General features: G+C 42.7%; 1 protein-coding gene across 1 annotated transcript; it reads left to right on the top strand.

The window, feature by feature from the left end:
- Positions 1–667: 667 nt before the first annotated feature.
- On the top strand, positions 668–88,757 carry SPEF2 (sperm flagellar 2). The gene is made up of 33 exons (XM_064140864.1): positions 668–738; positions 1,493–1,595; positions 7,693–7,945; positions 9,516–9,686; positions 9,828–9,968; positions 11,078–11,157; positions 12,009–12,225; positions 19,756–19,944; positions 21,628–21,815; positions 29,252–29,420; positions 35,194–35,413; positions 35,884–36,014; positions 36,226–36,304; positions 39,939–40,012; positions 41,407–41,510; positions 42,313–42,560; positions 45,895–46,003; positions 47,184–47,341; positions 47,467–47,606; positions 52,378–52,505; positions 52,622–52,760; positions 53,621–53,758; positions 57,164–57,324; positions 58,330–58,513; positions 59,714–59,876; positions 61,107–61,229; positions 63,891–64,029; positions 65,669–65,898; positions 85,116–86,296; positions 86,399–86,616; positions 86,703–86,907; positions 86,965–87,113; positions 87,220–88,757. Exons 1-33 carry the CDS (start codon positions 681–683, stop codon positions 87,518–87,520), a joined length of 6,291 nt encoding a protein of 2,096 aa, XP_063996934.1. The 5' UTR covers positions 668–680; the 3' UTR covers positions 87,521–88,757.
- The last annotated feature ends 20,702 nt before the right edge of the window (positions 88,758–109,459 follow it).

Raw genomic sequence — 109,459 nt, 5'->3', positions numbered from 1 at the left:
CTTCTGCCCTGTCCTGCCCTGTGCCACCTGCGCTGGCACAACAGCAAATTCTGCAAGAAGCCCGCAAAGTCGGGGTGGAACGGTTAAGTAGTGATTTAAACACCTATTAGACAAGCAGCCAGACATGCGGCCACGCGGCCGGGAGAAGGCGCCTGGGGCCAGCAGGGAGCACGGCTGGAACGGCAGCTGCCCCGCACCGCCAACACACAGTGGCAGACCTCACGGAAGACGGCAGAAGGGCCACCGAAAGGCACGCTGAGCTACAGGCGACACCGATCACCTGCAACTAGAAGCACCCTGCAGCCTTCCCACAGCGACAAACTCCGCTCACCCTCCCCTGCCTCAGCCCACAGCCAGCCCCGTGCTCGCCCGCTCCACGCCTTGCGGCCCCGCCAAAGGAGAGCGCTCGGGCAGCACAAGGGCCCGGGGCGCAGCCCCGCCGGCGGCCGCGGCGGCAGGCACGCGCCCCTCCTCGCGGCGCGCTCACCTTCCTCCTGGTCTGCCCCGCCCCGGCCACACCCGCTGCCCCGTCCCGCCGCGGCGCATGCGCCCCAGGGCTGTGGCGGCCCCGGCCGGCGCTCCGCCGGCAGGGCCCTCCCGCCGCGCGCTCACCGCGTCCCGTCGTCGTGGCAACGGGGCGCGGCGCCCGGCGGTTGCGAGGGCCGCCGCCGCCGCCTGCCATGTCGGAGATTTTATGCGAGTGGCTGAACAAGGAGGTGAAGCTCTCCCGGACCGTAGGTGAGTGGGGATGTCACTCGGAGGCGGCAGGGAGTCGAGGTGAGACAGAAGTCCCTGTTTGTCTGGGGGACTGCCGCCGCACTGGGGGATAGAGGGAGTCCAGAGAGCTCAACTCCTGCTTTGCCCTATCGACCAACCCTCCCGCTTCTTCGCGTCCACATACCTCCTCAGGTACATTTTAAACCTTCTTGTTCAAACTGGTAATTTTCTAAGTGAAGTCGGCTACCCTCAAAGCGCAAAGGCTCTCAGGAGATACGAAGAGCTTAGGCTTCAACAACTAATAAGGACTCCAAAAGCAGTGCCTCGTTGTGAGTGGTAGGCGTTGTGCTGGTTTGGAAAAGCATTTATTTTCTGCGTGGAAGCAACTTTGTGTAGAGGAGAAGCACGTTACATTTAACTTTATTTTCTTTCACATTTTGAATAGAAGATGTAGCAATTCTTCCTCTATAGATATTGCCGTGATCTTCATGGCAATTATGGCAATATTTGCCTTTTAAATGAAAATTAAATCACAGTCTGAAGCTTATGTTGGCAAATAACTGCACAGAAAGGAGATTTATTTGTGACTTGAAAGTTAGTTACTGGAAGATATTTGTTATAAAATGATACAGAATTTTTAATAAAGTTTGAACTTGGTTTTGTTTAAAAAAATGAGTTCTATTAATGTTAATGTATGATTTTTTTTTCTTTCTTGAAAAAAACCAAACCAAACCAAAAAACCTCCAACCAACAACAACAAAAAACCCAAACTAAGTTCCAGGATCATTTTCAGAAGAATTTTCTACTGGCTACCTCTTAGGAGAACTTCTGCACAAGTATGGTCTTCAAGATGACTTTAATCAGTTTTCACAGAGCAGGTTAGTACATATGAATAACATATCTTTTACAGAAATCAGACTAAATATTTGCTTTTCAGTTAGGATTTGCTAATAAAGCGTGGGAAAGACATTAGGAATTTATCAAGATTTGATAAATCTGTAACTCAACAGCTACTTATGTCAACAGTGAAGAAAAACAGGAGGTTAAAAAATCTTGTGCAGATATATGCCAAGCCGTGTGAGGCGAGGCTGAGGAAACTGGGGTTGTTATCGTGGAGAATAAGAGGCTCAGGGATGACCTCACTGCTGTCTGCAACTACCTGAAGGGAGGCTGTAGCCAGGTGGGGTTGGTCTCTTCTGCCAGGCAACCAGCAACAGAACAAGGGGACACAGTCTCAAGTTGTGCCGTGGGAGGTATAGGTTGGATGTTAGAAGGAAGTTCGTCACAGACAGAGGAGGGATTTGCCATTGGAATGGGCTGCCCAGGGAGGTGGTGGAGTCGCCGTCCCTGGAGGTGTTCATGCAAAGCCTGGCTGAGGCACTTAGTGCCATCGTCTAGTTGACTGAATAGGTCTGGGTGCTAGGTTGGACTAGATGATGTTGGAGGTCTCTTCCAACCTTGTGGATGCTGTGATTCTGTGATGCAGTTCTAGATGCACATGTTTATCAAAAGTGCCAGGCTGTACCTCTTTTTCCTTTTTCTCCAGAACATCTTTTTTATGTTGTTGGGATTTCTTGGGGTTTGTTTTTTTGGTTTTTTTTTTGCACATCTCTGGACTTTTCTCTCCAAGTCTGAACAATTTGTAAGAGAGCAGCTGGAGGACAGCTAACAAAGGCAGCCAACAAGACGCAGCAGGTTTTTCACAGTAGTGTTTACTCTTTGCTTCTTGGACTTTGAGGTCTCTCAGGAATTTATTGTACTGCAGGAGAACCTCTGCTAAACCTTAGAAGAATGTTTGGGTGCCTCCTGATGTTGCAGGAAAAGGGTAGCTTCAGGAGGCTCTTACTTCTAACAAGCTCTAGCAAATTCTAACAAGTTCTGTCAACTCCTTAATGGAAGAAAGTTCTGAGCTTTTGTCTTTAGATGATTTCTAACTAGGGAAGATGCATTTCAAAAGGTGCAAGAAAAGGATAGGCACTCTACTGGGATACTATATGTGTGCTCATCAAAGGTGGTGATTCTTGAAAGGGCATCCCAGTATCCACTGGCGCAGCTACTCAATGTCAAAGGCCTCAACTCAGGTTGCTCTCTAAAGAAATGACACAATTCCCCGTGTCTTGGGCTGTGGGGAATGACCAGAGTCTTTTCTTAGCCAGGGACAGGAAGAGTTTTTGACTTTGCCTGCAGAAGTGTGTGCTTGTAGAGAATCTGTGTCACTAAGTCAAGCTGCTGCAGAAGGAGTCCAGTAGTCTGTTCAGTCACACAAATAATGAAAAGGAGATGGACTGAATCTTTTCAGAAACACTGCAGATACAAGATTTGCAACCCACAGCTATGCTGGTGGAGAAGCAGGCAGAGGTCTTGAAGATTATCAAGTCCAACCAGTCTAACTCTGCCAAATGTGGTGGCAGACCATGCCCCTTAGCACCATAGCTACCCACCTCTCTGAAGTGCTTGTATACTAATGTGTGCGTCATGGGGAAGGGACAGAGGAATTAGAGGCCTGTGTGCAGCTATGGTCCTATCACAGGGAGGTAGTGGGGTGTGTGACACAACTGGAGTGCTACAGTGGCTGTAGCATTTCTTAGCATGGTTAATCTGGGAAAGTGAGTAGAAGCTATTGCCTGTTATGTGAGAGAGGAAATGCGTGGTGCTCTGCCTCAGAGCGGATTATGACCAGTTAAGGTCTTATGGGTTAGGATTAGAGGGAAGACCATCCCAAGTGATCTTGCGGTGACTGTGGAACAGACTACTCGATCTGGAAGCAGTACAAAAGGTTTTCTTGAGACAACTGGAAGAACTCTCGTTTTCACAATGGTCAATCGGAACAGGAAACCTTAAGCAAGCTGATACACTTTGCAGGAGTGTAATGGGTTAACTGCCCGTTGTCCTTCAACACAGAAGTGAGAGAAAGTAACACTAAAAACACCACAAAACTCTGGGTTGAGATAAAGCGTTGAAATAGAGCTCTGATAAGAAAAAAGAGATAATACAATGCAAAATTACCTTAGCCTATTTGCAGAATAAGTGCAGCAAAATGCACAAAAGCAGTAGCAGAAGCTGGTGAGGTAACCCCCTACCCCTCCCCATCCTGCTGACATCCCAGTGGGAAAGAACAACATCCCAAATTGAGAAAACGAAAACCAAATGGAACAGGAAGCTTCTCATATTGCAATCTGAACTTTAAGGTCCAGCACTTCCAATTTTGAAGCTGGCGTAACATGAGCATGTCATGAATTGCAGCAAATTCAACTCAACCTATGACAAAGAGAAAGACCACCAGGCTGTTGTGGAGGGGGGTTTCTCTAAGTCTCCCTTATTAGGAGGAGGTGAGAAATTAATTTGAGGCAGTGTTAATTTTTTATATAATTATTTATTAAAATTAATATTTACAAATTTGCCTCCCCCAACCACTGTGTAATCAAGTTCTATTGCACATTTATGAAAACAGTTAGGATATGATATATTCACAGGGATTGGATTATTAATTATCAAATTATCAACTATAGACAGAGAGAAAGATTACCTTAGGCTTAATGCCTCTTAACAACTATACTGTTAGCCCAGCAAGGGCTGAAACTGTGTCTGCTCTAAGACAGAGGTACCTTATTTCACAAAGGAATTAAAGCTTATTTAAATGTGTTGGCCTTAAATATTAATAATCACCGCCCCGGGGTTGTGTCACAGCGTGCCCAGTGTGTCCAGGTCTTTGTGAAGGCGGAATCTTCCTGGCTTGCAGGGGAATAAGTGTTCCCAGTCTCTGGGGTAAACAGGATTTCTCTGACCTTCTCTCCTGGTGTGAAGTGGTCTCTGCCTCGATGCTGCTGCTTCTGGATGCTGCGTGTCTGGGGATGATCAGCTGGCAGGATTCCCAGGTGCAGGAGAAGGATTTGTCTGTGCAGCTTCTGGCGCAGTCTTCTCACAGCTAGCAGGCTGTGTTTGTGGGTTTGCAGACAATCAGGAAGGTCTGCTGACCTGATCCTCCATGCCAGAGCAGCAGGCATGCAGTGTGTGCCAGGCTGCAGGGAGACTTGAGCTCCGCAGATTAATTGAGATAGCAGGCTGGTATGCCCGGTTGGCTCTCAGCTTGGGGGCTATCGGCTCCCCATATATGTATCAAGTGCAGGCGTGAATGTGCTCTGCTTCCAAAGGGTTCGCAGACAGCTTCACTGCGCCTTGAGATCAAAGGAAGAGGACTGAGCCTCAGTGAGCATGCAAGTAAGTGAGGGCCCGATCCTGTGTCTAGGCCTTGCAAGCAGGTCAGGGCTGCTATGTGGATCAGAGAGCTGAGCTTGAACAGCTAAATCTGAACCTCTGAACACTCTGAGCACATGGTGCTCCTTTGCACCTCTCTTTATAGACTCTGAGCTGAGATTCATGGCTCATTTGGCCATCTAAAGTGACCAATCAGGTTGGCAGTAAGCCAAACCTTACCTTAATAGGCAGGAGCTGTTTGCCTGGACCCTCCCAATTAGGGGATCACCTGGTCGGACCCCAGGGGTACACGGACTGGGCGTGTGTATGTTACACAAGCTGTTTACTGCCATAGGTCCTGACAGAAAAACATGTCCAGGCATGTAGAGGCATAGGGAGGCCTCAGTTTTGGGGCTTCAGCCCCTTCACCACGATTCAGGTGGAAGCAAAAGCAATTCAGAAGATTACTGGTATGCATTGATGGTAACCTCATGAGAAACATGACTGAGGATCTGGAGAGGAGATGTTCTGCTAAAACTAGTATGTACAAAAAGAGGAAGACTGAATGCAGCATTGACTGCAGTAACCTTTAGATATTTGAGGTCATAACTGAGAAGCGAACAAGCTAAATGACAGCATCACAACCCTAGCCTTAAGGAGAAAGATTTTGGCTTATTCAGAGATGTGCTTGGAACAATCTTTTGTAAAATGATTGTGGAGAGAAGAGAAATTCAAGACAGCTTACTGTTTGTTTGTTTGTTTGTTTTAATTTCTTTATTTTCTTCAAGGCATCATTGCCTCCAAGAATAATGCGTCTCAGTGTGAATAAAATTGGGCAGAGATAGCAGGAGGCACGCCTGGAAGAATAAGGTGCTAGAGACAAAACTTAAACATAAAAAGGAAGAATGGAAAATGTGAAAGCGGAGTTAGGTGACCCAGATAGAGCACGGAGACAGTGTCTGAGTATGCAGAGAAGGCTTTAGGAAAACTAATACTCCTTAGGACCCGAAGCTAGTGAGGGGCACAGAAGTCAGCCAGAAGGGCTTTTACAAGTATCTCCACAGCAAAAGGAAGGCTAGAGAGAACAGGAGCCTACCACTAACTGGTGCGTAAGACCCAGTGGAAACAAGCTACTTGCATTGAAGAAAACACAAATTGTGCTTCTATATTTTTTTATAATTATTCTCATGGCTCTGGAATCTCTTTTACTCGATCTCAGAGTTTTCTTTGTGACATTGGGGAACCCCATGCATTTAGTACCATCTAGGGGCCGACCATCTCGAAAGGCGCATTTACAGAGAAATGCCTGGGGGGGCCTAGAAGAGAGCAGGTTGACCATGAGCCAGCAATGTACCTTTGTGGCAAAGAAGGCCAACAATATCCAGGACCACATTAAGAAGGTGTGGCTCCTGTGAGACCACATCTGGAGTGTCATTTCTAGTTTGGGACTCAGCAGTGCACAAAAGACAACGAAGTATTTGAGCAGGTCCAGTGAAAGGGACCTACCTGAAGGGACATTGTAGCCAGGTGGAGATTGGCCTCTTCTCCCAGGCAACCAGCAATAGAACAAGGGGACACAGCCTCAAGCTGTGCCAGGGAAAGTATAGGCTGGATGTGAGGAGGAAGTTCTTCCCAGAGTGATTGGCATTGGAATGGGCTGCCCAGGGAGGTGGTGGAGGCACTGTCCTTTGAGGTCTTCAAGAAAAGCCTGGATGAGGCACTTAGTGCCATGGTCTAGTTGATTGGCCAGGGCTGGGTGCTAGGTTGGACTGGCTGATCTTGGAGGTCTCTTCCAACCTGGTTGATTCTATGATTCTATGAAAGTCCCTGACACTTACTAAGTTCTGGAATCACCTAGTGTATGAGAGGGAGGAAGACTGTGTGTGGTGTTCCTTACTGTGGTATTCCATGACTTTGTAAAGATAATTTGATTATTTCCATTTTTTTTTCTTTCCTTGTATTTTTTTTGGCCAACTGTCAAGAATTGACACGTTTTCTCAATTCTAAGACATTTATCCTCTGTATTAAACGAATTAATACTGTGCAATAGTTATTGAATAATCCAGACATCCTGCAAGAACCTATACCTGCCTACTCTTACTTAATAGCTATAAAATAATACTTCGAATATTTTGTGTGTTCTATTAAGGAAAAGAAGTTTATGGGATTACAGATTTGTGGAATGAAATTGTGAAACAGTGGTAGTTTATTGTTACTGAGTTTTGGCCTGCATATCTATTTTGAATGTAAATTGGTTGTTGAGGACATAGTCTTTGGTTTCAACGCAACTCCAGCTCATATGCCCATTTCTTTTTATTGGAGAAGAAATATGACAAAGTGTTTTGAAGGTTAATAGATCACATAACCTTTTTCAAAAAATAATTTCCATGTCTTGGCTGGTTAGACCTCAAATGGATTGATACAGTTAGTACAGAATATTCATTCTAACTGTATTTTTTTGTGGATGGGATACAATTAGTTGCAACTAGGAGTAAGCTTTTGTTTTCAGATGGATTTTGTGTCTGCATGTATCAAGATTTATGTAACTTGGTGCTCCCTATTTTTTGCAAAAGCTATGCCTAGTAGACCAACACAGGTACAGATACTGCAGTGTAAAACCTAAGCCCAAATCTTTATTGCATTACTTTAAGGAAGTCCTCTGTGGCTTTTATTCCCTGTTATCCTGGTACAAGGTAAATGTCACAGCCATTCTTATTGCCGCTTATTGAAAATTAGTTTGTGTTGTAATTGTTGTTGGTTTTGTTGTTTTTAATCATATAGGGTTGCAAATGCAAAACTTAACAATTTTTCTCGCCTGGAGCCCACGCTTTACCTCCTTGGTGTGCAGTTTAATGAGAATGTGGCCCAAGACATCATGACAGGACAGCATGGGGCTGTAACAAAGCTTTTATATGAATTGTATGTTGCTTTAGAGAAAAAGAGAAAAGCCAAGAACACTGGAGGATCTGTGGAAGCAACAAGATCTGCAGCAACTGCAAAGGTTAAATCCATTGAAAGTGTTTTATATCAGGAGGTAACTGACTATGCCTGTTTTGTGTAAATATGTGGGAAAAAAGGTAGGATATTTCCATGTGCTTTGCAACCATATTGTATGCTTCCCCTCTCCACTTTTAAATCTATTATTCAACCCCCAGAGCATGGAAAAGAGGTAATCCTCAGTTATGTTATATATAGACTGTGGGATTAGTAAGTTTATCTGTGACACATAAGGATATTGATTGTCTGTGTTGTGTTAGATCATTCTGTGTTACGTGCTCTGCTTTTAAGCATTCTGCAGACTTAAAATACATATATCAGCAAAAGATAGTAGTTGTTCAGCAGCTGTTGTTTGGTCAGTAGATATTGCAGACTGCTTGCAGTCTAAGTAACAACTTACACTAATTTCCACTGCAGGAAACGTATTTATGAATGTTTTGAGCTTTGTGTCACAGTGGTTTGGATCCTTCTGTTGCACATCTCTCCATGTAGTTATATTACACTGTAGCCTGCAATTACTGCGTGCTAAGTAATACAAAGAGCAATTCACAGAGGAAAATGAGAGTATCCTAAGGAAGTCAATATTGATGCAGCAGTTTCTGTTAATGATGTTCTTATCTTCATCAGTACTGTTAAGCATGTGCAGCCAATAAGTTGTTGTCAGGATGAGCAATCTTTTAAGAAGCTTTACATCATGATATTTCTTGTCACACTCTGAATAATAGTTTACAAGCAGGAAGTTGTACCAACAAATGGAAGAACAGTACCAACAGCTGAGACATTCCTTCACCTATAGGCTTAAAGAAGATAAAGCAAGTTTCTCCTGTCAGTAGATGAGTTCAAAATGGCATTTGAATTGTAGAATAATATGGGTTGGAAGTGGTTTCTGGAGGTCACTTAATCTACCTGCTGTAAGCAATATCAGATAGAGCAGGTTGCTCAGGACTTTGTTCTAAGATGGAGATTTCAGCGTGTCTGGGCAAACTGCTAATTGCTGTTGCAGTTGGGCTTTTTCCTTATGTTTAAGTGGATTTTTTTGTGTTTAAGGTAGAACAGAATAGAATACTTTCAGTTCACAGGGATTTAAATTGACCATGTAATCCAGCTGTGTTCCCATTCAGGGCTGACCAAAACTTAAAGCATGTTATTAAGGGCATTTTCCAAATGCCTCTGAAACACTAACAGGCCGGGGGTGTTGACCACCTCTCTGGGAAGCCTGTTTCAGTGTTTCGCCACCCTCTCTATAAACAAATAATTCCTGATGGCTGGCCTAAGCTTCCTCTGGTGCAGTTTTGAACTGTTCCCATGTGTCCTGTCACTGGATCCCAAGGAGAAGAGATGAGCACCTCCTTCTCCTGTTCTTTTCCTCAGGAGACAGTAGACAGCAGTGAGGTTGCTTCCGAGTCTCCTCTCCAAATTAAACAAAGTTTGGTGTCATTCGGGTTCTGCACACTTCTTTTGGTGGAGCTTCTGAAAAATATTTGACCATAGTTAGGTGTTCTGTGTATGTTAACACAGGAAAACACAGCTTGAAATTACTATTGCAAAATGATAATATTTAAATATTCTTCTTAACTGTTTCTGACTCTTCCGTTGTTTAATTTTAGCATTTGAAAACTCTAATGTCATGTCACCATGATTTGCAACTGCAACAGATTTCAGAGCATTTAAAAATAAAACCTAAAGTGCTAGAAGATAAGATCGCTCGTAGGCAAATTGCAGAACAGCAGAAATTTCAGAAGCTCCAAGAGGAACAAAGAGCCCAATACAATGAAAAGGTGACTACTTACCTATTATAGACTGTATTCACTCCATGGCTTAATTGCATTTACTTCATAGATCTATGGGCAGTCTATTAGGGCCATGTGGTGTATTTTGTTTCAACTCAATTATCTGAATACAAAATGTTGAATATTCAGGATCACATAGGAAAAAGAAGACAAAATGAAATAATGGCCAGGATACAAGCAGCCGTTATACAGAGTCCAAAGCCACCACCAAGTCACACTACAAAAGCTGTGGAAGCCAAACAATCCTTAAAGAAGAAAAAAGAAGCAGAGGTAACTCTCATCTATATTCTTTCAATGTTAATGTAACGAATGTGCAAAGTACATGATTTCTGGAAACGTTCACATTTGCAAATATTGCACTTGATATACTACACACAGCTGTCAAAAATTGGGCTAAATATTTATGGTTATGATTCTGCATTTATTACTTAGCAAATTAATGTTTCAATGTAAAAAAAATAGTTGTTAAATTAAGTGCCATAAGCAGGTACTAAATTGCTGACAGCATTTTAACTTCTAGTCTACTGTGCAGAATATGTGAGATAAAAGCATTGTTTCATTTCTATTTTTTGCACGATGTTTTGCACTGTAATTCTGAACTCTTCTGTAACACACTATTAAAATATCTGCTCTATTGAAAATGTTAGTAATAGCTGAAATTGATGATAGTCCTCAATCAGACCACAAGATAATGACATTGGCAATAAAAAAAAAGATAAAAATTATTATTGCTTAATGATGAAGAGTACTAGGGTAGTACTCTTACAGTTCATGGGTTGTATTGTCATCAAGAGTGCAAATATACCAGTTTTTTACAATTGCACAATAATGATAGATGCATTTAAACCTTATTATCATAATCACAGAATACCAGTCTGGAAGACACCTCAAGGAGCATCTGGTCCAAACGTCGTTGTGAAAAGCAGGGTCTAGATAACGTTGCCCAGCACCCTGTAGAGTGTAGGGACACAGATGCTTGAGTAACTATCATGGTTAAATTCAACTACTAAATCTTAATTAGATAATCATTGAGAATATCTCATTTCAAATTCCTGAACAGTGGGAAATGTATAAACTGCTAGAGTCCTATGCAAAATCAGAATGATCTTGCAAAATGAACAGAAGAAAAACTTGAGGATTTTCTGGCTGATGGACATAGGCATAGCTAGGAAAAAGGAAGAGGGGAAGAAAATGAAAGGTAGAGAGAAATAATCTTGCCATTTTTATTCATCTAGCTGATGCTTCAAGTATTTTCAATGTCAACATTTCTGTTGTACTGATAGAACATAAAAGTAATTCCCTAATGCTTTATCTGCTGAAACTTCTTAAGGTGCTTTAGAAATACAAAAGAAGCATTAAATCTTGTGTTATTACTTCAGGACATGTACAAAGAGATAAAAAAATTTGAGAAGTCTATGGCAAGAAATGCCTTTGCAGTACATGGCCAAGTCACTGACAGGTAAGATTTGGGTATTAGATTGTTAAGATTAGGCAGTTTCTCAGCTCAGGTGCCATTTATTTGTACATGAGGATAATGTAATGGCTTATTTAGTCTAAACTATGTTTATCCTTGGAAAGCTTGTGGCACTAGCACTGCAAATATTCCAGCTCCAGAATTGTTACGCTGTTTTTACTTTAGCTTTAGTTATACTAGGGATGGCTTAGGCTTCTTTCCTTTTCTGCCATGTAGGCAGCAAGAAATGACACAAAGTGCATCTATTCTACTTTGTTTATGTCAGTCATTGATTCTGAAAGATCATTTTGACTTGCAGAGAGATGGAAGTAGTTGTGGATGTACATACAGAGTAACATATTTCAAAGAAAATATCAGGAAGTAATCTTTCCTCTTAGATTTATCTGTATGTTGATTTAATTGTGTATAAAGTAATAGTCATTTTTAGTGATAAGCCATTTGCTCATCTTTATGCTGTATGTTATGCATATGCTGTATGCAACACTTAGGTGGTACTCATCCATGCTGCTATGAGTACTTCTGTGTGCAACCAGCCTGTACTAAACTGCACTCAGTTTGTGGATATAGTGTAGAGTAGCCCGTCTTTCTTTGATATTCTGTAAGCCATTCTAAATTCCTGTTTATGTAGAATTTGGCTTCATATCAGCAAAGAAACTAATTGACTTTCTTGTTGGTAATTGTGGGGCACAAGAGCATTAAGAAGTAGCCATGGTGTCCACAAAGGGTGCTGTTGTATGTTCATCAGACTTTCATATAACTATACATGAATCTGTATGAGAACAGCACTAGGAATCATCATTCCTGTGAAGTCTGATCTTTTTAATCTTTTTAACCAGTGATACACAAGAATCATTGCAAACACAGAAGTTGCAAGCGACAACTCTAGAAAATACAGCACAGACAACAACTGATCTGTTGAGTATTTATTCAGATGATGGATATATAGGGAAAATTAAGAAACGTTTGGAGGAAGATACATTTTCCAGAGAGCGACGAGAAAAGAGACGTCGGAAAATGATAATGGAACAGATAAAGGCACATGAAGCTGAAGAGGTGAGACAGTAAGCTGAAGTTGTAACCTGTGCACAATTAGTAAACTAAAAATTCACTTACAGATATAAAACAGTAATCTTGGAGAGATTAACAAAATTTGGAGAAAATGTAACTTTTTTGTCAGCCTTTGCCCTTCCTTGAAAAATAGTATACAGTGTTAACCTCCTGGGGGAGTGGTCTTGAACCTGACCCCAGGTGGCCTTGACCCCTCCCCAGGGGTGGGTCTGAACACTTCCAGGTGTGGTGGTTTAGCCCACTCGCCCTTCCTGTCTAAGATCCATAGAAGCAGGGGGACTTCCTATTCTCTTTCTCTCTCTCTTCTGCCTTACTGCTCACCAGTGATCACCATTCCTGTTTCCTGATGCTCTTTGTTTTACAATGTGGCCATCACCCACCAGGCAGACAAAACCCATTGCCATCAAATCTGGTTGTATGTTTACATATTTTGTATCTTGTTTTCCCTTCCCTGTATTTTTGTAACTTCCCTACCTCGTATACCTTTTATTTATTGTTAAACTTTTAATCTTTTAACTTCCAAATCACAGTGAGATTATTTATTTGGGTGTGCTTACCTTTCTTCTCTCTCCATCCAATTCCTTTTCTTTGGGAAAGAAAGAGGAAAAGGGAAGGGCATCCTATAAATTGTTATTGGTTCTATCAACTATATTTGAGTCTCTGGGAAATTTAAATTAGGACCAAAACAAATAGGGAACACTGTCTATGCTTTCTTGCTGCCTTTATGTCATACTTCGTCCTTTTAAGTCATAAAGGATCAAATGAAGGCATCAGAGCTAAGGCTGAACTTTGAATTAGCAAATGTATACTGGTTCTGTATAAGATACTTATTAAGAAACTTGTGTTTACAAATATGTTATGTGAAGTCATTGATATGGAGTGGATTGGTTCTGAAGTTATGTTGCTAGTGTGAAGAAGTAAAACAGTTACTTTGCAGATCAAAGCTTTTACTTTTGATACCTGATGAAAATGGTGAATGCCAGGAGGATGGAGCCAGGCTTTTCTTGGTGATGTCCTGTAATAGGACAAGGATCAATGTCTGAAAGCTGAGGCATAGAAAGTTTCATTTAAACAGGATTTTTTTCCCTGTGAAGATGGCAAAACACTGGAACAGGCTGCCCGGGGAGGTTATGAGGAGAGGCTGAGGGAGCTGGGATTGTTTAGCCTGGAGAAGAGGAGGCTCAGGGGTGACCTTATTGCTGTCTGCAACTACCTGAGGAGTGGCTGTGGCCAGGAAGAGGTTGCTCTCTTCTCTCAGGTGGCCAGCGCCAGAATGATAGGACACAGCCTCAGGCTGCACCAGGGGAGATTTAGGCTGGAGGTGAGGAGAAAGTTCTTCACTGAGAGAGTCATTGGACACTGGAATGGGCTGCCCGGGGAGGTGGTGGAGTCGCCGTCCCTGGAGCTGTTCAAGGCAAGGTTGGACGTGGCACTTGGTGCCATGGTCTAGCCTTGAGCTCTGTGGTAAAGGGTTGGACTTGATGATCTGTGAGGTCTCTTCCAACCCTGATGATACTGTGATACTGTTGTGGAGTCTCCCTCCCTGGAGATACTCAGAATGTGCCTAGACACATTCCTGTGTGATCTGTTATAGGTGATCCTGCTCTGGCAGGGAGGTTTGACTGGATAAGCTTCTGAGGTCCCTTCCAGCCCCTGACAGTCTGTGATTCTGTGAAATGGAAGATGTGTCTTTAAAGAATGTCTGTGTTGTGTCTAAAAATATATGTTGCAGCTTGTTGCGGAGGCAGGGAATTAATGTGGCCGAGTCAGGATTTTTTATACAAAAATAGAGTTGTCTTATTTTCCCAAAAACCCTCCCCCAAAACTATATATACAGAAATTAATTTAGTTTAATTACCAGATTCAGCTTGTTTGAGAATATCTACAGGGATGCCATCGATAATCTGACTATTTTGGAAGTCAGAAGTTGGAAAAGGCTTTAGCTGTTAATGAATAGCGTTTCCCACTTAATAATAAAGCTGAGCCAAAATAACTCACGATCAGGCTGACTTTCTCGTGTGGCCCGTCCCTCTGTTCCCTTTCAGCAGCTGCAGGAGGGTCGTTAAGAGTTGTTAGGATTTCACAATTGACCTTAATGGCTGTAGCAGTCCTTTGAAGCGCTTTCTGTATCCAGGCCAGGTGAAAGGGGGGGGAGAACTCTGAGGCAGGCACGAACGTCCAGGCAGGAAGGAACTCCAAGGTGGGAACCCCAAAGGTGGGAAGCCCCCAATATTTATACCCTCTCTAGACAAAGAGCAGAGTTACCACTTCCTTAGGCGTGAAGGATACAGCCAATCCTAGCCCGATTCCAGTGCGGGCACTGCGTGGTGCTGGAAGGGTCCCTGCTCACCCCCTTCACACCTGCAGGGCAAGGCCGGGGCGGGGGGGCGGAAACAGGCGACTTTTCCTCTCCCATTCAAGCCACAGAGGGAGAGGAATTTAGGGGTACACAGGACTCCAGGACACAGCTTCTCCCCCTTTGAATCCTGTCTGCACAGTACAAGGCTTTTTAGATTTCTCCTCACCACTACTTATTCGAGAAGCAGCTCTTGGGTTACTGACTTCACAGATCTTGTCTTTCATAATGGTTGTGTCAAAACAGAACCCTTTAACTTACTGGAATTTTACAATTTCTAGTTATTTCTTACCTTAGTATTGCATTATGAGTCCTTAGGTGTGCTAGTTTGAAGCTAGACAGAATGTTTTGGTGAGGATTAGATCACAGGCTGTGAAACAGAAACAAAGGGTGATGTCTGCTTCACTCATAGGCTTGCTGAGATGTATAAGAATGAGAAGCCAAACATAGATAAGGGAGTTGCTCTCTGTCTGAGCTCTGGGTTGCATTTTTCTCTCTGACCTCACCCTCCGTGTCTCTGATTAATCCACTTGCTCCCTAATCCCCCTGGCCAACCCTCCCTTCTTCCTTGGGGCACAAGGCAACGTCTGGGGTAAGGTTGAGGGGTGGGAAAAGGTAGAAGGGTGGTTGGGAGCCCCTCCTGGGGACTCAGGTTTCTGGGAGGGGTTGTGTTTCTTTTAACTTGTGTATCTCTGTATATAACTGTATATACTGTAAATATCTGCTTGTATATTCTGCTAAGCTGTAAATAAAAGCTTCATTCAAATTTTCAGAGCTGGCTGAGTCTAGTCTGGGTGATTTCCAAAGAGTGTGTGTGTAGGGGAGGGGGGGCGTGTGGCAGGCAGCTAACACCCAAACCACCACATTAGCATAGATCATTTGTCTTAAGCCCAGTGTAGCTGAGCTTGTCTGCACTGCTGTTGCATAATAATAGCAGTTTGGATGTGTGGCATCTCTAAAAATCATAAGTATGCATTTATTTATTTGTTTCATTGTTTATGCATTGGTGTCTTAGTGTCTGGAGATGTTTTGTGGGTTGCTTAAATTAATTTTGGGGGAGTAAGTATTCAGAAATTAGATGAGTTCTCAATATCTGTCCCAGACCTGTATTCTATGGAAGATACCTGTAGTGGCTTATGTATGTACCTATGTCTATCCATGTATCCTGTCTTTGACATTTATGTCATGCATAGGTCATAAAGAAGTTTTGCAACCCAGCTGGCTGAAATCACTGAAGTCCTGAAACTTCCTCTTTACCTGCAAGCATTTGTGGCAGCCCTAGCACACCCCAGTACAACCTCTGGGCATTTGGTGGTTATTGCAGCTCTAAGCCAGCAAAGCAACAGTGCTGTTGAGGAGGTCAGACAGGGCTGTAGAATAAGCAAGGCAAAAGTAAAAACAATGTTCCTAACTTCTAGGAAGAAAAAAATAAAAAAAGCCCAGAAGTAGCAGACTGCAGGAATAGGTGAGGAGAAAGTTCTTCACTGAGAGAGTCATTGGACACTGGAATGGGCTGCCTGGGGAGGTGGTGGAGTCGCTGTCCCTGGAGCTTTTCAAGGCAGGATTGGACGTGGCACTTGGTGCCATGGTCTAGCCTTGATCTCTGTGGTAAAGGGTTGGACTTGATGACCTATGAGGTCTCTTCCAACCTTGGTGATACTGTGATACTATGATAAAACTTGGTCACATGATCATTTAGAGTCAAATGATTTTTATCCCAGAGTAGTTTATATCCATATGTATAGACTTCTATTACAAGAATACTGTTCAAATGTTTGAGTTTTGGTGCACTACATGTTAGATCCTGGGAAGAAAAATACTTTAGAATTACGTGACACTCTGCATGTAGTGCAGAGTGATGCCAGTTATTGTTTTCATAGGCAGGAGTGAAAAGTGTATGACAGTAAGACAGGTTCATCACAACCACATCTTTGATCTCCACCATTTCAACATAGTTCTTGTTCTAGGTGCTTGTTATTTTTAAATGCTCTGTTCAGATTTTTTCTCTCTGAGTGTAAAAATTTACCAGGAGGAAGGAGTTATCAGCAATAAATTGAGAAGATGAAAGCAAGAGGGAAATTAGTTGTTACTAAATTATTTCTTGTGAGGCTAAAATATTTTATGTTTGATGAACTGCAAGTTTTGGTCATAAATCTTATCACTACATAACAGCATAGAATTGTTTCGTTTCTATGTCCATTGAACAAGGAAACAGGAAAACAGAAAAATGTGATATAATAATTATAAGTACGTGAAACATAAACACATTAGTGGTTTGGCCACTGGATGCCACTGTTGTTTCAAGGAGGTAAACTGGAAAAAAAAAAAGCCATATATTATCCTTTCACACTAGAGGAGATGCTTTGATTTCTCCCTGGGCCAACTGTTTGCACCACATAGTTGGTGGTTGGAAATGACAAATGGCTGCTCTGCTAGGATAGTTTCCTTCAGTGCCCCATGAGTTAGGATTTGAAAATCCATTTTCTTCTGCTGGAATACTTAGAGCTGTACTAATTCATGATGGAGGATAAGCAGTTGCAACTAAAGAAACCAATGAAGGTTATGTACTTGTAATAAAGAGCAAAGTCTTTGCATCTTTACTCTTCTTTGAAATCAATGAAATACTAAGTCTGTGGATGGAAGAAAGGCTGCAAAGGGCATCTGTCACAGAAATCACAGAATTAGCCAGGTTAGAAAAGACCTCTAGGATCTTTGAGTCCATCCTATTGCCTAACACTTCTAATTAACTAAACCATGGCACTGAGTGCCTCATCCAGCCTTCTCTTAAACACCTCCAGGGATGGTGACTGCTATCTCCCCAGGCAGCCCATTGCAGTGCCAATCGCTCTTTCCACATAGAACTTCTTCCTAATGTCCAGTCTAAACCTGCCCTGGTACTGTTTGAGATTGTGTTCTCTTGTTCTATTACTGGATGCCTGGGAGAGGCAGGTAGTTGTAGAGAGCAATAAGGTCCCCCCTGAGCCCCCTTCTCAGACTATTTTATTGTTTTTTGTCCTTTTCTTGTTTTGACTTCATAAATGTAGATGACAAATGGACAAATTAACTGTTTATTAAATCAGTGCTATTGGAAAATTTTATCACAAAGTGTCTATACAGTTATTACTATGTTATATTCTGTTGTATGCATGGTGATAGTTCTATATAAAGAAAAATAATGTACAAACTGTAAAAAATCGAGTACAACCCAAAACACTTTCAAAAGATCCTCATTTTGTGGTAAGCTTTTTAGAGATAGAATATTGCGTGCACATGAAATACTGTGGGATTAAAGCCTGAGATGATGGCTTCTCTGCCATTAGAACTAGTGTGCAATTTCATGAGATTCAGTGCTAGGAATGGGGAGTGGCTAAAATGAGCAATATGTTGAGGGATTTTTATATTGGCTTAGTCTTTTCAAGTCACCAGTATTTAATTGGAATGTAGTTTATTCCCTGCAATTGTAAAGGGAAAGGAACTTAAAAATATGGGAACTTTGGTTTGAAAAATATTGACAGCTTCTAATATCAGCATTAAATATCCAGATTAGAAATGTGTTGTTCTTATTACTGTATTTAAAATGGCTATGTTTTGCAGCTTTGTGTTGGAAAACTGTTACAGATGTCCTGCTTGCATTGTGTAGTGCAGACTTAGGCCTTTTTGAAGACTTTGAAGAGTTCTAGATGTAGAGAAGTTTACTTTTTTCATTTATAACTGAAATTATGTTCAGTTATATAATATATTCAGAACAGAATGTGATCTGCCCTTTCTGTCACGGACAGTGACAGGCTAAAAGAAAATAGAAGTCATACTTTGTTTTTGGTCTGATTTTGATGTTCTTAGTGACTTCACATGTTCCTCTGTTCTTACAAAAATGAATTTGAAATCTTCAGATTAGTTCACAGTTTAGGTCCTTACACTTGAATACATTTTATAGCAGTTTAGCTGCATCTAGAAAAAGTGTCTAGCAAATCAGAAATTTCCTCTAAAATTCTGCTGTAGGAGTGATATTTGACAGTGAGACTTCCAAAGCAAGCCAGTGCTTTTGCTTAGAACTGAAGTAGCTCTGGACTGTGAAGGATATACCATTAAGTTTTGACAAGAACTTTGAAAAGTAACAGTGCATACCTTCAAAGTGTCTGTGCACATCGATCATGCTTTAAGCAATGGTTTAGAATTACTTTTGATAGTACTGAATAGAGGACTCTCTTCATGTCCTAATGAGAACACTAAAACTGTTACCTAGAGAATATGTCTCATGAGAAGTGGCTGAGGGAACTGTATTTGCTTAGTTTGGAGAAAAGGAGGCTGAGGTGAGAACCTTACTACTCTCTATAGTTACCTGGAAGGTGGTTGTAGTGAGGTGGGTGTTGGTCTCCTTTACCCTAGTAAGAAGTGGTCAAATGAGAGAAAGTGGCCTCAAGTTGCAGGGGATATTTAGGTTGGATATCAGAAGAAACTTCTTCACTGGAATAGCCTCCCCAGGCTGATGGTTGAACTGTCATCTTTCTGGAGGTGCTTAAATGACACACAGTTGTGGTATTAAGGGACATGGTTTATCACCAGTTTTGGAGAAGTTAGGTAATGGTTGGACTTAGTGATCTTAAAGATCCTTTCCAAATGAAATGATTCTATGGTTCTGTAATTCTAGAAGTCTTTTATTTTCCTGTTCTGAATGCTTCCTCATATTCCCAGTCTCATCAATCAAGGAATTCCAAGAAGGAGGAAACAAGTTCAAAACTGTAGAGGAATAGACTGGGCAAGGATCCAGCAGGGTATAGCTGAGAATGGGGACTGATGAAGAGCAGGGATAAGTTGATTTGAGGAAATGCTGTATCTTTACATACAGAAGCAACTACTTGAAATAGGCTGAAGTTTCTTTGCACACAGAAAATATCCAAGCTAAAACAGAGTTGAACTGAACAAATGTATTTGTGCTGAGCATTACATATTTAAAATTCACTTTTGCAGTTCTGCAGATCTTTTATACTTTAAAAAATAGTACTTGTAAATAGATTATGTGTACTGTTCCCGAGTTACGTGTTAAATGCACAAGTAAATGCTGTTGCATGACTCCATTTATATTTCTCATATGATACTGATGAGTTGTCTATGAAGTAGTTCATAAACTGTGCTTAACACTATTATTTTTTAACTTTTAGGAGGCATACAGGGAGGAGCAACTTATTTACAGGCTAATGAGACAATCTCAGCAGGAGCGGAGGATTGCTGTTCAGCTCATGCACGTTCGACATGAAAAGGAGGTGTTAAGGCAAAACAGAATTTTCAGAGAAAAACAATTTGAAGAAAGGAGGCTGAAGGAGTTCCAGGAAGCTCTTGACAGAGAATTGGTAAAAGAATATTTGCTCCTTGAAATGCTGCAGGACTGACACAATACCTTCCTTTTATAAAATAGAATTTAAGGTTTAAGACTTTTCTAGGGCAAGTGTGGTTTAATGACAAATAGATTCTATTATTGAGGCTCAGACTTATGATTATGTTAGTAAGGGATAAGCTGAGCATCTTAAAGTCTAACTTTGTGTGGTGGTTTGGCTGTTATCTGCCCCCCCCACATTTTAGAGGGTACCCCAGCTAACTCAGTCAGACTCTGGGAATATAAATGAAGCTATTTATTTACAGCTAGCACAATATACAAGCAGTTACTTACAGTATATACAGTTATAGACAGAAATATACAAAAATATGCAAGGTAAAAACAATACAGAAACACAACTCCCCTCCCAGAAACCTGAGTCCCCAGGAGGGGCTCTCAACCACCCCTGCACCTTCCCCCTTACCCTCTCAACCTTACCCCAGTTCCAAGGAAGAATAGAGGTTCAGCCAAGAGGTTAAGAAGCAAGGTTAGTGGCAGTGAGGTTAGGGAGATGTAGCTCAGTCCGCAGCCAGCCAGAAAGTGAAGACAAAATGGCAAAAGTGTTATCTAATGTTTACTTTCTTGTTCCCATACCTCTCAGCGAGACTGTGAGGGAAGGAGACATAACCATTGTTTTCCTTTCACAGCCAATTATCTACTTTCTCTCACCAAAACATTCTAGCCTGCTTCAAACTAGCACACTTTGATCTTCAAAATTAATTATAACTTTGCACAAAAACATCTCTCTATGCTGAATTTAAAAGACACAGTCTTACAGAGGCAAAGTAACAAAAGACAATGATGTAAGACCTTGTTTCCAGAGTCACAATTTCTATTTCCATTAGATATAATCTGTTAACATCCATTTCTGACAAATGCTGGAGGAGTTCCACTTGTAAGTGCTAATTTCTACCTTGGAATTGATTAATCAATTAAAGGGGCACATAATCCTGTGGCAAACTGCCAAGTGTTATGCTCCTAGGGGACCATAATGTGATGGTAGAAATCTTCTTTTGGTCCTACCAAAACCAATTAGCAACTCCCAATCCTCCAACACACCTACCGTACTATATAATCAGTAGCTTTAGCTGTTCATTACAGTATCTCTTTTAAATATGCTTTTTGCCAAACGGAACACAGCATCACATGGACTACTGGTGATTTTCTACAATGACTGGGAATCTTTCTCAAAGAAATAATATATATTATTGAATAATAATATGATATCAAATTATTTACAGATAAAAATCTTGTATGTTAATATACTTGTAAAATAATCCAAATAAGTGTTCCATGGAGGGTTTCATATGAACTAAGGCTTTGGCTATGCATCTGCAAAGTTCTTCCTTAGGAATAGTAAATAGAATGTCTTGCCCCCTAAGCACTTAATATGCTCTTAATGTTTTCATCATAAAAGGAATAATATATTCTTTCTCAATTTAAATTCTTTTAGCACTTAGAAAGCAAACAAAAAGTAATTTACAGAATGAATGAAAATGTTTAGGTTTGCCTGTATTAATCTACTTGCTGGCTGTCCAACTTTCCTGTTTCCCTCTCTTGACTTATGTGAGAAAATTAATTCTTGTTTCCAGGACAGTACACTTCTGCACTTTCATTTTCTCAACTATCTCACATTTACTCTCTAACAAAAAAATTCCAGGCTCTTGCAAAACAAGAAAAAATTGATTATGAAGAACAAATTATCAAAGAAAGAGAACATCATCAGAAAATTTGCATTGAAAGAGCTCAAGCACGTTATAAAAAGCATTACGCTATGTGTTGGGAGATCATCAGCCAAATTGTTGATTTATCAACTAAAGTAGGAGAGTATCGTGTACTGACCAACAAGTGAGTATGGTAGATATTAGGAACAAGTAACAGCTGTTAGGTATCTTTTACAGTCATTTTCAGACTGTTTTGAGCACGATAACACCTTAATGTAGATTCTTAGAGAACAGCTTGAAATAGTTTATAGGAGAAAATGGTGATACTGCTTTTGTATGAGGATTCACTGATGTGTAATATAGCATCAACTAATGCTAAAGCTTTGCAACAACCCCAAGCAACGCTATAGGCTGGGGACTGAGTGGCTGGAAAGCAGCCAGGAGGAAAGGGACCTGGGGTTACTGTTAGATAGTAGGCTGAAGATGAGCCAGCAATGTGCCCAGGTGGCCAAGAGAGCCAATGGCATCCTGGCCTGCATCAGGAACAGTGTGGCCAGGAGGACAAGGGAGGTTATTCTTGCCCTGTACTCAGCACTGGTCAGGCCACACCTTGAGTGCTGTGTCCAGTTCTGGGCTCCTCAATTCAAGAGAGATGTTGAGGTGCTGGAACATGTCCAGAGAAGGGCAACAAAGCTGGTGAGGGGCCTGGAACACAAACCCTATGAGGAGGGGCTGAGAGAGCTGGAGTTGTTCAGCCTGGTGAAGAGAAGGCTGAGGGATGACCTCATTGCTGTCTACAACTACCTGAAGGGAGGTTGTAGCCAGGTGGGGGTTGGTCTCTTCTCCCAGGCAACCACCAATAGAACAAGGGGACACAGTCTCAAGTTGTGCCAGGGGAAATATAGGCTGGATGTTAGGAGGGAGTTCTTTCCAGAGGGAGTGATTTTCCATTGGAATGGGCTGCCCAGGGAGGTGGTGGAGGCACCATCCCTGGAGGTGTTCAAGCAAAGCCTGGACAAGGCACTTAGTGCCACGGTCTAGTTGACTGGCTAGGGCTGGGTGCTAGGTTGGACTGGATGATGTTGGAGGTCTCTTCCAACCTGGTTGATTCTATGATTCTAACTTCTGAAAACACAAGTAAATTGAATCCTTAGGAGACTTGGATCCAGAAGTTCTACAGCTTGTAGAACTACTCATTTCCTTTATTTATTAACAAACTTCTTTGGTTTAAAACTAAGTGGTGCTGTTCTCATTGTAGATTGCTGTAATAGCTGAACTTCCTCATTATAGTCCAAAAAGAATTTCCTAAGATCAACCTGCCTGGGATATCCTAAGAGTAGCAACTCAATCTCAAAGTTTCCATGTTCTACATGTTGTGATTCCCTCTTCTAACATGGCTTACTTGCACAGGGTTTCTGAGAAAGTCTTAAAACTTGGTAACCTCCAATTGCCTGAGCTGTGGGAGTGTTTCTAAAACCACAGAGTGAAGCATGTTTCTGTTTTTCTGTTAGTATTCAGAGATAGGCTATGGACTGAGGCTCACAGCATTAGAAACTGTGTGTCAAAATCTTCATTGCCTTTTAGTGTAATTGTTATGTCCAACTAATAAAGCTGTAACCACATTAAATGTATATAGTTACATTTTGTAGATATCATTTAAATGTTACCCCAGTAAATACCTGATAAAACAGCAAATCTAGACACAATTTAGTGATGTTTTGTTTTCTTGGTCTGACACAGTCATGGTTCAAGTGTAAGCTAGTGTCACAGTTGCTTGCAATGGATGGTGCACTCATCTCAAATATCTGTACATAATGTTTCTGCAGTATGCATATCAAGGTTGTCTGTGTGTTTACTGACACAATAGGGGTGCTCTGTCTGTCATTGTGTGCACTTTATTGTGCAGGATGCAGATATTTCATTATTTTGGAATGGCACATGCAGAATTTATGATGGATTTACTCCATCATAATGATGGAGTAAATAATGAATTCATGGGACTCACCAAGAGATCTTTAACTAGGTTTGAAGGGGAGAAGAACAGGCTCACTAGGCTTGAGGACTGAAGGAAAGCTGGTGTCACTTCAGAAGGGACAAGAAGGAGGTCTCAGGAACCTGCAGGCCAGTCAATCTCACCTCTTTCTCCAGAAGGATGGTGAAACAGCTCATTCTGGCATCATCTCAAAGCATGTGGAGGAAATGAAGGTTATCAAAGTAGTCAGCTTGGATTCAGCAAAGAGAAGTCAGGTCTGACTAGTCTGATAAGCCTTCTACCATGGCATGACTGAGGGGAGAACAGTGGATGCCATCTACCTTGTCTTTGTCAAGGATTTTGGCGCTGGCTCTCACAGCATCTCTGTAGACAAATTTAGGAAGTGTGGGCTAGATTAATGGATGGTGGAGTGGATTGAAAACTTGCTGAAAGAGAGAGGTTGGAGGGTTGTGGTCAGTGGCACAGAGTGTAGTTGGAGGTCCATAACAAGTGGTGTTCTCTGGGTCCAGTGCTGTTCAATATGTACAACAATGACCTGGATGAATGGGTGGACTGTACTCTCAGGTAGTTTACTGATGGCATAAGATGAGAGTCAGTGACCTGGAGAGGCTGGAGACTTAGAGAGTTACCAGATGAATCATAGAATCAGAATCAACCAGGTTGGAAGAGACCTCCAAGATCAGCCAGTCCAACCTAGCACTCTGCCCTAACCAATCAACCAGACCATGGCACTAAGTGCCTCATCCAGGCTTTTCTTCAACACCTCCAGGGATGGTGCCTCCACCACCTCCCTGGGCAGCCCATTCCAATGGGAAATCACTCTCTCTGGGAAGAACTTCTTCCTAATATCCAGCCTATACCTACCCTGGCACAACTTGAGACTGTGTCCCCTTGTTCTATTGGTGGTTGCCTGGGAGAAGAGGCCACCCCCCACCTGGCTACAATGTCCCTTCAGGTAGTTGTAGACAGTAATAAGATCACCCCTGAGACTCCTCTTCTCCAGGCTAAACAGGCCCAGCTCCCTCAACCTCTCCTCATAGGATTTGTGTTCCAGGCCTCTACCAGCTTTGTTGCCCTTCTCTGGACATGTTCCAGCACCTCAACATCTTTCTTCAATTGAGGGGCCCAGAACTGGACACAGTACTCAAGGTGTGGCCTGACCAGTGCTGAGTACAGGGGAAGAATAACCTCCCTTGTCCTCCTGGCCACACTGTTCCTGATGCAGGCCAGGATGCCATTGGTTCTCTTGGCCACCTGGGCACACTGCTGGCTCATCTTCAGCTTACTATCTATCAGTACCCCCAGGTCCCTTTCCTCCTGGCTGCTCTCCAGCCACTCTGTCCCCAGCCTGTAATGTTGCTTGGGGTTGTTGTGGCCAAAGTGTAGAACCCTGCACTTGGCCTTGTTAAATCTCATCCCATTGGCCTCTGCCCACCCATCCAGCCTGTCCAGGTCCCTCTGCAGGGCTCTCCTACCTTCCAACAGATCAACACCTGCTCCTAGCTTGGTGTCATCTGCAAACTTACTGATGCTGGACTCAATCCCCTCATCCAGATCATCAATAAAGATATTGAACAGGACTGGGCCCAGCACTGATCCTTGGAGAACACCACTAGTGACAGCTGCCAACTGGATGTGGCACCATTCACCACCACTCTTTGAGCTCTGCCATCCAGCCAGTTCTTGATCCAGCACGGAATGAATCTGTCCAAACCATGAGCTGCCAGCTCGGCCAGGAGCTTCTTGTGGCAGACAGTGTCAAAGGCTTTGCTGAAGTCCAGGTAGACTACATCCACAGCCTTCCCCACATTCACCAGGCAGGGAACCTGATCATAAAAGGAGATCAGGTTGGTGAGACAGGACCTGCCCTTCCTAAACCCATGCTGGCTGGGCCTGTACAGCCTGATCCCTTGGCCATCCTGTAGGTGCTTTGTGATGGCACCCAAGGTGACCTGTTCCATACCCTTGCCTGGCACTGAGGTCAGGCTGACAGGTCTGTAGTTTTCTGGCTCCTCCTTACGACCCTTCTTGTGTATGGGAATCACATTGGCCAGCTTCCAGTCTTCAGGGACCTCTCCAGTGAGCCAGGACTGCTGATAAATGATGGAGAGTGGCTTGGCCAGCTCAGCTGCCAGCTCTCTCAGCACCCTAGGGTGGATCCCATCCGGTCCCATGGACTTGTGAGGATCCAAATGACGCAGCAGGTCCCTTACTGCTTCCTCATGGATTAGAGGGGGACTGTACTGGTCCCTGACTCCATCCACCACTTCAGGAGTCCAGCTGTCCTGGAGACAACCTGTCCCACTAGTGAAGATTGAGGCAAAGAAGGTGTTAAGCACCTCTGCCTTTTCCTCATCCTTTGTCACTATGTTCCCCTCTCTATCTAGTAAGGACTGGAGGTTGTCCTTGGCCCTTCTCTTGCCATTCATATATTTAATTCAACAAGGACACGTGAAGGGTACTGCATCTGTGGAGAAATAACCCCATGCACTAGTACAGGTTAGTGGCTGACTTGCAGAAAAATAGCTCTGTGGAAAAAGACCTGAGAGTCCTGGTGGACAACAGGGTGACCATAAGCCAGCAACGTGCCCTAGAGACCAAGAAGGTGAATAGCACCCTGGGGTGTCAAGAATGTGGCCAGTAGTTCAAGGGAGATTCTCCTCTCCCTGTACTCAACCCTAGTGAGGCCTATTCTGGAGTACTGTGTCCAGTTCCGGGCTCTGCAGTTCAAGGTCAAGGAACTGCTTGAGAAAGTATAACGAAGGGCTGCAAAGATGATTAGGAGACCATAATGTGTCTCTTATGAAGAAAGATTGAGGCACTTGGAGCTTTTTAGCCTAGAGAATAAAAGCCTTAAGAAATGTCTTATCAGTGCTTGTAAATACTTAAAGGGCAGGTGTCAAGAAGAGGACAGTCTTTTTTCCATGATGTCCAGCAACAGGACAAGGGGTGATGAGTGCAAACTTGTGTTGTGAAGGGGTTTGTCTGGGTTTTGGGGGAATGAAATATGAGGCCGAATTTTTAAAGGGTTTAAATAATGTAATATCATATACAGAAGGAATCCCCCCTTCCCCAAACTTATTTACAGCTACCCCACACAAGTTCTTTGTGTGTGGTTCTGAGATGTTATTACAGAATGTCTATATACAGCAAATTGGGAATTTAGCAGAGGTTTGAAAGGATTTAGGAAGAGAGTTTGTGGCGTGAAAGTGCCACTGGTAAAACTTGAAAGTTTATGCTGGTTTAGATCGAGTTTGCTCAGTTACTCTCTGGCTGGAGTCAGTTTCGATGGTCCCAAATATCGTGGGCTTGAATAGTTCAGCTCAGGGGTTATTGGGGCGCGCTGTCTGGAGCTTCCACGGGCACAGTCAAGCTGGGAGCAGCAGCTGGAGTGGCGGCTGGCCGGGAGCACTTTGGTCAGTTCCCTGGGCTGGTGCCATGGGCTGGAGTCATGCAGCAGTGATGGTCCCCAAAAGGGGCTGGAAGCGGCTTGGAGCAGCAGGTGGAGGAGGGTGGCAGGAGAGAGGAGCGAGGTGCGAGAAACACTGAATTGCCCCTTTTTATGAGGTCTGATCCCAATTGATGGCCCTTAGACACAGTTCTGTCCAATGAGGGCTTGGCAACAGGCCAGCAGTGTGCCCAGGTGGCCAAGAGAGCCAGTGGCATCCTGGCCTACATAAGGAATGGTGTGGTCAGCAGGAGCAGGGAGGTCATTCTGCCCCTGTACTCTGCACTGGTTAGACCACACCTTGAGTACTGTGTTCAGTTCTGGGCCCCCCAGTTTAGGAAGGACATTGAGATGCTTGAGCATGTCCAGAGAAGGGTGATGAGGCTGGTGAGAGGCCTTGAGCACAGCCCTACGAGGAGAGGCTGAGGGAGCTGGGATTGTTTAGCCTGGAGAAGAGGAGGCTCAGGGGTGACCTTATTGCTGTCTACAACTACCTGAGGGGTGGTTGTGGCCAGGAGGAGGTTGCTTTCTTCTCTCAGGTGGCCAGCACCAGAACAAGAGGACACAGCCTCAGGCTGCACCAGGGGAGATTTAGGCTGGAGGTGAGGAGAAAGTTCTTCACTGAGAGAGTCATTGGACACTGGAATGGGCTGCCCGGGGAGGTGGTGGAGTCGCCATCCCTGGAGCTGTTCAAGGCAGGATTGGACGTGGCACTTGGTGCCATGGTCTAGCCTTGAGCTCTGTGGTAAAGGGTTGGACTTGATGATCTATGAGGTCTCTTCCAATCCTAATAATACTGTGATACTGTGAAAACATACCAAATAAGGTGAAGTCCAGGGGTCCAGTACCCCAAATATGGAGAGGGCTCAGGTGGGTTCCCCACCCTAGGCGCGTGAGCTTACACAACGTGTTTACTTCAACCTCCAAGGCAGCAGGCAAGGCCAGACTGGAAGGCACCAGTTCTATTGTCTCCCTTTGTCCCCCTTAACTTGTTTTCCCCAAGCTTAGGCAGGGCAACACCTTTCAAGGGGACGACATGTCTGGGCATGAATAGATCTGTAAACACAGTCATCTGGGGCCTGTGCAACCCTCCACCACAACTTGGAACGTAGGAAGTCACACCAAAATATGAGGAGGAATGTCTTTACTTTGAGGGTTTATTGGCTGCCCAGAGAGGTGGTGGAATCTCCATCTCTGCAGTTGTTCAAAACTCCTTTTAGCGTGCTTCTGTGCAGTCTGCTCTAGTTGAGTCTGCTCTATCAGTGGGGTTGGAATAGATGATCCCTAGAGGTCCCTTCTAGCCTCTATGATTTTGTCATTTAAAGCTATAGCAATCAGCTATCTAAAATTAAAAAAAATCACATAATTGTAATTTTTAGCTTTCAGAGGAAACATTTTGTAATTTTCTGTGACAGGAGTCTCTACCCCACAGAATGGTTGAATGTTTTGGAGCAGTGAAAAATCACTGTAGCAAAAGTGTTACTACACAGATCTGCCAGCCAAATACTATCTAATGACACATGTGTGAAAATACTAAAGCCTGCAAGTGTTTATGACTAAGTGACAGGCACTACAGAAACCTGTAATTTTAGAAAGCATTATAGAAGTCATCGAATCAACCAGGTTGGAAGAGACCTCCAAGATCAGCTAGTCCAACCTGGCACCCAGCCCTAGCCAGTCAACTAAACCATGGCACTAAGTGCCTCAGCCAGACTTTGCTTGAACACCTCCAGGGACGACGACTCCACCACCTCCCTGGGCAGCCCATTCCAATGCCAATCACTCTCTCTGCCAACAACTTCCTCCTAACATCCAGCCTATACTTCCCCCAGCACAACTTGAGACTGTGTCCCCTTGTTCTATTGCTGCTTGCCTGGCAGAAGAGACCACCCCCCACCTGATTACAATGTCCCTGCAGGTAGTTGTAGACAGTAATGAGGTCAGCTCTGAGCCTTCTCTTCTCCAGGCCAAACAACCCCAGCTCCCTCAGCCTCTCCTCATAGGGTTTGTGTTCCAGGCCCCTCACCAGCTTTGTCACCCTTCTCTGGACACATTCCAGCACCTCAACATGTCATTTAGCATATATTTCTTCCACATTTTTGGTTCTTGTAAGTTCGACTGCACTATTCTTAAATATCTAATTTTTGTTTTGGAACTATTATTTTGTTTTCTTCTACAGCAAAATTCCAAGGAAATTAATGCTTGATTGGAAGGAGTTTTTTGTTAACGGCAAACCAATATATGAACAAGCCTCGATCCAGCCTTTGCCAGATGAACCAAGCCCAGAGCAACTCATAGAGCTGGATAAAATGAGTCTGTTAGATGAAAAAGATTATGATGAATACAAGGTACATCAAACTGATAAGACATAATAAAAGATAATGCAGCTTGTTGTTTTTTTTCTGATAATGAACACTTTGTTGTCATTTTTCTCTTCTACTGGTTTCTGACATCAGATTTTGACATACTTTTCTTGTCGTTGTAAGAGGTTCTATATGAAGTCACTATGGTTTGTAGTTAGTGGCACTGGATAACTAGTGTAATTTTAAAACACTGTTACAGTTTCATTCTTGTATATAACATTGATTATGTTTCTCTCTTGAGATCGTAGGAACATGTTAGTAGTAATTCAAATAATTTTTAGCTAATTGGAATTTGAAAGTGTAGTTTTTGCAACCGTGTTTGAAAATGCAACAGAAAGCAGCTAACAAACGCAAGTAAAATGAAATACTGAATCTGATACAAAACCTGATAGTCTTAATTTCAGCAGTTTCGAGACAGTGCTATACAAAAAGATTTATTGGTTTGAGTTACCTATTTTTTAAGGTGGTAACATTTGTGAAAATTATTAAGTGTGGCTGATATTTTTCTCTACCTTCTCTTGGAATACAAGTAAATATTTTTCTGGGTACTTTAAAGTTTCTCTTCAAGCTTATAATACATTAATTTAATTTCACAAATGCAAGATGAAAGAAGGATGTTTCCTTGTTAGAATATATTGTGCTGTATTTTTCCAAATTACATTAAGGATGCTTAAATTTGGAAACTAATTCCTACATCTATAGTCTTTTCAAATAATCTTATTGACTGGAATATGGTGAGTAGCTTGTCTTTGACTTGCTGAGGAATGATAGCTACAATACATATGTGCTTTTATCTACCCAGAACTGTCTGATCTGTTTTCTTTTGCAATAAATATAAATGTTTATTGTGAATTCCTGTGATTAGGTGTGGATCTGTTTGAGGGTAGGAGACCCTTGCAGAGGGACCTGGACAGGCTGGATGGGTGGGCAGAGGCCAATGGGATGAGATTTAACAAGGCTAAGTGCAGGATTCTGCACTTTGGCCACACCAACCCCAAGCAGCGCTATAGGCTGGGGGCTGAGTGGCTGGAGAGCAGCCAGGAGGAAAGGGACCTGGGGGTACTGGCAGATAGTAGCTGAAGATGAGCCAGCAGTGTGCCCAGGTGGCCAAGAGAGCCAATGACATCCTGGCCCGGATCAGGAAGAGTGTGACCAGTAGGACAAGGGAGGTTATTCCTCCCCTGTACTCAACACTGGTCAGGCCATACCTTGAGTAGTGTGTCCAGTTCTGGGCTCCTCAATTCAAGAGAGATGTTGAGATACTGGAAGGTGTCCAGAGAAGGGCAACAAAGCTGGTGAGGGGCCTGGAACACAAACCCTATGAGGAGAGGCTGAGGGAGCTGGGGTTGTTTTACCTAGAGAAGAGAAGGCTCAGGGTGACCTCATTGCTGTCTACAACTACCTGAAGGGGCATTGTAGCCAGGTGGAGGTTGTTCTCTTCTAGGCAACCAGCAATAGAACAAGGGAACACAGTCTCAAGTTGTGGTGGAGGAGATCTAGGCTGGACATTAGGAGGAATTTGTTGCCAGAGAGAGTGATTGGCATTGGAATGGGCTGCCCAGGGAGGTGGTGGAGTCGTCGTCCCTGGAGGTGTTCAAGCAAAGCCTGGCTGAGGCACTTAGTGCCATGGTCTAGTTGACTGGCTAGGGCTGGGTGCTAGGTTGGACTAGCTGATCTTGGAGGTCTCTTCCAAACTGTTTGATTCTATGATTCTATGAATTTATTTCAGACTCAATCTTAATGTATGTCTTTCTCATTTTTCTGTTTGTAAGGTACTTGTTCATATCCTGTCAACTTGTTGAATTAATTTCACAATCATTTTCTTTAAAAGGCATATAGACAAGACCAATGAGAATGATATAGAGGGCAGACAGGCAGGAAATCATTAATATAGAGTACTAATGAAACATTAATTTTTTAGAGTCATTGTTATTTATATTACAAATTCTCAATAGAGTTCTCTAGGTGTAAATGCACTGACATTCTCATACATTTAATGACACCTCTAAAGTCTCTTTCGTAGTCTGTTTCAAATGCACATTTATGTAAATATTTTTTCCAGATGTTATTATTCTTTTGCCTTTCACAATAAATATTCTTCAAAAGCTGGTATTATATGAATGTAAAATTGTTGGCATGCATTCACACTTAAGTTTTCTAAAAGCCTAAATGAACAGCTAATGTCCTCAAAGTTCTGCTTCTAGATAAGCCTATTGGTAAGGCATTTTTGTAAAGTTTCGGTTAATTTTCTTAACACTTGAGAAAAAAGCCCAACACAGGCAATTTGGCATTGCTCAATAATATTTTTTACATTAGCAATAATGACTAAATTGCCAAGTAAATGCAAGAACAAATTAGTGCTATCAGTCCATTGCACATTCCACATTAGATTGGGCATTAAAGTATTTAGAAACTATAACATCAGCAGTTTAGGCTAATCACTTAAGTTAATGGCAAAGCAAGCAGAACAGTAGGCATTGCTCAAAATGCCAAATAAATAATTTCCAGTTTAACTTCAGAATGTTCATCTGGAGTTAGATAACTCTCTCATTGATGCCTGAAAAGTTGTTTCTGGTGGTAAACTACTTTATCTCAAGACAGTTACAGTCTAGCAATCTTCTGCTTAAAGGGTAAGAAATCTCAAAAGTGAGTTCTTTGAGTGGGGAGTCCATCCATTTGAAATTGATTTTTAGTACAAGACTGATAGAACAATCTAATGAGGTTCAACAAGAATAAGTGCAGAGTCCTGCACCTGACAAAGAATAATGAACTTCACCAATACAGGTTAGGAGGTGATCTCCTAGAGTACAGCCCCATGGAGAAATACCTGGGAGAACTGGTGAATAAGTTCTCTATGGTACAGAAATGTGCCCTTGTGGCCAAGAGGGCCAATAGTATCCTGGGGTGCATTAAGAAGAGTACATCCAGCAGATTGAGGAAGGTTCTCCTTCCCTGTCATGAGGACCAACATGAATATTGAATCCAGTTCTGGGCTACCCAGAGGAAGAAAGTTTTTACTGTAAGGATCACAAAGTACTGGAACAGGCTTCCCAAAGAGGTTTTGGAGTCTGCTCTCATCTTGATACATAAATGTGTAACCTGCATTAGATGATATAGTGCTGCTCTGGCAGGGTGGTTGGACCTGCAGATCTCCAGAGGTCCCTTCCAACATCCTGTGATCCATCTCTGCTTGCAAGTTTAAGGAAGAATGGTTCAGATAGGATAAGGATTTAAGCATATGTTGTGAATTGCTCATTAAGAAGTATACTTCCTCAGATGTATTAGAAGGAGATATTGTGCCACTCCAAAATATTTTCTCCTTTGTTTTTACTGATTGGTAATGGTGGATATTTTAAGTTAGAGTCATAATAAGTTACATCATGTTATTCTATCTGTGTAGAAAGTGAACACTGATCCAGTTCTGTTATTAGAATGTATACTCTAGTGATTTGTCATCCACAATTGCAAGTTCAGGAAAACCTTGCATGTTATACCTGGAACAGGCAAACCATTATCTTTTAGCAGAACTTTGAAACTGATTGCTTCTATTGATAGTGATTCAATTTTTAATTTATAGCCTGCTAACAGTGTTTAGGTTCAAAGGAATGTGGGGATCATTTAGTTCAGCCTCTTTGCTCAAAGCTGGGACAACTTCCGAGTCAGGCAATATTCCTCATCTTCTTCTCTGGCCAGCTTTCAAGTATTTCCAAGAACAGAGATTCCACACATTCTGTTTGCAACCCATTCCTCTGCTTAATCAATCTCATTGTGAACATTTCTCCTTTGTTTTTTCTTTACCTATGCCTCTCAGCCTTTTATTTTCATCCCAAAAGGGGTGATAAGCCAGAATCTAATTGAGACTATTGTTAGCCTACATAACTTCCAAACACCTATCCAAATATTAACTAATGTGGGACTGATATTATCCTACATACTAAAATATTGTCTTTTAGCTTCTTTAAGCATAAATTGCACATCAATATTTTCCTGCTGTTAGAAAAGGTAGAGTATATATAGCAATCACCAAAGCATAATTATGGAGTCAGTTGTTTTGACTACATCTTTCCATTCTCATCTTTCTGTTGGAAGGTAGGAGAGCCCTGCAGAGGGACCTGGACAGGCTGGATGGGTGGGCAGAGGCCAATGGGATGAGACTGAACAAGGCCAAGTGCAGGGTTCTGCACTTTGGCTACAACAACCCCAAGCAGCGCTATAGGCTGGGGACTGAGTGGCTGGAGAGCAGCCAGGAGGAAAGGGACCTGGGGGTACTGATAGATAGTAGGCTGAAGATGAGCCAGCAGTGTGCTCAGGTGGCCAAGAGAGCCAATGGCATCCTGGCCTGCATCAGGAACAGTGTGGCCAGTAGGACAAGGGAGGTTATTCTTGCCCTGTACTCAGCACTGGTCAGGCCACACCTTGAGTGCTGTGTCCATTTCTGGGCTCCTCAATTCAAGAAAGATGTTGAGGTACTGGAATGTGTCCAGAGAAGGGTGAGAAGGCTGATGAGAGGCCTGGAACACAAAGCCTATGAGGAGAGGCTGAGGGAGCTGGGGTTGTTTAGCCTAGAGAAGATGAGGCTCAGGAGTGACCTCATTCCTGTCTACAACTACCTAAAGGGAGGCTGTAGCCAGGTGGTGTTGGTCTCTTCTCCCAGAGAAGCAGCAACAGAACAAGGGGACACAGTCTCAAGTTGTGCCAGGGGAAGTATAGGCTGGATGTTAAGAGGAAGTTGTTGGCAGAGAGAATGATTGGCATTGGAATGGGCTGCCCAGGGAGGTGGTGGAGGCACCGTCCCTGGAGGTGTTCAAGCAAAGTCTGGATGAGGCACTTAGTGCCATGGTCTAGTTGACTGGCTAGGGCTGGGTGCTAGGTTGGAGTGGATGATCTTGGAGGTCTCTTCCAACATGGTTGATTCTAAGATGTATGATCTTCTTCCACTGTGGTTGTTAGTGTTTGTACTAGCAGAACTTCATTAATCTGTAACAGTACTCCAAGTTATCACTGTTAAATTTATACTGGTCTCAAAGCAGTTAAACTGGAAGATTCTACTCAGTATTTTCTTACTTTAAAAACTTGTTGAAATTATATTGTGGTTTGCTTGTTTGAGCTGTTGGATTTTTGTTTAATTTTTCTCATTGAATGTCTGTTAAATATATATATATGTATATATATGTATATATATATATATACATTTAAAACTTTTTCCCATGACAATCTATGTGTCACACTGGTTAGTAACATTACCCAGTTTTATCAATGCTGAATACTAAAGTACTGGGGTTCTGTTTTAAAAATCTGCTGCTGTTTCATTCTATGGTATTGGTGAAATGATTTTTCATATTTATGGAACAAAAAGATTTTTTTTCTAGGAATCCATAGAAAACATCATAGTGTACTTATCTGTCAGGCAGGTGTTAGTGAACATCAATAAATCCTTAATGGTAATGACATAATTTTAGGTTTTAACAAATCCCCATTCTAAAAATACTTTCTTTAGTATTATTCAGATTTGGTTATTGAATCATAGAATCAACCAGTTTGGAAGAGACCTCCAAGATCATCCAGTCCAACCTAGCACCCAGCCCTATCCAATCAACTAGACCATGGCACTAAGTGCCTCATCCAGGCTTTTCTTGAACACCTCCAGAGATGGGAGGGGTTTGCCTGTGTTGCTTGTGTTTTGTTTGTGTATAAATGCACATCAGTGATTGACAAAGCATAATGACATATTATTATTGGGTAATTTTCCTTTATACAGAGTATGACAGGAGAATGGTGCCCAACTGAAGAGAACAGCGAAAACAAACCACCTCTTAATAATAACATACTGGGTCATGTGCTTCGTAGACTGATGGAGATTTTCTATCCTCCAAAACCCAAAGCTTCACCACCTGCATTTCCTGCATTTCCCATCAAGGGATGTATTTTGGGAAAACTTTTTAGTGGAAAAACTACCTGTATAAAGTCTATTGAAAAAGGTAGAATTTTTTATATTTTCCTTCCTAGAACTCTTGAAATGTTTGTTTGCATTGAAATCCCACTCTAATAATGAAAATCATTTGGGCAAATCCTTGCACTGCTAATCCTTGAACCTGAGATGGATCTGTGTTTTGCAAGGGCTGGTTGCAAGTCATTCGCTCGTTGTCTTCCAAAATAAGGTTAAAAAAATATTTGCACTTAAATGTAATGTTAATTAAGTATTGCTTCTTCATCGAGAATTTGGAAGTGACTTTGGCAAACTTCTCTGGGGATGTTTGTCCTAACAGAGGCTAACAAGACAGATACATGATTGTGGATTTATGCTGTGCAGTGGTTACAGTGCAGAGAGAGTTGAAAAAACTTATATCAAACCCCCAAACGAAATCATTGATTTAATTGCCAGGAATAGTCTTTTTGTGTGTATGTTTAAGTCAAACTGTAAATTTACCTAACTTTTTTCATATATTAGTTTGCAATATTCAGGTACTATCTGTTGATACTCTGGTTCAGGAGGCCATCCAAGCTTTTACTAAAAATGAAATGAAAAGAGAACAAAATATGATTCCAGAAGAAGCAGAGAGTTCTAAGGAACAGAATAAAGTAAGCATTTTCTAAGTTTTAAAGTGGAGTCTCTTGGGGAGACCAGAATGAAAGACATAAGGCAGAAAGCATGTTGTTTCCATTTTTTACTCAAAGTTAGTTTCAAGTTTTAACTTACATGACCTCAAGAGTCAATTTGAGTTGACAAGCTTGTTTTTCCAGTAATGTGTAGTTTCCTTTCTAATCCATTTCCTTTCATAATTGTTCCAAGGTCCAGAAGATCTTACCAAAGTCATCACCAAATGTTCTAAAGAAATTGCAAACAGAAATACCTAGAAATGGAACCAAAGGTGTGTATACTTAAAAAGAAGTTTAGTTTATCTAATCTATGTGTATATATTTATACAATTCAATTTTAGTTCTTACCTTATTAGACTTCAGTGTCAGTTCCCTTCTTTTTTACATCTGGAGTAATATTGATACCTGAGTTTTCACAGTAGTTTCCATTATTAATTTCCTCTTCCTACATATTCTGAGTGTCTGGGGTCAGCAAGTGCAGGCTGCTCCATAGAATCATAGAATCATAGAATCAACCAGATTGGAAGAGACCTCCAAGATCATCCAGTCCAATCTATCACCCTGCCCTATCCAATCAACCAGACCATGGCACTAAGTGTCTCATCTAGGCTTTTCTTGAACACCTCCAGGGATGGTGCCTCCACCACCTCCCTGGGCAGCCCATTCCAATGCCAATCACTCTCTCTGTGAAGAACTTCTTCCTAATATCCAGCCTATACCTACCCTGGCACAACTTGAGACTGTGTCCCCTTGTTCTATTGCTGGTTGCCTGGGAGAAGAGGCCACCCCCCACCTGGCTACAATGCCCCTTCAGGTAGTTGTAGACATTAATAAGATCACCTCTGAGCCTCCTCTTCTCCAGGCTAAACAGGCCCAGCTCCCTCAACCTCTCCTCATAGGGTTTGTGCTCCAGACCCCTCACCAGCTTTGTTGCCCTTCTCTGGACATGTTCCAGCACCTCAACATCTTTCTTGAATTGAGGGCCCCATGAAAGAATGTGAACTAGGTTATGAGGGCAAAAGCAGGAAGTGGTAATGTTCCACCAGCAAAGACTGAGGATATTGATTCAGCTGACAGTTGCCAGGGTCACTCTCAGGTCCAGAGACCTTGATCAATGTCAGCCTCAGTATGGTGATAGCCCAGCAATTCTGCTAATGCAGTAAGTGTACCACAGACGGGGTCCAGAATGAGAGCTTCAGCTTAAAAACAGCTCCCAAAGAAAGGAAGGACCAGCCCTCACCTCCTCATGTGTTACCTTTCTTTACATCAGATCTTACCAAGAAAGGAACTGACACTGGGCTCAGCCACCTAAGATCAGAATCACATAATGATTGAGTTTGGGAGGGGCTTCTGCAGATCATTTAGTCCAGGGATCTCTGCTGTAGGTCGTTCAGGACTATGTTCAGTTGGATGGTGTACATGTTCATGGATACACCACAATCTCACTGAGCAGTTTTCCAGTGTTCTGTAACCCTCACATATTTTTATGTTAAAATTGAATTTCCCATGTTCCAGTTTGTGTCTGGTATCTTTTCTAACTTTACTTGGCACAAGTAAGAAGCATCTGTCTCCGTTTTCTTCACTTGATTACCCACCCTAAATACTTCCACACATTGATAAAACTCCTGTGAGGCCTTCTCCAGGCTGAACAGCCCCAATTCTAAGCCTTCCCTTATATGTCAGATACTCCCAAATCATAGTAATAGTTGGGGACTTTCTCTGGGCCTACTGAAATACTCCATATTTTTTGTGCACTGGTGAGTTCCAAGCTAGTCACAGCACTACAGATGTGGTCTCTCAAGAGCTGAGAATGAAGAAGAGTGGTCTCAGATGCTGTTGGCCCTCTCTGCTGCAAGAGTACATTGCTGGTTCGTGGTCAACTTGTTTTCCACCAGGGCCCCCATGCTCCTTTCAAGATGATTATCCCCTTGCTGATACTGAAGGCATGGGATTTTCCTCACCAAGAGTATTTCAGTACACTGAACTTCATGAAATTGCTGTCAGCCCTTTTCTCCAGCCCATCAAGATCCCTCCTAAGGGCAGCACAGCCATCTGATGTATCAACCACTCCTTCCAGTTTTGTATTGTCTGCACAGGTGCTGAGGGTGCTCACTATCTTAATCATCCAGGTCACTCATGAAGATGTTAAATACTGTTGGTCTCAGAATCAGTGCTTGGGCCACATCACTGATCACTGATTGTCAGTGGCATTTCACACTGCTGGTCACAGCCACTTAAGACTGGCAATTTGGTCACTGTTGAGTCCACCACCACACTGTCCACTTACTTAGTCTCTCCTTCATCAGTTTGTCTATGAGAACTCTAAGGAAGATAGTATCAAAAGTCAGTGTGAACAGCATAGGCTGATCTCTAAGACACAGAGCCCACCATTCCATTATAGAAGGCAGTCAGGTTAGTTGGGCATGATTCCCCCTCATAAAGCCACACTGACAACTCCCACTTGTCTTTCTGTCTGTAATGTAGTTGAAAATTATTTCTGTGTTTATTTGTTCTGTCAGTTCTGAGCAACTGAGGTGAGGCCAACTGGCATGTACATCCCCAAATCCCCCTTCTTGCTTTCCTTGGGAAGAGGAGTGGCAGTCGCATTCTTCTAGGAATCTTTCCCAATCCCCAGGACCTTTGGAAAACTGTTAAGAGTGTCCTAGCAATGACATTGGCCAAGTCCCTCAGCATGGGTGCATCTATGCCATCAGGCCTCATGGACTTACATATTTCTGTTTTATTTAAACATTTCTTAAGCTGATCTTCCTTTACCAAGGTCATATCTTTCCTACTATGGTTGCCTGGTAGTGTCAACAGATAGTTTAATCTTCTGCATGTCTTTTTCAGTAGGCCCACATTTTCATTAGCTTTCCTTTTGCTGTGGAGATATCTGCAAATGCTTTTGTTGTTGCCTTTTGCAGACATAGAATCATAGAATCAGCCAGGTTGGAAGAGACCTCCAAGATCATCCAGTCGAACCTAGCATCCAGCCCTATCCAGTCAAATAGACCATGGCATTAAGTGCCTCATCCAGTCTTTTCTTGAACACCTGCAGGGATGGTGACTCCACCACCTCCCTGGGCAGTCCATTCCAATGCCAATCACTCTTGTGCTGGGGTAGGTATAGGCTGGATGTTACGAGGAAGTTCTTCACAGAGAGAGTGATTTGCCATTGGAAAGGGCTGCTCAGGGAGGTGGTGGAGGCACCGTCCCTGGAGGTGTTGAAGAAAAGACTGGATGAGGCACTTAGTGCCATGGTCTAGTTGATTGGATAGGGCTGGTTGCTAGGTTGGACTGGCTGATCTTGGAGGTCTCTTCCAACCTGGTTGATTCTATGAACATATGATTCTATGATCATCCAGTCTATACTTCCCCCGGCACAACTTGAGGCTGTGTCCCCTTGTTCTATTGCTGGTTACCTGGGAGAAGAGACCAACCCCCACCTGGCTACAACCTCCCTTCAGGTAGTTGTAGACAGCAATGAGGTCTGCCCTGAGCCTCCTCTTGTCCAGGCTAAACAACCCCAGCTCCCTCAAGCCTCTCCTTATAGGGTTTGTGTTCCAGGCCCCTCACCAGCCTTGTTGCCCTTCTCTGGACACATTCCAGCACCTCAACAACTCTCTGAAATTGAGGAACCCAGAACAACATAACCCAAAGACTTTCCCCTATGACAGCCACCAAACATTGAAATAAATTTCATGGAGAGAGTATAGTCACCATCCTCGAAGGTTAACGAGATCGCACTGAGTAAACAACCTTTTAACTGATGCCACTCGAAGCTGAACATTCAACATCTTCTGTATTGACTTAAAATTAATGAGGCATACACTCCTATTCTTTATTTATTGTGTAAATATGATAGTAACTGTAGAATTGCTAAATTTTATAATTTACCTATTTCAGGCAATTGTCCTGTCAAAAAGGATCCATCTGAGCAAGACTTAAAATCGGGTAACAGTCAGGATGACCTATCCAAGGTTCGTAATCCAATCTTAGCTTCTACTTTATGAAAATGCATTGTTTAAAATGGTTAAATTACTTGACTTGCAGTACTCTATTCTTTCTGCACAAAATATAAACCAGCTTATTATGAAAATCTGTTCCTCTGTAAACTGGTTAGAGTTGTACATATCATTCAGTTTTTTGTCTCACATTTACATAAGATGAGGTTCTTTCTATGTCATTTATTATTTAGCAGAAATGTATTCCTGCTCTTGCTGCTGCTGCTGCAAAGCAGGTTATTCATCCTGTGATAAGATTTTCTTCCTTTATGTTCAAAGATACTTAATTCTCCAACGATGTCTTTGATATTCTTGGCCACTGGAAAATACTTAGAGAGTCAAGACAGAAAATAACCCTGTAGATTATATTATGTTAAATGCTGCTGTAGGAACCCATCAGTGGATAGATCTAGTGAAAATCAGAATAACCTTAGAAGGGCACTTAGTTTTTTTATTTTTGGCTTTCATATCCTTTGTTTCTCAACCTTGTTTGTATCTGACATTTTCATGATGGAAATGATGCAAATCGTGTGATTTCAGTTAAGTTTTTATACCAGTTGAAACTAGTTAGGCTGGGGTCGGAGTGGCTGGAGAGCAGCCAAACAGAAAGGGATCTGGGGGTGCTGATCAATACCCGCCTGAACATGAGCCTGCAGTGTGCCCAGGTGGCCAAGAGAGCCAGTGGCATCCTGGCCTGCATCAGGCATGGTGTGGTCAGCAGGAGCAGGGAGGTCATTCTGCCCCTGTACTCTGCACTGGTTAGACCACACCTTGAGTACTGTGTTCAGTTCTGGGCCCCCCAGTTTAGGAGGGACATTGAGATGCCTTGCTCACAAGCCCTACGAGGAGAGGCTGAGGGAGCTGGGATTGTTTAGCCTGGAGAAGAGGAGGCTCAGGGGTGACCTTATTGCTGTCTACAACTACCTGAGGGGTGGTTGTAGCCAGAAGGAGGTTGCTGTCTTCTCTCAGGTGGCCAGCACCAGAACGAGAGGACACAGCCTCAAGCTACGCCAGGGGAGATTTAGGCTGGAGGTGAGGAGTAAGTTCTTCACTGAGAGAGTCATTGGACACTGGAATGGGCTGCCCGGGGAGGTGGTGGAGTCGCCGTCCCTGGAGCTGTTCAAGGCAAGGTTGGACGTGGCACTTGGTGCCATGGTCTAGCCTTGATCTCTGTGGTAAAGGGTTGGACTTGATGATCTGTGAGGTCTCTTCCAACCCTGATGATACTGTGATACTGTGATAATTCTTGTTAAATACATAGCAATAAATATTAAATAAAAGTAAATACAGTGATCAAGATTATGATATAATATATGATATGATGTAATGAAATACATAAAGGAGAACATCTTATGCTGCACTCTTCACAGCTATCCGTACGTGCCCAGCTTGGTGCCAGATCCCAGAAAATGCTGAAGAAAGGAAAAAGTATTCCTGATGAATTACTAGTTGACATCCTAGTGGAAGCCATTAAGTACGAAACTTTTTCCTCAGTTATTTAGAATGTAATTATACAACTTGTAGTCTAGATTCTGCCATTTTTCCTTATTAAGGTTTTTTTTTTTGAACATTAGAATCTTCTGCTTGGAACGTGGAGCAAATTAGTGAAGTCAGTTGTGCTAGCAGTGGAATGCTAGCCATAGAGTTTATCTCTAAATTATGCAGGCATTATTGTATGCTACTGAAAATAAGTAAAAATATATATGGTTATGGCACAGTAATTATGTATCATTAATATATCCATTTTGTTTATTAGTTAGAAACAAACGTATACTAGTTAGGGTTTTTTTTAGATTTTCTGAAATGCATAATCCAAGCAGTTAGCTGATTTATTTCTGCCTACTGTTGTTTGACAGGAAATTGATACCCTGATGTGCAGTTAACACTCAAGTTTCTCACATGAATAGAATTTAAGTTATATTGCTCCCACTAGAATATTTGAAAGCTACAAAACAGATTTTGCTGTTTGTTACTTCAGTGCAAAAGGTAGTAGTGAAACTAGTAAAATGAGAACTCAGATAGAGGATTCTGTGTAGGTAGAAGCAAAAATTGGTTTGGTTTTTACTTTTTTCACTTTTAGTTAGGCTTGATGTTATTTTCTGTATTTAAATTCCATTGCTTTATGGTTTAAGTTATGTCTGCCATACTCTGTATTCCTTAGGTTGTTTTAATATAGCGAATACAGAATGGTAGACCTACTAGGGCAACCTTTTATTTAGGTGTTACTACTATGCCACCAGTTCACTGTGTAATTCTGGGTCTTCATTTACTTATAGGCAAATACCACCAGACAAGGGGTGGATTGTGGATGGGTTTCCAATGACAATTAATCAAGCAAAGCTATTTGAAAAAGCCTATACAGGGACTGATCTGGAAGCAAAAGACATAGATTCTGAAAGGTTCTCACTTGTTATGGATCCCAGAGCCCCTAACAAGACTCCTGTTACTTCACATGCTTTTGATATTTCTGTGTTGTTGGACATTTCAGACACTGTGGTACTGAAACGTGTGGCTAACTTGAAGGGTAAGTTTCCAACTACTTTTAATAAAGTAAAATGACAGCCACATTCTGCTGGGTGGGAAATCTAAAGATTGTTGTGATACTGAAACTACTAAATTGTAATTGAAATGTAATAGCAAGTTATGTATTTTAATTAAAATACTAAGTTATAGAATCATAGAATCAACCAGGTTGGAAGAGACCTCCAAGATCATCCAGTCCAGCCTAGCACCCAGCCCTAGCCAGTCAACTAGACCATGGCACTAAGTGCCTCATCCAGTCTCTGTGTGAACACCTCCAGGGACGGTGCCTCCACCACCTCCCTGATCAGCCCTTTCCAATGGCACATCACTCCCTCTGTGAAGAACTTCTTCGTAACATCCAGCCTATACTTCCCCCGGCACAAGAGTGATTGGCATTGGAATGGACTGCCCAGGGAAGGTGGTGGAGTCACCGTCCCTGCTTTGCTTGAACACACCATATGAAATTAGAAATAGTTTCATTTTTTTGGCAGCATTCTTCGTAATTTATAAGGCAAACTCAAACTTTAGATGTCCACAATTAGGCATAAGTATCTAGATATGTTAGATAGCATAAGTAGCTAGATAACGAGGTACAAGTGATACCTTAATTCCAGAGACTGCTTACAGGATATAAATGTAGAATCAGTCAGGATTGGAAGGGACCACAAGGATCATCTAGTTCTAACCACCCTGCCATGGGCAGGGACACCCTACCCTAGATCAGGCTGGACAGAGCCTCATCCAGCCTGGCCTTAAGCACCTCCAGTCATGGGGCCTCAACCACCTCCCTGGGCAACCCATTCCAGGCTCTCACCACTCTCATGGTGAAGAACTTCCTCCTCATGTCCAGTCTGAATCTCTCCACCTCCAGCGTCACTTCATTCCCCCTAGTCCTGTCACTCCCTGATAGCCTAAAAACTCCCTCCCCAGCTTTTTTGTAGGCCCCTTTTAGATAGTGGAAGGCCACAAGAAGGTCACCTGGGAGCCTCCTCTTGTCCAGACTGAACAGCCCCAACTCTTTCAGTCTGTCCTCATAGCAGAGCTCTGCAGCCCTCTGATCATCCCAGTGGCCCTTCTCTGGACACACTCCAGCATGTCCACATCCTTCTTGTAAAGAGGGCTCCAGAATTGGACACAGTACTCCAGGTGGGGTCTCAGCAGAGCAGAGTAGAGGGGGAGGATCACCTCCCTTGACCTGCTGGCCACACTTCTATTGATGCAGCCCAGGCTCTGCTTGGCTTTCTGGGCTGCAAGTGCACACTGCTGGCTCCTGTTAAGCTTCTCATCCACCAGTACCCCCAAGTCCCTCTCCTCAGGGTTGCTGCTCTAGCCAGTCACTGCCCAGCCTGTATTTATGCTCTGGATGACATCCCTTCCCTCCAGCATGTCTGCTGCACCACACAGCTTGGCGTAACTATACTCATTGTAGTAAAAATAGCATTACTGCACAATTTCTCTATGTCTTGCAGCATCACTTTGAATAATTGTGCATTATTACCTTAAATGCTTCCAGATTAACTGAAACAAACACATGTATTTGAAATAAAAGCAGATGAGAAATGTACAAGTGCCTGTATACATGCTTCTCTTTGGTGGTACTGATTTCTCACTGGAGCTGAGATAGTACAGTGGCTGGTGTTTAGATATCACATAAAACAGCAGCTGGAATATGCCTCATTACAAATGAGCATATGTAAATAGTATTTTTCTTCAAGAGACACATTTGGAAGGGAATGAAAGAAATGATAAACCAAGAGATGTGCCAACATTCATTTCCTGTGTGCCAACGTTTATTCCCTATTGATTACTGTCTTCCTCTTCAGTGAATGATCAGATACTGTCAGTGATGTCTTTGTCATTGCTGGCCAAAAGAGACTTTTGAGGACTGTTTCCCTTCTAGATCACACTTTCAAAATAGCTCTTACTCATCTTGGTGAAATATGAGTTCTTCTCCTGTACTCAGCACTGGTCAGGCCACACCTTGAGTACTGTGTCCAGTTCTGGGCTCCTCAGTTCAGGAGTAATGTTGAGGTTCTGGAACGTGTCCAGAGAAGGGGGACAAAGCTGGTGAGGGGCCCGGAACACAAACTCTATGAGGAGAGGCTGAGAGAGCTGGGGTTGTTTAGCCTGGAGTAGTGGAGGCTCAGGGGTGATCTCATTGCTGTCTACAGCTACCTGAAGGGACATTGTAGCCAGGCGGGGGGTGGCCTCTTCTCCCAGGCAACCAGCAATAGAACAAGGGGACACAGTCTCAAGTTGTTCCAGGGAAAGTATTGCTGGATGTTAGGAGGAAGTTCTTCCCAGAGAGAGTGATTGGCATTGGAATGGGCTGCCCAGGGAGCTGGTGGAGTCACCATCCCTGGAGGTGTTCAAGAAGAGAGTGGATGAGGCAGTTAGTGCCATGGTCTAGTTGACTGGCTAGGTCTGGGTGCTAGGTTGGACTGGCTGATCTTGGAGGTCTCTTCCAACCTGGTTGGTTCTATGATTCTATGAATATATCCCATATTGTCCAAATTATATAATTATATATAATTTCTCTTTCACTCTCTCTCTATATATATATAAAAATACATATGTATGTATAATATATATATTATGTTTAATATACATATATATGGTCCATTCTCCTTCATTGTTTTCACAGTGGTGCTTATAGAACACGTGCCTTGAATTAAAGTATGATTTACCTTTAGTGTGGATGAGTCAGAATCCTTACAATTTCTGCTAACAATGCAATGAAGATAAGTGTATAGAGACTGGAAATTCTTATTGACAATAAGGACTTTGTATTGCCAAAACACTTTGAAAATGTCTTAGCCATGATATAATCTCAGATATCCAGACAGAATTTATTTCATATGATGTAATGTGGTGGTAGGAAGAGTCAAAAGAACAATTTAAAAAATATATAGGAAATGGCTTATTTGTAAGACATTTAGAGAAGACTCAGAGAGAACATTTTGCCTTCCTATGCTGTGGTGTATGTGCCCAAAAGGGGTAGTTACTTCAAGGAAGTTTCAGATTAGACTGGGAAAATAACCTTCTGGTAGAATAGATAAGCCTAAAATAGTCCACCTAGAGGAATGCTCCCTCTACAACTGAAAATTGCTATGGTTGCAAGGAACCCATGAGGAAATATTAGTGTTATCATTTGGTATGCATTTGAACAGAGGAAGAGGCAAGGCACAGTCTCTTTCCAGTTAATTTTCTACTTCTGTGTTTTTTTTTCTCACTTTTCCTTTGCTTTAGGAAGTTTGGTACCAAATCTTTAAATGCAGAATTATAGGGAACACAGAAATGTGTCTTTTGATAATGTATTGCTGTTTTCCACACAGAGAATAATTGGAAGTCATCTCAAACTGAACAGGAAAACAATGAGCAAACTTCAGAGGCAGAAATCCTAGAAGAGAAGATTGACATAGCAAGAGAGCAGGTGCTACACAGGTATGTTACGTGAAGTACAAAACATTGGTTTCAGCCAGATGTTTAGGCATTTAATTCATCTGACTCTTATATGTTATCCATGATAGTGCTGACATAACTAATCTTAAGAATTTACATATGTGTACATATGTATATCTGAGGTATATCATACATCACAGAATCAACCAGGTTGGAAGAGACCTCCAAGATCAGCCAGTCCAACCTAGCACCCAGCCATATCCAGTCAACTAGACCATAGCACTAAGTGCCTCATCCAGGCTTTTCTTGAAGACCTCCAGGCACAGTGCCTCCACCAGCTCCCTGGGCAGCCCATTCCAATGCCAATCACTCTCTCTGCCAACAACTTCCTCCTAACATCCAGCCTATACTTCCCCTGGCACAACTTGAGACTGTGTCCCTTTGTTCTATTGCTGGTTGCCTGGGAGAAGAGACCAACCCCACCTGGCTACAACCTCCCTTCAGGTAGTTGTAGACAGCAATGAGGTCACCCCTGAGCCTCCTCTTCTCCAAATAACAACCCCAGCTCACTGCTTCCTAACCCCCCCAGCCAATTCTCCAAACTCACCTCGAACATAATGCAAAGTCTGGGATAAAGGAGAGGGGTGGAAGAGAGGTGAAGGCTGTTTGGGAGCCCCTCCTAGGGACTCTGGTTTCAGAAAGAGGTGTTGTGTTTCTGTGTTACCTTTTTGACTTGTATATTTCTGTTGTATATATTGTAAATATCTGCTTGTATATTGTGCTAAACTGTGAATATAAAGCTCTATTCTTAGTTTCCAGCTCAGCTGAGTTTAGTCTGGGTGATAAGTGTGTGGGGGTGGGTAACACCTAAACCATCACATAATTAAAGTAGGGTTAGGGTTTTTTTTGATTGAAACATTAGATGTTTACAGAAAGAGCATGATCAGATTTTCTTTCTAAATATTTGAGATTATTAACTATTACATTGATTATTTTTATTTGTGATATGAAAAAGGCAGATTTAGCTTGTGACAAGACAGAGTAAGAAATCTATGACTTGTTATCAGTAAAACTGTGAAACTTTGATGGGGTTGATGTGGGTGGAGATGTGTTTTGCCTGTGTTTGGTTTAATATAAAATTAGATGGCCCTACCTTTTATTTTGTGTGTTAATTTGGGAAATTGTTTCATTTTAATTTTAGAGATTAATATCACTTTTGTAGAATTTCAGGCTTTCTGGACACATGGCCAAAATTAGAGAAGTGGTTTTCAGTCCATCAGAATATTCTGGTGAAAGTTAATGCGGAGGCAGAAGAAAGTCTTGTTTGTGAAACAGTGAAGGATGTTATAATGGAGGAAATTGCCAAAAACCAGAATAGAAGTAAGTTTTCCTGTTCTTATTTCTTAGAATTCAGTAACCTGTCAGCAGGATAGATGTCTAATTCTGCTAATGATACTTAAAATACATTTGAAGATACTAATGTTACACACACATATATATACAAGGGTCTGCTCAAGAAGTATCACCAGGAAAAAGGCTTTTACCAGTTGCTCATCAAGATCTGCCTCCTTCTCTTCCTGTGGCACCACCACCAGTTGAACCAGGATCAGAGGAATGGATTTACGTAGATGAACCACTTCCCAATGTATGTTCATTCACCAAAGTATATATTTTTCTCAGTAATGATATGCTTATTCTTCCTAAATGTTCTGTCTCATTGCATATTATTTCTTCAATGAAAGGTAGATCAGTAGTGTGTTATAAATATCTAAAAATACAAGTAACAATTGCTACTAAAATACACAGAAATAAAGAAACACATTTTTTTTTGTTTTTTTTTTTCCCCCTAAAATCTTCACATTGTACTGTGTCCAGTTCTGGGCCCCTCAATTCAAGAGAGATGTTGAGGTGCTGGAACGTGTCCAGAGAAGGGTGACAAAGCTGGTGAGGGGCCTGGAACACAAACCCTCTGAGGAGAGGCTGAGGGAGCTGGGGCTGTTTAGCCTGGAGAAGAGGAGGCTCAGGGGTGACCTCATTGCTGTGTACAACTACCTGAAGGGGCATTGTAGCCAGGCGGGTGGTGGCCTCTTCTCCCAGGCAAGCAGCAATAGAACAAGGGGACACAGTCTCAAGTTGTGCCAGGGTAGGTATAGGCTGGGTGTTAGGAAGAAGTTCTTCACAGAGAGAGTGATTGGCATTGGAATGGGCTGCCCAGGGAGGTGGTGGAGTCGCCATCCCTGGAGGTCTTCAAAAAAAGGCTGGATGAGGCACTTAGTGCCATGGTCTAGTTGACTGGCTAGGTCTGGGTGCTAGGTTGGACAGGCTGAACTTGGAGGTCTCTTCCAACCTGGTTGATTCTATGATTGATAATAAAGAACAGCACATAGATGCCAAAATATTAATACCTTTATTATTAAATAGTCCTTAGACTTACTAGGTCAGTTTCCTGTATCTGACAGGGGCCAGTTTAGGATCTTGTAGAAAGAACGTAAGAGTGGGGAAGTGTTCACCAGACTTCTCCTGAGGTGCTTTTTCTAACATGTTTTCCACCAAGACATCTTCCTAGCTTCCTATTGTCTGAAATTGTGGAGTTCCCTGAGGTGACTTTGTTTCTACGTGTTTGTGTTTAGTAGCTCTCAGTAGAATTTTCTTCCATCATTGTGTCTAGTTGCTTTGATTTTGAAGCAGGATTTTTTTTGTTATAGATTAGATAATTATACTCATCCTGGAAAAAAATAATTTCATCTCTTTTCTTGATGCTTTTTGTTTGCTTGAGTCATTTGACCCCTAGTTGTTATACTGTGAAATACAATGAATAATACCCATAATCACCTTCTAAAGGTATTTAGGATGTGACAGGCATCTATTGCATCTTTATTTTGCTCTTTACTTTGCTCCTCCACTCCAGTGAAAATCTATTTAACTCTCCTCATGTGGATCAGTTGCTGTGCTCAGTCATGATTCTTGCCCTTCTGTCTAGTTCTACTATAAGCTTTTCGAGATGAGGAGTACAAACTGAATGCAGTATTTGGAAATGTAAATTTGGAGGGGTGCATTGCATTTTATTCTTTAATTGCTGTCTCAAGATTTATCCACTTGCCATCATAGAATGGCTTGAGTTGGAAGGGATCTTGAAGATCATCTAGTTCTGACTGCCCTGCCATCAGCAGAGACACCTCCCACTAGAACAGGTTGCTCAAAGCCTCATCCAGCTTAGTCTTAAATATCCATTATGGATGAACAAGGTGCTCCTGGACTTACTTGAGTACAAAAAGAAACTTTATAGAGAGTGGAAGCTAGAGTGGACTAATTGGGAGGATTATAAAGAAGTTGTCCAAGCAGATGAGGATCAGGTTAGGAAATCTAAAGCACAGATAGAATTAAATCTGTCTAGAGACATAAAGGAGAAAAAGAAGAATTTGTTTAGGTATGTCAGGAAGGACGTAAAAGGAAGACTAGGAATGATGTGAGGCCTCTTCAGAAGAGAAATGGAGAGCTGCTGGTCACAAAGGATGTAGAGAAGGCTGAGGTACTCAATGACTTCTTTGCCTCAGTCTTTGTGAGAAAGGAGTTCTAGCCACACTGCCCAAGTTAGGGTACTTGGAGAGCAAGGGAAGAAAGAGGGAAGGGAAGGAAGATCCACCCACTATAAGTGAACATCTGGCTTATGACCATCTGAGGGTAGACAAGTGCATGGGACCTGGCAAGATCCATATGTGGGTCCTGAGGGAAATGGCAGATGAAATTTTCAAGCCACTATCCATCAAATATTAAAGGACATGTCAGTCTGGTGAAGTTCCTGCTGACTGGAAAAGGGGAAGCATAACTCCCATCTTAAAAAGGGAAGAAAGGAAGACCCCAGGAACTATAGGCCAGTCAGTCTCATCTCTGTGTCTGGCCAGATTATGGAGTAGATCCTTCTGAAGGCCTTGCTAAGGCATACAGAAAATGATCTTTAGAGTCCCTTCCAACATAAACCATTCTGGGCATCCTGTTCCAGTGCCTCCCCACCCTCATAATAAAGAATTTCTTCCTAACCTGCTGTAGTTTAAAAACATTGCCCTTTGTCCCATCACCACATGCTCTTATAAAAAGACCTACTTTGGCTTTTCTGTAGGCTTCCTTAAGATACACGAAGGCTGCTTTAATGTTTTCTTTCAGAGTCTTCTGTTCTTCAGGCTTGACAGAATTTGCACAGCCTGTCCTCATAGGAGAGGTGGTCCAGCTTTATGATCAGCTCTGTGGCCCTCTTCAGGGCCATCTCCAAAAGATCCATATCTTTCTGTTGGAGGCTCCATAGTTGGAAGCAGTACTCCAGGTTAGGTCTCAAACTAGCAGAGTAGAGGGGTCAAATCACCTCCCTTGACCTGCTAGCCACTCATCCTTTGGTTCACCCCAGGATACTGTTGGCATTTTGGGCTGCCAGTGCATATTGCTGGCTTGTGTCAAGCAAAAACCCCAACTCCTTCTCTGCAGGGTTGCTCTCAATCCACTCATCACCCAACCTGCATTTCTGTTTAGGATTGCCCTGACCCAGGTGCAGGACCTTGCACTTGGCTTTCTTGAACTTCATGATGTGGCATGGGCTCATCTCTGGATGGCATCTCTTTCCTCCAGCTTGTCAGCTAAACCATACAGCTTGGTGTTGTTGGCAAACTTACTGAGGACGCATTCTATTTCACAATCCCTATCACTGATAGAGGCTAAAAAGCACTCATCCCAGTACCAATCCCTGAGGGACTCAATCTGTCACAGATCTCCATTTGAACATTGAGGCATTGACTGCAGCTCCTTGAGAGTGGCCATCTAAACAATTCCTAGACAATAGAGTAGTTCAGCTTTATAATTCTTGTCCTTCCAATTCAGAGACTAGGAGGGAGGGACTTTTTAGGCTATCAGGGAGTGACAGGAGTAGGGTGATGGAGCAAAGCTGGAGATGGGTAGGTTCAGACTGGACATGAGGAGGAAGCTGTTGAGCATGAGAGTGGTGAGAGGCTGGAATGGGTTGCCCAGGGAGGTGGTTGAGGCCTCATCCCTGGAGGTGTTTAAGGCCAGGCTGGATGGGGCTCTGTCCAGCCTGCTCTAGGGTAGGGTGTCCCTGCCCTTGGCAGAGGGGTTGGAACAAGATGATCCTTGTGATCCCTTCCAACCCTGACTGGTTCTGTGATTCTGTGTTGTGTGGGACAGTGTTAAATTCTTTGCACAAGAACAAGATGATGTCAAATGCTCTTCCCTTATCCATCAGTGTTGTGACCCCATCATAAAAGGCCACAAAATTTGTCAAGCAGAGTTTGTCCTTAATGAAGCCACCAACTACCTTATCCTTTACCCTGTGTCCTAGTAGAGTCTTCAGGAGGACCTGATCTGTTTCCTTGCTGGACACAGAGGTGAGACTGACTGGCCTGTAGGTCTTCCTTACCTTCCTTTTTTGAAAATGGAGGTTATGTTTCCCCTTTTCCAGCCACTGGGAACTTCACCTGACCACCATGACTTTTGAAATATGATGGAAAGTGACTTTGCAACTTCATTTACTAGTTCCCACCCATGAATGGATCTGTCTACAACTACCTGAAGGGACATTGTAGCCAGGCGGGGGGTGGCCTCTTCTCCCAGACAACCAGCAATAGAACAAAGGAACACAGTCTCAAGTTGTGCCAGGGGAGGTCTAGGCTGGATGTTTGGAGGAAGTTCTTGCCAGAGAGAGTGAATAGCATTGGAATGGGCTGCCCAGGGAAGTGGTGGAGTCACCGTCCCTGGAGGTCCTCAAGCAAAGCCTGGCTGAGGCACTTAGTGCCATGATCTAGTTGACTGGCTAGGGCTGGGTGCTAGGTTGGACTGGCTGAACTTGGAGGTCTCTTCCAACCTGGTTGATTCTATGATTCTATGATCTTGTCAGGTCCCATGCACTTATGCATCTTTGGGGTCATTCAGCGGTCTTGAACCTGGTCTTCTCTTGCCTGCAATAAGCTTGTATATGCTGGGTTTCCTCTGTCCATGGGCTTTGTTCTGCATTTCATGGCAGTCAGTCAAGTGTCACTTTTGCAGCACTGGACAGTCAGCTTTGTGTTTTACCAGTTTGAACAGTTGTGTACTGCCAAATTTTGATAATTCAGTATACACTTCGTAAATACACACAGACTGTAAACAGATCCACACCCACAGGTACTGGAGTATTCTGTGGAGTATCCCATTCATTTTGAGTACTGCCACATTTTTCCATAGAGATCCACAGGATAAACTCTGCGTTGGTACAGTGCCTATAATCAGTTGTAAAGAGCTGTAAATCAAAAGAGGTATGTAGTTAAAAAAGAAATCAGTATTATGAAATAATCCTTCCTCTGCTTGCTACTGCTAGAGCTTAATGACTTACCAAGAAATGTGTTGATTAATTCTGACTTTTAAAAAAACATTCACAGGAGGTACCTGGATTTTTAGTACCTTACTGGGAAATGGTAGAAAATGCATATAAGAATACCATCAAAACTATCCTTAGATGTCTAAGGGATGAGCAGCACTCTGCGATTGCTTACTTGGCAGATATTAGGTGAGTAGAAATCGTAGCTTATTGCATTCATATTAGTATTTTGGTTTTGTTTTTGTTTTTCCTGTGTCATTCACTGTGTCTTTTAACAGCAAAAGTATTTTAACCATAATTCACAGGAAAAAATTCCAAGAATATTTGAAGCAGCCAGATCTTAAGCAGGAGTTTGTATCTCAGTGGCAGTCAGATTTTAATTCAATTGCTGATGACCTGCGAGAAGATGAGGAAACAAAAGCAGAGCTACACCAAAGAGTTACTGTAAGTCAGTGGCAGGAGTTACAATATACTCTATTTCAATGCATGCAAAGTCACTGTTAGATGAATGAATGTTTGTTTTTTACCTTTTCTTGGTGTGTTTTGGGTTTTTTTTTGCTAGTCCTCCTAAACTGTTTTGCTTCTCTGGTATATAAAATGGTCTTCATAACTCTTCCTCTGTTTTTCACCATATATTTCCTATTCATGGAATTATAGAATCATAGAATGGTTTAGGATGGAAGAGATCTCAAGGATCATCCAGTTCCAACACCTACCAGAGGCAGGGACACGTCCCATTAGAATAGGTTGCTCAAGGCCTCATCCAACCTGGCCTTCAACACATCCAGGGAGAGAGCATCCACAACTTCCCTGGGCAACCTATTAAATGTCTCACCACCTTTACTGAAAAGGACTTCTTCCTAACATCTAGTTTAAATCTTCCATCTGCCAGTTTAAATCCGTTACTCCTTGTCCTGTCATTACAAGACCTTGTCAATAGTCACTCCTCAGCCTTTCTGTAGGCCCCCTTCAGATACTAGAAGGCCACTCCAAGATCTCCTCAAAGCCTTCTCCAGGCTAAAGACCCTCAACTATCATAGCCTGTCCTCATAGCAGAGGTGCTTCAGCCCTCTGATGATCTTCATGGCCCTCCTCTGGACTTGCTCCAGCAAGTCCATTGTCATTTTTTTTAGGTTGTACTGTGATATTCTGACATAGCGTAAGAAAAGAAAATCTGCCTTTGTTTTCTTTGTGCTCTATGGTTTTACTCACAAGTTTGGATGTTTCTGCCACATGCTAGCAAATCTTGGCAGTTTTTTTTCTTAAAGGATATATGGTAATGCATATCTGCTTTTGTGTTTTAGGATCTAAGAGATCATCTCTGGGATATCTGTGATACCAGAAGGGAGGAAGCAGAGCAGGAGCGTAATGATGTCATGAATGATGGCTGGTTCCCAGATCGCAGGGGGATTGCAATGAACCATTTCTTTTCACTTATGCAGGTATGTTTCCACCATGTCTGCAACGAAAGAGGACAAATAATTACATTTGGAAGACAGTAAGCCTCAGAGGAATTTAATATGGCTGTCTCCAGATAAATGAGAGACTGAAAATTCATCAAGACCCAAATCCAAGGGCCTGCACCTGGGTTTGAGTAATCTCAAGCACGAGTATAGTCTAGGTGAGGAGTTACTCACAAGGTGGCAACTTATGCTTGCAGCCCAGAGGGCCAACCATATCATGGGCTGCATCAAAAGAAGTGCGACCAGCAGGATGAGGGATGTGATTCTTTCCCTCTATTCTGCTCTTGTGAGACTCCATCTGGAGCACTGCATCCAATTCTGGTGCTTTCAGCATAAGAGGGACATCAGGCTGTTGAAATGGGTCCAGAAGAGGGTGACAAAGATGATCAGAGGGCTGAAGCACATGCCCTAGAGGGAGAGGTTGCAAGAGTTAGGGCTGTTCAGCCTGGAGAAAAGGCAGCTCCAGGGAGATATTATGTCAGCCTTCCAGTACTTGGAGGGTGCCTATAAGAATGGCAGGAAAAGACTTTTTACAAGGGCTTGTAGTATACACAATGAGAGGATATGAACTGAAGCTTGAGGACTATAGATTCAGACTAGATATTAGGAAGACTTTCTTTACAGTCAGAGTGGTGAGATACTGGAACAAGCTGTCCATAGAGGTTGTGGATGCATTGTCACTTACAAAGTGTTCAAGGCCAAGTCAGACAAGATCTTGAGCAACCTGGTCTAGTGGAAGGTGTCTCTACCTATGGATTGGAAATGCATGATCTTTAAGTTCCTCACCAACTGAGATCATTCTATGATTCTATGGATCTATGAATTCAATAAGCATATGTTTATACCTCTTCTGAATTTACCTAGAAATCTGGGAGAAAGAAAGTAGATGGTGTTCCATATATTTAACTGGTTTTGAGGCAGAAGGATAAAGAAAATAAGTATTGCTGTTCTCCAACCCAACAAACTTTAGATAATGTATTGTATAGTGCTACTTACTGCAATTTAATTAGTTCAGTGCATCAGAGTCTTGTAACAAAATTTTAGAGCTTTTTATCCTTCTGTAATCTTATTCACCTCTGCACTTAATTAACAAATAACATAATTCACTGCTATTCTAGAACCAGTTGCTGTTAAGGTTGTTGGACATTTCCTGTATAACAAAATTCTATCAGTTGTAACTTCACCAGCATGGCTTGAATCTTTACCCACAAAAAAAAAAAAATCCCCCAAATGAAGCCTCTCCTCTCATTCAGCCTATTCACAAATTGCTTCATTTTCTGAAGTAAAGTAAGATTTCTCTGTTCCTGCTTTCCAAATGGCTTTGTGTTGGACTGGTTTGGAATAGGCTCAAACAGACTAGATAGGTTTTTCTGTAAAGCAAGTGACCATTCTGTGAAAGTGTTGGAAACTTTAAAGAAGACAGTGGAAATGAATCTTAAATATGTTAATTTGACTGAAATGTCAAGTCTAAGCATCTTAGTGTGGGCTTCCTTCTCTTTAATTCTCTGTGTTATTTTTATACATTTAATAAACAAGGAGACTGCTCTCATATCATGATTGTTGTGGTAATTTAAGTAAAATTGGTGAAGTAATCACTTTCTATGCTAACAAAATCATTAACTGTCTTCAAAGTGTCTAGTGCCCTAAATAGAGACTTCAAGACATTGACTAAAGAGAATGGTTGAAATACCAAATAACTGCTGAGTATTTAAGAAGTATATATCTTAGAATCATAGAAGTCGTAGAATCAACCAGGTTGGAAGAGACCTCCAACATCATCCACTCCAACTCATCACCTAGCCCTATCCAGTCAACTAGACCATGGCACCAAGTGCCTCATCCAGGCTTTTCTTAAACACCTCCAGGCACAGTGCCTCCACCACCTCCCTGGGCAGCCCATTCCAATGCCAATCACTCTCTCTGGGAAGAACTTCTTCCTAATATCCAGCCTAGACCTCCCCTGGCACAACTTAAGACTGTGTCCCCTTGTTCTGTTGCTGGTTGCCTGGGAGAGGAGGCCACCCCCCACCTGGCTACAATGTCCCTTCAGGTAGTTGTAGACAGCAATGAGGTCCCCCCTGAGCCTCCTCTTCTCCAGGCTAAACAACCCCAGCTCCCTCAGCCTCTCCTCATAGGGTTTATGTTCCAGGCCCCTCACCAACTTTGTTGAATTATATACATAGGGGAGGCAAATGAAAACACTATTGCTGAGCTTAAATCTTCTCTTTTTATATTCATATATGATTCTACAATCCTGTTTCTCTTCTAGCAGAATTCCATGGACATGTATGATGCAGTCCAGAGATTTGCTATGAATTTTTTGACCTGTTTTTTTTTTCATGTGATTATGCAGAATACCTGATTGAAGTTACTAATACTTATCTCAAGTATATGTCAGCTTTTGTTTTCTTAAAGGGAAATGGAAAGTAAAACCATTTTATGGTCTTTACTTAGATTATACTCTCCAAAATAAAAAAAAACCAACATAATTATTGGTGCTAAAACTGAAAATACACTGTTTTATGGCTTTGCCTAAGAAGCAGTCAAAAATAGGCTTTAGTCTTTAGCTTGCTGTCTATATTTTTTTGTGGGGGAGGTTATATATATTCCCCAGGTGGTTCTGTTACTGTATAAACACATTATGTAAATGCTGTTTATCATATTTCTTTCCAACTTTTCTGTGTGCACAGTTATAGCAGAAGATATTTTCTCCTTAGCTTATGGATAAGAGCTGGCTCACACCACAAAGGTTTTATCCTGTGTTTTGTGAATGTGGTTTTGTGCATGTTCCCATGAATATTTAGCACTGTTTTGTCAGTTAGGAACTAACACCATACTGTATCAATAAATCAAAACATGACAGGTGTTAAATGTTTTTTGAATCTTACTTGATTTCTGCCAAGATGATTTACACAAAAAGGTCTTTAAGACACTGGGATGAGTAAAGTCTGTTGAGTTCTTTGTTTCAGAAAAATCATACAGCTTTTAAAACTATCACTGTATTTTGTGTTATTAAATATATATTATTTCTTATGAATGAAAAGTTCCCTGTAATTTGCTAGCTAGTATTAGTATACTTGCTACTATATAAATACATACACATCAAAATATATTGTAATATATTATTTATTTATTTACTGTAGATAATTTTTTCCTATTCTGTCAAGTTAGATATTTTATTAATCTTTAGAAGTACCAGTCTGGAAGATATTATAGATAAAAGTAGAAGTACACACTATACATTTGCACACAGATATGGCTGTGATTATGCTCTCCCTCAAACACTTAGGATTTCAGATGGTTTATGACACCATGTATTTGAAAATGTAACAAACATTTGTTCTGTCCTGTTTTCAATTTACATTCTTTATGCCCTTTCCTGAGGTTGAAGTGGATCGTTTCCAAGATACAAAGAGACTTCTTCATGACTACTATGGGGCAATGGAAGGAAAAGTCCCAACAGATGATGGTCGAGATTTTGCTAGAATCCCGTTGTTAGATATTGTTGGTGTGGGGCAGGAAGAAGATCAAAACAAATCAAGAAGGTAGAAGTGCATTGTTAAACTCTACAAACGCGGTGCACTGAGATCTTTGTTCATGTATCTGGATATACATGTGTGTGTGTATGTATATCAAAGGATGATGGGGAAATATAATTTTTTAACTAGGAATTACACTCAAATGATGAATCTTGAATAATTTTGCATGTTTATTTTATCACTCATATTTTACTAATTTACCTATGTAATTTTTACTAATGCATCTTTAAATTAAAAAACCTTTTAAAAGCTGCCTTAGAAAGAACTCTGCATTAGAAATGTTTCCTTTCCCTTTGCATTGCTGGCAGTTTACAGCATAATCCTCATGTAACTAAGTTACATATAATTATGGAACTCTAGGGGATTAATTTCTCACCTGCAAACATAACTGATGGGTTATGTATTGACAAGCATAAATCAAAGCAGCCTTAGAAGGTGCACTGAACTGAATGCTGTATTAAAAGGTGAGATAGCTCATCCAATGGTTGTAGAATATCAAAAGTTCTGTAATGACAACTGTTTTTAAACAAACCATAGAGCCATAGAACCAACCAGGTTGGAAGAGACCTCCAAGATCATCCAGTCCAACCCATCACCCAGCCCTAGCCAGTCAACTAGACCATGGCACCAAGTGCCTCATCCAGGCTTTTCTTGAAGACCTCCAGGGATGGCGACTCCACCACCTCCCTGGGCAGCCCATTCCAATGGCAAATCACTCTGAATAAATTCCTCCTAACATTAGTGTAGTAACTGAGTAATGAGGCTGTTCCAGCCCATGTGGAGTATATAATCTGATCATGTAGTCATTGATGTAGTTTTGTCTGTCTATTATTATTCCTCAGCTTCAGTTACACTAGGCAGTTTCCTTGTCATCCATACATTCCAGCACTTTAGACTACGAGAAAATTCATCTCTTTTTTGTTGCTATGGCAAATTTTGAATGCAGTATTCTCTTAGTGTATGCTCTTTATAAAGTAGGGAGTGAACTATGCCTCGTATTTTATTGTTAAGGATTCCTCTAATTTCCTGGAAACTACCTTCACCAGAAATAAGTACTACCAAGTCAAAAAGCAAGGGAACTCTACAGAAGAGTGCTAACGATGATAATTGTGAAAATGGAGTGACCACTTCTGAGAAAGATGAAATTCTTATTGCTGATACATGGCAAACAGCAGTAACAGCAGTATCAAGTATGGTAAGGAATATATTATTTAAACATTTCTTGATCAAAGCCTCCCATTCAGTAGGCAGCCAAAACACACAGCCTTCACACTGTGTATTTGAATTTCATGCCTCTTACTCCACCACAGATATTTTCATTTAATATATTTGTGTTTCATTGGAATTTGTGTACTCCTCTGTATTTGTAACTGGGCTTTTAATTCTATTACTGATAGAAATACTTGGAGTATTGACTCTGTCTGTCTATGGTAAACTTTCCCTTATCTCTGAAAAGAAGAATGAGAAGAGGGACAGGGTTTATCCTGTAATGCAACATTTGCCCAAGATTTTCATAACTTCAAAAGCTATGGTTGCGTTATTTTCATATACAGACAGAATTAAATTAGGGGGTATTTTTTTCCTGTCAATTTCTGCACCTTTAAATTGTTACTGCAGTGTTGGTTTGCATACTGTTGACTCAACATTTCTCACTTTTTCTTAGAGTAGAGAGAATGGGTTACAAAACTTAAAACAGCTGTCTCTCTGTCTTACATTTCATAGGATCATAGGATCTCAGGATGTTAGGGGTTGGAAGGGACTCAAAGAGGTCACACAGTCCAACCCCTCTGCAGGAGCAGGACAATACTATCTAACACAGATCACAGAGAAACACATCCAGACAGGCCTTGAAAGTCTCCAGAGGAGGAGACTCCATTACCTTCCTGGGGAGCCTGTTCCAGTGCTCTGCAACCCTTACAGTAAAGCAGTTCTCCCTTGTGTTGAGGCTGAACCTCTTTTGCTGCAACTGCCACCCGTTGCTCCTTGTCCTATCACAGGGAGCAAGTGAGCAGAGTCTGTTCCCCTCTGCTCCTGGCAGCCCTCAGATACTTATAAACATTTATCAAATCCCCTCTAAGTCTTCTTTTCTCCAGTCTAAACAGCCCCAGGTCCCTCAGCCTCTCCTCATAAGCCATGCCCTCCTGTCCCCTAATCATCCTTGTAACTCTCTGCTGGACCCTCTCCAGCAGATCCCTGTCCCTCTTAAAACTGGGGAGCCCAAAACTGAACACAGTATTCAAGATGAGATGAACAATTAAAATGTGGTAAATATAATTAGTTTAAATATCTCCTTTGCTTTATTTATGTTTTACTAAGTACTTCTGGCAAGCATAGGCCTTTTAAAACAATAGTTACATGGTGTTAACATTATGTGCTGTGTGTGACTGGTGTCAAGGTAACAGCTGAAATACAGTCTGAAGAAATGGAGGAGGAAAAAGGTCAGCAGCCAGAACTGAAAGAATATCTGAAACCTTCACGGACACTGTCAGGCAAAGTTACTGGGAAAAATGCCAAAGATGCCAAAACATCTTCTTCCAAACCAGCTACTAAAAAGAAAGGTATTTCACATGCAGACTTTGTTTCACCAGTGCTTGAAATGACTGTAATGTAAACATGTAATACAGAAAACAGTAACCCCAGACATTTACTTTGGAACTATTTTATCTTTTGAAGTGTCAAATGTGACAAAGCAAGGGGAAAAGTCTCAAGTTGTGCCAGGGGAAGTATAGGCTGGGTGTTAGGAGGAAGCTCTTCAGAAAGAGAGTGATTGGCATTGGAATGGGCTGCCCAGGGAGGTGGTGGAGGCACTGTCCCTGGGGGTCTTCAAGAAAAGCCTGAATGAGGCACTCGGTGCCATGGTCTAGTTGACTGGCTAGGGCTGGGTGCTAGGTTGGACTGGATGATGTTGGAGGTCTCCTCCAACCTGGTTGATTCTATGAAAAGCTGGTAGTGATAGAAAAGTGCACTGTACTGAGTGCTCTCACTCTGGTTCTGCACATAGCACAGTCGACATGCATGGCCCTGAAAATACTTAGCCATGCTGTTATCTACTTTGTGATCCCCAGGGAGCCTTAGGTGTATGCTTAGCATCTCAGTCCTGTCAAGAGTAGCAGATTTTCAGATTCCTAGAAAAGCTTTGTAATGAGTAATCAGCAGTTATCACCTACTGTATGCTCAGTGGCCATGCTGGGATTTCTGGATTGCTTCTTGGAACTAAATTTTTGTTTAAACTTGGCACTACATGACTTACCTGAAACTAAAATGACAGAACTGCAGCTCAAATTCAGCTGTGTGCTCCTCGTGGTCAACTGATGGCATCTGTAACTGAGCTATCAGCTATGATTTAATGCTAAACACAGTGTTAAGGTAACTTCGTGTAACAGCAAAACTCCCAAGGGTCCAGCTGTAGCCTAGTATCTGAGTGATATAATTTATCAGATATAATTTTATTGTGTCTAGATCTGATCACTTGCTTTATGTTGACCCCATGTATCATACTGATGTAGCTATTTTTTTTCTGTAACAGCTCCATGTGCTCTTCCTCTAGGAGAAAGTTGCAAATACTTTAGTATTTATGAGTATTAGCCAAAGTGTTGAGTGGCTGTGACAGCAGAATTTCATGCAGTCTTTATAAATATGATAAAATACATTCATAATGTCTGTTCATAGATATGTAAGATAAAAGAATTTAGTTTAAAGTAAGAAATGTGCTGTCTTTTGAGTTCCTGTGTAGATACAGAAACTTATCACCAAGCTCCAAAGACTCTGAAAGGTCTATTTTCCCGCAGGACCACCATCTGCAGCATCCATGCTTGAAGTCGCTTCAGTTCCTTTAACCTCAGAAGAAATAAAGAAACAAGAACTGGCACTGAAAATAAAGCAAGAGTATTTCAGTGCTTTGAAACACGAAGGTATATTACTAAATGGTTGCTTATATTGAGGGCCAATTCTTATTGCTGATTTAAGAAATTTAATAGTCAAAACTGTCTGGAAACTCTACAGAAAATGGCTGGAAAAAGGAAGGAAAAGAAAGGAGTGTTTGGAGAAATTTGGAATATTTTAAGAGTGGGTTTAGTTTTTCTTTTTCTTCTGTTTCTTTTAACCTAGTTTCATTTTTCAGGACTAAGAAAGTATTCATCATGAAAGAATATGTTTCACTTAGGTTAGCTCCTTAATATTCAATTGATTTTAATTCAGTATGTGAAATGTTTTGATTGAGTAATTTGTTGGTAACTATATAGTTCACTGATGCTCCTCTCTAATTCCCTCTTCCTCAAGCTGCATGTGATTCAAGCAGCAAGACAAAGATTTTTATTCTTCTAAACTCCTTTCCAAACAGACCCCTCAAAAAACTGCATATTGCCCAAGTCAATAGATCAAGTTCACTCAAAAGTACATGTCTGAGAAACAGAAGTCCCAGACAGAAAATGGGTTGAAATTTTTTTGAAGTTGTGTTTAGACTGGATGAAAAATTTCTCTTTCTCACACACACATACAAAAAAAAGAAGATGATAGATGCTAGCTGTTAGAGACTACGTTTGGCTACAGTTGGCAAGCATTTAATCAGATGAGCTAATCACATCCTTGGTGGGCTAACTTTTCCATGGTATTTATTATGAACAATAGAAGGCAAACAACAGGTAATGAACAAACCACAAATCTATCAGGCTTCTTCAAGTCTACACCAGATGACATGCTTGTACAGCTACCACTTTCAACACAGTTCAATTCAAAAGCAGTTTTGGGATAAATACTCAATGATTTTGGGGTAACGAGGAGAGGAATGGTAGTAACTTTGAAGATCTTAATAGTATGAAGATCAGTTTTAGTGATTTATCAATGTGTTTTGTTTTCTGGAGTATTTTCATCTTGTATTTAACAAAATTATCAAGAACCTACTGAAGACTAAGCATGTTGGGCTGTATTTCATAATTGCACAGGCACATAGCTAGTACTTTGGAGACTCGTAATTACACTTGCTGCTGTGGTAACTGGATACTTGTGCTTTTGGTTATACAGATACACAGAGACTAGGATAAAGTTCATCACTGTGAATAGTTGCTAATTTATTTTTGTTGAATTCATGGTTTTAAGTTTCCAAGTTTATTATGTTGTTTGACATTGTTAACAGAGCACAAGTGCCATTGAACTATTCAATACCTACTTCTGAAAATAAGAAAGTGAGAAAAAAATGTGAGTGAGACAAAAATTGCCCAGCAGTTACCTTTGCAATATACTGATAGAAGCTACTGGGAAAAAAATGCAGACAAGTCACAAATAAGGCAGACTTAAGAAACTGTCTTGGCTAGACAGGTGTAAAACATTCTCTAAGATACCTTCAGTTGCTTAGAACTTTGACTTTTATGTCTTTGGCATCAAAGAAGAAAACCTGCTTTTAGGCACAAATCCCTACTGTGTTGAAAATTTTGAACATCAACTTTTTTGCCTAAACAGTGTGCAGAGTTGCATTTTATTGTGACTGAGAAATGGCATTAAAAGGATATACCTTAAATTTTTTAGAGTCCAACTTTCTATATTTGTTGTGTAAGAAATTTCAGCCTCAAACTTAAGTATTTTGAAACCTCAGTAGTACATAGAGTAAGGATTGTAATGGAAATTATTTTACAGTCTTCAACTTTGAAGTCACTTTACCAATTACTATATGATGTTAATTGTTTAGAAGATCCTGCAGTACAGAAAGTTAAATATAAAGGCAAATCAAATTGAATATGCAATTTACCTTTTGGATTTAAAGCAATCTCTAGTTACTGGTCCTCTTTTCTTATTCTTTAGTAAAGCTTTGAATGTCTTTCAGTGCCTGCTCCATATGTGTGTCAATGCATTACTTCAACTGTCTTGTCATCCAGTTGTCATCCTTTTCACTTTAGAAGTCGTTGACTTTTTCCCCATTTCCTGTCCTTTGAGCCTCTTAAGTGTTAGCCTTGCAGTGAGAGACTGTCTTTTGTCTCAATTCTTCCCATTCTCAAAACGAAAAACCATTACACTCTCAATGTTTTTAAAAGTTTCATACATATTCTTTGTGCACAATTTTGGTGGAGGTGAATTATTTTCTTAGTGCTCACTAATCAAACTGTTTTCTGATACCTTCTGAGTTTTAGGTTATAAAATAACCATATGTAGAAAGCCTGGAGCAAAACCAGTGAGGTTAATTTTAAAGGGCTGGGAGTTAGAAGCAGTGAAGCAAACTTTTACTGTGATTAATAAATACAATAATGTAGAAGTGTTTTCTGTAAAATTTAGCCATAACAATATACTTAACACTTGCATCATTAAGATAGTGTTAATTTAGTTCAGTGTCAATCTGCATAAACATCCACTGCATCTCTTCATTACTTGTATTAAGGTACTTGTTACCTAGTGAATTCTGATGCTTGTAAAAGCAGACTTTTGTAGAATACTTGGTGATTCTGAAAAATCATTTGTTCATGAATATAAGAAAGCAAATAAGTACAATACTTTCTAAAACAAATTAACATACTAAACTTCAGGTACTTAAGGCTGAGAATTCTCTTCAAATTATACAAATTATTATGACATTATTGTTTAAACAGAGGCAGCCACAAAATTTCGACTAGAACTTATAAAACAAAAAGCTTTAGCATTTGTTGAAGAGCTTACAATGAAAGCAGAAGAGACCTACAAAGACATGGAAAAGTGGCTTGGATCCAGGTTCTTGGCAGAAATGTCCAGGTAATAGATATTGAGTTATAAAAAAGAACCATGTTTTTATTTTAAGAACTAGACTATGCTGATAAAGATACAGAAGCAAATAATTATGGGGGGAAAAAACTAGAAAATATTAATTTCATTTCATGAACTGGAATTTAATTTTATCTTAAATGCTTGAATGGTAGTAAATGTTGTCTACAACCACCTGAGGGGTGGTTGTGGCCAGGGGGAGGTTGCTCTCTTCTCCCAGGTGGCCAGCACCAGAACAAGAGGACACAGCCTCAAGCTACGCCAGGGGAAATTTAGGCTGGAGGTGAGGAGAAAGTTCTTCACTGAGAGAGTCATTGGCATTGGAATGGGCTGCCCGGGGAGGTGGTGGAGTCACTGTCCCTGGAGCTGTTCAAGGCAGGATTGGACGTGGCACTTGGTGCCATGGTCTAGCCTTGAGAATTGTGGTAAAGGTTTGGGCTTGATGATCTGTGAGGTCTCCTCCAACCTTGTTGATACTGTGATACTGTAAATAATTTCTTGGATGATTAGAAGGTTCTTCTGACAGCACTAGAGGTAATAACTAGTTCTGCTGCTTTTCTAGAATACATGTTTAGCAGATTTATGAGCATCACCAGGCATCCAATTATTGTGGTTAAAAGCCTCTAGAAAATTTCAGTGACTTCTCTCACTTTGGATTGCGGGGTTGTTTTCTTTACTGTGCTTTACACATGCTGGAAAATTCCCCCTAGATTTATGTACTGCCATATAGAATATTTCCCAAAATTATGTCAAGATCCATTGAAAAGAAAGTTCTTAATGGGTTTTCTGTCCTAGTAAATAAAATGTGCTTGAGGCCACGCCATGACACATATACCATCTTTCATAGAATGGCCTGTGCCCATATCATTAAAGGATTTTACTCTCCCCCAAAAAAGGGCCACTTTGCCTTTTGGAGAAGTATTTCTGGTCTGTATTAACTTTTGAAGCATACCTGCAATGCTCCTACTTCATCCATGTCATGGAATGTCCAAGACTGGAGACAGGAATGCAGGACTTGAAGGCTCTAACAGGGAATAGCTTGAAGTGGCTGAGTCTTTGTCTTCCAGCCAGTTCCACATACTCTTCTGGCAGTAAGAACTACCAAAAATAGAAGAATTACTGAACATCATGTCTTTTGACCTGACACTCAAGGTCAGATCTACATCTAGTTAAATGTTATAGACAATCAATACTTTCCCTGCATAAAATGTGCTCATTACACTTGAAACAGGAGTTCAAGTGCCTCTCCACAATGGTAGTCTTGATATGGGGTGTAGGGGCAGAGCAGAAGACAAGGCATTGAAGCAGGTAAAAGGATGATTACAAATGAACATGTATGCATCACTCCTATAAAATGTAGGGAATAAACAAAATCTCACCCTTTTCATGGGTTTTCTATGAGATCTGTGCTGTATATAAAGGCTTAGGTCTACCTTTATATAGATTTCCTAGCATAGCCAAAATATTTATTGCTGCCAGAGGAGTATACCCCATAATAATGAGTACAGAAGTCAGAGGGGATTTGTAATTCTTACTTTAGGAAAACTCTTGAAATGTAAACACATTAAAATTTGAACTTAAGTCATTATCATTTTGTGTGAAATAATTTTCTGCATTTATACTTTAACAGTGTTGAAAAGCTGACTGAGGTTGCACGACATCACATTGAGAGTTCTAGCAAAATCAAATACGAAATTACTTTAGAAGAAACGGATTTCTTCATCAGCAGGGATGTGGAAGTTATTCCTGACCCTGCTCCTTCACCAAATGTTCCATGTATGGAGGCCTCTGGAAATGGTACTCTAACTATTTCACAAATTAATACACTTCACAAGCAATTTCTTCAGGTGGCACCCAAAGGTAAGACGTTTTCTTCCTTTTCATTCCTGGGGGACTGTTAGCTACCTACTTAAAAGGTAAAGTAACTGCTGAGGGCTACTAAACATTACTTACTTGTATCGTTAGAGATCATACTACAATTAAAGATCCTCCTAAATAGAAAAGTCTTAGTGTCAAATGTGGAAACTGTGAAACAGCAGACCACTTGAAAGTTTTTATTGTCTTTGCTATGAGCTTTACATCCTTAAGACCACAAATGTAGTATCTCTACAGCAAGAGCCTCTGTAATCTGTTTTTGAGAGTCGTATGTACCGTGCTTACTTACATTGTAGGTGCAAGTCTGTAACTTGTTCATGAATTCATAGCTCAGCGAGCACTGAAGCTGTATTATTTTAAAATCACTAGTTTAATGAAACTATTATATGGGATCTATTATGACTATTAATAATTATATTCTTTAAGTCAACGCATGGCAGTTGTTTGGGGTGATTTGCAAGTGCTAATCCAGACATGCTTGGGTTTTTTGCCATTGTACATGTATTTATTGTGTGCCTACCCTCTAATCTTGGGAAATTTAGGCTTAGGAGGCTTGAAAAGACTTTATTACAAAACTTCCTACTGCTCTATAAAAGTAACAAAATCATTTAGGCAAAGCAATTTTAAACTGAGATGGAAAGTAGCTAAGCATATTTGCAGAGGATTTAATTACTAATGGTGTTCATATTGCAGTAATAAACATAGTATGACTGCCACTGAGATCATGACATACAGTGTGTAAACATGCACTTACAATTTGGTATGCAACTCTTTCAAATGTAACATGATCTTGGAGGTCTCTTCCAACCTGGTTGATTCTATGATTCTAAGTACACAAAGGCACAATGAACTTGAGTTTAATTCTTTATTCATAAAGGCCATGTGTTTATTGAAACATTCCAAATAGCTTTTGAGCATGAACACATTTTAATAAGAAGGATGCTTACATTTTTCCTTTAGAGAGATTCATATCATCTTATCTATAGCATGGAGGTGTGGGTGTGTGTAAGCATTCCAAACTCTTCTACACAGAGTAATTTAGCAGACAGTATTGTATATGTCATGTGAAACTAAGAATCTTGTCACGGAGGAGCTTGTCTGGGTTTTGGGGGAATGAAATACAAGGCCGAATTTGAAAGAATTTAAAAGATTTAATATTATAAGCACTAGGAATCCCCTTCCCCAAACTTATTTACAACTACCCCACGCAAGTTCTTTGTAAGCGGTTTGCGAGATTATTATTACAGAATGTTTAAGTATGATAAATTGAGAATTTGTTAAAGATTTATTAAAGATTCAGTGCTGGGCCCCATCCTCTTTAACATCTTCATAGATGATCTGGATGAGGGCATCGAGTCAGTCATCAGCAAGTTTGCAGATGACACCAAGCTGGGGGCAGATGTGGCTGGGTTGGAGGGCAGAAGGGCTCTGCAGCGGGACCTTGACCGCCTGGACAGATGGGCAGAGGCCAATGGGATGGGGTTCAATAGCTCCAAGTGCAGGGTGCTGCACTTTGGCCACAACAACCCCATGCAGAGATACAGGCTGGGGTCAGAGTGGCTGGAGAGCAGCCAGACAGAGAGGGATCTGGGGGTGCTGATTGATACCCACCTGAACATGAGCCAGCAGTGTGCCCAGGTGGCCAAGAGAGCCAGTGGCATCCTGGCCTGCATCAGGAATGGTGTGGTCAGCAGGAGCAGGGAGGTCATTCTGCCCCTGTACTCTGCACTGGTTAGACCACACCTTGAGTCCTGTGTTCAGTTCTGGGCCCCCCAGTTTAGGAGGGACTTTGAGATGCTTGAGCGTGTCCAGAGAAGGGCGACCCCTTCTAGTTCCTCCTGTTTAGCCTGGAGAAGAGGAGGCTCAGGGGTGACCTTATTGCTGTCTACAACTACCTGAGGGGTGGTTGTGGCCAGGAGGAGGTTGCTCTCTTCTCTCAGGTGACCAGCACCAGAACGAGAGGACACAGCCTCAAGCTATGCCAGGGGAAATTTAAGCTTGAGATGAGGAGAAAGTTCTTCACTGAGAGAGTCATTGGACACTGGAATGGGCTGCCCGGGGAGGTGGTGGAGTCGCCGTCCCTGGGGCTGTTCAAGGCAGGATTGGACGTGGCACTTGGTGCCATGGTCTAGCCTTGAGCTCTGTGGTAAAGGGTTGGACTTGATGATCTGTGAGGTCTCTTCCAACCCCGATGATACTGTGATACTGTGATTTGAAAAGATTTAAGAAGAGAGTGTGTGGCATAAAAGAGTTCCACTGGAAGGCTTTGAGAGATTATTCTGGCTTTAGATCAAGTTTTCTCACTTACTCACCGTCCGAATTCAGTTCTGAAAGTCCTAAGTATCATGGATTGGAGCGCCGGAGCCTCCCCAGGTCCGAGCCCAGCTGGGTGCTGCCGTCCGTCCGGAGGTTGGCGCAGATCGAAGCTCTGACGAGTTGGTTCTGTAACCGTGCTGAGCTGTGCCGTGCGTGTGTGTGTGTGTGAGAGCGAGCGAGCGGTGCAAGCAAGGAAGGTATTTTATTAGGATAATGCAGCATCTTTTATAGTGTCCAGAAGAGGTGTATCTAACCAAACTGATGCTAGTACAAGTGGACAATACCGATTGGCTCAAAGTTACGTGTAATTCACAAATAGGTTATTTTCTTACCAAAACAACCTGTGGTACCACCCCAGGGCTGGCAAGGGTCAGCCCCCAGCAGGTGTGTGTAGGGTGCTCATAGTGCCTCTGAACCAAGGTCCCTTTCTCAAAATAATGTCTCATGTTTACATTTCATGCTCCTCTGTAGGAGAAATTCTCCCACAGGCTGTAACGGCTGTAGTCATGCAGGCAGATGGGAGCAGGGTTTTAACTCCTCGATTGATGGTCCTTTGAGCCACAATTTTGTATAAATGAGGGCTCTGCAAGAGGGCTTTGCAACCCTCCACTACAAATCTGTATATTGTAATCACAGTGCTACAAGAGTGAAACACAGATACCAGTTTAACTGGCTGATCCACTCAGAATCATAGAATCAGCCAGGTTGGAAGAGACCTCCAAGATCAGCCAGGCCAACCTATCACTCTATCCGATCAACAAGCTCTATCCAAGCTCTATCCAGTCAACTAGACCATGGCACTAAGTGCCTCATCCAGTGTTTTCTTGAACACTTCCAGGGACAGTGACTACACCACCTCCCTGGGCAGCCCATTCCAATGCCAATCACTCTCTCTGGCAACAGTTTCCTCCTAACATCCAGCCTAGACCTCCCCTGCCACAACTTGAGACTGTGTCCCCTTGTTCTGTTGCTGGTTGCCTGGCAGAAGAGACCAATTCCCACCTGGCTACAGCCTCCCTTCAGGTAGTTGTAGACAGCAACGAGATCACCCCTGAGCCTCCTATTCTCCAGGCTAAACACCCCCAGCCTTGCAGAGCTGTGTTCCAAGCTCCTCACCAGCTTTGTCACCCTTCTCTGAATGCATTCCAGTATTTCAACATCTCTCTTGAATTGAGGAGCCCAGAATTGGACACAGCACTCAAGGTGTGGCCTGGCCAGTGCTGAGTTGTTGTGGAGGGATTTCTCTATTCCTCCCCTGTTAGGGGGAGATGAGAAATTAATTTGAGGCGGTTTTGATTTTTTATAAAGTTATTTATTAAAATTAATATTTACAAATTTACACCACCCCCAACCACTATGAAATCAGGTTCATTTCAAGTTTATTAAAATAGCTTGGGATATATTTACAGGGATTGATTATTAAATGGAAAATATCTAATTATTAACAATTATTGACAGAGAGAAAGATTTCTTAGGCTTAATGCCTCTTAACAGCTCTAGTGTTTGCCCAGCAAGGGCTGTAACTGTGTGTGCTCTTTAGGTAGAGGTAATTTATATTACAAAGGTTTAAAGCTTATTAGGTGTGCTGCTCTTCAGTATTAATCATTTATCACCCTCCCGGGAATCTGTCTCAGTGGGTGCCCAGTATTGGGGTCTTGGTGAGCTGGAGTCTGTCCTGGCTTGCAAGGGATGATAAAGTTCCCAGTCTCTGGGGTAAATTGAGTTTCACTAACCTTCTCTCCTGGGGTGATCTCTGCCTCGGTGCTGCAGCTTCTGGATGCTGTGCATGTCCAGGGATGATCAGCTGGCAGGAATTTCCCAATGCAGGAGAAGGATTTGTCCCTGCAGCTTCTGACACTGTCTCACAGCTAGCAGGCTGTGTTTGCAGGTTTGCAGACCATCTGGAAAGGGGTCTGCTGGGCTCTGGCTCTTTCCAGAGTTACAGAATAACTGGCAAGTAGTATTTATGCCGGGCTAGCAGAGTCTATGCCGTGCTGCAGGGAGACAAGCTCCATAGATTAATCAAGATAGCTCTGGGCTTAGGCAGGGGGTTCTCGGCTCCCCATATATGTATGGTGCAGGCATGAATGTGCTCTGCTTCTCAAAGGATTCACAGGTAGCTTGACTGCTCCTTGAGATCAATGAATGAGGTCTGAGCCTCTGTAATGCTTGTGAATGAGTAAGGCCTGATCCTTTGTCTAGGCCAATGCAAGCAGGTCAGGGCAGCAGGATGCTGCTGTGGATCAGAGCTGAGTCTAAATGCTCTAAGCTTCTGAACTGGTAAACAGTCTGGACTGTCTGAACAGACTGACTGAACACGTGGTGCTGCTGAGCACCCCTCTTTAAAGGCTCTGGGGCCGAGATTCGTGGCTTGTTGGACATCTAACATGACCAATCAGGCTGGCCATAAGCCAAACCTTGCCCCAATAGGCAGTAGAGACATGCCTGGACCCTCCCAATAGGGGGTTACTTGTCCGGACCTCAGGGGTACACGGGCTGGGCCTGTGTGTGTTACACAATTTGTTTGCTGCCTCGTGGGTCCTGGCAGAAGAACGTCTGGGCATGCAGAGGCATAGAAAAGCCTCAGTTTTGTGGCTGCTGCCCCTTCATCACATGAGTGCAGTGGAAGAATAATCTCCCTTGTTCTGCTGGCCACACTGTCCCTTTCTGCCTGGCTCTTCTCCAGCCACTCTGTCCCCACTGCTTGGGGTTGAAAGGTTTTCTTTTGTTTGTAATTCATTCATTAAGATATTAAAAAACTGTCTCAATACTAGTACTCTGGGCATATTTAAGACAGAACAACAGTTTTCCTTGTACATTTGTAGTAACTAGGAAGAAGACAAAAAAAATCTTTATCTTTTTGTCATGGAGGGGTTTCTCTTATTCCTCCTCTGTTAGGGGGAGCTGAAAAATTAATTTGAGGCAGCATTAATTTTTTATTAAATTATTTATTAAAATTAATAATTACAAATTTGTGTCACCTCCAGCCACTATGTAATTAAGTTCGTTATGTGCAAGATTATGAAAACAGCTGGGATATATTTACAGGGATTGGATTATTAAATGGAAATATCAAATTATCAACAACTATAGACAGAGAGAAAGATTCCCTTAGGCTTGATGCCTCCTAACAACTATACTGTTTGCCCAGCAAGGGCTGAAACTGTGTCTGCTCTTCAGACAGAGGTAACTTATATTATAAAGGAATTAAAGCTTGCTTAGATGTGTTGCTCTTAAGTATTAATCATTAATCACCCTCCCGGGATTGTGTCACAGCGTGTGCACAGTATTCGGGTCTTGGTGAGGCTGGAGTCTGTCCCGGTTTGCAGGTGAATGAGAAGTGTTCCCAGTCTCTGGGGTAAACAGGATTTCTCTGACCTTCTCTCCTGGAGTGAAGTGGTCTCTGACTTGGTGCTGCTGCTGCTGGATGACGTGTCCAGGGATGATCATCAGCTGGCAGGATTTCCAGGTGCAGGATAAGGATTTATCCGTGCAGCTTCTAGCACAGTCGTCTCACAGCTAGCAGGCTGTGTTTGTAGGTTTGCAGACAGTCTGAAATGTCTGCTGGGCCTAGATTTTTCCAGGCTTACAGGGCAGCTGGCAAGCAGGGTCTATGCCAGGCTGCAGGGAGACTTGAGCTCCGTAGATAAATGCAGGATAGCAGCCAGTGTGTACAGCAGCTCTAGGCTTAGGCAGGGGGCTCTCGGCTCCCCATATATGTATGAAGTGCAGGCGTGCAGGCGCTCTGCTTCTCAAAAGGTTCGCAGACAGCTTCACTGCGCCTTGAGATCAGTGCAAGAGGGCTGAGCCTCAGTAATGTTTGCAAGAGAGTAAGTAAGGGCCTGATCCTGTGTCTAGGCCATGCAAGCAGGTTAGGGCATCAGGGTGCTGCTGTGTGGATCAGAGAGCTGAGTCTGAACAGCTGAATGCTCTGAACCTCTGACCACTCTGAGCACATGGTGCTCCTTTGAACCTCTCTTTACAGACTCTGAGCCGAGATTCATGGCTCATTTGGACATCTACAGTGACCAATCAGGCTGGCAGTAAGCCAAACCTTACCTTAATAGGCAGTAGGTGTTTGCCTGGACCCTCCCAATAGGGGATTACCTGGGCGGACCCCAGGGGTACAGGGACTGGGTGTGTGTGTGTTACACAACCTGTTTACTGCCATAGGTCCCTGGCAGAAAAACATGTCCAGGCATGTAGAGGCATAGAGAAGCCTCAGTTTTGGGGCTGTTGCCCCTCCACCACACTTTTTACAAAGCTTTTTGATTGTATTACAGTCATTAAAATGCAGCTTTTCCAAAAGGTAAGTATCTTGATTTGATAGTCACTAGACAGCAGAAGATTGCTGTTGCATATTCTCTGGGATAATGGTAAGGAATTATTGTTTAAGTGCCAAATAATATGCAACAACATTTATCTGCTGTCTTTAGGATAACTGAATTAGAATGAGAAGCACAAGATGTGCAAGTCATCTTTAAAATGCTTCCCCACATTCTCTTACTTTAAGATTATATAAGGTCTCTGCCATTATAGAAACTCTACAAGAAGAATTAAATCCTTTCTTTCCTAAAACACAAGGGGAAAAATAATTACATCATTCTATCTTCCCTTGTTCAATAAAATGCTCAACACAAAATAAATACCTCCCTGTTAGTTGTCTCTTACTGAACAGAAGAGCACCTGGAACACTGTCAGTGAAATTGTTGAGCAACAGCTTTAAAAAAAAAAAAAGTATCAAAAGGGAACAAACTAATCCCTATCTTGGAGAACTTCTGGACAGATCCAGATTTTCTGTCCAGCATCTTGTCTTCTAATTCTTACCTAATTATCTTCTGAGCAATCGTAATGGTAATCCACACAACTGAGCAAATGAGGCTGTGCTGGTTTAACACAGACATTTTTCCTACAATGGAGAAGTGAGGGAAAGTAAAAAAACAAACCCCTCTGGTCTGTGATAAAGAGTTAAGAGGAGTTTAATATAACTGAGTTAATATAATGTACAATTATTTCAGCCTATTGCAGAAAAAGAAGCCAACATAGCAACATGCAAAAAGCAGTAGCAGAAGTCAGGGAAGTAAACCCTAAGCCAGCAAATTACCCCTGCATGCCCCCTTGACCTGCCACCATACCAGTGGAAGAGACCAACAACCCCAAGCCTGGAAGTTAAAAGCAGCAACCAGAAGGGGAACCCTCTCATATTACACTCTGAACTTCAGGCCTCATAATACTTTGCTCCAGCCAGCACTTTCTGTTTGACACTGGCATGATGGCAGAATGGTTTTGAACAACAGCAGCCCGTGACAGGGGCATAGATTGTAGGGCAAGTCTAAAGAGAATAAATCCACCAATCTTCCATACTGTGTAAACAGCTACATTCCTAAGGTTGTTCTGAAAATGGAATATTAGGCTTGTTTTCTGTGGCATTACCAAGATTACATGAAGTGGAATTTTACTTAGAAATGCAAGCAAGGTAAGGAGTAACAAAGGAAAAGTTATTATGCTGGGAGAAACAAACATTCAAGGAGTTTTCTCATAATACATTTGGTGAATGTCAAAATGATGTCAAGATATGCTTAAGAAATTGCCAAAATGAAAAGGAATAATGGGAGTGTGAATATACTTTAATAAAATGGTTTGGTTTATACAAAAGAAATCTTACAAAAATTGTAAACAGTTCTGTGTTTCCTAGGAAATTGAAGTATTAAAGAACTGCCAATTCATCACAGAAAACTTTGTTCTCTCCTGCATACTTGGGTCTCCATGGAAGCGCATTACCCATCACTCTAAGCACCAATGGATGAAAAATGCAGCCTGTGCCGGACCTGGCTACACACTGAAACAGTCTTTCAGTTGATAATGAAATACTCAAACTGCTGTTTTTCTGTTATTCCAAGTGCCATTGACCAAACTCAAGGTGGATATGCAGCATTTGCTAATTTCACTAACTCCTTTGATCAATTTGTTAACAAAGTTGTTGTTTGTTTGTTTGTTTGTTTGTTTTTTATATTGCTTCCCTATCATTCTGCTTTTTTCTAGGAAAAACTGTGGCAGATCTTAAATGCAGCTACTAACATGTTTTTTTTTTTCCTTTTATCTTCTGCAGTCTCTTTGGATGTGCTCTGTTCCTATCTACAAAATTAAACCAATCATCCCCTTCGATTCCCACTAGCTCTATATTCTTTCTCTAACCACATCTACTCTCAGTTCAAGTAGCACACATGTGGAATGCCTCAGTATTTTTCTGAAGGTGCTTCAGAGACTGCAATTTTTGTAATGTTTTGCATTACCAAACAGATAAAAAATGACTCTATCCCAGGCTTTTGTTCTCCATCTCATGACTGCGCTACACAAAGGAATTTTACAGTTTACTGTTTTTTCACAGCGGTGTGGACTGTTCCAGGTTGAACTGCAGAACTATTCATCAGAAATATACTAAAAATAACCTCTCTATATATGCTTTTATATTCTCTATATTTTTTCAAGTTCATAAAACCATAAAATAGTCTGTTAAGATGTGAACCAGTAAAACACAGAGGGACAGCCTGGAACCAAATTGTATTGCTATTTCCTTTCGAATTGTAGACTTGTCAATCGAGTTTTACTGTGTTGCTAGATTTGGAACAGACAGACATATTAAAACGTGTATCCAGCTTGGCTGAATTGTTACCTTTGTAATAGAATCTTTTGTTGAGTGAAAGAGTGAGAGTTATATACTGACACTAAATAATATCTATAGACTGTGTACTCTCAGGTACTTTTGCGGAAACAGTTTCAGAGCTTACATCCTCATGGACTGGTTTTGACGTGAATAGAGTTGAAGTCCTTAGATGAGCACAGAAAAAAAAACAACACAACAACCCCATGCAGAGATACAGGCTGGGGTCAGAGTGGCTGGAGAGCAGCCAAACAGAGAGGGATCTGGGGGTACTGATTGATACCCGCCTGAACATGAGCCAGCAGTGTGCCCGGGTGGCCAAGAGAGCCAGTGGCATCCTGGCCTGCATCAGGAATGGTGGTGGTCAGCAGGAGCAGGGAGGTCATTCTGCCCCTGTACTCTGCACTGGTTAGACCACACCTTGAGTACTGTGTTCAGTTCTGGGCCCCCCAGTTTAGGAGGGACATTGAGATGCTTGAGCGTGTCCAGAGAAGGGCGACGAGGCTGGTGAGAGGCCTTGAGCACAGCCCTACGAGGAGAGGCTGAGGGAGCTGGGATTGTTTAGCCTGGAGAAGAGGAGGCTCAGGGGTGACCTTAATGCTGTCTACAACTACCTGAGGGGAGGTTGTGGCCAGGAGGAGGTTGCTCTCTTCTCTCAGGTGGCCAGCACCAGAACGAGAGGACACAGCCTCAGGCTGCGCCAGGGGAGATTTAGGCTGGAGGTGAGGAGAAAGTTCTTCCCTGAGAGAGTCATTGGACACTGGAATGGGCTGCCCGGGGAGGTGGTGGAGTCGCCGTCCCTGGAGCTGTTCAAGGCAAGATTGGACGTGGCACTTGGTGCCATGGTCTAGCCTTGAGAATTGTGGTAAAGGGTTGGACTTAATGGTCTGTAAGGTCTTTTCCAACCTTGTTGATACTGTAATACTGTGAAAATTTATCTTTTCTAAGTCTATATTTCACAGAATCATAGAATGGCTTAGGTTGGAAGGAACCAACCTAAGTAGTAGATGACTACTCCAAACTCCCCACCAGGGGCAGGGATGCTTCTCAACTAGGCTAGGCTGTTCAAGGCCTCATCCAGCCTGGCCTTAAACACCCCCTGGGAAGGCATCCATAGCCTCCATGGGCAGTCTATTCCACCCTCATGCAGAAGAACTTCTTCATGAGACCCAGTCTACACGTACTCTCCCTCAGCTTAAAGCAGTTTCTCCTTGTCCTGTTGCTTGACACCCTTATCAAAAGATTCAAAAGATTCATTGTGCTTCTTTAAAAAACCCTGGAAATTAGGAAAGGTTAAATTCATATGGAATTGGTAATAATTAGTGAATAAAGTAAGTATTTACAGTGAAATTCACCTGCAGGAGGTTAGGAGTATCTCAGTATCTTGGAGGGACTTAATCATATTTTCAAGACTCCTATCCTTTTCATCTAAGGACAGAAGTATCCTATATTACAAGCTTTTAGTCTCCTTAAGTTAGATTAATATAATCCACCCTTATTTCACTTGTTTATCCCTTATGGTATTGTTGAAGACTCTGGTGTGTAACTTGCACAAATCATCGTCCAGACTTCGAGTAAGAAACTGCTGGAGTGGAACAGGAATCTGTTTAAATGTTTTGGTAAAAAATTGAGAAAAAAAGAGAATAAAATGTTAATTCTCATCTATAAATTTACAATCTCTTCATACTTTATAATCTAGGTCCTTGCCACAGTACCTCAGTTTGGGGAAATATTTTCAAACACTGCCTGTATTGGTGTGTCATTAAAAAGTAGTCTCTCTTGTATATTTATGTACCATACCAAGCTGTGTGGTGCAGCAGACAGGCTGGAGGGAAGGGATGCCATCCAGAGGGACCTGGACAGGCTGGAGAGGTGGGCACAAGCCAATCTCATGAGGTTCAACAAGACCCAAGTGCAGTGTCCTGTATCTGGGTCGAGGCAATCCCAAGCACAAATCCAGGCTGGGCAGTGAGTGGCTGGAGAGCAACCCTGAGGAGAGGGACTTGGGGGTGCTGGTGGACGAGAAGATCAACATGAGCCAGCAGTGTGCACTTGCAGCCCAGAAAGCCAACCAGGTCCTGGGCTGCATCAGGAGAAGTGTGGCCAGCAGGTCAAGGAAGGTGATGCTCCTCCTCTACTCCACTCTGGTGAGACTCCACCTGGAGTACTGTGTCCAGTTCTGGAGCCCCCATTACAAGAAGGATGTGGATGTGCTGGAGTGTGTCCAGAGGAGGGCTACTGGAATGATCAGTGGCCTGGAGCAGCTCTGCTACTAGGACAGACAGAAAGAGTTGGGGCTGTTCACTCTTTGGAGGAGGTTTATTGTGACCTTCCAATATCTGAAAGGGGCCTACAAAAATGCTGGAGAATGACTTTTCAGGATATCAGGAGGTGACAGGACTAGGGGGAATGGAGCAAAGCTGGAGATGGGTAGGTTCAGACTGGATGTGAGGAGAAAGTTGTTCAGCATGAGAGTGGTGAGAGCCTGGAATGGGTTGCCCAGGGAGGTAATTGAGGCCCCATGCCTGGAGGTGTTTAAAGCCAGGCTGGATGATTCTCTGTCCAGCCTGCTCTAGGGTAGGGTGTCCCTGCCCATGGCAGGGGGGGTGGAATTAGATGATCTTAGTGGTCCCTTCCAACCCTGACTGATTCTATGATTTTGTATTTGTGCCTTCTAACTGAGGCATGGCAATTGCTCTTTATTTCTTACATACCTTGAAAATGTCACAGTCCTGGTTCACAAGGTGCACATCGAGTGTACACTGCTAATGCTCATGTTAAATGTCTACTTTCCTGTTTTCAACTTCACTTGTCATAATCTTAGTTTCTTCACTAATTATTTTTTTTTTAAACTTGTTTACGGTATTTCTGCACTGCTTATTGAAACTTCCATAAATGCTCATCAGTGGGGCTTGGTTTATCAGTGAATAACCATAACTTTTGAATGAAAAAAGCCCAAACCTGTCTTGCATAGCTTTTTCTACATCAGTTTTCATTTTGATTTTGTTGATGACAAATGTTTGTGAAAAAGGGCTGGTATCCTTTTGTACCCTGTGTTCGTTCCATAGTGTCACTGTGTTGCAGAGGGGGATTTCTCTACCTACGCCTATTTGGCAGAGGTGAGAAATTAATTTGAGGCTATATAATTTTATATAAAAACATAATGTATTAAAATTAATATTTATGAGCTCTTTCCACCCCCAACCACTGTGTATTAAAATTTAGTTTGGTGCAAAGTTATGAAAACAATTTAGGATAGAATATATACAGGGATTTGGTTAATAACTAGCAAAACATTCAAACTATGAACAGAGAGAGGAGTTTCCCTTCTGGCTTAGTGCCACTCGGGAACTTATGCTATTAGCCCAGCAGGGGCTGAAACTCTTTCTGCTCTAAGGCAGAGGTAACTTATATTACAGAGGAATTAAAGCTTTACTTATAAGTGTTGCTATTAATTATTAATCACCCTCCCAGGGTTGTGTCATAGCCTATGCCCAATGTCCAGACTTCAGGGGCTCTGCCTGTGGACTTGGAGGCTGGAATCTTCCTGCCTTGAGGGGAAATTATAAGTCTTCCCAGTCTCTGGGGTAAACAGGTTTCTCTAACCTTTGTTCTCCTGGCTATGGACGATCTCTGCCTTGATGCTGCTGTCTTCTTCTGGATGCCGTGTCCAGGGATGATCAGCTTGGCAGGATTACAGGAACAGGAGAAGAATGTCTGAGCTGGCTCTGGCATGGCTCTCTTCACATGGGTAGCAGGCCGTGTGTTTGTGTTAGAGAATCCAGAAGTCTGCTTCCTGGTTATCTCAGCTGCAATGGCTTTTTACCAGGCAATAAGCAGTGAGCATGCAAAGTGTGCTAGGCTGCTGGGAGTCTGGGCTCAGTAGATAAAGCAAGATCAAGATCAGGTCCTGATAGCAATACAGCTTGCTGATATGCACAGCTGGTTTAGGAGGCTATCGGCTCCTTATATATGTATGTGCAGGCTCAAATGAGCTCTGCATCTAAGGTATGCAGACAGGTTAGCTGTGATTGAGATCAATGCATGGGGTCTGTGCCTCTGAGCATCGGAGCAATGCAATGGCTTCTGAGCGTGTGAGTATGAGTGGCTGAGCGCTTCAGGTGAAGGTCAGAACTGTGTCTGATCCTTGCAGGTGGGTCAGAGAGCTGAGCTGAGCTGCAGGCAGGGTCAGAGAGCTGAGCACGTGGTGCACCTGTGCACCCCTCTTTATGGACTGTGGGCCGAGATTAATGGCCTCTTTGGCCACCAGAGTGACCAATCAGGTTGGCAGTTAGCCAAACCTTACCATACCAGGCAGGAGGCTCGTGCCTGGACTTTCCCAAATATGGGGATCACATGGATTAGCCCCAGGGAGACATAAGCTGTGTGTGTGTGTGTTACACAACCTGTTTACAACCAGGGGTCCTAGCAGAAAAACATGTCTAGGCATGTAGAGGCATAAAGAAGCCTCTGTTTGGGCCTACAGGCCCTCCACAACACACTGCAGCCCCACTTTTCCCCAAGCTTCCAGTTTTGTCACAGTAGTCCTGTTCCTATCCACATTCGTTAGTCTAGGAAAAACCAAAGCATCTTCTGTCTTTGTTTTATGCTACCTCACATACGTGTTTTGCTTGCACAACTATGGCCAAGATGCACAGGATGCTGTATGGTGTCTGGAGTTGAGTTTAGGCTGACTTCCAGCACGTGGTCACAAAGTGGATAAAAGCTGGTCTTCTGCCTGCTTTTTGCTTGGCAGGTGTGTGTTGTGGAGGCAGGGAATTAATGTGGCTGAGTCAGGAATTTATAGAAAAATAGAGTTATTTTATTTTCCTGAAAACCTGCCCCCAAATCTATATACAGAAATTAATTGAGTTTTAATTAGCAGATTCGGTTTGTTTGAGAAGATCCACAAGGATACCATAGGTAATTTGACTATTTTGGAAGTCAAAAGTTGGAAAAGGCTTGAGCTATTAATGAATAGCGTTCCCCACTTAATAATAAAGCTGAGCCAGAGCTACTCACAGGTGAGCCAGGCTGGCTGAAGAAGGGCAGTCCAGCTGCTTATCCCCTAGGGTTCTCTTTCAGAAGCCGTAGGAGGGTCGTTAAGGACTATTGAGCCCGCATAAAGGATGCTAATGGTGGGAATCCATCCTTCGGAGCAGAGCGCCAGGGGCTCCTTCTGCAGAGTCTATCCAGGCGGGGCAGAACTCTAAGGCGGAAACCCCAAGGTGGGCAGTCCCCCAGTATTTATACCCTTCCCATTCAAACCACAGAGGGAGAGGAATTTAGGAGTATACAGGACTCCAGGACAGTGTGTTACAAGGATCTTTCTCCCTTACCTTAGAACAAATCTGTCAGAAATGTATAGGACCTGCATAATTCTACCCTACTGTCTTGGGTTCTAATGCAAGTTCCCAGAGACTCTAATAAATTTAATAGACCCAATAACAATTTATAGAATTTATAGAGTGCCCTCCCCTCTTCCCCCTCCTTTTCCCAAAGATAGGGGGAGAGAGAGAGAGAGGGGTAAGCACACCCAAATAAATCAATCTCACTCGATTTGGAAGTTAAAAGGAAAAGTGTAACAATAACTTAGAAGAGGTATTGGAGGTAGGGAAGTTTGCAAAGGATAAGGAAGGGAAAACAGCAAAATACAAAAAAGGGATGGATACAACCTGAGCAATGTGATGGTGTCTCTGCCTCGTGGCTGCCACGTGGTGTGCTGGTATGCAGTGTGTGTGTGTGTGAGAGGGAGCGAAGAAAAAAGAGCAAGCAAGGAAGCCCCTCTGTCTTTTATAGGACAGGAAGTGGGGGCAGTGGGCTAACCATCACCTGGAGTGTGGCCCACCCTGGGGAGGGACCAAGACCCCTAGAGTCAGGTTCAGGGTTACGCCCCCCTGGAGTGTTAACCCTATACACCTACTGACAAACTTGTTTCAAATTTGCCATCCTAAAATTATCAAGCAAGAGCAAACTTGCAGAGAAGATGTAATGAGGAAGAGTTGGTTTGTGCATGATCAGATGTTACAAGCAGCCAATAATCACTAGGTTACTAAATACAAGATCCAGGGGAAGCAGGACTTGCAGGTATGGACATGAGCAGTAGGGAAGGATGGTATGGAACAGACTCCAGAATAAAGGAGGAGTTCGGTTCTCCTTGGTTCAGAATTCTGGGATGCACTGGACACACATCACAGAATTCTGAACACATCTACACCGAGGGCGTGGGTGGGTGAGTTGGCGCAGCACCAGTCTCACCACCACGATCGGCGGTCCTCAGCGGGCAGCTGACCACCTCTGCTTTCTGTGCATCTCAGGAGCAATGCTGGCTTGGGGGATAGAGTGAGTAGAGCCTGCCCTTTGATCAATAATGCTACATGGGATTGTTTGTAGCGTTGTTGCGGAGGGGGTTCTCTATACCTACGTCTATTTGGCGGAGGTGAGAAATTAATTTGAGGTGATACAAATTTTATATAAAAATATAATCTATTAGAATGATATCTTTATGAACTCTTGCCACCCCCAACCATTGTGTAATAATATTTCGTTCTGTGCAAGGTTATGAAAACAATTAGAATATAATATATACAGGGATCTGGTTAATAACTAGCAAAACATTCAAACTATAAACAGAGAGAGAGGTTTCCCTTCTGGCTTAGTGCCACTTGGGAGCTTATTCTATTTGCCCAGCAGAGGGGCTGAAACTCTTTCTGCTCTAAGGCAGAGGCAACTTATATTACAGAGGAATTAAAGCTTTACTTACAAGTGTTACTGTTAATTATTGATCACCCTCCTGGGGCTGTGTCACAGCCTGTGCCCAGTGTCTGGACTTCCAGGGGTCTCTCTGTGGACACTGTGAGGCTGGGATCTTCCTGGCTTGAGGGGAAATGATAAATCTTCCCAGTCTCTGGGGTCTTAGTTTTCTCTAACCTTTTGTTCTCCTGGTGTGGGATGGTCTCTGCCTCGATGCTGCTGTCTTCGTCTGGATACTGCATCCAGGGATTATCAGCTGGCAGGATTCCAGGAACAGGAGACGAATGTCCATGCTGGCTCTTGGCACAGTTCTCTTCACAGATTCAGGCTGTGGGTGTGTGGGCAGACAATCCAGAAGTCTGCTTTCCTGGTTCTCTTGCCAGGCCTTAAGCTGGGAGTCTGAGCTCTGTAGATAAATGCAAGATCAGGATCAGGTCCTGATAGTAATATAGCTTGCAGATATGCATAGCTGGTCTTAGGAGGTTCTAGGCTCCTTATAAATACAAATGGCAGCAGGCTTGAATGAGCTCTGCATCTAGAGTACGCAGTCAGGTTAGCTGCAAATTGAATCAAAGCATGAGGTCTGAGCCTCAGAGAGCATCTGAGCTATGCAATGGCATCCGAGTGTGTGGGTATGAGCGGCTGAGCACTTCAGGTGAAGGTCAGAGCTTAGCTGATCCTTGCAAGTGAGTCAGAGAGCTGAGCTGTGCTGCACTGAGTTGAGCTGAACAGATCTGGACACATGGTGCACCTGTGCACCCCTCTATGGACTGTAGGCCGAGATTAATGGCCCTTTGGCCACCAGAGTGACCAATCAGGTTGGCAGTAAGCCAAACCTCACCATAATAGGCAGGAGGCTCTTTGCCTGGACTCTCCCAAATATGGGTATCACATGGGCTCGCCCCAGGGATACACAAGCTGGGTGTGTGTGTTACACAACCTGTTTACAACCAGGGGTCCTAGCAGAAAGACATGTCCAGGCAGGTAGAGGCATAAAGAAGCCTCTGTTCGGGCCTACAGGCCCTCCACAACATATGTCTTATTCAGCACTGTAGTTTCTCTCTATGACTGTAGCAGGTGAACCATTGTGTTTATACCTTTCTTGTGATGGTTTTAGCGTTTAAGGTATAATAAAAGTATTGAAACGTACCCAGAGGGGTGTACCCATGTGTGAGATCATTCCCTGGTCCTGAATCATAGAATCATAGAATCAACCAGGTTGGAAGAGACCTCCAAGATCATCCAGTCCAACCTAGCACCCAGCCCTAGCCAATCAACTAGACCATGGCACTAAGTGCCTTATCCAGTCTTTTCTTGAAGACCTCCAGGGACAGTGCCTCCACCACCTCCCTGGGCAGCCCATTCCAATGGGAAATCACTCTCTCTGGGAAGAACTTCTTCCTAATATCCAGCCTATACCTACCCCGGCACAACTTGAGACTGTGTCCCCTTGTTCTATTGCTGGTTACCTGGGAGAAGAGACCACCCCCCACCTGGCTACAATGCCCCTTCAGGTAGTTGTAGACAGTAATAAGATCACCCCTGAGCCTCCTCTTCTCCAGGCTAAACAGGCCCAGCTCCCTCAACCTCTCCTCATAGACTTTGTGCTCCAGGCCCCTCACCAGCTTTGTTGCCCTTCTCTGGACATGTTCCAGAAGAACTCAGTGGAACACAAGATGAAGTGATGTAGAGATGCATAAACAACACAACAGCATAACTTTCATTTCCTTAGATAAGCATTGCAAGAATATACTAGAGGGAGGGTTTCTAATGAGTATAGTCATAGTTTGGAGAGGTTATAGAGTTGATGTGATGATTCATGCCTCTTAGCTGCATATTTACTCACTGTAAGATATTCTGCCTTTTTAAAGAGACGTACAGCTGATCACTTAATAATCAGATGATGTCCAAAGTTATTTTTCTAGAAGTTTAAACCCCTGGTTTTGAAATAAAAAAAAAAAAGAAATAAGTTACAGAATATTGGTAACATTGAAGGTCCATCTGACAGTGACTCACAGAATCTACTCCACTGCCATTTTCCAAATTTCTACAGGTTCCCAAAAGCAGTTGGCACTACAGAGGTGTTACAATGATTTGATTCCTTCTACCCTCTGACTTCTGCAGTTGCAGAAGTTAATTCTGCCTCCCCTACCTGCTTTTCACATTTTCTTACGTTTTTGTGGCTGCTGAATGTTAGGGAAGGTTGCTAATCTTTATGTTAAGAGTGCTTCTACTCTTCTCTTTTTTTTTTCATCGTGGGTACGGTACTTGGGCATATGTCCCAAAAAGCTTCTGTAGCCTTGTTAGTTTTGCAGTCCATGCAGACCACATCTTAGAATAGAAGGGAGAAGGTAGTGTTATTTTTATGAAAATGGGAACGAACAGTTCTCACAAATCATAGATATGAAAATTTGCCCTTTCTTGTAAAGAAAGTACAAAGTGGAGTACAAGGACTGTTGTTCTTTATCCCTTTAAAAGCATCAGAAATGGTATTTCTTTCTATGGTCAGCTTAATGTAATCATTAGTTTTGCCTCTCGATGTACACATCAAAATAAGGACTATGGGGAGTCAGATTGTTCTTTGGTCACTTCCTCAGTTCTTTACTTCTATTTCCCGATAAATAGAGACCTAACTTTATTGCCTCCTTTTTGCATGGAATTGGTCTTCACTATTTGACTGCTTTATTTCCTAAGCTGTAATCTTATGGCAACAGTGCAGTAAAGGAATCATTAAATTACTTGCTAAAAGTACAAGATCCATGAGCTCGAGAGACAGAGTTTTCAAAAATGTCATCTTAAGCAATTTGCTCCTACAAAATGTAAGAATGGCAATCTTGAGAACAATCTGGGAAAATAGTGCTGCGAGCAATCTCAGTCATTTAGGGATGTTTCCACTTAGAGAACAAAATGTAAAGCTTGTACAGTTCCTCTTTCTAAAAGCAGTAAAAAAAATAATTTTGCAGATAACTATGTTTTAAGGAGACCAAGCAATCTGCAGATGCTGTAGAACAGCTTATGCAGGCTTACAGCAGGCATTTGGTTATGTATTTGTGGGCTCGCTCCAAGTCAGGCCTAATGGGCATTGTAATGGATTTATGACATCAGTATTCTCTTCTAGAGACATTCTGCCTCAAAGAACATTCTGAGTTCCACTACCTAACTGGTTTTGTCTGCAAAAATGGTATTGATGCTGCTATACTTTACTGGTAGAATATTGTATCAAACTCCTGGTCGACAAAAAGAAATTGGAGTCAAAATGGACCTTTTCTTAGAAGTGTTCTGGATAGCCTCTAAGTGATTTATTAGTAGGTCTGTTTCCATTGTTCTGTTTCATGGCTTTTTGTTTCGAGTCATAGTGTAGTTCAACATTAACAAAGTAAATGAATAAAGAAAAAAAAATATAATTGATAATTTATGAAGTAAAAGAAAGAAAAATATTTTTTTATTCAGTTGTTTATTTTTTAAATTATAGCCATAAGAGCACTGAAGCAATTTAAAAGCAAGAGTAATTCCTCTGGCAAGAGAGAAGCTGGTGACAGAGGGAAAGAGAAGAAAGATTTGGAACATCAGAGAACAAAGAGGAATCGCCAGTTTCCAAAAATATGGTTAACAAAATACTCCTGGTTAAAATATGATGATGACAGGGGAATGATGTTTTGTGCACCATGTCACAAGCATAATGTGGATTTAGGGGAAAATACTCATAACTTTTGTTCTGGCACGGATGACTTCAAACTTGAATTTATAAATACACATCAGAGTAGTGAAGCTCATGCCTGGGCTACCTGCATGGAAGCTGCCAGCACTGCTTCACCAGATAGAGCTTCTGCTGAGCAGATGCTGAAGACCATGAACTCCATAGCATTAGGTAGAGTAGATAATATTTTTAGAACATACCACGTTATTGCTCAATCTGGTCATCCCTTTGCAGACCTTGACTGCATGTGCAAACCAGCTGGTAAGAAGGGAGTGGATATCAATTCTGTATTTAGAAATGACAAGTCAGCCCGAGCGTTTATGCATTTTATTGCTGAAGCAGAAGGAAGAGCTTTGAAAGAGAAACTGGATAATTGTGAATCCTTTTCAGCTATTAGTGACAGAGTCGTGGACAGCATAATTGAAGTAGTGGCAGTTGTCTGCATACTCTTTGGAAAAATCCATTGCCAGGTTGCTGGAGTGCAACCTGTTAAAAAAATGGATGCTTCAGCTATAAAAAACGCAATTGAGGACACAGTGCAAAGGAGTTTTCAGCTGAGTCTGGCAATCCACAACTGTTCAAGAAAATTAGTTGGATTTGGAAGCACTAGGACAGATGTCATGGTAGCAGAAAATAGCAAAGAGCCTAAACTGAGGGAAACTCAGCCCTGGCCACACTGTGTGAATTGTTTTGCTGACTGCCTAAAGTTGGCTTACAAAGGAGCAGTGAGAGATACTCACCTATGCAACGTCTTCGGTGATGCCTTGAGAAACACCTATCATTTTTATCGTAACTCATCTCTGAATAAGAATAATCTCAAAGCCACATACAAAGCCATCAAGTTATGCTCAGCTATTCCTTCTTTCGTTGGAGGCTCCCAGTGGTTTCCTCGTCTGCAAAGAGTTCTATGGATTCTCCTTAAAGTTTATCCTGCCTTTGTTCTACATCTGAGTAAGGTAAATCACTTAAAAATCACAGGTAATGCCAGCAAAAATTAATTGCTGTGGATACTTTTGGTCCACATACCTAACACTTTCTATTTCTGTATTGTTACCCAGATTAAAAGAGATCCAAGAGCCTCAGACAAACAGAAAGTCAAACTCCCTTTTCACCTGTTTCTGAGAATGCAGATAGTAAAGTTTTCTCACTTCTTGCTGGATATCATCAATCTCCTCAACATTCTGTCACACATTACTCTGGATCACAGTGCCTTCATTGCAGATGTATTTGTGACCGTGGAGTCAATCTTGGAAACACTACAGATGCATCAAAGAAGGTCTGGCATTTCTAACCGTGGAACTGTTATCTCTTAAAATACAGTGGAAGAGTACAATATATTAGTTTGCATTCTATATCTTTCAGAGGTGGTCCAAAGGAATGCCTGATGGAGACCATTCAGCATTTTCATGGTTACCAGCTTATGGACAATGGAAGTATTTCAGCTGTAAGAACCAAAGCACTAAGCACAAAAAAACACATTTGTTTTTGCAGTGCAGGTCAAGATATTTTGAGAGCAACTGCTACTGGAAGTTTTAAACTATGGGCTGAAAAAATTAAACAAGGTATAGTACCATGATAGTGGCTATTTGTAGTATACCTTCTACATCTTTTGAAAGCATAAAAGTATTTTCCTTTTGCCTCTGTTATAGAATTTGATGAAAAAGAAGTGTCTGTCTTGATGAAACATTATGAAGTCAAACTAGAAACTGCTATTGTGAAAATAGGCGAAGCAGAAACTGAATGGAGCATGCTGAAATTAGAGCTATGTAACAGGTAACAAGAAAACTGCTTTTGTGTCTGTCTTCTATTTCCTCAGAAGGATTGTGGAAATAGATTTTTTTGTGATAGTTATTATCATACTTCTTGCTATGCTTTTTAGGTTTCAGAACATCCAGACCTTGACATGGAATTCAGTGAACTCAGATTACCACAGGATTGCAGGATCAGAGTATGTTAGGGGTTGGAAGGGACCCAATGAGTTCATTGAGTCCAACCCCCTTGCCAGAGCAGGACAATACTATCTAACACAAACAGAGGAACACATCCAGACAGGCCTTGAGAGTCTCCAGAGATTATGCAAAGAAATATCCCAACAGCCTGGCATTGGAAGATTCGATCCTGACTTCAGCAGCATGCTCAGAAACAGAGCTAGTCTTCAGCCAAATGAAAACTCCCCATGATGCATTTGCATGCCAAACTAAGGTCTGAAAGTGTGATGGATCTTTGGTAATTCGAATGAACTCTGCAAATACCAAAAAAAAGATGACACCCAGAAAGCTATTCATATGTGGAATGCTACTTGGCAGAGAAACAGAAGATTTCAGGAAAGTGATACAATGATAAAAGAAAGTCAAGATCACAACTCTGAGTTTGCCTTGGAAGGTCTTTATGGAGTTTGCTGGTTTTCATTTAAGTCTCCTTGTAAAATACATGGACAGTTTAGCAGAATAACCTGCAGGGTTAATAAGTGTAAACATTTTCTTATCATAATGCATTATAACGTTAAGATATGACTTCTCTTTATGTTCACCACTGAATCCCCACAAGATTTACATTTTCCCATGTGTACCTGACTTCTACAGATCTGAAGGTAATGAACAAAAATAATGGAGTACATCCTGAGCTTGGCAACATGTGGACAAAGGAATGACTCTTGACTTCCACCTAGTTTATTGCATTTATTCGAGTCATTACAAATTATAACCACTGGAGTTAATTGTCATCTTACTATCAGATGTCAATAGTTGAAGAAGATTCACTGATTCTGAAAACCCTGATTTCTTATTTTTGATAAATGTGCAGAGTATCAGTGCACTATTTCTGTAAAATTATTAATTGACCTCTGTAGCCTATGAAAAATTTAGGTCATACCTTTTCTCCATGTATGTATGTGTTGCTGTTTTGTATTCTCTTGTGGATAAGTTTTGGCGTGAAGTTCTAACAGATTTTTATCAAGCTTATACTCAGAAGAGTTTTCCTATACAAGCAGAACAGATCCATTTTCCACTGCTGACTATTAACTGGACAAATCAGCCTTCCCATAGAAATTCTCTTACATCCAGGATATGATTAACATACTTCATGGCTTGAACCACTTTTTTTCCCTGTGAAAATGTTTGTGAGGGTTGCAGTAAAAATGCTGTATCTTGATTTTAATCTAGGATCTGAGAATGACATTTTTTTCAGAGAAGTATCTGGTTCTGTGATTTCATCATTCAACTGCTCCAGATGCAGCTTTCTACTTGATAGTTTCCAACCATGGCACAGCATACCAACAGAATATATTTCTACCACCAAAAATAGAGCTAAAAATAAATCATGAATGATGCTTCTTCCAACAGGGATGAAAGTGGAATAGAAATGATACAGGAGAAATAAATATGGGATCATTCACCTTTAAACGAATCCTTTTATAAATGAAGATTTACTCTGTTAATTGCAGAAGATATATACTACATGCACACACATACACAAAAACAGCCTCTTCTGTGTGTCTCATATATTTATACTATTTCTAGGTCTAAATAGTATATCAGAAAAAAGAGTTAAGTTTTGAATGCATGCCTTGTTAAGAGATATTAGTATTCTCAAGTAGAGTTAAACTCTAGGGATCAGAAAAAGAGATAAGTACTGTGCATTATACAGTTGATCTATCATTGAAATAGCTTTGTGATTTCTCAGATAACAAATAATGTTTAATTAGACTTTACCTAATAAGTAGCAGGATATATATTTTACAGGGTATCTTATTGGGTATGGGGCATTGCTAATTCTAAGGATTTTTGTGTTGGACTAGATGACCTCTAGAGGTCCCTTCCAAAGAAATGCATTCTATGATTCTGTGGTTTCCTCTTTAGTGACAGAATATCAAAGTTTTCCAATGGAAATAATTTTTAATATCATGACATGAGAAAAGGTTTGAAAATATGCCCTCAGAATGCTTAATGGAAGAAGGCAAACCCCAAAGTAATGAACAAAAATACATTCAGAACCTAAACCACTGAAGTTGCTTTTATGCTGCTTAAGGACAACATAGAATCATACAACATCACAACTGTAGTATTAGGCTCTAGCAAAATCTTATTATAGCAACAAATAATTGGAAAGGGATATCAAGAAATCATCATTGCCTAAAAATGAGATCAAGTTTAGTTAGAAAACCTGTATCCAATGTTTGCTCCTCTGTCTTTTTGGTTAGTTTTTTTAAGTAGTTCACTCTGGAATGTGTGGTTTGTTTTCCTCGGTGCCCTTCTGGTTATATGGAGTTTTACTATTACCTCCATTATTTTTGTTGCAAATAAATTCTGTTTCCTATCATTCTTCCTAACTGCACTTATGGAGAAGGTGTTGTCCCTATGTTCTTTGCAACATTAACTGGAAAAGTACTGCTGTGTTTTCTCATAATCTCCCTTTTGTAGGTGGAACTAGCAGAATTCCTTGACCTTGCCCTGCAGGACATGTTTTCTAAGACTGTGATGGTTCTCTAGATGCTTTATTCTTGGCACTTGGTAGTCTCCATGCATGCTTCTAGATCTGCAAATTCCAAAATTCTATGCCAGCAGAAGCCTTAACAGCTGAAAAGAATGCAGAGATTATTTTCAGTGTCTTCCCATGTTACTTTCTGGTGATATCATAATCTGCCACAATTCCTAGAGCCTTTTCTACGGAGATTTTTACTTTGGCAGCAAGACTCCTGTTGTGACATTTGGGCAGTTCATTACTTCAGCCCAGTGTGACACTTCACATTTTTTTTTTCTTTTTGGATGTTGTCCTTTTTATCCTAAACTGTCTCCTCTGTTTGTAGAGTTCACTCTTAATTCTAATAATACCCTCCAGTGTGCTTGAACGCCTTTCCTGATTTATCTGCAGTGCAGTAAATGTGTTAGTTTCCTCTGTTTCCTCAAACTACTCTGATCATTTTCCAGTGAAATTTACTTACTGATCTTGTCCATCTCGACAGCTCTTCAACATCTTTTTGAAGTCTGATTATTTTTTGCAACAATGCCTGCTATCTCTTCTAGTTAAAAATATTTCTACACATGTAAGAAACTGATTTTCTATTCATTAAGCAACAACTTCTTGGGTTTGGTTTCTCTTGGTTGTGGGGTTTTGTTGTTTGGTTTTTTTTTTTCCTTTTGTTTGGTTGGTTTTCTTGTCACTGGGTTTTGTTTGTTTGTTTGTTTTGGTTTAGGTTTTGTTTGTTTGTGTCTTGTGTCTTGTTTTTAACTTGCCAAAGGATTTTTTTTAAGAACATGCCTGTTTTCAGAAGAGTCTTGTTAGGCACAGAGGGCCAGTTCTGGCAGCTGTTTTCCCATTCATCCCAGAGGGCATTATTTCCTTTTACCACTTGCAGAGGACCATTTGCAGACATCACCACCTGTGTGACTGCTCATGCATAGTATCTCTCCACGGTTATAAAGCACTGACAATGTGTAAGTTTGCTTAGGAAGGGAGGTTGGAGCGAGGAGCAGGCCACTCCGTGGCCACTCTTTGGTGGCAAGCAACAGTACTAGAGGAAATGGTATCAAGCTGCTCCAGAGATGGCTCAGGCTGGATGCCAGGAAATAGTTCTTCAGAGAGAGGGTTATCAAACACTGGAATGGTCTGCCCAGGGCAGTAGTGGAGTCACCATCCCTGGAGGTGTTTAAGCAGCCTGCGGACCTGGCACTTAGAGATGTGGTTTATTGTTGACCATTCAGTGCTGGCTTGAAGGTTGGACTGGATGATCTTTGAGGTCTCTTCCAACTGGGTGTTTTCTGTGACTCTGTGTGATGCTGTGACAGCTTCTAAATTAAACTGATGAATCACCTTTTGTCTTGTAATATAATCATGTATTTAAAATCAGTTCCATGCTCTATAATGTAAAAACAAACGCATTAAAGTTAAAAAAAGATAATCTAAAAATACATTGAGGGAAGTTATTTGATGATTTTCCCCCTCTCTGTCTTTGAGACTTTCTCATTCCTTCTAGATATGTCATGAGGAGGAATTAAGTTACTCTTAATTTTTAAGTAATGTATCTTTTTGAAAACACTTTGGAATTGTTTCAGGAGATAGTAAAGCAGAAAAAAAACATCACCCTACAGCACATCAGCAATTGTGTGATTAACAGACAGAAATCAGCTTAGCCCTGGATGAAAGAGATGGTTGTTCATAGTTACACCAGAGGAGAAAAAAAGAGTAGACATTACAGATCATCTGGCAGTGCTCACCTAGAATAGAATCATAGAATAGTGAATTCAACAGAATCCACAGCCTGCCCTACATTCACCAGGCAGGTAACCTGATCATAAAAGGAGATCAAGTTGGTAAGGCAGGACCTGCCCTTTCTAAGCCCCTGCTGGCTGGGCCTGATCCCTTGGCCATCTTGTAGGTGCTTTGTGATGGCACTCAGGATGGCCTGTTCCATGACCTTGCCTGGCACTGATGTCAGGCTCACAGCTCTGTAGTTTTCTGGCTCCTCCTTACGACCCTTCTTGTGAATGGGTATCACATTGGCCAGCTTCCAGTCTTCAGGGACCTCTCCAGTGAGCCAGGACTGCTGATAAATGATGGAGAGTGGCTTGGCCAGCTCAGCTGCCAGCTCTCTCAGCACCCTAGGATGGATCTGTGGTGGAGGGGCAGCAGCTCCAAAACTGAGGCTTCTCTATGCCTCTACATGCCTGGACATGTTTTTCTGCCAGGACCCAAGGCAGTAAACAGATTGTGTAACACACACACCCAGCCCGTGTACCCCTGGGGTCCACCCAGGTAATCCCCTATTGGGAGGGTCCAGGCAAACACCTACTGCCTATTAAGGTAAGGTTTGGCTTACTGCCAGCCTGATTGGTCACTTTAGATGTCCAAATGAGCCACGAATCTCGGCTCAGAGTTTATAAAGAGGGGTGCAAAGGAGCATCACGTGTTCAGAGTGTTCAGAGCATTCAGAGCGTCCAGACTCAGAGGTTCAAGCTCAGCTCTCTGATCCACATAGCAGCACCCTGCTGCCCTGACCTGCTTGCATGGCCTAGACACAGGATCAGGCCTTACTCACTTGCAAGCATTACTGAGGCTCAGCCCTCTTGCACTGATCTCAAGGCACAGTGAAGCTGTCTGTGAACCCTTTGAGAAGCAGAGCGCCTGCACGCCTGCACTTCATACATATATGGGGAGCTGAGAGCCCCTGCCTAAGCCTAGAGCAGCCATACACACTGGCTGCTATCCTGCATTTATCTACGGAGCTCAAGTCTGCCTGCAGCCTGGCATAGACCCTGCTTGCCCGGCATATACTGCTTATCAGCTGTCCTGTAAGTCTGGAAAGATCCAGGCCCAGCAGACCTTTTCCAGGTAGTCTGCAAACCTACAAACACAGCCTGCTAGCTGTACAGACGACAAATCCTTCTCCTGCACCTGGAAATCCTGCCAGCTGATCATCCCTGGACACAGCATCCAGAAGAAGCAGCAGCACAAAGTCAGAGACCACTTCACTCCAGGAGAGGTTAGAGAAATCCTGTTTACCCCAGGGACTGGGAACACTTATCATTCCCCTGCAAGCCAGGACAGATTCCAGCTTCACCAAGACCCAAATACTGGGCACACGCTGTGACACAATCCCGGGAGGGTGATTAATGATTAATACTTGAGAGCAACACATTTAAGCAAGCTTTAATTCCTTTGTAAAATAAGTTACTTCTGTCTTAAGAGCAGACACAGTTTCAGCCCTTGCTGGGCAAACAGTATAGTTGTTAAGAGGCATTAAGCCTAAGGGAATCTTTCTCTCTGTCTATAGTTGTTGATAATTTGATATTTCCATTTAATAATCCAATCCCTGTAAATATATCCCAGCTGTTTTCATAATCTTGCACAACGAACCTGATTTCCTAGTAGTTGAGGGTGGTACACATTTGTAAATATTAATTTTAATAGATAATTTTTATAAAAAATTAATACTGCCTCAAATTGATTTCTCACCTCCCCCTAACAGAGGAGGAATAAGAGAAACCGCTCCATGACAGGATCCCATCCGGTCCCATGGACTTGTGAATCAGTCTTAGAATCATAGAATCAATCAACCAGGTTGCAAGAGACCTCCAAGATCATCCAGGCCAACCTAGCACCCAGCCCTATCCAGTCAACTAGACCATGGCACTAAGTGCCTCATCCAGGCTTTTCTTCAACACCTCCAGGAATGGTGCCTCCACCACCTCCCTGGGCAGCCCATTCCAATGCCAATCACTTTCTCTGCCAACAACTTCCTCCTAACACCCAGCCTAGACCTCCCCTGGCACAACTTCAGACTGTGTCCCCTTGTTCTTCTGGGAGAAGAGACCAACCCCCACCTGGCTACAGCCTCCCTTCAGACAGTTGAAGACAGCAGTGAGATCCCCTCTGAGCCTCCTCTTCCCTAGGGTAAACAACCCCAACTCCTTCAGCCTCTCCTCACAGGGCTGTGTTCCAGGCCTCTCACCAGCTTCATTGCCCTTCTCTGGATGCATTCCAGTATCTCAACATCTCTCTCGAATTGTAGAAAATGAAATACAAATTATGATAGCTGGGTGGTGTCCCTCAGGGATCAGTGCTGGGCCCCATCCTCTTTAACATCTTCATAGATGATCTGGATGAGGGCATCGAGTCAGTCATCAGCAAGTTTGCAGATGACACTAAGCTGGGGGCAGATGTGACTGAGTTGGAAGGCAGAAGGGCTCTGCAGCGGGACCTTGACCGCCTGGACAGATGGGCAGAGGCCAATGGGATGGGGTTCAATAGCTCCAAGTGCAGGGTGCTGCACTTTGGCCACAACAACCCCATGCAGAGATACAGGCTGGGGTCGGAGTGGCTGGAGAGCAGCCAGACAGAGAGGGATCTGGGGGTGCTGATTGATACCCGCCTGAACATGAGCCAGCAGTGTGCCCAGGTGGCCAAGAGAGCCAGTGGCATCCTGGCCTGCATCAGGAATGGTGTGGTCAGCAGGAGCAGGGAGGTCATTCTGCCCCTGTACTCTGCACTGGTCAGACCACACCTTGAGTACTGCGTTCAGTTCTGGGCCCCCCAGTTTAGGAAGGACACTGAGATGCTTGAGCGTGTCCAGAGAAGGGCGACGAGGCTGGTGAGAAGCCTTGAGCACAGCCCTACGAGGAGAGGCTGAGGGAGCTGGGGTTGTTTAGCCTGGAGAAGAGGAGGCTCAGGGGTGACCTTATTACTGTCTACAACTACCTGAGGGGTGGTTGTGGCCAGGAGGAGGTTGCTCTCTTCTCTCAGGTGGCCAGCTCCAGAACAAGAGGACACAGCCTCAGGCTGCGCCAGGGGAAATTTCGGCTCGATGTGAGGAGAAAATTCTTCCCTGAGAGAGTCATTGGACACTGGAATGGGCTGCCTGGGGAGGTGGTGGAGTCGTCATCCCTGGGGCAGTTCAAGGCAAGGTTGGATGTGGCACTTGGTGCCATGGTCTAGCCTTGAGCTCTGTGGTAAAGGGTTGGACTTGATGATCTGTGAGGTCTCTTCCAACCTTGGTGATACTGTGATACTGTGATTTTCATGGTAAAGCACTAGACAACAATTTGAGACTGCAAATGAGATGTAGAAAACTTCCAGTTATTTTAAGGTAAAGTTTTCCTGACTCCTTAGTGGACCATCACCTGTTCTCTCTATGAACCAATTAGGAGTTACCTATTTTATTGAATCTGCTTTGAAGTTTCCCAATAATGTTATGTCTGCAATGCAGGCTTTATTGTACCACAGGGAAATCATCTTCTGTCTTGAAATCCTCACCAAAATAAAATTGTCTGGTTACCTCAAAAACAGTAAATCATCAGCCCAAGGTGCCTTAGTAAACATCTCGACTCACACAATTTCCAGAAGATGTTCTTTCTCAAAGTAGGAAACCCATGTCATGGAAGGACAAAGTAGGCATAAACATTCCTGGCTTGCCCAGACCCGTTTCCCTGCTCGCCCTCTCTCTGTTGTTGGGAGAAGCAAGGGCAAGAAAGGAGGACAAAAGGCCTGATGTCTTTGAGTCGTATCACAGAATCAACCAGGTTGGAAGAAACCTCCAAGAACATCCAGTCCAACCTACCTGGGATAAATTAGAACCAAGACACAAATGTATAAACATGTGAGGTACCCTTACTCCCATCACAACCCAAAAGCATCAAGAGGTGACATCAAAGCACTGTTAGCTGTCTGCCAGTATTTCTTCCCAGCCTTTGCCTTCATCCTGAAACCTATGCTAGGGCAAAATTCCTCAAGAACAGGTGCTTGTGCCTGCCTTCTTTCTGTCCCAACAAGCTTTAAGCTTCCCAAATGCATTTATTTCCCCCTCTTCTCTCTAAGGCTAGATAGCAATGTGCCCAGGTGGCCAAGAGAGCCAGTGGCATACTGGCCTGCATCAGGAACACTGTGGCCAGTAGGACAAGGGAGGTTATTCTTCCCTTGTACTCAGGACCACACCTGGAGACCTGTGTCCAGTTTTGGGCCCCTCAACTCAAGAGAAATGTTGAGATACTGGAATGTGTCCAGAGAAGAGCAATGTAGCTGGTGACGGGCCTGGAGCACAGCCCTGTGAGGAGAGGCTGAGGGAGCTGGGGATGTTTAGCCTGGAGAAGAGGAGGCTCAGGGCAGACCTCAATGCTGTCCACAACTACCCAAAGGGATGTGCCCAGGTGGGGGTTGGTCTCTTCTGCCAGTCAACCAGCAACAGAACAAGGGGACACAGTCTCAAGTTGCACCAGGGCAGGTCTAGGCTGGATGTTAGGAGGAAGTTGTTGCCAGAGAGAGTGATTGGCATTAGAATGGGCTGCCCAGGGAGGTGGTGGAGTCGCTGTCCCTGTAGGTGTTCAAAAACAGACTGGATGCCATGGTCTAGTGGATTGGCTAGGGCTGGGTGCTAGGTTGGACTGGATGATCTTGGAGGTCTCTTCCAATCTGGTTGATTCTATGTTTCTATGATTCTGACTCAGCTGTATTAAGATATGTGAGAGCATCACAAACAGGTCTTAACTAAAACTGAGTGTTATGAAATCAATATGGAAACACATTCTTAGTATTCTTACCACTTAAATCTTTCTTCACAAGCCTAACAAATTTCACTTCACTTTTCCACTTTGAAGAAAAAAAAAGTTTCATTATCCATTGAATGTGCACAACTGTACTTTTTCAAAAGTAAGAGAATTTGCCTGTTTATAAGAAAAAAGTACTTCAGGTATTTCACTGACTGTGTTTGCTTTTAAAGGCAATGTGAAAACTTACTCTTTTGATGCTGTGCAACTGATCATACCCAGGAAAAATAGGCTTTGTTTCCCAGAATTTAGAAAATTTGAAACTTATTTTAACTCTTTCATTGTTACTATCCTCACTGAGCCAGCAAAGGCCATTTTATAAAAGACTCACATCTGTATGTTAAATTCTGCCATACATGATTTTGTGATTTAATACAGTGCATGAATTTTGAAGTTTCTATATGCTTATAAGCAAATCCATGCCAGTTCTAAAGAAAAAAATAAGTTTTGTTGTACTTGTTTATTTTTACTATATTATTTCCTCAGAGTAAAATTAATGGAGCTACCTGTAACTCCCACAATCCAGTTCTGAGAAGCTTTTTAAGCAATTCCCTTTTGTTTCAAAGTTTAACAGACAATGGCCTGTGTTTCCTATCCTATCCTCTGACACAAACTTGTTTTAAAGAGCAGATATTTACAATTCATGAAAGTAGAGCGCAGTGAAAGAAAAGATTGGTGGGTATTCAACACACTGAATTAGTGTGTGTGTGATGGTTTGGGGGTTACCCCGCCCCCCCACACTTTTGAATTTGCCCCAGCTAACTCAGACGGACCCTGGGAATATAGATGAAGCAATTTATTTACAGCTAGCAGAATTTACAAGCAGCTATTTACAATATATACAGTTATATACAATTATATACAGAAATATACAAAGGATAAACAATACAAAAGCACAACTCCCCTCCCAGAAACCTGAGTCCCCAGGAGGGGCACTCAAACCACCCCAACACCTCCCCCCGGCCCTCTCAACCTTGCCCCAGTTCTCAGGAAGAAGAGAGGTGCAGCCAAGAGGTTAGGGAGCAAGGTTAGTAGGAGCAGGGTTAATGAGATGTGACCAGGTCTAAGGCAAAAGCAAGAGTGAGAAACAAAATGGAGAAAAAGTCTTTCTTCTTCCCAGAGTTCTCAGCGAGACTGTGAGAGAAGTTGACATCAATTGTTTTCATTTCACTGCCCGTTATCTAGTTCTGTTACCAAAACATTCCAGCTTGCTTCAAACTAGCACAGTGTGGTTGGTGTTGAACTATTCAGCTGTCAGTGTAGATGACCTCATTGCTGTCTACAACTCCCTGAAGGGAGGCTGTAGCCAGGTGGGGGTTGGTCTCTTCTGCCAGGCAACCAGCAATAGAACAAGGGGACACAGTCTCAAGTTGTGCTGGAGGAGGTCCAGGCTGGATGTTAGGAGGAAGTTCTTCACAGAGAGAGTGATTGGCATTGGAGTGGGCTGCCCAGGGAGGTGGTGGAGGCACCGTCCCTGGGGGTGTTCAAGAAAAGCCTGGATGAGGCACTTAGTGCCATGGTCTAGTTGACTGGCTAGGGCTGGGTGCTAGGTTGGACTGGATGATCTTGGAGGTCTCTTCCAACCTGGTTGATTGATTCTATGATTCTAAGACTGTGTGAAGATGACTTAGTGGCCACAATGCACATCAGGATAAGTATCAAAAGAATTGCAGTGCATGGCACTATTTGACATTTCACTATTAGACAGGCCACACATGATTTATTTTCAAATATAAAATCTTAGGTTTGTCTTGAAAGATACTACCACTGTCAGTACTACATAACTGCAAAATTAATGATTTCTTAACTAAAACTTTTAATGAAGTTTAAAAGGGTTTTAACAATAAAAAATATTATTACTTAATTTAATAGCCATTGATAATGTCTACTAAATAGAAAATAAACAACTTTCCTTCAATAAAAGGATGCTATTAAAAATGGTAAATGTGATTTTATTTTAATTTTTTTTAATCTTCCCTTTTTTCCCCCCTTTTTTTTTCTTAAATTAGGTTTTCTGCCAAAGAAAGAATTTATTGACATTTTAAATGATTTGATTAATTTCAATCTCAGAACAAATTGCCTTCCTGATGCATGGCTGAATTTAACACTTCCAGATGTAAGTTAAGTCCTATTTTCATTTCAGCTGAAGTATTGGTTTGTGTAGAAGTTGCAGCATTGCCCTTGCTATTATAAGTACATATATGGTCTCTTCCAACCTGGTTGATTCTCTGAGCCTATATTACAAGTCTATATTATTTATGTATATGTATGTGTATACATGTATATATATACACATACATATACATAAATATGTATGTACGTATATGTGTATGTGTATATATATACACATACTTGTAATAGTAAGGACAATGTGTGTGTGTGTGTGTGTATTGCATATATATATATATATATATATATATATATAGAGAGAGAGAGAGAGAGAGAGAGAGAGAGAGAGAGAGTATTGTCCTGCTCTGGCAGGGGGGTTTGACATGATAATCTCCTTGGGTCCCTTCCAACGCCTAACGTCCTCTGATCCTGTGATTGACATATATATATACACACACTTGTAATAGCAAGGATAATATACATGTATATGTGTGTGTTTATATATATATATGTAAAATCACACACCTATATGTATATATATACTCCTGTTTACAGCTATCTGAAGGGAGGCTGAAGCCAGGCTGGGGGTTGGTCTTTTCTCCCAGGCAACCAGCAATAGAACAAGGGGGCACAGTCTCAAGTTGTGCTGGGGGAGGTCTAGGCTGGATGTTAGGAGGAAGTTGTTGTCAGAGAGAGTGATTGGCACTGGAATGGGCTGCCCAGGGAGGTGGGGGAGTCACTGTCCTTGAAGGTGTTAAAAAGCAGACTCTGTCTCAGTTCTAATTTAAATTTCCCAGGGACTCAAATATAGTTAATAGAACCAATAACAATTTATAGGATGCCCTTTCCATTTCTCCTTTCTTTCTCAAAGAAAGGGAATTAGACATAGAGAAAGGAAAGGTAAGCACACCCAAATAGAATCATAGAACCATAGAATCAACCAGGTTGGAAGAGACTTCCAACATCATCCAGTCCAACCTAGCACCCAGCCCTAGCCAGTCAACTAAATAACCTCACTTCAATTTGGAAGCTAAAAGAAGAAAAGTTTAACAATACAATCATAGCATCAACCAGGTTGGAAGAAACCTTCTAGATCATCCAAATAAATAAAAGGTATTTGAGGCAGGGAAGTTACAAAGGAATAGGGAAGGGAAAACAGGATACAAAATACGTAAATATAACCATATTTGATGGCAATGGATTTGTCTACCTCGTGGGTCATGGCCACGTGGTAAAGCAAAGAGTACCAGGAACAGGTAACCAACAATAGAACAAGGGGACACAGTCTCAAGTTGTGCCAGGGTAGGTATAGGCTGGATATTAGGAAGAAGTTGCTGGCAGAGAGAGTGATTGGCATTGGAATGGGCTGCCCAGGGAGGTGGTGGAGGCACTGTCCCTGGGGGTGTTCAAGAAAAGCCTGGATGAGGCACTTGGTGCCATGGTCTAGTTGACTGGCTAGGGCTGGGTGCTAGGTTGGACTGGATGATCTTGGAGGTCTCTTCCAACCTGGTTGATTCTATGATTCTATGAAGGTGATGCTGTCAGGCAAAGAGCCAGGGCAAGAGGGAGAGTAACAGGAAATTCCTCTGCATTTATATGGAGGCTAGACAGGAAATGGGATTGGGCTAACCAACACACCTGGTAGTGTTTGGACCCACCTCTGGGGTCTGGGTCAAGACCACTCCCCCGGGAGGGTTAACCCTTTACAGACTGGATGAGGCACTTGGTGCCATGGTCTGGATGATTGGACAGGGCTGGGTGCTAGGTTGGACTGGATAATCTTGGAGGTCTCTTCCAACCTGGCTGAGTCTATGATATGAATATATATATGTATATGTATTTCTTTCTTGAATTTCTTCACTTTCACTAGAGAAAGATACTGTAAGCCACCGTGCCAGCAGTAAAATGCTTCTGTCAGCACTGTATTTATTTACAATTTTCTTATTATATCAGCTCCTTAGACACCATTGACAATTCACATCCATAAGTTAAAATAAGGTTTTGTGTTCTCATCCCGAGACATAAATAAGAATAAATTCTGAAGTTTAAAGTTATTTACCCAAGATTTCCAGACTTAGCTAGACAAAAGATCGTAATTTAGTCTTTCCAAATCTTCCATCAGTGTATTACCTGATAAATTTTACCCTCAGATGTTGCTGCTAAGTTTTCCTTGTTTTAGCGTATTTGATATAATTACTTCTGACAGTAAGCCGTGATTCATGTTACACTTTTAACTGGGTTTGTATGAATGAGACAGCTTTATTCAAATACTCTTCATACAGATGAAATGCAGCATTGGGTTTGTCTGTGATGAGCTCTCCCCAGTGCTTTGTTTTGCAGTGGTAGCTGGAAGGGTGCTGGTAACACAGCAGTGTTTTGGACACTACTGAGCTGTGCTCATGCAGCACCAAGACTGTGCTTTGACAACATTTTCCCCCCAGCACCATGCTTCAGGAGTGGGCAACTTCCTGGGGGTAAACATGGCTGGGCCAGCCTGACCCAAACAGACCAAAGGGGTATTCCAGGCCATCTGATGTCAGCTCAGATATAAAAGCGAAGGGGAAGAAGGAAGTGTGTGGGCATTTGCCAATGGCATCTGCCCCTGGGAATAACTGCTATGAGTTTAGAAGCCCTGCTTCTCAGGGAGTGGCCAGGCATCCTCTCCTGATGGGAAATAGAGCATAACAATTTTGTTTATTCTTGGTTTTGTTTTTGCCTTTGCTTTATTAAACATCTATATTGAACCATGGGCCTCTTGTTATCACAGTATCACAGTATCATCAGGGTTGGAAGAGACCTCACAGATCATCAAGTCCAACCCTTTACCACAGAGCTCAAGGCTAGACCATGGCACCAAGTGCCATGTCCAATCCTGCCTTGAACAGCTCCAGGGACGGCGACTCCACCACCTCCCCGGGCAGCCCATTCCAGTGTCCAATGACTCTCTTAGTGAAGAACTTTCTCCTCACCTCCAGCCTAAATCTCCCCTGGCGTAGCTTGAGGCTGTGTCCTCTCGTTCTGGTGCTGGCCACCTGAGAGAAGAGAGCAACCTCCTCCTGGCCACAACCACCCCTCAGGGAGTTGTAGACAGCAATAAGGTCACCCCTGAGCCTCCTCTTCTCCAGGCTAACCAATCCCAGCTCCCTCAGCCTCTCCTCGTAGGGCTGTGCTCAAGGCCTCTCACCACCCTCATTGCCCTTCTCTGGACACGCTCAAGCATCTCAATGTCCTTCCTAAACTGGGGGGCCCAGAACTGAACACAGTACTCAAGGTGTGGTCTAACCAGTGCAGAGTACAGGGGCAGAATGACCTCCCTGCTCCTGCTGACCACACCATTCCTGATGCAGGCCAGGATGCCACTGGCTCTCTTGGCCACCTGGGCACACTGCTGGCTCATGTTCAGGTGGGTATCAGTCAGCACCCCCAGATCCCTCTCTGTTTGGCTGCTCTCCAGCCACTCTGACCCCAGCCTGTATCTCTGCATGGGGTTGTTGTGGCCAAAGTGCAGCACTCTGCACTTGGAGCTATTGAACCCCATCCCATTGGACTCTGCCCATCTGTGCAGGCGGTCAAGGTCCTGCTGCAGAGCCCTTCTGCCTTCCAACCCAGCCACATCTGCCCCCAGCTTAGTGTCATCTGCAAACTTGCTGATGACTGACTCCATGCCCTCATCCAGGTCATCTATGAAGAGGTTAAAGAGGTCACTCCCCCCTGTCTATCTAAGAAGAGAATCATAGAATCAGCCAGGTTGGAAGAGACCTCCAAGATCAACCAGCACAACCTATCACCCAGCTCTGTCCAATGAACTAGATTAAGTGCCTCATCCAATCTTATCCTCAAGACCTCCAGGGACGGTGCCTCCACCACCTCCCTGGGCAGCCCATTCCAATGCCAATCACTCTCTCTCTGACCAACTTCCTCCTAACATCCAGCCTAGACCTTGCCCGGCACAACTTGAGACTGTGTCCCCTTGTTCTATTGCTGGTTGTCTGGGAGAAGAGACCAACCCCACCTGGCTACATCCTCCCTTTGGGTAGTTGTAGACAGCAATGAGGTCACCCCTGAGACTCCTCTTCTCCAGGCTGCACACCCTCAGCTCCCTCAGCCTCTCCTCATAGGGTTTATGTTCCAGGCCCCTCACCAGCTTTGTTGCCCTTCTCTGGACACCTTCCAGCACCTCAACATCTCTCTTGGATTGAGGGGCCCAGAATTGGACACAGCACTCAAGCTGTGGCCTGACCAGTGCTGAGTACAGGGGAAGAATAACCTCCCTTGTCCTACTGGCCACACTGTTCCTGATGCAGGCCAGGATGCCATTGGCTCTCTTGGCCACCTGGGCACACTGCTGGCTCATCTTCAGCCTACTATCTACCAGCACCCCCTGGTACCTTTCTGCCTGGCTGCTCTCCAGCCACTCAGTCTCCATCCTGTAGTGCTGCTTGGGGTTATTGTGGCCAAAGTGCAGAACCCTGCACTTGGCCTTGTTCAATCTCATCCCATTGACCTCTGCCTACCCATCCAGCCTGTTGAGGTCCCTTTGCAGGACTTTCCAACCCTCCAACACATCAACACCTGCTCCTAGCTTGGTGTCATCTGCACTCTTACTGATGATAGAGTTAACCTCCTCATACAGATCATCAGTACAGATATTGAACAAGACTGGGCCCAGCACTGATCCTTGGGAAACACCTCTAGTGAAGATGAGGCACAGCTTTCATCATCAGCATATAAAAATCTAATTTTAGCACAAGATATCAGTTATATGGGGAAAACTATGAGTCAGCTATCTTTTTTATTACTAGTCCACATGTGCATTTATCCCATGTTCTTTATTTTTTGAGAACTTCTAGTGCCTGTAAACACTATTTATATTTTAATAGCAGAATTTCATTTCCTTAGAAGCACCATTTTAAATAAATGGTTATTATAAATTTTAAAAGATACTTCTAAATTTATAGTCAAAGCAGGAATCTAAGTACAAAAGGAAAAAAGTTAAGCATAAGCTGAGTATAAATTTGTCCTGCACAAGCTGTTCCAAACTGAACTCACCACTCTGTAACTTCATAAAGCTTCAACTGAGTTTTCAAATTATAACAAGCAGTACTGTACCTTCTAATGTTAGGGCTGACATCTACATCACTATCAAATTGCCTCACTCTGTGATTCCCTAGGTCCTTATTCCTGTAAGCACATCACTTCCTTCTTGAATTTTAGGTCTGGAGCAAACCAGACATTTCCCTTTGCATGGAAACCTGGGTCTGTGGCAGCAGATGGAAGTCCATAGTAGGATCTCACTCAGTGCAGAAATGAACACTGTTCTGTTCCCTTTATCAGATACAGCCTTTGCAATGCTGTGTCAGAAGGCTTTACACGTGCTCTTAGCTTGGAGAGGAGAGGACTAAGGAGTGATTTCATTCATGTTTATAAATATGTAAGGGGTAACTGCCAGGAGGATGGAGCCAGCCTACTGACAAGACAAGGGGCAATGAGTGGAAGCTGAGGCATAGGAGGTTCCACGTAAACCTGAGGAGGAATTTTTTCACTGTGAAGGTGACAGAGCACTGGAACAGGCTGCTCAGAGTTGCTCAGAGTGGTTATGGAGTCTCCCTCTCTGGACATGAATTCAAGAATTGTCTGGATGCATTCCTGTGTGGTCTTCTCTAGGTGATCCTGCTCTGGCAGGGGGGCTGGAACAGATGATCTTTAGAGGACCCTTCCAACCCCAGACAGTCTATGATTCTATGATTCTCCTCTTTCTGTTCTTTACCCTGCTCTGCCATCCACATGCAGTGTCTTCAGAGGCATGAAGAGGTACTTGTGGCAAACAGCAGGGCAGCTTTTTTACTGCTTCATTTCTCTAAGTAAAAATAATGCTGGAGCAAAGAGCCAAGTGGTGAACCTGTGTAAGAGTAAGCAAAGCATCAGTTCAATTCTTAGTGCTCTCCCAGATGGAGCATGATTGAGAGGTCAGCATGTACCAGGGGCTGTTATCCCCTACGGTGTTTAGATGTAGACTCCTGTGCAGGGAGTTGGAAAATTCATTGAGAGAGATGTCAAGTGCACATGCCAGCTGGCCTTAGTGACAGAGAGTGGTCTGTGGCCTGTTTTGTTTAGTGGGACATATCCAAACCTGAGAAAATTCATAAGGATGCATAGAATCATAGAACCATAGAATCAGTCAGGATTGGAAGGGACCACAAGGATCATCTAGGGACCACAAGGTGATGGAACAGGTCATCTTGAGTGCAACCACAGAGCATCTACAGGATGGCCAAGGGGTCAGGCCCAGCCAGCATGGGTTTAGGAAGGGCAGGTCCTGTCTCACCAACCTGATCTCCTTTTATGATCAGGTTCCCTGCCTGGTGAATGTGGGGCAGGCTGTGGATGTAGTCTACCTGGACTGCAGCAAAGCCTTTGACACTGTCTGCCACAACAAGCTCCTAGCCAAGCTGGCAGATCATGGTTTGGACAGATACACTCTGTGCTGGATCAAGAACTGGCTGGATGGCAGAGCCCAGACAGTGGTGGTGAATGGTGCCACATCCAGTTGGCAGCTGTCACTAGTGGTGTTCCCCAAGGATCAGTGCTGGGCCCAGTCCTGTTCAATATCTTTATTGATGATCTGGACGAGGGCATTGAGTCCAGCATCAGTAAGTTTGCAGATGACACCAAGCTAGGAGCAGGTGTTGATCTGTTGGAAGGTAGGAGAGCCCTGCAGAGGGACCTGGACAGGCTGGATGGGTGGGCAGAGGCCAATGGGATGAGATTGAACAAGGCCAAGTGCAGGGTTCTGCACTTTGGCCACAACAACCCCAAGCAGCACTATAGGCTGGGGACTGAGTGGCTGGAGAGCAGCCAGGAGGAAAGGGACCTGGGGGTACTGATAGATAGTAGCTGAAGATGAGGCAGCAGTGTGCCCAGGTGGCCAAGAGAGCCAATGGCATCCTGGCCTGCATCAGGAACAGTGTGGCCAGGAGGACAAGGGAGGTTATTCTTCCCCTGTACTCAACACTGTTCAGGCCACATCTTGAGTACTGTGTCCAGTTCTGGGCCCCTCAATTCAAGAGAGATGTTGAGGTGCTGGAACATGTCCAGAGAAGGGCAACAAAGGTGGTGAGGGGCCTGGAGCACAAATCCTATGAGGAGAGGCTGAAGGAGATGGGGTTGGTTAGCCTGGAGAAGAGGAGGCTCAGGGGTGATCTTATTACTGTCTACAACTACCTGAAGGGAGGCTGTAGCCAGGTGGGGGTTGGTCTCTTCTCCCAGGCAACCAGCACCAGAACAAGGGGACACAGTCTCAAGTTGTGCTGGGGTAGGTACAGACTGGATGTTAGGAGGAAGTTGGTCAGAGAGAGAGTGATTGGCATTGGAATGGGCTGTCCAGGGAGGTGGTGGAGGCACCGTCTCTGGAGGTGTTAAAGCAAAGCCTGGATGAGGCACTTAGTGCCATGGTCTAGCTGACTGGCTAGGACTGGGTGCTAGGTTGGACTGGATGATGTTGGAGGTCTCTTCCAACCTGGTTGATTCTATGATTCTATGATCTAGTTCCAACCTCCCTGCCATGGGTAGGGACACTCTAGATCAGACTGACCGGAGCCTCATCCAACTTGGCCCTAAACACATCCAGGGACGGGGCCTCAACTACATCCCTGCACAACCCATTCTAGGCTGTCACCATGCTGAAGAACCTTCTCCTCACGTCTAGTCTGAATTTCCCCACCTCCAGCTTTGCTCCACAGTATACAGAAGTAGTATGTTTATTTGTGAACATCTGACAGCACTTATTCTTTTGTTTTCACAGGTGCAAAACCTGGCATCTGCATTCACAGTGAACTCAGGACTTACTGACTGGCGCAGATTCTTGCTGGCAGCAGCACAGCCCTGGCCACTGCCATCTGCGGCACAGCTGCTCGAAACGCTGCGTAGCTTTAAGTCTCTAGATGTGACTGGATCAGGCTTTGTGACACAGGAAGAATATATGCAGGTTATAATCCCTTTCTCTTTTCTTAAACTGCCTGAATTGGATCTTGGATTATTGTATTTATTCACATTCAGAAATCAGGTCTGAAATTTAAATGTTCTGGGGGGTTGAGGGAATCATAGAACCAGTCAGGGTTGGAAGGGACCACAAGGATCAGCCAGTTCCAACTCCCCTGCCATGGGCAGGGACACCCTACCCTAGATCCAGCTGCCCACAGCCTCATTCAGCCTGGCCTTAAACACCTCCAGGAATGGGGCCTCAACCACCTCTCTGGGCAATGCATTCCAGACTCTCACCACTCTCGTGCTGAACAACTTCCTCCTCCTGTCCAGTCTGAACCTTCCCATCTCCAGCTTTACTCCAGTCGCCCCAGTCCTGTCACTCCCTCATAGCCTAAAAAGTCCCTCCCCAGCTTTTTTTTAGGTCCCCTTCAGATACTGGAAGGCCACAAGAAGGTCACCTGGGAGCCTCCTCTTCTCCAGACTGAACAGCCCCAACTCTTTCAGTCTGTCCTCATAGCAGAGCTGCTGCAGCCCTCTGAGCATCCCAGTGGCCCTTCTCTGGACACACTCCAGCATCTCCACATCCTTCTTGTATTGGGGGCTCCAGAACTGGATGCAGTACTCCAGGTGGGGTCTCACCAGAGCAGAATAGAGGGGGAAATTGACCTCCCTTGACCTGCTGGCCACACTTCTGATGCAGCCCAGGATATCTGCCTTTTCCATAGCTTCACAAACTACACTAATTAAGCTTACCTTTTACTTCCATTTTCCACTTCCCCCAAAAATCAATTTCAAGTGAAAGTCCCTCCTGCTGTGAGCCCTTCAGCAAGTATTAGCTTCTTTGACACTGTATCTAGAAGACAAAAATTTGCTCCAAATAGAAATACACCTTTTAGTTTGGGCTAAGCAGCTCTAATGACTCATTTCCAGAATGTCTCCATTAAGGAATCTTTGCAAATGAATAATATTTTCCAGGCCTTGGATACATGGTAAATTATAAAATCTTTTATCTGTTCTCTGCTGTAAAGACACTTCCTATCTGAACCATTCAGCAAGGCCTTTTAGGAAGCAAGATCCATGAAAGAGTACTAAGAACACATTTTTTTCTTTTGTAGGCAAATCCTGCTAATTACATTTTCACTTACTGTGACTTCTTAGTCTTAGGATGACTGCTGGTTCACTCTTTTAATGCACACAAGCTATATATTTCATACATATATATGTACCTTTATATATACCAGATATCATAGAATCATGGCATTAAGCCTGGAAAAGACCTCTAAGGTCATTGAGCCCAACCCAAGTACTTTGACCACTAAACTACCCTGAAGCACCACATCTATATACTTTTTGAGTGCCCTCCATGGATGGCAAATCCACCACCTCCCTCAGCAGCCTGTTCCAATGCTTCACCACTCTATCAGTAAATCTAAGCCTCCCCTGGCACTACTCAAGCCCATTTCTTCTTATCCTATCACTAGTTATTCAGGAGAAGAGATGACTGTGCTGGTTTGAGGCTGATTTTTACTGAGAGAAATTAAATCCTTAGCTGTGAGAAGAAAGAAAAAAAAAACCAAAAGTAATCTAGATCTCTCATTTTTTCTGCTGAGAAAAGCAACTAGTCAAAGCATAGATAAAACTTGCACTTCTCACACACTTCTTAGCTCTCAATTTGGGCTGCACCTTCCTTCTGGTGGTCTGGTCTCTGTGGCTGACTCTGCCTTTAACTCTGCAATCCACCTAACTCCTTTTTGCACTAACCTCCTTGTCATCCTTTTTTCACATCTCACCTCAGATGTCCAGATTTATCACATGAGATATACATAGGTTGATCTGTTTTTTTCTGAAGGGAGGGAGAGAGGGAGGGGGAAGGGGGTTTGAGTCAGGAGTCCTCCTGGGGACTCTGTTTCTTGGAGGGGTATTGTGTTTCTGTGTTACTTTTAATTTGTATATAACTGCTTATATTGGTGCATATCTCCTTGTATATTGCGCTAAGCTGTAAATATAGCTTCATTCTTTAACTTCCAGCCATCTGAGTCTAGTCTGGGTGACTTTTCTTTAAGTGTGGCAGGGGTGGGTAACTCCCAAGCCATCACACAGTCTCACTAGAACCTCCTTTCAGAAAAACTAGAAGAGCAGGGAATTATCTTTACTAAATTCTTTCTCCCTCTGAAAACCTCTTGGAACTTCCTATTTTGTCTGATTTTGTCTCACTTCATAAAGAAAACACATAATCATAGAATCATAGAATCAACCAGGTTGGCAGAGACCTCCAAGATCATCCACTCCAACCTAGCACCCAGCCCTAGCCAGTCAACTACACCATGGCACCAAGTGCCTCATCCAGTCTTTTCTTGAAGGCCTCCAGAGATGGTGCCTCCAGCACCTCCCTGGGCAGCCCATTCCAATGCCAATCACTCTCTTTGCCAACAACTTCCTCCTAACATCCAGCCTATACTTCCCCCGGCACAACTTGAGACTGTGTCCCCTTGTTCTGTTGCTGGTTGCTTGGGAGAAGAGACCACCCCCCACCTGGCTACAGCCTCCCTTCAGGTAGTTGTAGACAGAAGTGAGGTCTGCCCTGAGCCTCCTCTTCTCCAGGCTAAACACCCCCAGCTCCCTCAGCCTCTCCTCATAGGATTTGTGTTCCAGGCCCCTCACCAGCTTTGTTGCCCTTCTCTGGACACATTCCAGCACCTCAACATCTCTCTTGAATTGAGGGGCCCAGAACTGGACACAGCACTCAAGGTGTGGCCTGACCAGTGCTGAGTACAGGGGAAGAGCAATGCAAAAAAACCCCAACTGTTTTTAGTCAAAAAACTGAGACACTAAGACAGAAAAAGGGACAAGAGAAAAGTATTGTTTTAATATACCTGTCTAGTCAAAGCATTTATACTCCAGATCCTAAACATAAAGTGATATACTGTTGTAGTGGTTTGGGTGTTACCTATCTCCAAGCATGAATTCACCCAGACTAAACTCAGCTGGATGGAA

This window comes from Pogoniulus pusillus, chromosome Z, assembly GCF_015220805.1.
Source record: "Pogoniulus pusillus isolate bPogPus1 chromosome Z, bPogPus1.pri, whole genome shotgun sequence".
Taxonomy (NCBI): domain Eukaryota; kingdom Metazoa; phylum Chordata; class Aves; order Piciformes; family Lybiidae; genus Pogoniulus; species Pogoniulus pusillus.
Note: the sequence above shows the minus strand (reverse complement) of the source record. Positions and strands in the feature narration are given on the sequence as shown.

Coding starts and splice junctions, on each gene's coding strand:
- SPEF2 (XM_064140864.1), top strand. CDS start 681: ATGTCGGAGATTTTATGCGAGTGGCTGAACAAGGAGGTGAAGCTCTCC. Junction 29,421..35,193: donor AAGATTATGATGAATACAAG/GTACATCAAACT, acceptor TCCTTTATACAG/AGTATGACAGGAGAATGGTG. Junction 47,342..47,466: donor TGCCAAAAACCAGAATAGAA/GTAAGTTTTCCT, acceptor TATATATACAAG/GGTCTGCTCAAGAAGTATCA.